Source organism: Bubalus kerabau, chromosome 11 (assembly GCF_029407905.1).
Source record: "Bubalus kerabau isolate K-KA32 ecotype Philippines breed swamp buffalo chromosome 11, PCC_UOA_SB_1v2, whole genome shotgun sequence".
Taxonomy (NCBI): Eukaryota; Metazoa; Chordata; class Mammalia; order Artiodactyla; family Bovidae; genus Bubalus; species Bubalus kerabau.
The window spans coordinates 83,727,772-83,850,149 of record NC_073634.1 but is presented as its reverse complement, the minus strand read 5'-3'; the positions used below and the strand labels follow the sequence as shown (position 1 = coordinate 83,850,149).

At 38.5% G+C, this 122,378-nt stretch overlaps 2 protein-coding genes and 1 non-coding gene across 6 annotated transcripts; 1 reads left to right on the top strand and 2 right to left on the bottom strand.

Annotated features, from left to right (window-relative positions):
* Positions 1–771: 771 nt before the first annotated feature.
* SMC6 (structural maintenance of chromosomes 6) lies at positions 772–75,466 on the bottom strand. Of its 2 annotated transcripts, XM_055540886.1 has the most exons (27): positions 75,270–75,466; positions 63,766–63,911; positions 59,869–59,986; positions 57,848–57,953; positions 50,696–50,832; positions 49,997–50,058; positions 46,595–46,675; positions 45,782–45,883; positions 41,662–41,781; positions 41,462–41,560; positions 38,053–38,199; positions 37,541–37,629; positions 36,686–36,850; positions 36,114–36,292; positions 34,567–34,771; positions 31,343–31,457; positions 29,661–29,821; positions 26,516–26,651; positions 25,398–25,478; positions 24,139–24,309; positions 16,339–16,476; positions 15,187–15,332; positions 14,806–14,931; positions 7,429–7,534; positions 5,745–5,897; positions 2,293–2,390; positions 772–1,463 (listed from the first exon to the last, which is right to left on the bottom strand). In XM_055540886.1, the coding sequence occupies exons 2-27, from the start codon at positions 63,904–63,906 to the stop codon at positions 1,349–1,351; spliced, it is 3,297 nt and encodes a 1,098-aa protein (XP_055396861.1). In that variant the 5' UTR covers positions 63,907–63,911; positions 75,270–75,466; the 3' UTR covers positions 772–1,348. The 2 variants fall into 2 exon arrangements, with proteins under 2 accessions (XP_055396861.1, XP_055396862.1); XM_055540887.1 differs by lacking the exons at positions 57,848–57,953; positions 59,869–59,986; positions 75,270–75,466 and having other exon boundaries at positions 63,766–63,898.
* Positions 31,653–31,724, bottom strand: TRNAW-CCA (transfer RNA tryptophan (anticodon CCA)). The gene has a single exon. It is a non-coding gene; the product is annotated as a tRNA-Trp (tRNA).
* A 195-nt stretch (positions 75,467–75,661) lies between the features above and the next one.
* Positions 75,662–106,407, top strand: GEN1 (GEN1 Holliday junction 5' flap endonuclease). Of its 3 annotated transcripts, XM_055540884.1 has the most exons (16): positions 75,667–76,053; positions 80,531–80,928; positions 81,892–81,998; positions 82,328–82,500; positions 83,394–83,580; positions 86,970–87,146; positions 88,684–88,794; positions 91,067–91,140; positions 92,685–92,776; positions 94,238–94,388; positions 95,128–95,164; positions 95,255–95,335; positions 96,259–96,389; positions 98,144–98,205; positions 101,708–101,848; positions 102,401–106,407. In XM_055540884.1, exons 4-16 carry the CDS (start codon positions 82,340–82,342, stop codon positions 103,726–103,728), a joined length of 2,733 nt encoding a protein of 910 aa, XP_055396859.1. In that variant the 5' UTR covers positions 75,667–76,053; positions 80,531–80,928; positions 81,892–81,998; positions 82,328–82,339; the 3' UTR covers positions 103,729–106,407. The 3 variants fall into 3 exon arrangements, with proteins under 3 accessions (XP_055396860.1, XP_055396859.1, XP_055396858.1); XM_055540885.1 differs by lacking the exon at positions 80,531–80,928 and having other exon boundaries at positions 75,662–76,053; positions 81,892–82,016; XM_055540883.1 differs by lacking the exon at positions 80,531–80,928 and having other exon boundaries at positions 75,668–76,053.
* The last annotated feature ends 15,971 nt before the right edge of the window (positions 106,408–122,378 follow it).

Genomic DNA, 122,378 nt, shown 5'->3' with positions numbered 1-122,378 from the left:
TCGCTGCTTTTAAAATACTGCCTTGTTCTTAAAATACTTCCTTTTAACTTCATAAATATTTACTGCTAGCAATAGAGGGAATTCTTGTTGGATATGCACGTCTTTTTAAAAAGGTTAGCACTAATCCTAGTATCAAACATAAGAATACAAACAGGCGTTCTACTCATGTTTTCTTTTAAAAAAAAAAAAGCGTTCATAAACACAATTGCTTACAACAGGCTGTTATTTTATCATTCTAAGCAGCACACTTCTTAACAACTCTAAACCAGGATGTGTCTCACAACTGACACCCGCTCCACCCTACCCTGCCCCCAGCAGCCGGTCCTTTGACTTTTGGTCGCTTCTCTGCTCCAGGGGGAGCTGCCTGCAGCTGTTTCCCCAGCCCTTCTTCTCAGTCTGGTCTGCAGAGTCCCTCTGACCTGCATCCTCTCAGCTGAGCCAGAGCTCAAGAGGCTTTGGACTGCAAACCAAGGGACTCTAAAGAAAGCAAGCACACTGCAGGTCGGGGGCACAAGTGGGTTGTAACCCGGTTCCAACACAGATCGGACACTTAGCTGGGTGGCTGATGGTCCAGGACTGAGGGAAAGGCACTGTGTCAGAGTTGGCAGTGCTTCAGTGCTCTGAGAAAGTGCCTTAATAGCATATTAAATGTGATGAAACACAGTAATTAAAACTCTAGTCTAGATCTGCAATCGTAGCTCCAGGATTAACAATGACCTATGCGGAGGCCTGGCGTGCTGCGATTCATGGGGTCACAAAGAGTCGGACATGACTGAGTGACTGAACTGAACTGAACTGATGCGGAGGTTGTGACCAGGGTTTCTATGGTCCTGTGTAGGTCTTTCCTCGTTAATAAGCACAAAACAGACAATAAATCTACTGGAAGCTGGTCCCTGCCCACAGCCCTACCCTCTGCCATGAGAATAATGTAATATCCTGGAAAAGCAAAACTAAATATAACCAGATGCTCAAATGTTTATTTTAATTCTTACAAAATACTATAGAAATGAACCCAAACTTAACAGATATGTACATGTACATATGTACAAAATTTGAAACTTCTGAAAAAGAATCTATAAAAGTAGATGGTTAAAATAAAAAACAAAAAGATTTAAAACCAGTACTATGAAATTGGGTTTTCTCAAAGTAAAATAACTGTTAATTTTAAGTCGCTGGTTGTGGCTGGTTTTCTAGGCTTATTTACACGTTTTGTAATACATAATGTCAGATACATAAAGGAGCTTCTTTTATTTTAGAATACCTTGTTTCATTTTACTTTAAATAGTCCTGGATGCTTTTCCCCTTTACATGTCTTTCAACATGAGGACATGGCATATTAAGTCACAAATCAACTCCGGTCATCATCGTCTTCTTGAGATACAGGTCGGAAAGGCAATGTAGTTTGTCCTCTTTCAGGATCAGACATTCGAAGAATTCTAATCAGTTTACTTGATGGAAGTGAACTAAAAGAAGCAAAATTAATTACTCCAATTTCCAAGTAAACTTTTTCATATTAAAAAAAATTCTAATACTACCTCATGAAAATATAAGTCAAATGGCTGCTAATGGGGGAGGGGATGTAAGTCTGATATCTGAAATTCTAGGAGAAATATAATTTACAAGAAGGAAATAAATTTTCATTTTCAAAAATTAACTTCCTGATTAATGGCATGAGTTTTCACTTTGGAGGAAAAAGAAAATGAAGGAGATTTATATAACATCTAACTCTCTTACTCTTCTTATCTAGCCAGGAAGGAGTCACCTGAATATTTCCTGTCATAAACTTAAACCCCCAAATGATCAAGTGACCGCTTTAGAGAAAGAATATCAACTTTAAGTGACACAGAGCCTGACACCATGCAGGTACCTAATAAATGCTGATTGACAGCAAAGTAGTATTCTTTATTTAGAAAGACTTGTAAGTCACCAGAATAAGATTCAAGATTAGGGAGACTATGAATTATTTCTTTCGTCTAACTAAGTTAGTAAAATTACTTTATATTAGTTGGTTCCTGATAACCACAGAAGAGCAGATTCAAGACAGAAATACTAAAAATATTCACATTCAAATAAAACCTCCTCTATTATGGAAGGAACATAACACAAACAGTATTTTAAGTATCTAATACGGAAAAACTACCTTCAATCTCTGGAATAAGTTTAGGGGTTTGTTTTTATTGGTCACTTATGCATTTGCATTAAAAAATTAAGAATATAAAGGATTTCTTACTTCCTTTTATATACTTGACATATATATACATATATGGATTCACAGAAGAAATTTTAAGTTACCTCATGCTTTGAGGGGTAAGCAGGATAAACTGTCTGAAGCGCTGGGAATCTGCCATCTTGAGTATCATGTCCATCGCAATCCTCCGGTTAACCATATCCTGGAGAACAGACACAGAAGTTAGAGCTGCTGCCGTGTCAATTATGTTCTTGCGGAAGCAGCCTTGGACTTTACACACCCTTGGATTTTTATCCAAGGATCATCCATTATCTACAATGTCAAGCAACTCTTACATACTGTGAAACCCAGTATCTAAATTATTAGGGAAAATACCTTTCAGGAATTTCTATAGTCTAAGTATTTTTAAGTATAGCTCCTTGACTCCAATACAGTTAACAATTAAAATAATCAGAAAATAGTCAAAATTAGCTGTTGCAAAGTGAATCTAATTTCTACAGTAATAGTTAGGAGAATGGTATCAAAAGTGACCAGATTCAAACTTATTAAATCTCTTAAATTTTCCCTCAATGATTAAGGTGTTTTAAAAACTCTGTCCTCATCACCTTCTACAATTTGTACAATAATAAGTTCGAATTTATAGACTAACTTCTCTACTGAATCTTTAAAATAAGTTAAATAGCACATCAGTGTATAGGGAAAAAATGCCTGTTTATATACAATAGGTTGTGAAACTAAATGAATTAAACTTTGTGTTTACAACTTCTGAGTTAAATAATAAAAAACGATAAAAATGAAAGAATCTCTCCCCTTCCATGAAAACTCCGGAAATATGAAAACACAAGCAAATGAAACCACACGTGGCCATACAGTATGGTGGTTTAGAACCTGGACTATGGAGGGCAGACAAGGGCCCAGCATCCTGGCTATACTGCTCAGTGACTCTTTTTCTAGAAATTCTTCCATTGGCAGATCTGTAGTCTAACTTAAGGTGCAAAAGTAACCAGGGCTTGCCCAAACTGAATACTGTCCTTTCAAAACAATGCCTGGAGGGAAGTCTATCGTTTAATAACAAAGCTGCCAATGCACCAAGAAATATTTATTCATTTCCTTTAGACTGGTTCTCCAAACTTGGGTACATTTTTCTGAATAATTTCAACAAGGCAAAATGTCATTCCGATTAAAAACCTCGAAGTCTGTGAACGAGAAAGAAATTATTCAGAATTAAATATGAAAAATAATATGTGTGGTAAGACTGCATAATGGCATTTTGGCAAAAATATTGTATGGAAAGAGCAATCATCATCTATGATTTGTGAATCAGCTTTGAATCCAAATCTCAAAGGAATTTCTTAATCTTCAGGAATGAAAGCATAGGAAAAAACCCACTGAAGTGGCTTGCAAATATGAATTCTGATTTGCAAATAAGCATCTTCTAAAATCCTAATTATGTACTAGGCATTAAGAGGTAGAAATATGATTAAGACATGGTTGATAACTTAAAAAATAATTTGGTGAGTGATTCAGACATGAAAATAGGAGAATGCAACAAAATGAAAGCTAAATAAATATAATACGTAATAATAAAATGTGTGCAATATATTGAATATTATATAGTAGTAGTGTTCAGTTCTGTCTCTTTTCTTTTTTTGGTGACCCCATGGACTATAGTCCACTAGGCTCTTTTGCCCATGGGATTTTCCAGGCAAGAATACTGTAGTGGGGTGCCATTTCTTACTCCAGGGGATGCTCCCAACCCACAGATCAAACCTCTGTCGCTAGCGTCTCCTGCATTGCCAGGCAGATTCTCTACCACTAGCACCACGTGGGTGAACATTATATACTATAAAATATAAAAATATACAATTGCATGAGTTGATATAAAGTGGTGCTGAGGAAACTGAGAAGTCCCTAATCCTGTCCGCAGGGTGGCGGTATGGAGCTACATAAAGGTGACATCTAAACCAAGTCTTGAAAGATGAGTCAGAGGACAAGGAAGAAGGGCACAGTGTTTGGAAAATCACAAACAGCTTAGTCCAGCTGAAAAAGTAGATGGATACAGTACCATAAAGGGTCTCAAAGTCACCCTACAGAATTAAACCAAAGACTTTTAAACAAGGGAGTGATCACAATTAGATTTATTTTAGAAACAGAAACCTGGCAAGATGGTGAGGAGAAAGTGAGAAGGAACAGGATTAAAGTCTGGAAGTCTGGACAGGGAACGAAGACAATGAGCAAGAGCTGAGGACAGAAGAGGTGACAGAGGCAGCAGAGGCTAGGGAGAAATCATAGAAGAGGAGGAGACAGAGGTCAGACTTAATGCGTAACAAGGAAAGAAGAATCACAGATAAATCACTGGTGTTGCAGTCAGGTGTTGGGTTGGTAATGGCAATTTGTGAATAATCAAAGAAAGGAACTCAAGAAAAGAAAAGCTTTGAGTGGAAAACCAATTCAGTCTCAGACATGCTGAGTTTGGGATGTAGGCTGTTCACTAGATGAGGTCTCACAGGGGGCAAGAGAGATGTCAGATGAGATGCTTAGATTTGGTAGGAATCCAATGTAGGAGAATCCTGTGGACAGAGGAGCCTGGAGGGCTGCTGTCCATAGGGTTGCACAGAGTCAGACACGACTGAAGCGACTTAGCAGCAACAGCAGCAAATGTAGGTACTAGACTGTGGACTGTGTGTGTGTGTGACAGGTGGGGGAGTAGGCAGAACATGATATCCAGGGAAACTCACACCACTATAAAAAACAAAGAAGACCTTAAACATTTAAGGGCACATGAACTGGGGTGGTGGGGACAGACTGGCACGTTGAGAACAAAGAGGAGTGTGGAAACCGGTAAGAAGACACAGCTCAAGAGATGGAGGCTCAGTCTGTGGTACAAATACTTCAAAGAATTAACGTTCATTTATGATCCTTGCTAAACAAGTTTCGCTGCAGTACTGCAGTCCAAACCCAGATTGCAGTGGGTTTAGTGAATGAAGGATGAACAGCTGAAGTGAGAGGCTTACGATGTGCCTGAACCACAGTGAGGCAGACCTCACTGGAGCCTCACTCTAACCCTGTGAGGGAGGAAAGGCTAAGGATCTTATTTTATAGATGAAGAAACTGAGGCCTGAAGAGGACGGATACTGAGTCCACAGTCACCTGGGTAACTGGTGACAGAGGCAGGCCTCAATGTTAAGTTTTTTAACTTCAAAGTCCAATGTTCTTGCTCCTCACGTTACAGAGGTTGTTCTTTTGAAAAGTGCGGCTGAACAGGCAAGGAGACAACAGTGGTGTGAAGGTCACAGCAAGGGTGGTGAACTGCTTATCATAATAAACGAGGGAAAAGAGCACAAGTCCAGGATGGAGCCAGTCCGTGTGGTGTGTTAGCAAGGGAAGGAACTGGGATTCTTTAGCTCTTCCCTACCAGTTATCACAGACAGAACTGACAGAGCAGGATCTTTTCTGTTGAGAAGAACTAACAAACGAATAGTTTCCTTTCAAAATAGACATTTCAAACCACCACCAAAAAAAGAGAAAAACTCGAGAATTTAAAAGTTAACACTACCATGTAGACATCAAACTCATCCAGGCATCTGAAAGGAGATTCAGCGATGGACCACAGAGAAAGAATGAAGCAAACCGTGGAAAATGAACGTTCACCGCCAGATAAGGCCCGCATGTCATTGAAAGCGGCTTTGTTTCCTTCTCCAGGCTGAACCTTGAAGGAGGTAACAAAAAACAAAATGAAGAAAAAAGTCAGATTAACTTCTTTACAGAAGTGGTTGGCTACCATTTTAAAAAGGATGAATTTATAGTAAAAATGAAGATGAGCAATGAAATCAGTCAGTGACTTGGAAATGACATCTATTCCATATAAAATATTTTAAGTAAAAATATAAGCTGTATAACAGCGGCTTCTGTTTTACTGTGAGAAATCTAATTGAAAACATTTTCTCCCCTTAACCAGGTCTAACATACCAAAATTCTAAAAGCTTAATAAGAGTATTAATATTAGGGAAATGAAAACCGTTATTGCCTCCACCCAGTTTCATTGAGATAAAACTAACATTTAACAACTTTGAGGTATAGGACACGACACAAACATATACATTGCAAAATGATTATCACCACAATAAGGTGAACATGTCCATTAACTCACACGGTTGCCTTTTTTTTTTCTTTCAGCGGTGAGAATTTTTGAGATCTACTGTTTGAGCAACTTTCAAATATACATACAGTATAGTACTGGCATAAAAATAGACAAATAGACCAATGGAATAGAATTTGAGAGCCCTGAAATAAACCCATGCAAATACAGAAAACTAATATTTGATAAAGGAGCCAAGAACATACAATTCAGTTCCACTGGTCTGTATGTCTATTTTGGTTACTGTTTTGGTTACTATATATTTGCAACACAGCCTGAAATCAGGAAATGTGATGCTTTCAGACTGTTCTTTCTTCTCCAGATTGCTTTAGCTACTATCTTATCTGGTTCCATTCAAGTTTTATGACTGTTTTTTTCTCTTTGTGAACAATGCCTTTGGAATTTAGACAGGGATCGCACTGAATCTATAGACAGCTTTGGATGGTAGAGACATTTTAACAATATCAACTCTTCTGATTCATGTATAAAGGTTTATCTTTCCATTTATTTGCGTCTCTGCCAATTTCTTTCGTCAGTGTCTTATACTTTTCACTGTATAGAGCTTTCACTTCTTTGGTTAATTTATTCCTAGGTATTTTATTGTTTTTGATGCTACTATTAACCAGATTGTCTTATTTCTTTTTGTCAAATATTTCTAAGTGCCAAGAAATAGTTGTTTTTATTTTATTACTTGATTTCTAGTGACATCTAGTGGTTAAACTGCTTTTGAAAATAATTACAGATTTTCTATAATCTCCCACAAAATTTAACATGCTGTATGAATTTTAAAAAGGAGCCAGTGGAGTGAGAAGAGATGGTAAACATTTACCACTGAAAACAAAATTCCTTAATTATCACCATAAGAAAATAATATGGTTGTCCGCAGGGGGGAAGGGAAAGAGCTACAACAGCAGCTTTAGTCAGTAGAATTAATTTAATTTTCAACACTGGCAAAAACTATCTTTAACTTAAAAATAAGTTCTTTTGTGTCCTATGACAACAGATCAACTTATCATCAAAAGAAATGAAGCCCCCCACCCAGAAAAAGAAATGAAGCAGGTTATCCTCCTATGATTAACATGGAAAGAGTTAAGATACTTACTGATATAGTAAGAGTTTCATTCTTGTGGTCAAAATTCATTTTTCCACAATACGCCCGCTGAGATAATAAGTTGTCAAAGTACAATTTACATCGTAAAGTCAAACACCTTAAAAAAAGACATTGAGCACGTTAAAAAGTTTACAAAGTTTTAGAGAACTGTAGATTCAGCATGAGCTTTAAACCAGCATGTAAGACCAGATGAAAATACGCCAGGGTGTTAACACTGGTGTCCGTTTAAATAGGTAAAATTTTAGGTGATTTTGTCCTTGTCTTTATATTTATGTTTCCATATTTTTATCAATTCATTTTATAATAAACAAAACATCTATAAGATGAATAAAAATGTTGCACATAGAATAAAATCCATTGTATTACAGGCAGTCCATATGAATGCATCAATCACCTAATTTATACAAAATATCACCCTAACACAGAAGACATAAATCATGCCCTTGAGAGGATTAAACTTTAGCAGTGTTAAGATAGTGGTAAATGGCCTATTCATTAGCTTGTCTCCTCCTAACTTTATAGTAGCAAAAATGGCAAGGGCAATCTCTTAGTCATGTATCTGCAGTAACTTACACACTGCCTCACACAATACAAACTCCATTATTTATCAGATGGCATCCTGCTGTCAGGGAGACCTTTCCCTTCTTCCTGAATTATTTATTTACACTCTTTTTATAAGGATGCAGTCAGATTGCTATTTTATTCACTGGGTTATCATTCATTTGTTGTTGCTAAGTTGTGTCCAACTTTTTGTGACCACGTGGACTGTAGCCTGCCAGGCTCCTCTGTTCATGGGACTTCCCAGGCAAGAATACTGGAGTGGGTTGCCATTTCTTTCTCTGGGGGATCTTCCTAACCCAGGGATCGAACTCGAGTCTCCTGCACTGGCAGGTGGATTCTTTACCATAGAGTCACCAAGGAACCCCCACCATCTATTACTGTTCTTGTCTATTGTGGTCCTCAAATTGTTCCACAGTTTACCAGTGGGAGCCTCTTTCAAGATGCCTATGTCCTTTCATCATGACTCTACATTTTGGGGAGCACTTCCTTACGTTTCTGGCATCTATACCTTCCCTGCTCAGCTCCGTATTATTAACCACTCACCCATGGAGCCTTCATTCCTTTTGCTGGGGAGTGTTAATTAGAAAATAAAATATGGGTGATAGGTAACTGGCTATTTTTCCTAAAGTCTTTGTTCCTAAAGAACTTAAGACTCCTTTCTTTAGAATAACTGTACTTTATTCTTTTCCCTCCCAATTCCCTTCCTCAGTTCTGTTCAGTTCAGTCGCTCAGTCGTGTCCGACTCTTTGCGACCCCATGAATCGCAGCATGCCAGGCCTCCCTGTCCATCACCAACTCCCGGAGTTCACTCAGACTCATGTCCATCGAGACAGTGATGCCATCCGGTCATCTCATCCTCTGTCATCCCCTTCTCCTCCTGCCTTCAATATTTCCCAGCATCAGGGTCTTTTCCAATGAGTCAACTCTTCGCATGAGGTGGCCAAAGTACTGGAGTTTCAGCTTCAGCATTATTCCCTCCAAAGAAATCCCAGGGCTGATCTCCTTCAGAATGGACTGGTTGGATCTCCTTGCAGTCCAAGGGACTCTCAAGAGTCTTCTCCAACACCACAGTTCAAAAGCATCAATTCTTCGGCGCTCAGCCTTCTTCACAGTCCAACTCTCACATCCATACATGACCACAGGAAAAACCACAGCCTTGACTAGCCAGACCTTTGTTGGCAAAGTAATGTCTCTGCTTTTCAATATGCTATCTAGGTTGGTCATAACTTTCCTTCCAAGGAATAAGCGTCTTTTAATTTCATGGCTGCAGTCACCATCTGCAGTGATTTTGGAGCCCCCAAAAATAAAGTCTGACACTGTTTCCACTGTTTCCCCATCTATTTCCCATGAAGTGATGGGACCGGATGCCATGATCTCTGTTTTCTGAATGTTGAGCTTTAAGCCAACTTTTTCACTCTCCACTTTCACTTTCATTAAGAGGCTTTGGAGTTCCTCTTCACTTTCTGCCATAAGGGTGGTGTCATCTGCATATCTGAGGTTATTGATATTTCTCCCGGCAATCTTGATTCCAGCTTGTGTTTCTTCCAGTCCAGCGTTTCTCATGATGTACTCTGCACAGAAGTTAAATAAGCAGGGTGGTAATATACAGCCTTGACGTACTCCTTTTCCTATTTGGAACCAGTCTGTTGTTCCATGTCCAGTTCTAACTGTTGCTTCTTGACCTGCATACAGATTTCTCAAGAGGCAGGTCAGGTGGTCTGGTATTCCCATCTCTTTCAGAATTTTCCACAGTTTACTGTGATCCACACAGTCAAAGGCTTTGGCATAGTCAATAAAGCAGAAACAGATGTTTTTCTGGAACTCTCTTGCTTTTTCCATGATCCAGCAGATGTTGGCAATTTGATCTCTGGTTCCTCTGCCTTTTCTAAAACCAGCTTGAACATCTGGAAGTTCATGGTTCACGTTTGCTGAAGCCTGGCTTGGAGAATTTTGAGCATTACTTTACTCGCGTGTGAGATGAGTGCAATTGTGCGGTAGTTTGAGCATTCTTTGGCATAGCCTTTCTTTGGGATTGGCATGAAAACTGACCTTTTCCAGTCCTGTAGCCACTGCTGAGTTTTCCAAATTTGCTGGCATATTGAGTGCAGCACTTTCACAGCATCGTCTTTCAGGATTTGAAATAGCTCAACTGGAATTCCATCACCTCCACTAGCTTTGTTCATACTGATGCTTTCTAAGGCCCACTTGACGTCACATTCCAGGATGTCTGGCTCTAGGTCAGTGATCACACCCTCGTGATTATCTGGGTCATGAAAATCTTTTTTGTACAGTTCTTCTGTGTATTCTTGCCACCTCTTCTTAATATCTTCTGCTTCTGTTAGATCCATACCATTTCTGTCCTTTATCGAGCCCATCTTTGCATGAAATGTTCCCTTGGTATCTCTAATTTTCTTGAGGAGATTTCTAGTCTTTCCCATTCTGTTGTTTTCCTCTATTTCTTTGCATTGATCATTGAGGAAGGCTTTCTTGTCTCTTCTTGCTATTCTTTGGAACTCTGCATTCAGATGCTTATATCTTTCCTTTTCTCCTTTGCTTTTCACAGCTATTTGTAAGGCCTCCCCAGACAGCCATTTTGCTTTTTTGCATTTCTTTTCCATGGGGATGGTCTTGATCCCTGTCTCCTGTACAATGTCACAAACCTCATTCCATAGTTCATCAGGCACTCTATTTATCAGATCTAGGCCCTTAAATCTATTTCTCACTTCCACTGTATAATCATAAGGGATTTGATTTAGGTCATACCTGAATGGTCTAGTGGTTTTCCCTACTTTCTTCAATTTAAGTCTGAATTTGGTAATAAGGAGTTCATGATCTGAGCCACAGTCAGCTCCCAGTCTTGTTTTTGTTGACTGTATAGAGCTTCTCCATCTTTGGCTGCAAAGAATATAATCAATCTGATTTCGGTGTTGACCATTTGGTGATGTCCATGTGTAGAGTCTTCTCTTGTGTTATTGGAAGAGGGTGTTTGCTATGACCCGTGCATTTTCTTGGCAAAACTTTATTAGTCTTTGCCCTGCTTCATTCTGTATTCCAAGGCCGAATTTGCCTGTTACTCCAGATGTTTCTTGACTTCCTACTTTTGCATTCCAGTCCCCTATAATGAAAAGGACATCTTTTTTGGGTGTTAGTTCTAAAAGGTCTTGTAGGTCTTCATAGAACTGTTCAACTTCAGCTTCTTCAGCGTTACTGGTTGGGGCATAGACTTGGATTACTGTGATATTGAATGGTCTGCCTTGGAAACGAACAGAGATCATTCTGTTGTTTTTGAGATTGCATCCAAGTACTGCAGTTCGGATTCTTTTGTTGACTATGATGGCTACTCCATTTCTTCTGAGGGATTCCTGCCCTCAGTAGTAGATATAATGGTCATCTGAGTTAAATTCACCCATTCCAGTCCATTTTAGTTCACTGATTCCTAAAATGTCTACATTCACTCTTGCCATCTCTTGTTTGAGCACTTTGAATTTGCCTTGATTCATGGACCTGACATTCCAGGTTCCTATGCAATGTTGCTCTTTACAGCATTGGACCTTGCTTCTATCACCAGTCACATCCACAGCCCTTCCTAAACTGCATTACATTTCCACATTTGAAAATACTGATAGCTTCAGTTTTTCCTTTGTTGCCACAATAACTATTGCTAGCTGGTATTCAGAATTTTCTGTTAACTTTCCTTCTGAAATACTGATATGCATTTTTCAACTGTGTCCACATATGGGATATCTAAAAGACTGTCCTCATTAAAGTGACAAGGTTCTCCAGTGTAAAGAGATAAACAATTTTAAAAATTTAACCATCTCTATTGTGCTCTCAAGATTAGGTAAACAATGTAAAACTCGTCAGGGGTGAAGAAACATATCAAGATACTAAATTATAAGACCAATACTTTAACAGAAAATACTTTAAATACAAATTTTTTAGATAACAATAAGAAAACAAATCCTAATGTTTCTGGAAAAGATGTAATAATAGGCATTAGATTTACTCTTCTGCATGAAACAACTAGAAAACTGGACAAAATATATGAAACAAGAGTTTTCAGACTCTGGACATCAGACACTGCACGCAATGCCAGTCAAAACGACCTCTGAAAGATGGCAAACAAACACACTGAGCCCTAGGGACGCCACAAATTACTTTCACATTAAGAGTAAAAGGCCATGAGATTAAAAGATGCTTGCTTCTTGGAAAAAAGGCTATGACAAACTCAGACAGCATATCAAAAAGCAGAGACATTACTTTGCCGACAAAAGTCCATATAGTCAAAGCTATAGTTTTCCAGCAGTCATGGATGGATGTGAGAGTTGGACTATGAAGGCTGAGCACCAAAGAATTAATGCTTTTGAACTGTGGTGTTGGAGAAGACTCTTGAGAGTCTTGTTGACAGCAAGGAGATCAAACCAATCAATCCTAAAGGAAATCAGCCCTGAATATTCATTGGAAGCACTGAGGCTGAAGTTGAAGCTCCAATACTTTGGGCACCTGATGCGAAGAACTCATTCATTAGAAAAGACAGACCCTGATGCTGAGAACGATTGAAGGTGGGAGGAGAAGGGGACGACAGAGGATGAGACGGCTGGATGGCATCACCGACTTGATGGACATGAGTTTGAGCAAGCTCTGGGAGATGGTGGTGATGGACAGCGAAGCCTGGTATGCTGCAGTCCATGGGGTTGCAAAGAGTTCAACATGATAGCGACTGAACAACAACAACAAGAGTAAAAGGGCAGTGAAAACCCAGGCGGCACCCAGAAGCCCCGTTTAGGAATCTGGGGAGGCCCAGGCCCTCTGGTTCAACAGGCAGAGTGTGGGGAAGAGAGAGCTGCACTGAGAGAGCTCTAGAGAACCACAGAGGGGCTGGGAGATCCCCAGGTTAAGTAACCTTATCAGTGGCAGTGTGGGAATACTGCCCGAGGCTGGCAAGAGAAACACCCAAAAGCAGCAGAAACAACCCCCGAGGTCACTCAGAGCCAGGAATAGTTCACATTCCCACAGGCACGAGTGGAGTAAACTCATAGTGCATCAACAGAGGACTCATAAGAGCACAGCTTCACTGGTAAGAAAAAAAATTTGTCCTTGACCAAGACTGCTCTGGTCCTACCTAACAATACTTAAAAGCTGCCTCAAAAGGATAAAAATAAGAAACTCTTTAAGTTCTAATAACATGCATATAAAACTGAAACACACATTTCAAAAACTAACCTATTGTTTAGTTAAGGAATATGGCCAAACAAGCAAAGCCTATTTCTCATTATGGCTTTATTTGAATTTCCCCTCACTGCAGATGGTGACTGCAGCCATGAAATAAAAGACGCTTACTCCTTGGAAGGAACATCATGACCAACCTAGACAGCATATTCAAAAGCAGAGACGTTACTTTGCCAAAAAAGGTCCGTCTGGTCAAGGCTACGGTTTTTCCAGTGGTCATGTATGGATGTGAGAGTTGGATGATAAAGAAAGCTGAGTGCTGAAGAACTGATGCTTTTGAACTGTGGTGTTGGAGAAGACTCTTGAGAGTCCCTTGGACTGCAAGGAGATCCAACCAGTCCATTCTGAAGGAGATCAGTCCTGGGTGATCTGATCTTCATTGGAAGGACTGATGTTGGAAGCTGAAACTTCAATACTTTGGCCAGCTGATGCGAAGAGCTGACTCATTTGAAAAGACCCTGATGCTGGGAAAGATTGAGGGCAGGAGGAGAAGGGGATGACAGAGGATGAGATGGTTGGATGGCATCACCGATTTAATGGACAAGAGTTTGGGTAAACTCTGGGAGTTGGTGATGGACAGGGAGGCCTGGCATGCTGTGGTTCATGGTGTTGCAAAGAGTCAGACACAACTGAGCGACTGAACTGAACTGATACTAGGGAAACTTAAAATTTACAAAAATTAAAAAAATTCTAGTCTTAAGACTACAGCTCTTGGTATGGGGATGCATGCTCAGTTGCTTCCTACTCTTTACAACCCCGTGGACTGCAGCCCACCAGGATCCCAAGTCCATGGAATTTTCCAGGCAAGAGTACAGGACTAGGTTGCTATTTCCTTCTCCCAATAGTTCTTGGTATAAACAGAGTTAAAAAACATGCTACTGAGGGGATGCCATAGGAAAAACAGGTTAGGTGGAAACACTAGGGCTGCCTAGGATTCAAGTATAGCAAGAGCCAAGCCTACCTATCAACTGTCCTCTGGTTTATTTCTGTTGCTTGTGATTTTAGTTGGAGTTAATTGATCCCTGACAATCTGCACATTTCTGGGTATACTAATGAGATCCAGTGTCTCTGACCCTGTACTCATTTATTCAAACAATATACATCATGTTTCTACTACATTTCAGGCACCACAGTAGGCACTGGGGATATATCTATGAACAAAACAGAGATTCTGTATCCAAGGAGCTACATGGTTCTAGATCAGGGTAATCAACTGAGAACCTGTCTCAATAGGGCCCATAAAAAGCCCATAAAAAATTATCTCTCATTAGAACATGCACTGTCTAAGACTGAAATAGTCTGTTTCAGAGCCAAGAAGCTTCCAAATGACCCATTTAAGCAGAGACTGAACAGCCATCTATAAGTTATCCAGTAAGGTACATCTAATGGAGTTTAAGTTTAAAAAGCTCATTTATAAAAGTCCCTTGAAATCTAGAATTCTCATTAAACTACAGGGTCCTAAGCACTACTATATCTTCTCTAATTGAATCATGAAAGTTCTTCTCATTTTATTGTTTACAGGGGAGAACTGAAAACAAAGAATGCATAGTATGTGGTAATATTTTTTATTGCACTTACCTTCTAAATTGTTGATATGTTTTATATCTATGGATCATTATTTCTTCCAGTAATTTAATAAACCTTTTTAAAGTCTTTACTTTGCTATCCAAATCAAGATAGCTTTCTCTTGCCTCTTGATATTGCCTATTTTATGAAAAAAAATATTAAGCAAATAAATGTCATTCAATGAAACATAAAATCTCAAATACACTTAATAAGTTCTATAATAATTCCAAAGAAAAAAGTTATTTATTGTTAATACTACATGTATGAAAGACTAGTTAAGCTGTAACCATAGGCCATAGAAACACTTTACCCAAACTTAAGGTTTTATATAAATATCTTTTGTCTTACTAATATATATGGATAATATGGTAAAGTAGAAAAGCAAGCACTTACTTCATTATTTCCTCTCGATCTCCATAACTAGCATGTTCTGCCTGTATCTTCTGTCTTAATCTATTAATTTCTTTGTCTAGAATTGAGGCAGATTTTTTCACTTCTATCCGCTCTGGACAGATTTGTCTTGCTTGTGACATTTTCTCCTAAGATAACAGACGTTTAACTTTAAAACGTCTTTGATACAACAATTCACTGTACTATTTGTACCAAAATATGCAAAGTAAAATTCTGAACTTCTATTTAAGAAATGTATTTTAATTACACTTAATATCAATGTTATTTTTCTAAGCTTTATACTGAGAATACAGTTCAGAGTCATCATAAATTTTCAAAAGAAAATTGCATTAGCGTACACAACTTTAACAATTTAGAGGAGCTCCATAACCTCCTAGTAAAACAAATTACAAGTAGATGTTATGAAGGTTTGGCACCCCAGATGCTGAGGTCAGACATAGCTTTCTGTGACTTTTAAGAGGGATTCTAAATACCAAATGGTACTGAAAACATAAAGACCCTTGTGTTTGTAAAATATTAAAAACCCAAAGCACTTGCACACATAGTACTTTCATTCATGACATTCATATATTAAGTCTTAAACAAATCAGGCAATGGGTTTCAGAGTTGAAACCATTTTCCTAAGACATGTAAAAACAAAGCTGGAATCCACTTCTTTTAGGTTAAACCATGGTTGCCTTCAACTTACTTTCCTCTAAAAATAGGGCTTCCGCTTTCCACTATCAACCAGGGTTATTAGTAAGGAGGAGCTGGACTGTAGCCCAACTCATTCCTGAGTTAACTCAGAGGCAGGGAGTATTTTTCTGACATAAAGCTGCTATGCACTTGCCAAGTTAGGCATGTAAGGAACTGTTTCAGAGCAGGGAGTGCCATTTTCCAAATCACCTGGAGGCACAATAAGGGGCTGTGGCAGTCCTGCCTAAAGTACTCTTCGTGTTGGTCTATGAAGTCCCCACATTTTGAGAGTCCCTAAGTCTTTCCCTCTGTTGATTCACTGAAACAGCTACTACTCCAAAGAAAACAGATATCCATCAGACAACTTGTCTCTGTTTGGAAATATGACATTAAGGAAAACGCACTTTAATAATCATGACTAAGGTTGTAAATAAAATGTTTTAAAAAATCATGGATAACCTCTAGCTCTTTTTCTTTCATATCTAGTTCTCGTTTCTTTTTATTTAAAGTATCCAAGTGTTCTTTCTGCTTGTCTTCATAATGCCGTTTCCCTCGCTTTTGGTTATCCACTTCAGAATCAGCAAGGTTTAATTCATCCTGTTTAAATAAAACCAAAATAATCTATAAGGAAAAGATTGCTTTAAAAAATTATCAGCTTAGGTATAAACTGACAAGTAATAAAGTGGACAGGATTATGCTGCTTGAAGAGGCCAGTGTTAAGAGTTCATATCCTTCTGTAACCATTGGAAAAATGCATCACTCGACTATTCTTATTACTCAAAACATAGCTCTAACCACAATAAAGATGCCAATGCTGAAGACACATGAGAAAGGTTAAAAAAATTAATTCATGAAATGTAAATCGAAACAAAGCAGTATTTCTAAATGTTAAACGTATTACTTCGTATATGTGATTCTGTGGTGTCCATGTATAATTAAATTAATAGACTGAATGTCAAGTACACATTTTGATTATTTTGCCTGATAATTTTATACATGAATGATGCCCAAAACACATTTTCTTCTATTATTGGAATTCTCCCTTGTTATGGGAATCTGTCTTCTATTAAGAGTATATACAATATATAAATTTCTTTAAAGGAGGTAGAGACTGGTGTAAAGATTTTACTGGTATTTAGAGATGATATATGTACAAAGCCATAAATTATGGCAGCTTTCTTAAATACTGATATATAGATTGCCTTCTTTATCATCAATTTGGATGTTTTAAAAAAACATAGATTTCCAAACCCCACCTCTGGAGACTTTATTTTAGTAGGCCGAGAATCCCTACATCTCAATTTTTAAAATGGCTCTTGATTTCAGTTCAGTTCAGTTCAGGTGCTCAGTCGTGTCCGACTCTTTATGACCCCATGAATCGCAACACGCCACGCCTCCCTGTCCATCACCAACTCCCGGAGTTCACTCAGACTCACATCTATCGAGTCAGTGATGCCATCCAGCCATCTCATCCTCTGTCGTCCCCTTCTCCTCCTGCCCCCAGTCCCTCCCAGCATCAGAGTCTTTTCCAATGAGTCAACTCTTCGCATGAGGTGGCCAAAGTATTGGAGTTTCAGCTTCAGCATCATTCCTTCCAAAGAACACCCAGGACTGATCTCCTTTAGAATGGACTGACTGGATCTCCTTGCAGTCCAAGGGACTCTCAAGAGTCTTCTCCAACACCACAGTTCATAAGCATCAATTCTTTGGTGCTCAGCCTTCTTCACAGTCCAACTCTCACATCCATACATGACAACAGGAGAAACCATAGCCTTGACTAGACGAACCTTTGTTGGCAAAGTAATGTCTCTGCTTTTGAATATGCTATCTAGGTTGGTCATAACTTTCCTTCCAAGGACTAAGCGTCTTTTAATTTCATGGCTGCAGTCACCATCTGCAGTGCTTTTGGAGCCCAAAAAAATAAAGTCTGACACTGTTTCTACTGTTTCCCCATCTATTTCCCATGAAGTGATGGGACCGGATGCCATGATCTTCGTTTTCTGAATGTTGAGCTTTAAGCCAACTTTTTCACTCTCCACTTTCACTTTCATCAAGAGGCTTTTTGCTCTTGATTTAAGAACCACCAAATTAAATTTTGCTGAGTTTGTCTATTTTTTGAGGCTAGTCTAGTATTCTTGCCTAGAGAATTCCATGGACAGAGGAACCTGGTGGGCTATATATACTCCATGGGGTCACAAAGAGTCGGACACAACTGAGCCACTAACACTGGACATATATACTATGATGATGATGTTTACCTTCAGGAATCATAGTTATAAAGAAAAAGAAACAAACACAAACCAAAACAACAGCATCAAGGAAGACAGAAGATTTACGGATATCCCGAAAAGAAAAAGAACACGTGATGTATCTAAAAATTCCCAGTTATTTACACCTCATATAAAAGAGCAGAAATAGGCTACTTCCTGACCTAAGAACACAATTTTCTGCAAGTTATTCACACTGCTAAAAATAACTACCACCCAAGGTAGACACTTAATGATATAAAGTTTTTATAACACAGGTCTATTAAAAATAAAAACATTATTATATGGAGGATAGCGATAAGCTGCTCCTTTACTTTGAAGAAAATAAAAGAAAATGGGTACAATTTTCATAGCAGGAGATATTACAGCTGGAAATTGGAATGGCTTATGAAACAGAACGGTTGCCAACACTAAATTTTCTAATCATTTTCTGTAGAAACTTTCAAAATATGTCCATGTTTGCTTTAGGGGATCAAATCAGCTTTATGGAGCCAAAGGGGTCAGTTATATTAGGATGGATCGTGTTGGTTAATTTTCTCTGAGCAACTTTAGAAAGGGAAAAACTTGACTTATAAAACAGAATGCAAAGAACTTAAGGTTCTTTCTCTTACTGTGGCTTTTTTTTATTTTAAGTTTACAATATTGTATTGGTTTTGCCATGTATCAACATGAATCCGCCACAGGTTTATACGTGTTCCCCATCCTGAACCCTCCTCCCTCCCCGTACCATCCCTCTGGGTCGTCCCAGTGCACCAGCTCCAAGCATCCAGTATCGTGCATCAAGCCTGGACTGGCAACTCGTTTCATATATATTATAGTCCTCAAATATTTAATAAAATTACATCCTGGGTACCAACAAATGTAAAACTTTAAAAAAGGAACCAAGAGAGTATTTCCTTTCATTTCATTTTGGTGATGGTAAAACAGAGACCTAAAGATATTAAATTCACTTAAGTGACACTTACCCTGTTTTGGGGTGAGGGCTAGGATGGGTTAGATCTAGAACTAAATTCTGATATAGCCCTATGTCTGTAGAGCTTCTAACCTTTAAGAAAGATCAGCCTTAAAAAAAAAATAGGCTGAGATGCTAGAAGGGGCAGAATCATTGAAAAATTTTATTCTCTTTGATGTCTAAATAACAAATTTTAGTTAGCTGACAACATTGGATAAATTACTATAGTATGTATTATAGCCACTTGCTTCCTATAATTACATCAATTATGAAGTTTTAGAAAGCTATAAATCATTAGATCTTGAAATTTTCAAAAGCAGTCAGTCTCAATAGAAATAAACACTCATTATCTCTATAAGAAACAGAGAAGCCCTCCTACTCTAATAATGCAGACCATGATTCTTAATGTAGATCCTGCTCCCTGTACAAAAAATTCAATATGTAACTAAAGCATTAAGCTTGCAGTATAAATAAAAAAACAAAACAAAAAAACCACTGCACACAGCCACAGCCCACACGACGACCGCCAGGTAGCCCCTTCCCGACAGCCGCAGCAGCAGTGATCATGGCGCGCCACGTCGTGCGCCACCCCGGCCCCTCAGGGGACAGCGGAGTTTGGAGAGTGAAAAGGTTGGCTTAAAGTTCAACATTGAGAGAACTAAGGTCATGGCATCTGGTCCCATCACTTCATGGGAAGTAGATGGGGAAACAGTGGAAGCAGTGTCAGACTTTATTTTTTGGGCTCCAAAATCACTGTAGATGGTGATTGCAGCCATGAAATTAAAAGACACTTACTCCTGGGAAGGAAAGTTATGACCAACATAGATAGCATATTGAAAAGCAGAGACATTACTTTGCCAACAAAGGTCCATCTAGTCAAGGCTATGGTTTTTCCAGTGGTCATGTATGGATGTGAGAGTTGAACTATGAAGAAAGCTGAGTGCCGAAGAATTGATGCCTTTGAACTGTGGTGTTGCAGAAGACCCTTGGACTGCAAGGAGATCCAGTCAGTCCATTCTAAAGGAGATCAGTCCTGGGTGTTCTTTGGAAGGATTGATGCTGAAGCTGAAACTCCAGTACTTTGGCCACCTCATGCGAAGAGTTGACTCATTGGAAAAGACTCTGATGCTGGGAGGGATTGGGGGCAGGAGGAGAAGGGGACAACAGAGGATGAGATGGCTGGATGGCATCACCGACTCGATGGACATGAGTTTGAGTGAACTCCGGGAGTTGGTGATGGACAGAGAGGCCTGGCGTGCTGCGATTCATGGGGTCGCAGAGTCAGACATGACTGAGCGACTGAACTGAACTGATAGATCAAAATAAACTGTTCAAAGTGAGAAAAATACTCCCTATGCCAAGATTTAAATGACTACATATTTGAACAGCATGTTCTACCTCTTGCCACTCCTCTGACACAAAATGAACAAATGTCCTAAGAGAAAACAGATTCTATCTAGAAGCTGCTACTACATCATGACAGCTTCTGAGGAATTAACTCCTTTGTTAGCCAACTCTTCTTGGTCCTGTTATTGATCGCTAGTAGGATGCGACACTATAAAGAAAAACCCTCTTGACTACTAGACGACTGTGTGCAGGTTTACTGAAGGGTTCACTTATTGGCAACCAAGGCAAAGAGCTAAGATCAAGAATTCTTACTGCATTCTGCATGTATATTCTGCTACTGAACTTCTCTGTGGACTTCCAATTCTAGGAGTTGCTTTAGCCTACAGGTCCCTAATGGAGAAGGCAATGGCACTCCACTCCAGTACTCTTGCTTGGAAAGTCCCATGGACGGAGGAGCCTGTTAGGCTGCAATCCATGGGGTCGCTAAAAGTCAGACACGACTGAGCGACTTCACTTTCAGTTTTCACTTTCCTGCATTGGAGAAGGAAATGGCAGCCCACTCCAGTGTTCTTGCCTGGAGAATCCCAGGGACAGGGGAGCCTGGTGGGCTGCCATCTATGGGGTCGCACAGAGTCGGACACGACTGAAGTGACTTAGCAGAGCACAGGTCCCTAAAAGAACAGAACACAGCTTAACTTATCTGGGATAATACAGGGCTTCCCAGGTGGCGCAGTGGTGAAGAATCTGCCTGCCAGAATAGGAGACATGGGTTGATCCCTGGGTGGGGATGATCCCCTAGAGAAGGAAATGGCAACCCACTCCAGTAATCTTGCCTGGAAAATTCTTTGGACAGAGGAGCCTGGCAGGCTACACAGTTCATGGGATAATTCAGGTGCTAATTATTTCTTTTTCTATATTACTTTAGCATAAATTATCATTTCGATTTTAATCAATCCTTCATCATTTAAAATTTTCTTTGATCTCACCTTTGTTTTAACTTCACTTCTCTAATCCCTGAATTTTGAATTTGGTCTCTCCCATTCTTGACAATTTTCATACTTATTTTTATTTCCTCTTATTCTATTTTCTTTTAAAAATTAATTTTGTCTTCTTTATTTATCTTGGACTTTTTGTCTTTTTGATTCTAATTTCCTGTAGTAACTACTTTTTATTTGTCTTTTTCAATAGTATCCTTAGTATGTTTTCCTTTCTCACAACATTAAAATTTTTTTAAATTCTTAGCTCAAATAGAAAAAAACAAAACCAATATGCATTACCAAGGCAGCCAGAAATCACAACTCTATGGAAAGCAACAATATAGAGGTCACCACAAATAGGGAAAAATTGTTTCTATTCAGCTTCTCCTCTAACTCTCTTTAATAAATTACATTTTCTGTCAGTGGAGACAATTATAGTAAAGTACATATGTGTGCAAGTTCTTTTAAACTTTTAAAATATTTAAATACATTTTGAGTCAAAGAAGTACTTTTCCTGCAAAAAAGGGGTTATATCATCAACATACCTCTTCCCTCTTAAGACATACTACTGATTCTTCTGTGTCTTATAAATAAAATCTGAAGTTTTGAGAATAATTGAGCTGTTCAATTAGAATGATAATAAGCTGCTGATAATAAACTTTATTTCCCTAATTTGGCTTCAAAAAGCATGTGTTTTCAAACAAAAAAAGCCAATTGAATTCTGGCTGGAATATAATGCAGATATGTTAGTAAGTAGGAAGTGAGTAGCACTTTATTTCAAGCTGGCTTTTATATCAACTAATCTTAGAGTTCAAAGATTAAACTCTTTGGCAGAGATAAAATTGCCAACATCCGTTGGATCATAGAAAAAGCAAGACAGTTCCAGAAAAACATCTAGTTCTACATCTACTTCTGCTTTATTGACTATGCCAAAGCCTTTGACTGTGTGGATCACCACAAACTGTGGGAAATTCTTTAAGAGATGGGAATACCAGACCATCTGACCTGCCTCCTGAGAAATCTGTATGCAGGTCAAGAAGCAACAGTTAGAACTGGACATGGAACAACAGACTGGTTCCAATAGGAAAAGGAGTATGTCAAGGCTGCATATTGTTGCCCTGCTTATTTAACTTATATGCAGAGTACATCATGAGAAATGCTAGGCTGGATGAAGCACAAGCTGGAATCAAGATTGCCAGGAGAAATATCAATAAGGAGAAATATCAATAACCTCAGATATGCAGATGATACCACCCTTATGGCAGAAAGTGAAGAAACTAAAGAGCCTCTTGATGAAAGTGAAAGACGAGAGTGAAAAGTTGGCTTAAAATCCAACATTCAGAAAACTAAGATCATGGCATCCAGTCCCATCACTTCATAGACAATAGATGGCGAAACAATGGAAACAGTGACGGACTTTATTTTGGGGGGCTCCAAAATCAATGCAGATGGCGACTGTAGCCATGAAATTAAAAGACACTTGCTCCTTGGAAGCAAAGTTATGACCAACCTAGACAGCATATTAAAAAGCAGAGACATTACTTTACCAACAAAGGTCCATCTAGTCAAAGCTATGGCTTTTCCAGTAGTCATGTATGGATGTGAGAGTTGGACTACAAAGATGAGTGCCAAAGAATCGATGCTTTTGAACTGTGGTGTTGGAGAAGACTCTTGAGAGTCCCTTGGACAGCAAGGAGATCCAACCAGTCCACCCTAAAGGAAATCAGTCCTGAATATTCATTGGAAGGACTGATGCTGAAGCTGATACTCCAGTACTTTGGCCACCTGACACGAAGAACTCATTCATTGGAAAAGACCCAGATTCTGAGAAAGACTGAAGGCAGGAGGAGAAGGGGACGACAGAGGATAATGGTTGGATGGCATCACTGACTCGATGGACATGAGTTTGAATATGCTCTGGGAGTTGGTGATGGACAGGGAAGCCTGGCATGTGGCAGTCCATGGCGTCACAGAGTCGGATACAACTGAGCAACTGAACTGAACTGAACCCTAGAGTTACTGAGAAGAGGTAGGACAAGAGAACAGAGAGAGACAGAACAGACAGATAAATATCCCTGTCTCTGACCTAAAAGAAGAAAATATCCCACAAAATAAAAAGGTAACAAAAGCTGTAACCTTCTCAGGGGGTGGGGGGGAGAAATTTGGCAATTTATTTTCTGTAAAGGTGTGAGGAGAGTATTTAATTCTGATTGATCTAATGATGAAAAGTTGGTGTACATCCCAGTTTTATACAGCTTTATTTATATTTAGTCATAAATTCTGTTAGAATACTATCTAGCAGGTGCGAAAGTGAAAGTCGCTCAGTTGTGTCCGACTCTTTGCCACCCCTTGCAACCCCATGGACTATACAATCAATGGAATTCTCCAGGCCAGATTACTGGAGTAGGTAGCCTTTCCCTTCTCCAGGGGATCTTCCCAATTTAGGGACTGAACCCAGGTCTCCCACACTGCCGGCAGATTCTTTACCAGCTGAGCCACCAGGGAAGCCCAAAAATACTGGAGTGGGTAGCCTATCCCTTCTCCAGTGGATCTTCCCAACCCAGGAATCAAACTGGGGTTTCCTGCACTGCTGGCAGATTCTTTACCAGCTGAGTTACCAGGAAAGCCCTTCTAGCAGGTATACTACAGATATAAAACTGAAAAATAAATCAATAAATAAGTACATACATATATATATCAGAATAACAATATATACCTTAAGTGGATCTGCTAGCTCTGAGAGCTGATTAATTTTCTGTTTAATTTCATCATACTTGTTTTCTGCTTCTACTTTCAGGCTTTTAAGATGTTCCATATTTTCTTTTTGTTGTTCCATATTTTTCTCAACCATTTTCATCTTGATTTTATTTTCTTGAGCTTCATCTTCCTGGCAACATTTACAGAGCATATAGAATTAATTCAAATACTTAAGTTATCCAACAGGAAAATAATATAATTCTGGAAAAGGAGAAACTATAGGCTACAAGCAAATCAGATTAAAGACAAATACAAAGAACATTACGATATTTTCATACCCTTACTGGTAAATTAGAAGGTAGAAGACTATAGGTTAAAAAATAGAAAAGGATTACATTTAGAAGACAAACTATTTTATTGTGCTTGAGGTCATAATCAAAGGGGATAAATTTATTACTCACTTTTTCTTTCAAAATATAGTATATATAAATATATACCTTGTGCCAGACAATGTATCAGATGCAGACTGAACAAAAATAAATAAGACATACACCTTTAAGAAATTGAGTCTATCAACAATAGGAATTAAAGCAGAAAAACACTAAGGGGAAAACCAAATTACTAATACAAATTGGAGACAAGTTCTTATTGAAGTAAAGCTCCATCAATGCAGTGACTTGATCTGTTTTGTTTACTGTTGTGTCCCTCAGCATTTAACATGATGCCTGGTACAGAGTAAATACTGATTTACTCTCAATGAATCAGGTGAATACTGATTCATTTTAACAAGACTCTGCAATCTATTTAATTCACTACTTATTGCAACTTGGGGCATTAAGCTGAATGTCATAAAAAGATGCCTAAGAGAACAAATATGCGGTGAATAAAAACCATTAAACTTGGAAAAAGGAAAACAGTTCAAAGAGACCAACTACAACTGACTAAATGATATCACTAATACTAGCACTGATTAATTATGAAAAATACTATGCTAGGTAGTTTGAACAGTTACCGTTTAGATAAACAAGCTCTGACAAAGATTTATTACATGTAGAAGAAGACAAAACCAATTACAACACATGGAAGTTATATGTACAAAATATTAAGGAACTTGAAGGTCATACACCAGGAAGTTTCTAACTTATTTGTAAATGGAGATAGCAATCATAAAAAGTAGCCTCAAAAAGGTTATTTTCAAAAATCTGAGACTAGATTCTCTTAACCTAAGTAATAGTTTTATCTTTTACATTACATTTAAGTTGAGGAAAAGAATCTTACCAAGGTTGCAATATCTACAGACTGGTGTTCTTCTATATTCTCAAGTTCCCGAATTTCAGAAATACTTTTCCTTATTTTCATCTTTTGAAAAAAAAGGTATTTAGATTTTAGTAACATAGAAATAAATGAAAAATAGAAACAAAAACCCTGGAAAGGATGTATTAATCAACAAAATTCTACTCTGGTTTATATTACAGAAGGATTCCACAGTTAAAGACACATTAGTATTAAAAGAACCAAAGAAAATTATATATAAAGTCTGTATCGATCACCATTATTGCTAATCAACTCTTATACAAAGCAGATAGAAGTATTTCGTTTAGCATTTAAAATGAAGACAGTATGACAGTGTTGCATCCACAGAGACAGTGTTTTCTTGAAATATCCAGTCTAAAGTACTAGAATGATTATCCCAATGGTTCTTAAAGTCCAATTCCAGTATCTCCTGGGAGTCTCAGAGACTCATTCAGAGGGTCCATTAGGTAAAAACTATTTTCATAAAAACATTAAGGCATTATTTTTTTTTAGATCACTTTTACTATCGAGTTCTTCTAAGTGTACAGGAGGTTTATAACTATAATGTGCAATACACTAACAGACTGATTATAGAAGCTGATATGATAGGTTAGGTGAATTTTATTACGCCAGATATCAGAGATATAGAAAAATATAAAAAATGTCAATCTTTTTACTAAATCTTTCTGGCTTTGGAAACTAGCTATTTGCCATAAAAACGTTATTTATGTTAATATATAATGTACTTATTATTTTTAAATTAGTTAATAAATATTCTTAAATTTTGCATTAATTTTTAATAATAGGAATACTGATAAAACCCACACAGATGAGGGCTCTTTAAAGACTGTAAAGGGGCTTGAGGCCAAAAAATCTGAGAACTACTCATCTAACTCAATGCCTGCTGCTAAGTCACTTCAGTCGTGTCTGACTCTGTGAGACCCCATAGACGGCAGCCCACCAGGCTCCGCCATCCCTGGGATTCTCTAGGCAAGAACACTGGAGTGCGTTGCCATTTCCTTCTCCAATACTCAATGCATGGTAAGACCTTATAAATAACTTGCAAATGATTAAACTGAGAAAACAAAATGATGTTTTCTTACCTTTAACTCTTTGTAATGCAGTTGGCACCTTCTGAGAAGTTCTTCATTGCATTTAATATCCTTTTGAAGGGTAGACAGATGTTGCTGAAGATTTAATATCTGGGCTTTCTTATTTTCAACTTCATCCTCCAAGTCACTTAATAGAAAAGAGAGGGTAAAAAAATACTTTAAATCTACTTCTGAATATTACAAATATTTAGATCTTTACAAAGAAAGCCTTACTTGTAACAGAGTTTTGCCAAACCTTATGCAGTTAAACCAGTTCTCTATTCCTAACAAGTAATTCATAACATGGAAACATGGAGATTTCAAAAAACATCTTTTAAACTGGAATTAAATTTTACTTATTTCATTCATAAGTACTTATGATCTACCTATGAAAGGTACTATGCACAGTGATAAGCAGAGGTAGAAAAAGAATTAAGGCATGAAGAAATTAAACAAAAAGCCCAAGCGTCAGGAAATAAACAATAATATTGAAATGTGAACGGGATACTGCACTGCATGTCCACACCACTATGGGAACATAAGAGCAAGTCTGGGAGAAGAGACAACTGATGTGTGTTCTCTGAAGTTTTCACCAGCTGCAGCAACTGGAGGAGAAGATGAAAAGAAATACATGAAGCGAGAAACAGACTCCCGCATTTGTGGTGGTGAATAAACACTACGAATGTGTGGGGAGAGAAAGGGGAAGTGAGGAGGACAACGAAAAGAGGTGGAGGATAAGGTCAGCAGATACCGAAGCCAGAAGGGGCTCCACACCAGCAGAGGCATCTGCCTTCAGAAGTGATCTTTTTTCCTGCCTCACTGACCCAAGTACCTGTTCCAAAATCGTGTGCCTGGTGGAAGAGAACCACCTGTGCAGTTAAGAAGAGCTTTTCTCTGATAAAAAGTGTATGCCAGATTTCACTAAGAGCATATTTTCCCACAGTTTAACATCTCTGAATTCTAAAATCATCTTCCAGTCCATGGTTCAACTAGCAATATTTTTATTTTTTACTCATATACGGAATAACAGGGCATTTTAAATCTGATGTACTATTATTATAGCCATGCTACCTGGCCCTGTAATAGATGCTTGACCAGTTCCTTTTGATGAACAGAGACATTGTCTGCAGTTTTCTCTTACTATAGCAGCGCTGCAGTGAGAACATGTGTGTCTTGGCATACTTTTGAAAGGATGTGCATAGCTTAAATTCTAAATAGTAAAAATGCTGAGTCAAAGGATATGTGGATTTTAAAATAATTTAATAGTCATTGTTAGTGTTTTATTAACATAAAATTTATGGGCCAATTTAGAATATTTAATAACATTAAATAATTACTATTATTTTTAGTACTTAATGTTAAATGAGCCTTAATATTTGTTAAAAGAAATAATTTAATATTTAAAATTTTTTGATTTACATAAATTGATCACTTAATAGCAGTTACCAAATGACTACAGAACGACTGATTTCCCTAATGCCCTCTCATACTATGAAGATATGAAGAATGCTTCTCTGTGCCCCCATCAACTCAGCACTAGCAGATTCCCGTTGATGAAAGATTGCCCTGAAAAAGATTTTGTGTCTGGCCCTGTTTTTACCAGAAATATAAAAGTACTCTCCTCTTTCTCTCATTTGCTCTTTTGTTTATCATTCATTCAACATTTAAGCTATGCACATCCTTTCAAAAGTATGCCAAGACACACATGTTCTCACTGCAGCGCTGCTATAGTAAGAGAAAACTGCAGACAATGTCTCTGTCTATCAAAAGGAACTGGTCAAGCATCTATTACAGGGCAGCTTTACCTGTGCTGATATGGAACAATCTCCAAGATTTAATTGTTGCTGTTTAGTCGCTAAGTCACGTTTGACTCTTTTGCGACCCCATGGACTGTAGTTCACCAGGCTCCTCTGTCAGTGGGATTTCCCAGGAAAGAATACTGGAGTGGGTTGCGATTTCCGACTCCAGGGGATCTTCCTAACCTAGGGATCAAACACATGTCTCCTGCATTGCAGGCAGATTCTTTACCACTGAGCCACCAGGGAAGCCCTGCCCAAGGTATAATATTGAGAGACAAAAAGCAAGACATAGAAACCATATGCATACTTATACATAGCACAAATGGATGAACTTTGAAACATTATGCTAAGTGGAAGAAGCTGGACACAAATGGATGCATTTTATATAACTGCATTTATATGAAGTATCCAGAGTAAACTAATCCATAAAGACAAATCCAAAAATAGAGTAGTGGTTGCCAGAGGCTGAGGGTGGGGAGGAATGAGGGAACAACTGCTCATGGGCAGGAGTTCTCCTGCTGGTGTGACCAAAATGCTTGGAACTGAGGTAATAGTTATGGCTGCACAAAAATCTCTCAATTGTACACTTGAATTATATCTCAGTTTCAAACTGTTCTGGAAATAAATATAAGAAAGTACAAGTATATAAACCATTCCGGAAATATATGTAAGAAACTGTTAAAGTATTACCTTACTTTTGAAAGAGAGATGGGGGCAAAGGGCTTCACTTTTCAATGCATACATTTCTGGACTGTTTGAATTTTCTCACCATGTGCATATATTACTTTTAATTATTTTTAAAATGTCAATAGGGACTGTCGGGAAATGAGATTATGAGTTACTTTTGTTTTCCAATTTATATTTTTCTGTATTTAAAAAACACCAGTGAATTTTTTTTAAACTTCCAAATATCAGACAACTACTATACTTATTCAGGTCAAAACAGATGACACAAAGTATCATAATAACATTGTATTTTCAATCAATAAAGTTCATTAATGTGAGAAACAGTTTAAAAAAATAAAAAAAAAAACAAAGTTCAGGGGCTTCCCTGATGGCTCAGTGGTAGAGTCCACCTGCCAATGCAGGAGACACGGATTTGATCCCCCGATCTGGGAAGATCCAACCTGCTGTGGAGCAACTAAGCCCATAGACCACAACTACTGAAGCCTATACGCCCTAGAGCCATGCTCTGCAAAAAGAGAAGCCCCTGCAATGAGAAGCCCACACACCCTCAGCTAGAAAGTAGCTCTCTCTTGCCATAACTAGAGAAAGCCTACGTGTAGCAAAGAAGACCCAGCACAGCCAAAAATAAATAAGGGTGGGAATAATACAATAAAGCTACATTGCATACCAACCTTATTTCAGAATCCACATCTCTGCTTAGAAACTTAGGTCTTGTATATTCAGATGAATAATAACGCCCTGCAAAAACCTGATCACCATCAGCAGTAAAAGCTTCTCTACAATTCTTGGGTGGCCTTTGGGATTGCATCACTGCACGAGCTACAGAATTATTCTAAAAAATAGAGAGGGAAAAATCTATTTTTAAAATATGCCAAAGCATTTCCACTGTATATAATTTCAAAATGTTACCTATCACTAGTTTAAGATTCAATTATTTTTCTTTAAACATTCAAATGAAATAATTCCATGAAGATAAATAGATGAATTTAAAAAACTGTTTTCAAGATTCAAAGAATTAAACTAAGTCTTAAAAACATAGGAAACAATGTTCTATGACAAACTGACATATTTTATTTTTAAATTCTAATACTGCTATCCATTAAAATAAAAAATCTTAAGTACCTTTTCATATAAAAATATTTACCTTAGAAATCTTATTTTTCATAGAAAAATGAAATCTTACTTTTTTCTAAATGTCTTTTACACCCTAGAAAAGATGAGTGAAGAGCAAATTCCAAGAAAAGATTAGTACACTGAATTATGTAGGGAAAACCTGGAAATCTTTAATATTTTACTTCCTAGAGGAAGTAAGGTGATTAGGCTTATTGCAGCCATGAAATTAAAAGACGCTTACTCCTTGGAAGGAAAGTTATGACCAACCTAGATAGCATATTCAAAAGCAGAGACATTACTTTATCAACAAAGGTCCGTCTAGTCAAGGCTATGGTTTTTCCAGTGGTTATGTATGGATGTGAGAGTTGGACTATAAAGAAAGCTGAGCACAGAAGAATTGCTGCTTTTGAACTATGGTGTTGGAGAAGACTCTTAAGAGTCCCCTGGACTGCAAGGAGATCCAACCAGTCCATCCTAAAGCAGATCAGTCCTGGGTGTTCATTGGAAGGACTGATGTTAAAACTGAAACTCCAATACTTTGGCCACCTGATGCGAAGAGCTGACTCATCTGAAAAGACCCTGATGCTGGGAAAGATTGAGGGCAGGAGGAAAAGGGGACGACAGAGGATGAGATGGTTGGATGGCATCACCGAGTCAATGGACTGGATTTGGGTGGACTCTGGGAGTTGGTGATGGACAGGGAGGCCTGGTGTGCTGCAGTTCATGGGGTCACAGAGAGTTGGATATGACTAAGCAACTGAACTGAACTGAACTGAGGCCCTATCAACCTTTCCTGGAATAGATCTTTACAAGCAGACTTCATTATTTTCTTTCACGTATCTGTCTAAAATATCAGAGGGCCAAGCCCATAGATAATTACAATATGAACTTGCAATATACATGTACACATTTGGATGACTGCTATCACTGCCTCTCAGATTCTATTAATGAGAAAAATAGACTGTATTAATTACAGATTTGTTTTGAATTTCCTTGTCCCTTCTCAGCAAATTTATACCAATAGATGAAACACAATACTGGTGATACAATCTAACAAGTACACGGAAATACATATGCTGATAAAAAGTAAACATTGATTTATTTCACAGAGCTAAAAGGTTTTTGTTAAGAAAAATAATTCATAAAAGATCAAGTAAAGTACTTAAGTAGAATTTATATAACCAATTTAAGTTTAGAAAATTTAAAAATAATATAAAACACAGGAAGCATCTGGACTTACTTTGATTAGCAGCACTGTCTCTATGCTTCGCATGTCAATCAGGCTATTTGCAACAACTGCATTATCTATTTCTAACGCTGTCAGAACCGTTGGGTACTCTGGATGATATGCAGCTCTAGGAGACAAAAATACAGAAGGATTAACTTACCCAACTTTAATATTATATATATTTTGAAAGTGAAAGTGAAGTCGCTCGGTCGTATCCTACTCTTTGCGACCCCATGGACTATAGCCTACCAGGCTTCTCTGTCCATGGGATTCTCCAGGCAAGAATACTGGAGTGGGTTACCATTTCCTTCTCCAGGGGATCTTCCCGACCCAGGGATCGAACCTGGGTCTCCTGCATTGGAGGCAGACGCTTTAACCTCTGAGCCACCAGGGAAGCTCTATTATATATATTAGATGTATATTTTAAATAGGTTGAGGAAATGATGGATAATAACAAGACATGGAAGACATTTGAAAACACCTGTAATAGGCTTAATTTTATCTTATTAGCAAACATTCATATCATACTAGGCACTGTTCAAGTATATTCTAAGTACAGCTGATCCTTGAACACGGGTTTGAACTACATGTGTCCACTTATACATGGATTCTTTTTCAATGAATACAGTAGGTCCTGCAGTATCCATGCTTGTCTGAATCAGGAACTGTGGCTACAGAGTGCTGACTATGGGACAGGAGCATCTGCAGATTCTGACCAACAGAGGGCCCTGGAATCAATCCCCTGTGGATACCAAAAGACGAATGACCGTGCTGGCTTATTTAATTCTCAGAACAACTATATGAGATAGGTAATATTATTCTACTTTTTTTTCAAGTGAGGAAGCTTCAGATAGTTTAGCAAGTTCCCTGATGTCATAAAGCTAACTTAGAGGTCAGTCTAGGATTTAAACCAGGCAGCTCAGTTCTAGAACCCAGATTCTTAATCATTATATTCTATCACCCACTGTAACTAATTATTACAATTTCCTTAAGTCCTATACTGCTACCACATAAACATAAAAGTCAATTAATTAAAAGACATGGGGAAATGGCAATGGCATTCATAATGCTTAGTTCTAGAATTCCAAAACAAAATACGTGTGTGTGTGTGTGTGTGTGTGTGTGTGCGTGCATGCGCGCGTGTGTATGTTTTCCACTTAGTTATTAATTCACCATGTACTTTCTGAGCATCTACTATGTGCCGAATGCTGTTCAGAGGATGAGGAGATAGGAACAGAACAGACTATATCCTTCTCCCCATGAAGCTTACAGTCTATTGAAGGGAGTGAGAAAAGCAAGAAAAAGTACTTTTTCACACAGAAAAGGTCAGGAAAAGCCTTACTAGGATAACAATGAGCAGACACCTAAGGGAATGGGAGTCACATTAGCACCTGAAGAAGAGCATTTCATGCCAAGGGAGCAGCATTTGCAAAGACCCTGAAAATGGCTGTTGGAGAAGCCAGGAGGTTGGTATGCAGTGGACAAGCAGTGTGGCGAGTGTGTCTGGACACGAGGACAGGACAGAAGGCAAGAGGGCAGATCATGTAAGCCCGAGAGGTTGCAGCGAGGCCTCAAGAGGATGAGAACACACTTCGGCAAATACTGCTCATAGGTCCGGCAAATACTGCTCATAGGTCAAGTCAGTGAGTAGCAAGGAAGGACTCCAGGACCAAGCCAAGCAAGGCTCGCTGGTGCCTAGACAAGAGCTGTTCTGGGATGTGATGAAGTTCTACAAGCTTGACTGGTAAGGTTCAAGAAAGAAGAAGATTGAAATGAGTGACAGAGACGACTCTTCTGAGCAGTCTTTCCTATAAAATGAGGCAGAGAAACAGGATAGTAACCTTAGGACAGAGCTCAAGCGGAAGTAAAAGCCAAGATAGGATAGAACGGGGTGGGCACTGTAGAAATGTCAAACAATGTCAGGGAAACAACGCAGGGAAGGAGGGGAGAGAGGGTGGGGAGCAGGAGTCTAAGAGGGAGGGGATGTGGAAGGGAACTGTGGTAAAACATAGACTCTGGCCAGTCCACTGAGAGCACAGGTTCTATGCTGGGGAGGAGCAAGTACTTTCAAGTAGGCATGTGCCACCACTGGATGGGCCTGCTCCTACCAGCTCTAAAGCTCTCAGTCTCAACCACCTCTTCCTTTTGCTCTACTGCCCTGAGATGTACTTCATATTTAATTTATATCACAATCAGTTGCCTGCTGACATGTGGTAAAATCAGTATAGGAGAACTAAAAGTAAGAAGGAATAGTAGCGATAAGGGGTCAATCATGAGACAAGGAAAGGACAAGTATGAAACAGGCTCACGCAACAACAAAATGGAGAAGCCTAAAGAGGATGAGGACAAAGGAAAAACCGCACATCAAATTCCAGGCAAGCATGACAAGCCTCAGTGGTAGGAGCAATTACAGGACAAAATGCTTTGATGATCCTAATTAAGCTTAGAAGAAATCTTAATAAAACACGATTTCTAAAGCCAAGTAAAAGGAAAAATTATCAAATTAAATATGGAAAAAACATGTTTAAAAACAAGGGCATCTTTCATGTCTCCAAATATAAGACTTAATTGAAAGAAGCAAAAATTGTATTCATAAGAAAAAAATGGAGTGGGAGAGAAAAAAATTTTTTAAACTGTAATCTAGTAATAGGAAAATATATATACAGAGGAATATATATATGTAGGGAAGATACACCTTACATATATATCACATATACATATATATGTGTGTGTGTGTAAAAGAGTAAACTGTTAGCTAGCTAGCAGCTAACAAAGAGGCCAGTTTGGGTATGGTGCCCTTGAGGTTTGTTAGGGTCAAAGTAAACAGTCAAACAAAGATCAAAGAAAACAACCACAGCTTTTTATGGACTCTGTAAACCATCTCTAGTTGAACTGTGACCAATAAGTGCCACAGCTCTGCTGTACACCCTCCTTTTTAACGTGGACAGGTATGCACCATTTTATTCCTCAGTACAATTTCTAAGCCACACAAGGTCTATTTCCTGGTATGTCTCCCACAACAGATCTCGTGTAAGGACCTCAAAGGCAGGGAGTATCTCTCATTTATTGATCTATGTATCTTCAATGCCTAGATTCAAATTAAAGATGTGGCTGATGGAATTTTTACAGATCAATAGTGTAGACATGGTTAACATTAAAAATGTTCTAATTCTTTCTGAGCTTGTACATGACTAAGCAAAACCAGAACAGTTTTTAAATAATTACTGATGCCTTACCTGTGTCTTACATCATACATCTCATTCCGAAACTCAGAAACTATTATCTGTGGCCGTGAGGTCCCTGGTGAATAAAACTTTTTCATCAATGCCTGAAGCACTCTTTCATCAGCATGGTTATGGCAACAATAGGCTTGAAGAAGTCCTTTTAAGCAAGATTCAATAGCCAAAGCAAGCTCAGGGTCCCGAAGATGAATGCAAGCTCCTAAAGATGAAAGAAAGCTGTTAAAATGCCCGTTAAATACTTGAAACATTAATGTAACTATCTTTGTATGAAGTGATAGTCACTCAGTCATGTCCGACTCTTTGTGACCCCATGGACTGTAGCCCGCCAGGCTTCAGTGGGTTGCCATTTCCTTCTCCAGGGGATCTTTCCAACCCAGGGATTGAACCTGGGTCTCTCACGTTGCAGGTGGACTCTTTACCAACTGAGCCACCAGGGAAACTATTATCTTTGTATAACAGTTCATAAATGACTTTAAAATATTTTCATACTAAGCAATTTAAATAATATTACAGATCTTATTTTAATCAAATGGGAAATACCCTCATCCCACTGGATACACTGGGGGAAAAACACCAAATCCTATGAAAAGCTGTCTTGCTCTAATGTAAATCAACAGTGTTTTTCCTTTGTGTGTACTAATTCAGCCTCTGAATGGTTTTGAAAATCAAGCCAAAAGGGTTATAGATTCTACTGTTTAATGTGAAACTGATTAATATTGAAATTTTAGATTTAGAGAGGGAAAAAAATACCTCACCTATTGAAATGGATCCTGGTATAGAGGTATACGCATATCATTTAAATGAAGAGACATTACTACAATTCTTAATGCAGTATATAATACTGTACTAAAAATGTATCTGTAGCATCATTTTCACCTGATGATGTACAGAATTAAAAATAACTCCTCAAAACTCAATGTATTTTTTAATAAATATTTTTTTGATGTGGACTATTTTTAAAGTCTTTATTGAGTTTATTGCAACATTACTTCTATTTTATGTTTTGGCTTTTTGGCCATGATTTATGTGTGATCTTAGTTCCCCACCCAGGAATTGAACCCACAGCCCTGCACTGGAAGGTAAAGTCTTAACCACTGGACCAACAGGCAAGCCGCTCAATTGATTTTTTTCTCATGTACATATGAGGATAGTTAAATAATCCCAGATTTATATTTGAAAGAGAACTCAAAAACAGCGTTGTCCAACCTAAATAGAAACTTCCTACTAATCAATTGCATGCAAATTAATTTACTGATTTATTCATTCAGGAAAAAAAATCAGAACCAGATTATTTAACTCTATAGCTACTTTTCCTTTTTCTAAGTTCTCTTGATTTTTTTGTGCTTAGAAGATACAAGAGGAAAGTTACAAAGCTTAAAGTGATTTTATCATTATTTCTTAGAATGTGTACAAAGTCTACACATAACTACATGGTTCTTTGATGACAGAGTTTAAAAAAAATTATATTCAACAGACTCCTTCCTGAAAATAAAAATACACTTTTAATTTTTATGATATCCTGACTAACTGGTGACAAATACCTAATGGGCCTACAGGTTTATAGGTAAAGTGTCCCCGTCTGTAGGCATCATCTATGGCTTCAAGAAGAGCTGGAACGTGAGGGCCAAATCTTTTGAGTCGATCAGTTTTACTATCTTTCAATTCTTTCAGTTGCCTCTGGTTAAAGTTCAGTGTAGTCTTCACATCTAACTCTTCTCTCCTAAAAAATACAAGTGGAAAAACAGAATAGGTACATGAAAAGGTTATACAGAAATATCCAGACTTTTCCCCTAACACCTGCATACCAATAAATGACACAGCTATCCTAAGAACTAAAGGCAGATCCTTTATTTGAAAACAATTGTGTTACCAGGAAAAAACAGTCAGAAGGCCACTAAAAATAATGCAACAGTGACAAAAACAAGAAACCCCAGAAATTGTCCAATTCTACAAGTTTAGAAGTTTTATTAGGAAAGTGATTTTGAAAGATACTTTAATAATACTTTATTATTATGAGAAAGAACAAAATAAAAACCAAGTATTTTATTTTCATAAAGAGGAAAACTACATGATTTTCAAATAACTGAAAAAATATAAGGATGTAGACACTTACTTAATCCTGGTATGTTCTTCTTTGTCTTTTTCTATGGCTTGCTGAAATTGTTCCATCTCTTGATTGACTGAACTTTCTTGATCTTGTAAGGCCTTTACTCTCTCTTTTAACCAAGATATTTTTTTTTGCCTTTCCAACCGTTCAGGTTCCAAAGACTGATCGGCACTAAGAGTAAATAACCCAAAGCAGAAATGTTAAATTAAAAACCTAACATTGTAAAAAACATAAAGCAACGTAATAAAATTTCTCTGCAGTAGTAGAGAAAACTTAATGGTTGCGGGGGGGAAGAAACAGGGAGTTTGGGAAGGACGTGTATACACTGTTATATTTAAAATGGATAACCAACAAGGACCTACTGTACAGTACGTGGGAACTCTGCTCAATGTTATGTGGTAGTCTGGATGAGTGGGGAGTTTAGGGGAGAAAGCCACACATGTATATGTACGGCTGAGTCCCTTTACTGTTCCCCTGAAGCTATCACAACACTTAATCCACCATGTGTGTATGTGTGTGTGCGTGTTAAGTTGCTCAGTTGTGTCCAACTCTTTGTGACCCCATGGACTATAGCCTGCCAGGCTCCCCTGTCCATAGAGTTCTCCAGGCAAGAATACTGGAGTAGGTAGCCGAACCCCTCTCCAGGGGATCTTCCTGAACAGGGGATCAAACCCAGGTCTCCTGCACTGCAGGCAGATTCTTTACTGTCTGAGCCACCAGGAAAGCCCGAACTGACTATACCTCAATATGAAATAAAAAATTAAAATAAAATAAAATAAAATAAAATACTTCCTCCATTTTACTTGGATTACTTTATTACAAAATGAGGTAAAAATGAAAATTGCAAAGTAACTACCTTACCTTTTTCTCAGTTCTTCAATTCTTCTGCAGAGCTGCTCATCATCTTTCTTCAATGCTTTATACTCATTTAGGGAACGATTATACAAAACCTAACAAAAAATCAGACACACTTTAGTAAAATAGAAAAACAAATAGTCCATTCAAGTCCACTTTTGCCAAATGGTCAAATCAAAGGTTGAATATATACAGAAATATATACTTAAACGAAGTACATATATGGCCACATGAAATCATAACATTTTTTAAAGCCTGAAATCAATATAACTACAAAACCTCTACTTTTAAAAATAAACAAACAGTATTGATATTTGATATGATGAAGTTTTTAATGGGCTTCCCTGGTGGCTCAGACAGTAAAGAGTCCACCTGGAATGCAGGAGACTTAGGTTCAATCTCTGAGTCGGGAAGATCCCCTGGAAAAGGGAATGGCTACTTACTCCAGTATTCTTGCCTGGAGAGTTCCATGGACAGAGAAGCAGTATTTATATTTGATATGAAAGTTTTTCTCTCACCTCAGCTTCATTATAGGCCCTTTTCTTAGAAGTAAGATCTGCTTTCAGTGCCATACATTCTGGCGCTCGTGCATTTGTCTCTTGACTAATCTTTTCTAGTTTATCTTGAATGTCTTTGTATTTTTTTTCTGCTTCATTAAGTCTGACCTTTAAGAAAATTAACATTGTTGGAATACATCTTATTTTTCTTCAATAAACAGAAAAGTTAAAAAAATAATTATACATGGTTCACATTTCAAATAAACTTAATTTTGCTTTAACTAAACTCTAGACAGTAATTAGATAAATGTACCTATATAAAATGCTAAAAAAATATATATTTTTATTGAAGTATAGTTGATTTACAATAGTGCATTAGTTTTAGGTGTACAGTAAAGTGATTAAATTATACATATACATATTCATTCTCAAGTTTTTTTTCCATTATAGGTTATTACAAGATATTGAATATAGGTTCCTTATGCTATACACAGTGGGCTTCCCAGGTGGCCCAGCAATAAAGAATCTTCCTGCCAAGGCAGGAGGGATAATAGACACAGGTTTGATCCCTGTGTCGGGAAGATCCTCTGAAGTAGGAAATGGCAATGAAAATGCTCCAGTATTCTTGCGTCGGACATAACTGAGTAAGCACACACATACATGCTATATAGTAAGTCCTTCTTGCTTGTCTATTGTATATAGTATGTTAATGCTAATCTCACACTCATAATTTACTCTTCCCCCTCCCTTGCCCCTCTGATAATCATAAATTTGTTTTCTTTGTCTTCTATGTCTATGAGGTGTTTCTGTTTTGTAAATAAGTTCATTTGTACTGTTTCTTTTTTTCTTAGATTCCACATATAAGTGATATCATATAACATTTGTCTGTCTTAGTTCACTTACAGTATGATAATCTCTAGGTCCATCCACGTTGCTGCAAATGGCAGTATCTCATTCTTTTTTATGCCCGAGTAATATTCCACTGTATATACATACCACTTCTTTATCCATTCACCTGTTGATGAACACTTAGGTTGCTTGCATATTTTGGCTATAATAAATAGTGCTATGAACACTGGGGTGCATCTGTCTTTTCGGGATATATGCCTAGGAGTGGGATTCCTAGATCATATGCCAACTCTATCTTTAGTTTTTTAAGGAACTTCACTGTCTTCCATAGTGGCTGAAAGAATCTAGATTCCTGTCAACAGTGTTAACAGGAGGGTTCCCTTTTCTCCACACCTTCTTCCACCACTTATTATTTGTAGATTTTTTGATGATGGCCAATCTGACCAGCATGAGGTGATACGTCATTACAGTTTTGATTTGCATTTCTCTAATATTCTAAAATATATTTTAATTTTAAATTCACATTTAGTAAATGTAAAGGGAGACAGATACAATTTAGCAGAGAAACAACCATGCAAGTGGATTATACAGTTTGGATGCAATAATGCTTAAGTAGGGTATGTATATTTATAATAGTGAAAGCACACAGGAAGAACTCACAGGTCTGTCAGAAAAAGTCAGGAATGCTTTCAAAGCAGCATTTAAGCTGAAACTTAAAAAATGTTTCAGATCATGGAGTAGCAAATTTTTTCTAGAAAGAGCCAGATAGTGTATCCTTCAAGCTTTGTGGGCTGTAAAGTATCTTTCATAGCTATTTAACTAAACATGCTAAGTTTGAAGTGTTTGGAACATCCAGGTAAAGACAGGAAGACAGATATTTGAATCAAGTGCTCAGGATAAAAGTCTGAATAGGAGATATAGATTAGGGATTGTAACTATGTAAGACATTTAGGAAACATTATATAGAATAATAGTGTATTTTTATTATGAAGACATCAGCAGTATAATCTGTATGTTTTTAATAATAATTAAAGTTGGTTCAGGTGTTACACAAACTAAACAAAATTTATCTATTTTCAGTTTTAAATTAGGTGAGTACAAATTTAAAGTCTGCTTTAGATACTATTTTTTCAGAAGCCTTCTCTTTAATAGTTATGCTATAATCTATAAACAAGTATATACTATACAAAAGGTTTTTATGTAAGACATGGTGGGAAGAATATAAATACAAATTAAGACAATCCATACTATCCTGAAATTTACCACTTACTACACAGTATAATACTTAAATACTCAAGCAGAGGAAATACCTACAGAACTAAGTATCATCCAGCCTCAAGATTCTCCTTTCTTCATTTGAAAAAACACTGAACATTTATTACTAAAACTGATTTCACTTTTAGATTGAGAAAATATCTAAAGAGGAAACCAACAAGGTCTTCCCCAAGGACAAGCTATGAAACGAAGCTGAGAAAAATCGAGTACAAACAAGGTCTTCCCCAAGGACAAGCTATGAAACGAAGCTGAGAAAAATTGAGTAAAAATTTCAGAATACTCTCTCAGAAATGGAAAAAAGTAAAGTGAGAGAAGTGGGTGGGGTTGAATTTCCATTTACTAACTGAAGATTGAATAAGAAATTCAGCCCAGAGATCACTAAGTAAATGTAAAGTAAAGTGAGAGAGGTGGGTGGGGTTGAATCTCCATTTACTAACTGAAGATTGAATAAGAAATTCAGCCCAGAGATCACTAAGTAAATGTACTGCTTTCACCATTTTTCTTACTTTTACACACTCCTCTATTACCTTTCATGGATTACTGCTATAACTCTTAAAAGGAAAAACACTTATCTGCTTATCTTAGGGGTAGACAGGAAAAAGCAAGCTGGGAAAGATTACACGCTGTAGTACAACCAAGCCTGGCAGCCAGAAGCTCATAAGCTAAGTAGAACAAAATAGTAATATGTAAGGCAGTCACCCTGAGTACATGGGGGCTCCTATAAAGAAAGGTTAGATCTATTTCTGGCAAGATAGCAGAGAATTCCACAGTGGTGGCTATAAAACCTTGTGAACATACAAAAAAAAAAAAAAAAAAAAAACAACAACCCACTGAACTGTAAATTTTAAATGGGTGGACTGTACAGTATATGAACTGTATCTCAGTAAAGCTGTTAAAAGAGAATTGGGAAGGGACTTCCCTGGTGGCCAGTAGAAAAGAATACGCCTTGTAATTCACGGGACACAAGTGCGATCCCTGGTCAGGGAACTAAGATCCCACGTGTCATGAACAGCTAAGCCTGGGTGCCACAACTAGAGAGTCCATGTGCTACATGGAAAAGATCCCGCACGATGCAATGAAGATCCTGGGTGCCACAGTTAAGACCCAATGCAGCCAAATATATAAATAAATAGAAAATAACTCCAGAATTGTGTAAACATAACTTTTAAAGAGAGAGAATGGAAAGGTAAATATATAAGTGGGTCTGCTCATGGTACAAAGGTCCATGTGGACCCTCAACAGAAAATCACTCCCATATTTACCACTCAACCAACTTCTAACTCGGTATAAAAAAAAGTGTAATCACCTGCTGCTCCTCCGTTTTCCTCTCAAGTCTAGCAGCACGATCTTCTCCAATTTTGATGTTATCTCTGATAGCATTCAATTGCTTTTCAATTTCATTGACCTAAAAATAAATTATATAGCAAATCACATATAAGACCAACTATAACCAAGTATATTCTGCATATTACAAATATGTGTGAATAATTAATTAAGTGAAATTACCACTGCCCAAGCCATTTCATGTTTCAGGTATTCCAGGTTGGTCTTCATTGTACTTAAGCCAGCGATATTTTGAAAACGTTCTTCTTTCTCCAAACACTGGCGCTTTAGTTCACTAAGTCGCTTTAAAAAAAAAAAATATTTCTTACTAACACTAAAAAGACGGACTTTCTGCCAATATATTTCTTTTGAACGCATTGCCTAAACAAGTACTGAAAAAGATCTGCTAGGCAATTATTTCTTTAATTAGAGCAGAAATAAAAATATTTTTGTTTCTTTGGTATACTTTTACTATGTGCAACAATTTTGTTAATTTCTGCACTCTAAAAACGGCTAGTCTTCACATGAGGAAGAATGAAGGAATAAAAGTTTCAAGGCCACACAAAAACTCAGTTTTCTCATTTTCTCTCAATTCCCTATCTGAGAGACAGACTGGGTGAAGTATACCACTAGATCCATTTCAATGATACTGGGAAGGTCAAAAGAAATTTATTTCTAAAAATCAAATGTTATATTTTTTCTCATCAAAGTTTTCTCAATAATTAATCAATAAAATTATCATGCAAAAACTAACTACAGTGATATACGAACAGCTTCTAAAGCTGCACACCTGACTGGAGAGCCTCTCCTCTCCATTCAGAGTTTGTGTGTTCAAATAGGGACTTCGCTGTGGATCTTAGTGTGTTTCTCGGTCCAAGTCACTTTCCCATTCTTCAGGATTATTTCAATCCATTAACACTCTCCTCAAACCTCATACACCTACCACCCTAATCCCTCACTCCTCCCTGATGCCTATTTTCATAGAATCCAGAAGCTGTAGAAAGCAAGCTCTTACAGCTTTCAACAACCTGATATATAAACTGAAAAGCAGTCTTTTCCTCCAGCTAAAAAGGAAGAGGTAGCTTCATTATACTTAAGACCAGTCCCCACCTCTTATTTGGATCCTGCCCAGCCCCTCTTCTGCCTTCTCAGTTCAGTTCAGTCGCTCGGTTGTGTCTGACTCTTTGTGACCCTATGGACAGCAGCACGCCAGGCCTCCCTGTCCATCACCAACTCCCGGAGTCTACTCAAACTCATGTCCATCGTGTCGGTGATGCCATCCAACCAGCTCATCCTCTGCTGTTCCCTTCTCCTCCTGCCTTCAATCTTTCCCAGCATCAGGGTCTTTTTAAATGAGTCAGTTCTTCGCATCAGGGGGCCAAAGGATTGGAGTTTCAGCTTCAGCATCAGTCCTTCCAATGAATATTCAGGACTGATTTCCTTTAGAATTGACTGGTTGGATCTCCTTGCAGTTTAAGGGACTCTCAAGTCTTCTCCAACACCATAGTTCAAAAGCATCAATTCTTCAGCACTCAGCTTTCTTTATAGTCCAACTTTCACATTCATACATGACTACTGGAAAAACCATAGCTTTGACTAGAGGGAACTTTGTTGGTAAAGTAATATCTTTGCTTTTTAATATGCTGTCTAGGTTGGTCACAGCTTTTCTTCCAAGGAGTAAGCGTCTTTTAATTTCATGGCTGCAATCACCATCTGCAATGATTTTGGAGTTCAAAAAATAAAGTCTCTCACTGTTTTCATTGTTTTCCTCATCTGCCTTCTGAGGGGGTCTAAATTAGTTGATTCTTCATCCCATCTTTTCATCTTTTTTCCACTTATTCCTTTTCATTGACTCCTTTCCAGGATCACATTTAAATCTTTACTTATCTTTTCCATTTACAAACAAACTCAACAATTTCCACCCCAAGGCACCACCTTTTTCTCTAAAAGTGGTTTCCCCTTTACATTTAAGTTTCATGAAAATTATCTCCAGCTCCTCCATTCTTCCTGGTTTTCAGCCCCACAAATCTGGCTTTTGTTTTCACCACTACCCTCCATGCTCCATGTAACACTGGCCCAAACCATTTCAAAGCTCTTTTCCATCTTACCATGGCCACTATTCTAACTTACCTCATCGTCATCATTTGTTTGAACAACAATACCTTCTTTATTGATCTCTCTATGTATATTCTCTCCTTAGAGTAGTTCACTCTCTTCTGTAGCAGAGTGATCTACTGAAAATATACATTCAGTCAAGCCATCCATTTTTATGTGTTGTACTACCCTTAAGTTTCAAAGCTCCTCCACAACCTGGCCTTCTAACTCTCATTCTTGTGTTCCTCACTCTAGACAATGTAGAATTCCTTCAGCTTTTTAAAAACACCAAATGCTCTCTTGCCCAAAACTCCATCTGTGCTTATTTCTTGGAACACACTTCCTCACTCTCACCATTCTTTGTCTGTTATTATTCACCCTTCACGTCTTACCTGAGGCATTACTTACTTAATAACTACACCCCTCCCACTGCCCCTGACTTGCCCCTTGTTGCTAGTAACCTATTAAAACTAATCTTTAACTCCTCTAGGAGCACTCACCATACTCAATTATTTACCATGTGCTTTCTGCTGCATAGTTAGGTACATGACCCCAAGAATCTTGTTAGGTATTTACCGCTATATGGCCATGGCCAAAGCACAATGCTAGAAGGCATGCGATAGGAACTCAGTATCTGATGGCTGAATGACTTCCAGTTTCTAATCTTCATGTTCTATTTCCTTTCTCCGACTTATTTTTATTTGTATCTCCCATTGAATCCTTTCCTGATTGCTTTTTTAATTTTTATTGAAGTATAGTTGACTTACAATGTTGCATTAGGTCACATTCCACTTCTTAAAGGCTAATCCAGGGTTTATTTTGAGAATCTAGTACATTTATCAATCAGAAAAAAACTTCTTACAAAGTGCATATTATACATAAGAAACTCAGCTACATGATACAGGGACATACTTCTTAAACTTCATAAACAAATTATTTTCAATTGCTGATGACAAAGTATACCGTGAAGAAAGTGGGTATTTAAACATTAAGCTATTTAAAGCAAACAAATTTCTTCAAAGTCCTGATCCATTGTTTTTAAGATAACATATATTATGCATATTTCTCTGAATATGTATTTCCTTTCCCCAGTAATAACACTGATATTCAAAGAACATGTGCTATATCACTTCTATGGCTTATAGCACCTCCTTGCACACAGTATCACATACCTCATGTTCAAAGCAATAATGTAGGAATAAAAATAAATACACTCATTCTGACTTTTTCAGTTTTCACTTGGTGAACCATATAACTATAAACCCAAATTTAAATATGTATTCCTCAAAAATTTGAAGTAAAAAGGTCAGTGCAACATCTAATAAATTTAACTTGGGTCAATCATTAATAAAATTCTGTCTCAAAAGAACATACTATGAAGTTGCTGAAAGCAATTAATTGCATAAAACTGATTAAATGACAAAAGAACAAGATACAGAATCAGAGAAAAACTGCTGGGACTTAAAGTACTAGATAAACAGCTGAAACATAAGGCATTAAAAGAATGTTAACATTTAATGAACATAATGAAGAGTCATCTATAATTATAAATGCTGCTGCTGCTAAGTCACTTCAGTCGTGTCCGACTCTATGCGACCCCATAGACGGCAGCCCACCAGGCTCCCCCGCGTCCCTGGGATTCTCCAGGCAAGAATACTAGAGTGGGTTGCCATTTCCTTCTCCGATGCATGAATGTGAAAAGTGAAAGTGAAGTCGCTCAGTCGTGTCCGACTCTTAGCGACCCCATGGACTGCAGCCTACCAGGCTCCTCCACCCATGGGATTTTCCAGGCAAGAGTACTGGAGTGGGGTGCCATTGCCTTTTCCAATTATAAATGCATATTATGCTAAATACCAGCTGAGGCTCCTGCTTATTTTCCCATCAAAAGAAATATAGTTTTTAAACTACTGCCCAGTGGGAATTAGTGACACATTATTATGGAAGCAACTAGAAATACAGCAAGGGATAAGTAGGTTAGATACTGCCCTGCCCTCCAGTCTATGATTAAGACATGGACATACCCATTATTATAAAACAAAAAAAGCAAAGGCTAATACATACCCTGAAGGTAAAAAACACACAAAAATGTTACTATTTTTATATAGGTACACATATATAGATAACATCGGTATATAATTTTACAATACCATTTACCTGGTGTAAGAATTTGACTGATTTCAAAAAACAATTGCATTAAGTGCTTACAAACCTCTTCTCCTTGATTTATCTGCTCTTTTGTTCTTTCTTTTGTTTCCATAATGTATGAATAGTCTTCCTTCATTTGTTCAAGTTGGGTTGCTTTCATAAAGAACTAAATAAACAACAAGAAAAATATAATTAGGAGTTTGTAAACTTCCATGTGACTATGAAAAAAAAAAGAATCTGGTCTCTGAAAACTAAACACAAACACAAAAGAATACATTTTATTTATGTATACAAATTTACTTAAAGTGCTACATTCAAACATACATGTTTTACTTGCAAAAGTTCTTAAAGCCTTGTGAAAGAAAACTCATTTGTTGTGAAGATAATACCATTCTGAATTCTCATTTTCACTGTTCTTCCATTCTTTAAGCGAATGTGAAAACAGAGAAAACATTCGTATCCTTGATCTCAATGCACATAACTTTTTAGCACAGCAAACACCAAAATCATTCAAAATTCACACTGTAAGCTGCAGTAGTAGTCATATATTTTGTTGGCTTTTTAAAGAGTACCAAATAATCTAATGTTTAAAAGTTATTATGTATGTACGGTCACTCATTCCCTTCTATTTCTACAAATACAAGTTTTAGAATTCACTCTCAGAATTAAAAGCCAAAAAAGTCCCAGCAAGGATTTATCAGTAAAATTATACTTCCACCTTAATTTTCTAAATTAGTCATACAATATTACTTTATATAGTGGCTTAAAAAAATACTTGGTATTTACTATATGACCAAGATTAATGCTCAGTATATATGCTTAATTTATAAATGTCTTCTTTTTTAGGTAGGTTTATGTTTATTTCAGTGCTTCTTACTTTGTACTTGTCTCCCTCATTTTTAGACTGCAAGAACTGCTTGCTCATCTCTTGTGTTAAAACAGAAACCGGATTATCTACCTGAAACAAACAAACAAACAAAAGATTATCTTTAAATATTTCATTTTAATGCCTTAAAGAGAACTGAACTAAGATATCCATTACAAGTGATCTATGCTTCCATCAGGAAGGCTAGGTACTAGCCAGAGGTTAGAGCATTAAATACACAAAAAGAAAATCTTAGAAACTTTTAATGAAAAGAAAATATTTCAAAATTTCATGGTAGTGAAACAAATACTACACCTAAGGCTGATTCATGTTGATGTATGGCAGAAACCAATACAACACTGTAAAACAATTATCCTCCAATTAAAAATAAATACTACAGCCAAAATTAAATATTCTCCCATTATATAAGGATATAAGAACTTTCTAAAGAAGTGTTTTTATTAGAACGTTTTCATTCCTTCCACCTGTTTTATAGATACCACTCCTATGCTACTGGTTAACCATCAGATTACAAAGCTGGAAGTTCTCTAGCATGTAAGCAGCTGACTTGGGCTCTTATTTGGCTCTGTCTGAACATTCTATGTAGTCTCAGGCAAGTTAATTACTTCCTTCAATTAAAAACAAAAAGTCCGACTCCATTACTTCTCATCAGAATTAAAATGACAAGTATTGTTTATTTTTTGTACAGCATTTCTTCAGATTTCTTATTTCCTGTTATTTCTTCATGAGGAATTAAGAATTTTTTTTCCTATTTGTTTCAAAAAGATTCACAGTCATTTCCCACTTATATCTTTGGTATTTATTTGTGTAACTAAGTCGTGTCTGACTTTTGTGTGAACCCCATGGACTGTAGCCACCAGGCTCCTCTGTCCATGGGACTTCCCTGGCAAGAATACTGGAGTGCGTTGCCAACAAAGTCAGAAATAATGTCAGAAAATAATCTTGTTTGTAAAGCACAGAATATGAAGGATCAGCAGAAATGAAAAAATGTGTAACTCCTTTATTTTACCATCTGTAAAATACTGATTGTACTTTATTTAGTATACTCCTGGTGAAAATCTTTCTTTCAAGCAAGATTTTGGGTCTTCCCTTTCAAGATGATAGAAAAGATTTATGCAGTTATAAAGAAATCCCTACCTATTACATTTTTCTCATTATATAGGTAGCTCAGGCTCTGACTGTCATCTTTTTTTTCTTCCAAACAAGGCCTGTGTGGTATCTTAATTTCACACAGCATCTAATTTCTTAAAACTAAGACAATGGCCTATGTGGTATCTTAATTTCACACAGCAACTAATTTCTTAAAACTAAGCTTTAATGACAGCCATTTTATCACCAACTGTGGATTAACAGCTTTGCCAAAGTTCATGTTCTTTTTTCCACATCCTCTGAAATGGAGTTCCTAGTTTTTATACTAGAGATTATTTAAAAATCTGGCACCCTTATATGTCAAGACCCTGGAGTAAGCAAAAGGCAAGCACAAACAGGTAAACTTCAGAGAAAAAGTAAGAGGTATGAGGGACAAATGCAATTGGGTACTTAAAGACATTAAACACCCTCCTTTCTCCTGACAATTCTAGGCCACACCATCCAATGGAAATACAATGCAAACGACACACACAATCAAGCTTTCTAGTATCTACATTAAAAATATAGAAACAGGTGAAACTGATGTTTGTAATATATTTTAAATCTAGTGTATCTAAAATACTATCATTTTAACATGCAATCTTGCCTAGAAAATGCCATGGACAGAGAAGAGCCTGCAGGCTACAGTCTATGGGGCCACAGAGAGTCGGACACGACTGAGCGAGACTGAGCACAACATGTAGTCAGTATGAAAACTGAGTTACTCCTTTGCATTAAGTCTTCAGCATCCAGTGTGTATCATTTCACACTACAGCACCCCTCCATCTGGACTACCCACATTCTGAGTGCACAATACACATCCACACGTGATTAGTGATTACTGGATATTCAGTGTGGCTCTAGACCTTTCGCACTTTTGATCAATGAACTTGAATCTTTAGTTAACTGAATTGTGTAAGAAGAGGACTAAAGCAGTTATGATATCTTCAAATATTTCAGAAGAAAAGAAACATGTTTTTATATTCCCCAAGGAAGTGGGCACTTAGGAGAAAAGAGATTTGATTGAGCTTTTCCCATAAACAACTTTTTAATAAATACAGTCAACTACACGGGTCAGCAGCCTCAGGCAGAGATTATTTTCCCACCACCGCCCGCTCAGGCACCTGCTGAAGGAACACGTGGTGGAGACTGCACACAACGTGAGCATGCGGTATGTTACGACACTGGATGCCCTTCAAGTTTCTCCCAACACCTGTGATTCCATAAACTCTAACTTTCGGTTTTGCTAACTTCAGTTAACAAACTGGCCTGTGTTCTATGCTGTATCTGCTTTTCCTCAGATTTCACTAATTATTTTTCTGAACCTGTGTTGCCCAATATGCAAGCTGCTAGCTACATTCAGCTTAAGTAAAACACAATAAAATATTTGATTTCTCAGTCGTCACAATTTCAGACGCTCAGGCAGCTAGTGGCCACCCCACTGGACGTCAATAATACCTAATATCTATCATTCTATCGTTACAGGAAGTTTTTCTGGACAACTTGTTCTAAACCAAACTGGGAAAGAGACCCAGACACATAATTGCTTTTTCCCCTTAGTGTCTAATCTTGGTGTTCTTAATCCTGGAGTAAGGCGAGTTGATACAGTGGATAGAGCATTAGAACTGAACAGAGATATCTGGGGCCCATTACAGGCTCTGTCAGTAACCACGCCTAGACAACTGTAAGTGCACATTTACTCTTGCTGGTTCCGAGTTTCTCATCAACAGAATAAAGGGTCCGGATTAGATACTCCCCCCAAGACAATTCCAGGGCTAATGTTACTGGACTATCTGAGCCCCGTTTCCAAGTGCTCAAAGTATCTTAGCAGAATGGACTCAAATCTTATCCACCTGTAGGTACGATGAAATAAATCCAAAATATAAAAAGAAATGTTTTCTTTATCTTTCTAGAATAAATTTCCTTTCTACAAAAGAAACTTAGCAACCAAGTTTAGGAAACTATGATGCTATTCTGACTTGGACAGGAGAAAGCCAAGAAACTTTATTACATACATTGTTTTAACATAAATTTTAGCATGTATTACTATAGACAAGATATTCTTATATGTTCTATCAAATTAAAGATGTTATGTCTTGAAGGTACCTGATGCATTAGAAGCTTACTAACAATAGTTTAATATATTCTTCCTGTGGTCAATTTACTCATATGAGGCCATTCAAATTCTTTCTATACCACAAATGAAATCACACAAAAAAGTAGCCAGCTGTATTTATTAATCTGAAACACAGATTTAGAAATTACCTGAATGTTAAAATGATCAAGAATTCCAATCAGTTCTTCTTTCTTAGTAGAAACCACAGCACCTAGTTATGAGAAACACAAAATGATCAGACTGTTTCTAGGGCAGTAATACATTTTTAAAAACGAGCAATTATTTATAAATATAAATATTAACTATTTTCCTGATGTCATTAAGAAAGGTACGTTGAATGTACACACATCTGAACGAACTGGGGCAACACAAGTCACGACACAAGTACAGAGGAGGCAGAAGCACAAAGATGTAGTGACGGCGTTTCTCTACTTTCCAGAGCTAAACATTTGGTTTTTTCTTCTCATCTATCTCTTTATACCCACCTCCTCTTCCTTTATGCCCTTTTCCACCTGTCACTAACCTTCTCTTTCCACATATGATAGTAACTATAGGGGTGAAAGAAGATCAAAATGGCATATCACAGACTGTTTCAAACTGACCCAAATTCTGCTACTCACACTTTTGCTGTAGAATCCCTTGTGGTAATACAACAATGTGTAATATATGTATGTATGTGTACATACATGTGTATATGCACATATATGCAACCAACCAATCCTCTTACAAGAAGGAAGTTTCAAGAGATGAGACGTATCCTTCCAGTGATACCAGCACAATCAATGACCTCTTTTTAATTGGATGTTTACTACTAGTTCTCCAAAATAAAAGAGAAATTCATAACAAACCTGTTGCACTCTTCAGTTTGTAAGATCGACTTCCATCCATGCTGATGTGTTGTTGCACAATAATAGTGTCGCCATACACATTTCCTCTGTAGGCATCATCCCCTCTGTTCCTTATTGTTATTGAGATATCTGCTGAGCTAAAGCAATAAGGTTAAACTAAGTCACAGGAATGTACAGGGCAACTGTAACACCAACTTATAGTAATTTTCAAAACCTCTCAGTGATTTGGCTAATTCATTGGAAAAGTAGCTTTACATCAGCAGTTGATGGCTGAGAGGCTACTACAGAATAATATTAAAGATACCATACAACAAAGATGAGAAGAGAAACTTTATAACAAAATAACTGACTATGCTATCCATAACAGAAATACATTTTCACAAAATTCATTTAAGTTTTGGTTGTTTCATGTCATGTAGGTAAGTTACACAGTTTCCTACGTTTCCTATCTGCAATGTATAATCAATATTATACTGCCTGGATAATAATATTGCATATCAATATCATGCTAAATCACATAATAAAGCATCATCCTGACAGCAGGTGTCTGAGAATGATGAAGTGAGAATTAAGGTGAAATAATATATTTTCTAAGAAGATGAGAACTAAGGGAAACAATTTTGATTCTTCTATTACTTATGCAACAACAACAAAAAAGGCTAAAGTATTTGACATCAAGAAATGTAAACTAAATCTCAAAATTTCCTAAGGTTTTATTAGTATTACAAAAGAATTATTTTCAAAGTTTAAAAGAAGTTTGAAGCATTTATAGCCATGTATATTTTAACATATTATGGGGGAGGAGAGAATCAATCTCTGATTTTCTACTCTAAATTCTGTTAAAATAAGCCCTGGGAGAAAAAAATTTTTTAAAGTTAATGAAGGGCATTAATAAATAAATATAATTTCCTCAAACATAAAAGCAGATAATATTTTCTCTGGTTAAAAATGAGTATCTGCCAAAAATGCTCAAGTCCTTTAATGTAAATCTGATTTTGGTAATTAAAGGCTATATTAAACAGAACAAACTTATTTTCATGAATTTGTAGTCATAATCCAAAACTGCTTCCATTTGCAGGAAATGCAGGGAAAAATACTCAAGATGAATTTCACTGTGAACTTAGTAGACATCCTGAAGGGGCTCAGTTCTTGTTCCCCCCGTACATGTGTGCAGGGAAGTGCTCTCATAGACAGAGGGCTCAGCAGCCCCCAACCCTCCCCACAGGGACTGAGATAAATATAGAAGACATGGTTAATGTCTGTGTGTGTTCAGTCGCTCAGTTGTATCGAACTCTTTGTGACCCCATGGCCTGTAGCCTGCCAGGCTCCTCTGTTCATGGGATTTCCCAGGCAAGGATACTGGAGTGGGTTGCCATCTCCTCTTTCAGGGGATATTCCCAACCTAGGAATCGAACTAGCATCTCTTGCATTGACAGGCAGATTCTTTACCACTGCACCACTTGGGAAGCATATGGAAAGTGGATAGTAACTGAGCCAGATACTCGTCTTTAAAATTCAAATTAAGAAAAATTAGTAAAGCTCAAGTACAGTCTGTAGTCTAGTTAATAATAATATACCAATGTTAACCACACAGTACTTTGATAAAAGTACCTCAGGTATTTAAGATGTCAACATTAAAGGAAACTGGGTAAAGGCTATAGGAAAACTGTACTAGCTTTGCAACACTTGTGTAAATCTAAAATTATTTTAAAATCACAAGTTTTAAAAGCAAACTCAAATTCAGACTCAATCAAGTGTTAAGGAGGTAATTCCTTGGAGCTACAAAGTTCTGAGGGCTCTGGGACTAGAGAGATCAATTTGGGGCATTATGTTCTGACAAGTACAAAGTCTGCAGAGACTACAGAGAGAAGCAGAACATAGAACAGTTAAGTTCTTGGGAAACCACCTGGACAGAGAACGACACTGAATCACGGATACTGGCCATGAATCAGAAACACAGAGAACTCAAGAGCACTTCCTTTCAAGGGCAGCCCCACACACATGAACAAGGAGATACAGAATAGCAAAGACTCGAAGACTAAGAAAGAGCACACAGGCTCCAGGGTAGGTAAAAACAGTCACACACCTGCATGCCTGTGAGAAGAGGGAAGGCGGGAGAGTACAGCACAGAAGAGAAGGCCACTCAGCCTGGAGGGGAGGGGAGTTTGGGGAAGAATGGATACATATGTAAGTATGGTGACAGCTGAATGTCTGGCTTGTAGAGGCTTGGATTTAAAATGCAACACCTGTTTGAAGTCTGGACCCCTTCCTCCCCCCACAAAGGATTACAGTCTCAATGAAAGGGTAAGTCAGAACTTTTGCCACATAGCAGTAAGAAAAGATAACAAGGTTTAGAGAACGAATTGATGGTTACCAGGAGGGAAGGGTGGGGGAAAGGGATAGTCAGGGACATGTACACACTGCTATATTTTAAATGGATAACCAAGAAGGGCATGCTGTACAGCATGGGGAACTCTGTTCAATGTGATGCGGCAGCCTGAATGGCCGAGGAGTTTGGGGGAGAATGGACACATGTATATGTATGGCTGAGTCACTCTGCTGTGCACCGGAAACTACCACAACGTTGTTAGTCAGCTGTACTTCAATATAAAATAAAATGTTTTTAAAAAAGTGCAGCCATTGAGGAGAGGGAAGGCGGTAGTGGAAAGGAAGAGCTGTAAGCATAAGCCTGACAAAGGAAGGAAGACACAGATCCAGAAACAAAGACACAAAGAGCCAGAGACACAGAACAGAAAGACCCAGAGAGCGACGATCTTTGGTTCTAAGTCTCTCAGTTCTAGTCACTCCTGATCCAATTATGCTTCTTCCCTGCAGCTTCCAAGATATATATCCTACATCTTTATGATCTATCTCTTCTCAAGATACCCTGAGTGGCTTGGGGTGTGTACGTTTTTAACTGGAAATAGCAATCAGTATCTAACTAAGACAAACATGCTCCTGAAAAGTTCTAATTAATGAGCTTTTAAAGCTCTCTGCAGTGATTCTAATGAAAAGTCAAGGTTGAAAACTATCAGCTAAAGTCTATGATAGGAGAAGGGTATCTGGCCTACAACATAAAGCCAAAAATATTTGTAACTCATGAAAACATTTTTAAAAATAAAGTGATAGCTCCCTTGATTTGCAAATACCAACTTTATTTTCCTTCTGGGCCACTCCTTGCATTTGAAAGCTATTTTTACTATTCTGAGAGCTTTGCAGACACTGATATCCCACTACCATATGAATTCATAAGAAAGGCAAGTTATTTAAAAACATTTAAGGCTTACAAAAAATATTCTTCATAATTACTGCTCAGAAAACCTCTATAAGGAAACAGGATACCTGCTCTGGGACTGACTGCTGTCTCCCCACCTACTAACGTGGCTGGTGTGGAATTTGGGTCAAGAGCCACAGAGCCCAGTGTCTGTCACTAGAGAGACCCTTCAGTGAGAAAAGGAACAATCAGGGAGAGCTCCTCCAGAATGACGGCACACGCGCGCACACACCACAAGCATACGTAGTGCAGCCCTAAGGCTGTGGCTTCATTTTTTGGGGGGAGATCCAAAAAATATTTTTTATTTATCATCATGAAGATTTTTACATATTTAAAACTCAAACTATACACTTTTGACGAGTGAAATTTATGAAAATGCTACAATAAAGCTCTTTTTAACAAAAACTATTTTCTCATATAAGATGTCACTCCCACAAAAAAGTCACTGAAGTTCCTGTCAAAATTAGAATTTCTAGGGGTTTCAGTTCAAGATGGCTACAGGATCCAGAACTGACCTTCTACAACACACTGAATCTATAGCTATGCATCGAACAACTTTCTCGGGATAAAAATAATTAAAAACTAGCTAAGCAAGTCCTATACATGGGATGAAGGAGAGAAGGCCCACGTCAAAGTGGGTAGAAGAGAATGGGACACAATGTGGCCATAAAATATGAGAACAAGGGAAATGCAGCTTTATTAGACATTTACCTCTTGAGGCTGTAGCAATGAGGGACTGTGAAAGTAATTAATAAATAAGTCACAGAAAATCCCCAATGATAAGAAAAGATGCAAGTGGCTTAAAAAAGAAAAAGAAATGAACAATAGTGAAAGAGGAAAAATGTAAGAGGTTACCATTTTCAAACCCAGAACAACAGATGGCACATATCTCTGGTCCTGGTAAGAAGGGAAACCTGAAGTTTTTTTTTTACTTTTGTGTGCTTCTCCACATATATGCCTAATTTTATACACCTGCACATATAAAGGTTACAAACTTGGGAAGTGTGGCTTACAATCACCAGGGAGGTGGGCCATGAAGGAAGATGATGTAGAAAGAGCACAGGACCACTAATGCTACTTACAGTGGAAAAGGGAAGTGCATGTTGGAGGTCCCCAAAGGAAAACGCAACTGAAGTGCAGAGAATGTAGGGTGGCGGTTGTTTAGTCACTAAGTCGGGTCCAGGTCTTTTGCAACCCCATGGATTGTAGCCCGCCAGGTTCCTCTGTCCGTGGGATTTCCCAGGGAAGAATACAGGAGTGGGTTGCCATTTCCTTCTCCAGGGGGCTGTGGCTTCTTTCTTGGCTTCAGGAGACCCTTATCTGTACAGAGGTGACTGCAGCACTGTGTATTGATGGAAACGAGGCACAAGGAACATGGAAAATGCCATGTAGAATAAGGACACACCTGTTCCTTCTCTGGGTGGCTAGCTAATCTGCAGTACGTTCTGTAAACTTGACTAAATCAATCAGGCATGTGTAGTATCCCTCCATAACCCACTCCCCCAGTGCTACAGCTGATGTCAAAACTGGCCTGGTGCCTAGACCCCAGGACTAGGATTAGGGAGTCTGAGGGAGGGAACAGTCAACTGAACCTGCTGAAGAATGTGAAGGGCTATAGGCCTGAGACTTTGGTCTCTCTGAGAAGAGGAGACATATCCTTACTACTGCAGAGCCTCGCTGGATGATCAGAGGGCGGAGCCCCAGGTAAAGAGCCTCTAGGCACAGCCAGTCCTCTGGCTTCTCCTAACCATCTTAGGTAAGCATCTCTAAGGAAGGTTGGAACCCTCTACAAAGGCAGCCTGCAGCTCAAGTGTCACAAGTGGAGTGCTTCAGATGGGGGGAGGGGATTCCTGAGGACCACCTTAAAACTGTGCCTGACTGACAGGCGCCCTCAGGAAAGATGGAATAGCCACACAGATTTTAGACACAAAACAAAAAGATAATACTCAGTGAGCTAATTCTGTAAAAAAAAAAAAAAAAAAAAAAAGTGATAACAGAATCAGAGATTACAAAATTAGAGAAATTTTATAGCCACCGAGTGTTTTAAATGAGGAAGACAAGGACAAGAGGAGTAGGAATGGGTTTGGCAAAGCTGTTTTTAGCTACTTTTTCAGACAAGGTCAGTATAAAGCAGACTGAGCTCAGGTCAAAGCTTTTAGCTGTTATTACCTCTGTTTAAAATATTTTAATGTTCCTATCTGCAGGCAGCTGTGTCCTTCAATGGTGGTGATTTGTGCAAACTAGCCTTTATCCATCTTTCTTTTTTTAATGGCATTCCAAGGACAAATCTCAGAAAGAAGCTTCTGCTTGGGTCTAGGTACTTCTCATATGGAAAAAAATTTTTAAATCTTTAATGGAGACATAAAACATTTAATGGTACAGAATAAAAAATTTCTTCCTGAGGTTTCTATTTGAAAGATCTATGGGTTATCCAGCTAGGTAGACTAGGTAAATACTTGGATAACTTGAACTGAAACAGAGTTGAGACCATTAACTTTGAAGCGTTCAAATAGCTAACTTTTGACTTCAGACATAATTTTCTTTGAAGACTGTGGGAGAGAAGACCTTGCCAGACTGGAGCCCAAATATAGTCGGGAGAGGCAGAAAACATGCTGGAGAATTGTTTTCAAGTAGTTCCTTTCCAAGGCCATACAGCACGGGAAACAATTTTCTGTGTATCTTTTCCTCCCTCTTCCTAAGTCCCCTTGGAACCTTGGCTTAGGGGTAAGATTCCTAAGGTTTCTGAGAAATACATAAGAAAACTGCAATCCTGATTCACATCACGTCCCCATTCTGTTTTTTAGAAATCAAATGGAAAATGGGGGAAGTTAAATGGATATAACACTGAGTAGAAGGAAAGTCAGTTACAAGGGGGACAAAAAGACAATCACTGTTAATTATCAAAGTTCCAGAAGTCCTTGGGCACCGAGTATGTGAGGGAGAAACAAGCAGTGGGAGCCGCCTCACTGTGGGAGCTGGGATGACAGAGTCTAGGACATCCAGTTCATAGGAGAAATGAGGATCCCTTCAGGGTTTTCTGAGGTTGAACTAAAAAGAATAAGGAGATCAGCCTGACAAAAGCTCCTAATGGACAAAAGGCCACGAGTCTACAATGATGCAAACCAGGCAATTAATATACAGTTAGGTGACAGTGAATGTAACACAAACATTCAGTGAAAGAAATACAAACATAAAGCCACACATGGTTATTATATAACTATTCACAAAGGTCAGAATGAACCACAAAGAGGCTTGTGATTGTAGTCCTCACACCAAATTCACTGGTGAACCACCTGAGTAAAGCATACAAAATGAGAGACAGAATGGAATACTTTTTTCTTGAATTCTTAAGAGAGTTGGAGGCAGAATTCTGTTTAGGGACACCTTGACTTGTTACTAATTCTGCTCTAGCTCACGTGGTATCAACATGTACTTGCTAAAGCTGGATTTGGGACAAGAGCCAGAGAAGTCTTGGTGGTCCAGTGGATACGGCTCTGCACTTCCTGCAGAGGGCAGCAGCTCGATCCCTGGTTGGGGTAAGATCCCGCATGCTATGTGGCCGAAAAAATTTAAAGTCCCATGTTTATAAATATTCCTTTAAATGGAAGTACACAAATTTATCACTGCTCATTCTTCCATAAAGGCAAAAGAAACAAGTGTCGGGGGAGGTGCATGGCATTAAGTGACATAAGCATTCTGTCAGGAGAGATAAAGAGGCAACAGTGGGGAAGAGAAAGGAATGAAAAGATACGACACCTGACACCTCTGTTCCACTTCCAGGAAGCCAATTCATTTCCGACAATGTCTACATGAATTGGGAATCTAAAGCTGCTTCTTATTAAAGAACTGAAAGGTACACGTAGAAAGCCAACACTTACTTCTGTCCATCCTTCACAAAACCTTTTAAAGAAGATCCTCGATTAGTAGTGATAGCTTTTCCACCAAGACCAACTATGAGAGCTGTGAGCACCGCACTCTTGCCACCTAAAGAACAGGTGTTGAAGAAATCACATGCATTAGAAAGGGAGAAGTATGATTTCTACAATTTGATGTAAAAATATTTCTCAGAGAAGATGTGAAATAGTCTAACCCTGAAAGGAAGTGTTACACTTCAATTATAGTTTTCTTCCAGTGCCAAAAACAAAAAGTTGTATATATCATGAAATATTTAGCTGTTGCTATTAGAAAAAAAAAAAATCAATACATTTCAGGAATCAAATTTTTGCCAGAAATGGAAAAAACTGGTTGATAACTTTCCAACCTAAAATTTACAGTATCATCTTGACCTGTCAGATATTAAATGAACTTATCTTTCTAATTAACCCAAATACATTTAACTCATCTAATGTTTCTTACATCCTAATTTAATTAAAATTAGGATTTTTCTTTTCCCATAAATTCTCAGAAGCCCAAAACTATTTTTGACCCTGACTGCAAGCTCCACAGGGACAGGACCTTACCTTAACTCAGTGGCTATCTCCAATATAAGCCCATAATAGGCACTCACATATTTGCTGAATAAATGAATTTAAATATGAAAAACTACCAGTCGTATAGACAGATTTTTTATATTTTGTGATATTTTGACAATTATTATTCCTAATTTGAGTATTATTCATTTGCTCACTCTTTAAAGAGTATACTTTTTTACTCCTAACAGACAAAAAATATCACAAGCTAAAATAGCAAAATCTGTAACAGTTACCCAGAATATGATAACCATTTTCTCAACTCCACAATCAACCAAAGAGATCAACTCTTATCAGCTCATCATCTTTCATAACATACTCTAAATTAAACCAAGTATACAAGAGTTAACCCAATTTAGTTCCTGGGATGCCTTTCGAGTTCCTATCCTAACTCTCTCCTTTTTCTTCATTTCCAAATTCACAGCTTCCACCACCTGCATTAGATTAATACCTTCACTATTTCGAATGGTAAGCTCTAACTGCAGAACCTACCGCTCTGTCTTTACTACTTGTCCTGTTTGACCTCCCCATAGCTCTGGTCCTTTTGTCTATTCTCTCCTTCTGAAAACACTTTCCTCTTGAACTAACAGAGGAGGGAAAACAAAGAACAACTAAACAGACCACGGAGCTATCTGTACTAGTTCCATGTTCTAGCACAACCACCATCCCTGGGCCCTGGCAAGTTCCTCTCCCTCTCTACTGGCTCAGTCAGGCAGCCAACATGGTTCACCACAAAGGCTGCCTAACTCGTCTTTCCAACTCCTATGTCTTTCTCTATGTCTCAGCTACTTCTTCCCCAGAAGATCTAAAAGATCTTTCATTTTTATTCAAGTACCACCACAAATACCACCTCTTTTTAAAGCTTTCATTGGCCACATGAGTGAGAATTCATTTCTTTCTTGTTTGGATTCCCATGGCACTTCATTCATGCTGTTACAACATTTAATAGATACAAGACACAGGACTGCCTCAACGGCAATGAGGATAGCTTGCCCACTCTTCTATGGTATGAATTCCAAGGTACATAGATTCAAATCACTATGCATTCTAGAAGAGTGGGATTGGGAGGGAGTTGGAAGGGAGATTTGGGAGAGAGGGGTGGGGACATGGGTGTACCTATGGCTGATTCTTGTTGATGTTTGATTGAAAACCACAAAATTCTTTAAAGCAATTATCCTTCAATTAAAAAAATAAAGTGGCAAAACAACCTGAAAGAAAGGTTTACTCCTCTTGCATAATGAACCCAGAGTTAACTCATTATTTTCTTGAAGTGTAGACTGGCAGCAAATACTGAAAAATTCATGACCAGAAACCAGAGATCTAAAACTTAGCTGTATCAGCACTAATAGGCAGCTATCTAAAAAAGTTAAAGCATTCTGACTTCAATGTACTGCTCAAAGTCAAATAAGAAGGAAGGCAAAAGCACTTACTTCCATTATTGCCAACAACAAAGTTGACATTAGAACCAAACTTAAAGGGTCCAAGCATCGAATGACACATGAAGTTTTTGAGCTGAATACTCTCAATTATTCCAACTTCTGCTGCTGTCTATGAATTTTAAAAAATGAGAGAAAACAATCAATCTAATTCAATCACTACAATCATCCAACTGTTTGTTAGCAGGAGAAAGATTAGCAGTGCTACCAATGAAAAAAGTTATAGAAAGTATAATTTTAAATGTTAATTTCAATCAATGAGTAAGAGCATGCTCAGTCACTAAGCTGTATCCAACTCTTTGAGACCCCATGAACTGTAGCCTGCCAGGCTCCTCTGTCCATGCAATAATACAGGAGTAGGTTGCCATTTCCTTCTCCACCGAATCTTCCTGACCAACGGATTGAACCTGCATCTCCTGCATTGGCAGGTGGGTTCTTAACCACTGAGCCACTAGAGAGGCCTCAATCAATGAGTGAATGACATTAATTCATATGATTAACTGCTATTTTTAAAGTCCTTATAGGTTCTAACAAGTATTTCACAGGATTCTTTTTTAATATGGACAATACCAACATCTTGAGTCAGATCACTTTTTGTTGGAGAGAGGCTATCTTTGGCATTGTGGGATATTTAACAGCATCTCTAGCCACTACCCACCAGATGCCAGCAGCACTCTCTCCTCCAACCCCAGATGTGACAACCAAACATCATATTCAGACACTGCTAAATGTATCCACTGCAGAGAGAGCACAGAATTATAATTTCCATATTGAGAATGTGTCATAATTAAATTACAGATGGTTCATATATGTTTTAACCAAGAGTTCAACATACAGTGGTCACACTTCGTAGTTAAAATATGAAAATAAATCAACTATATTTTACCAAACCTTCCAAATGTTTTTGAAGAACATTTAATGTCTTCAACTTTTAAGTTATTTATTATAAAAATCTCTGGCTCTCTATCACTAAACAGCAGCTTATTAAAAAGCAGGGAACATTTACATCCTTACCTGAGTGGCTTCCCAGGTGGCTCAATGGTAAAGAACCTGTCTCCCAATGCAGGAGACACGAATTCGATCCCTGGGTCGGGGAGATCTCCCGAAGAAGGAAATGGGAACCCGCTCCAGTGTTCTTGACTGAGAAATCCCATGGACAGAGGAGCCTGGCAGGCTACAGGCCATGAGGTCACAAAAGAGTCGGACATGACATAGCAACAAAACCAAGCAGAATTCTGTAGAAATCATGGTTGAAGACTTTTTAAAAGTCTTCAGTTTATTTTGATCTAGTTGAAGACTTAGAAGTAGTTATAAAAAATAATACAGAGAAATCCTGTGACTCCTTTACCCAGGTTCTGCCAAAGGTAAAATCTTGAAAACTATGGTACAATACCACACCAGGGTGCTCATTTTGATAGTGACACACAAAATATTCCCGTCACAAGTAACTGTCACATTGTCCTTCTAGAGCCGCATCCTCATTCCTCCCCACCCACTCATCCTTTACCCTGGCCCACTGGTCTGCTCTCCATTTCTGAGACACTGTTATTTCAAGAATGTTATATACATGGAATCAGACAGAATGTAACCTTTCAAGAAGCACTTTTTCCTTCACTCAACTTAACTGACTTTTGTTGTCTATGTGCACAGTTCCCTGCTTTCTACTGCTAAATAGTATCTCAGGGTAGAGACATCCTATAGCAGGTTTAACTACTCACTCACTGTATGACATCTGGATTGTCAGTTTTTGAGTATTACAAATAAAGCTGCTATGAACACTCATGTACAGATTTTTGTGGGAAAATAGATCTTCTTTTCTCTGTGATGCTCTGCTATGCTCAGTCACTCTGTTGCATCTGACTCTTTGCGACGCCACGCACTGTAGCCCGCCAGGCTCCTCTGTCTCTGGGAATTCTCCAGGCAAGAATATTGGAGTGGGTTGCCATGCCCTCCTCCAGGGGATCTTCACAATTCAGGGATCGAACCCAGGTCTCTCACATTGCAGACAGATTCTTTACGGTCTGAGTCACCGGGGTAGCCCAAGAATACTGGAGTGGGTAACCCATCCCTTCTCCAGGGGATCTTCCCAACCCAGGAATCGAACCAGGGTCTCCTGCACTGCAGGCAGATTCTTAACCAGTTGAGCTACCAGGGAAGACCCTTTCTCTGTGACAGATACTGGGTTATATGACAGATGGTTACATGCTAAATTTCTTACAGAAACTGCCAAGCTATTTTCCAGAGTGACTGTACCATTTTACATTCCCACCAATATATGAATGATCCACTTTCTTTGCATCCTTGCCTGCATATGGTATTGTCATTTAAGAGAAAAAAAAAAAAAGTAGCCATTCTGATGGGTGTGCAATGGTATTTCATCGTGGTCTTAATTTGCATTTCCCTCATGACAGGGCTTCCCTGGTGGCTCAGAGGTTAAAGCGTCTGCCTGCAATGCGGGAGACCTGGGTTTGATCCCTGGGTCGGGAAGATCCCCTGGAGAAGGAAATGGCAACCCACTCCAGTACTCTTGCCTGGAGAATCCCATGGACAGAGGAGCCTGGTGGGCTACAGTCCACGGGGTCGCAAAGAGTCGGACATGACTGAGCGACTTCACTTTCATGACAGGTTATTCTGAACATCATGTCATATGTGTATCTGCCATCTGTACATCCTGTCAGTGAAATGTCTCTTTATGTCTTCTGTGCATTTTCAAATTGGATTCTTTGCTTTTAATTGTTGAATTTTGAGAATTTTTTATACAAATTCTTTATAAAATTATTTATACAGTATTCTTGCCTGGAGAATCCCATGGACGGAGGAGCTTGGTGGGCTACAGTCCACGGGTCGCAAAGAGTTGGACACGACTGAGTGACTTCATTTTCTTTCTTTCACTTTATACAAACAAGATATTTGTACTTTGTTGGATACGTGATTGGTAAATATTCTGCTAGCTTGACTTTTCATCCTCATAACAAGGTCTTTGCAGAAGAAAAGTTTTTAATTTTGATGAGGTCTAACTTATCAGTTTTTCATTTTATGGTTTGCATGTTTGGTGTCAAGTCTAAGAATTCTCTGCTGAATGCTAATCTGAACCTGAAACCCAAACATTTGGTACAATTCTTCAGTCAAACCAACTGAAACTGAAGAGACCTTTTTTAGGAGTTTTTAAAGGATGAATTAAATTTCCTTGTTATAGGAATTGGTCCACTCTAAACTGCTAATCTATGTATGCAGAGTTGTTAACAATATTCCCTTATCGTCCTTTCTTTTAAAATTTACTTTTGGGTACACTGGGTCTTCATCACTGTGCCAGGCTTTTATTTAGTTGCAGTGAGCGGGGGGCTACTCTAGTTCTGGTGTGAGGGCTTCTCACTGAGATGGCTTCTCGTGTTGTGGAGCACGGGCTCTACAGAGAGCACAGGTTTCAGTAACTGTGGCACACAAGCTTAGCTGCCCTGTCATATGTGGATCCAACTCATGTCCTTAGTGATGGCAGGCAGATTCTTAACCACTGGACCAGCAGGGAAGTCTCCTTATTATCCTTTTGCTGTTTGCAGAGTCTATGGTCAAATCCACTGTTTCATTCCTGACACTGGTAGTTTGTGTTTTCTCTCATTTTTCCCTTTCATCAATCTTAGTAGAGGTTTGTAAGTTTTACTGACCTTTCCAAAGAACTACCTCTTTGTTTTATTGTTTTCTCTACTAATTTTTTCTAAAAATTAACATGAACTTCAAAATTAGGTGATTTTTACATCACTTTTAAAAATTCATGTTATTTTTCCTCTGCAGCTAGCGACCCAGCTTCGGATACTGAATTAAGAATACGGTATATAAAACAGACAGGAGAAACAGGACAATCAAAAGTTATTAATTTTATAATTTTGCACTCACCAAAGTAGAGGTACCATTAGTGAAAGAAACTGCACATTCATCTTCGTCACATTCATCTTTATCAAAATCGTCCAATTCTTCTTGTCTTGGTCTTTTGGCATTTCCAGGAGAGAAAAAATTTTCTTCCTTTCTTTTGGCCATCAGGTCTAAACAAATATTACAGTGACAATGAAGAAAGTCATGTAAAGCACCCATACAACTGTTTCATATATATATTAAAAAAAACTTAAAATCAGACATAGCTTAAATTTTAGTACTATATTGATTCATTTTCACTTTAAGAAAAAGTAAAATTATCATCTGTGTGGAGGGAGGGGGCCATGAGCCAAACAATGCGAGTGGTCACGAGAAGGTGGAAAGGTAAGGACACAGGTACTCAAGAACCTCTGCAAAGGAACATATCCCTCCTGCTCTCTTGATTTAAGCCCAGGCAGACATGTCAGACTTCTCACTACAGAAGTAGATAATAAATTCTTGTTTTAAAAAATCTGTATATGCAACACTAGAAGATTTTACGTCAGAGGGATTCATGATGGAGGTTTTTATTGATACGGACCTATCTAAGTATTTTAACTCCTAAGCTCACAAAAAGTAAACGGTTTTATTTGTGAAACTGTGGATCCACTGATGAGATGGTAAATGCCTTCTGAACTTACTCCACAGCAATCATCCAATTTTTATAAGTTATAAAGTAATACTGAATCATATAAAATTAATATTAATTATTTCCCCAAAGAAGCATATTTGTAGTGGCCTGTATAGTCCACAGAGTCGCAAAGAGTCTGACAAGAAACAGTGACTTTCACTTTCACTTTTGCCTAGCACTAGAAGAGAAGGGAAAGGCAAAGGAGAAAAGGAAAGATATACCCATTTGAATGCACAGTTCCAAAGAATAGTAAGGAGAGATAAGAAAGCCTTCCTCAGCGATCAATGCAAAGAAATAGAGGAAAACAACAGAATGGGAAAGACTAGAGATCTCTTCAAGAAAATCAGAGATACCAAGGGAACTTTTCATGCAAAGATGGGCTCGATAAAGGACAGAAATGGTATGGACCTAACAGAAGCAGAAGATACTAAGAAGAGGTGGCAAGAATACACAGAAGAACTATACGAAAAAGATCTTCGTGACCTAGATAATCACAATGGTGTGATCACTCACCTAGAGCCAGACATCCTGGAATGTGAAGTCAAGTGGGCCTTAGGAAACATCACTACGAACAAAGCTAGTGGAGGTGATGGAATTCCAGTTGAGCTATTTCAAATCCTAAAAGATGATGCTGTGAAAGTGCTTCACTCAATATGCTAGCAAATTTGGAAATCTCAGCAGCGGCCCCAGGACTGGAAAAGGTCAGTTTTCATTCCAATCCCAAAGAAAGGCTATGCCAAAGAATGCTCAAACTACCACACAATTGTACTCATCTCACATGCTAGTAAAGTAATGCTCAAAACTCTCCAAGCCGGGATTTGGCAATATGTGAACCGTAAACTTCCATATGGTCAAGCTGGTTTTAGAAAAGGCGGAGGAACCTGAGATCAAATTGCCAACATCCGCTGGATCATAGAAAAAGTAAGAGTTCCAGAAAAACATCTACTTCTGCTTTATTGACTATGCCAAAGCCTTTGACTGTGTGGATCTCAACAAACTGTGGAAAATTTTTAAAGTGGTGGGAATACCAAACCATCTGATCTGCCTCCTGAGAAATCTGTATTCAAGTTAGGAAACAACAGTTAGAACTGGACATGGAACAATAGACTGGTTCCAAATCGGGACAGGAGTATGTCAAGGCTACATATTGTCACCGTGCTTATTTAACTTCTGTGCAGAGTACATCATGAAAAATGCTGGGCTGGATGAAGCACAAGTGGGAATCAAGACTGCCAGGAGAAACAGTAATAACCTCTGATATGCAGGTGACACCACCCTTATGGAAGAAAGCAAAGAAGAACTAAAGAGCCTGTTGATGAAAGTGAAAGAGGAGAGTGAAAAAGTAGGCTTAAAGCTCAACGTTCAGAAAACTAAGATCATGGCATCTGGTCCCATCACTTCATGGCAAATAGATGAGCAAGCAATGGAAACATTGAGACTTTATTTTGCAGGGGGCTCCAAAATCACTGCAGATGGTGACTGCAGCCGTGAAATTAAAAGACGCTTACTCTTTGGAAGGAAAGTTATGTCCAACCTACACAGTAAATTTAAGAGCAGAGACATTTCTTTGCCAACAAAGGTCTGTCTAGTCAAGGCTCTGGTTTTTCCAGTGGTCATTGATGGATGTGAGAGTTGGACTATAAAGAAAGCTGAGCACCGAAGAATTGATGCTTTTGAAGAAGACTCTTTTGAGAGTCCCGTGGACTGCAAGAAGATCCAGTCCATCCTAAAGGAAATCAGTCCTGAATATTCACTGGAAGGACTGATGCTGAAGCTGAAACTCCAGTACTTTGGGTGCCTGATGTGAAGAACTGACTCATTGGAAAAGACCCTGATGCTGGGAATAACTGAAAGCAGGAGAAGGGGACAGCAGAGGATGAGATGGTTGGATGGCATCACCAACTCAATGGTCACGTGTCTGAGTAAACTCCAGGAGTTGGTGATGGACAGGGAGGCCTGGCGTGCTGCATTCCATGGGGTAGCAAAGAGTTGGATACGACTGAACTGAGTAGTGTCACTTCACTGTTCTCTAATAAGTAACCCAGGCTAATTATCTAGGTTTTTTTTGTTTTTACCAATATTCCTTAAAATTTGCCTGTAGAAAATTAACATCATCAAGCTTTTCTAAACATAAAAGCCACACCTTAAGTCCAAGTTGATGGTCTTTTGTTGAAATGAAATGGTATCATTACTTGAACTGCTGCTTTCATTTTTCTCTTAAAAATTCTCTTAGAGCCCTAAAGTGATAGGTACCTAATAACTGTTTGCTGAGTAATGAGAAACATCCACAGCACAGGTAACAAAAATTTCTAAGATACAAGAATATGAAAAATAGTTCTACTTTCAATCTGTTTGCTGCTGCTGCTGCTAAGTCACTTCAGTTGTGTCCGACTCTGTGCGACCCCATAGACGGCCTCCTACCAGGCTCCTCTGTCCCTGGGATTCTCCAGGCAAGAACACTGGAGTGGGTTGCCATTTCCTTTTCCAATGAATGAAAGTGAAAAGTGAAAGTGAAGTCGCTCAGTCGTGTCCGACTCTTAGTGACCTCATGGACTGCAGCCTACCAGGCTCCTCCACCCATAGGATTTTCCAGGCAAAAGTACTGGAGTGGGGTTCAATCCGTTTAGGTACCCCCAGAACTATATCACAGCAGGTTTGTGCCACGTATCTGGGCAGCAGGGGATTAAATGACATTTTCTCTCTCATTAATTCGGACTGAAAGATTCAACTCAGTCCTCAGTAGAAAAAAGGATAGTTCACCTTGATGATGTATGGATGGCAAGGAAGCCGGTCAGACATGTAGGTGTGTGCTGGGAGGCCAGTGGAGTATGTTACAAAGACAACAAGAAATAGATCAAAGTGGGAGAATAAGGACTTTAAAGCACAAATGAGAGAGAGGAGGAGGGCAGGGGAGAGATACATACAGTGCTTAATTTTTATCCACTGCCCTCCAAACTTATACTGACAGAAGCAATTTTGCAGAAATATCAAATATCTATACATATCTTGTTGGAACTGTTTTGGGGAACTATCTTTGACAAGTTTTATTATGACAATGCATGCTTCATTAAGTGAACTGGGTAGTTTCTCTATCTTTTAATGCTCTGCAATCACCACTATGGCATGACACTGAAAGGTTTTTTGAAAGTGAAAAAGAACTAACCTTAAAGCTATTAGATAGTGGAGACTATTTTAATTTTATGAAATCATTTCAATTTCTTTTTTTGTATACTGGTTATTACAGGTTGACTATAGATTCCTAGAACAAGTCTGCTGTAATTTTATTTTCCAGAACACTGATAATTTAAATCTTCAGATTTATTACACAAAATTACCTTGTTTTGTACAATCCTCAACTGTGGTCGTGATTCCTTTCACGTCAATTCTATTTAATTAATCTTTTTTCTCCCCAAAGTAGCTATTTACGTTTACCAAATCTAGTTTTTCTTTAACAAAAATATTTTAATACTTACTCATGTATTTTTAGACAATCAAATATAAGAGATACACAGTGGGGCTGGAGTTCAGAATTCTTTAACCCAAAGTGCAAGTTGAAAAAAGCAATCAGAAACTTCCACTTCTAGGAAGGTGGAACAGATGTATTTTCCCTATTCCTCTTGCTTAGTAAAACATTCTTGAAAATTATATACTATAAAACAAGCATAACACAGCTCTGAAAAAGGAGGTAGATTGGTAGGAAACTCACAATCCAAGGAAAGATGTCACGGTGGTTCACTGAGTTTTTGTTTTCCCTCAACTACTGCGGACTTGGAGAAGCCAGCAACAGGGGAAACACCAAGAGGCGCAGGGGGAAACAAAAGGCTTAATGAAAGCCTGTTCTCTCCAGACAAAAGGCCAGGAAAAGGAAGTCTAACAAGAAGACTTTCAGACAATAATCACTCTAGTCAAATACCATTAAAAGAACTGTTGTCCCTTCCTCACCGCCCCCTGCATCAGCAAAGGTCAAGTGGGTAGTGTGGACCTCCCTCTGGTGATGCTAAAAGGAGGCATCTCAACATCCCATCTGGCCCAGTGTCAGACAAGGCTGTGCAGGCCAAGTAGGGAGGCATGATAGGGGCATCTGATGAAGAACCTAGAGGTCTACCCCTAAGAGGGTGTAACAGGACGCTATAATACTTACTCCCACTCCCCACTGGATGTGTCAGAGGCCTTTTACCACTGCCTAGAGAAGCGAGGAGCACACCCCAGCCCAACAGCCACCTCAAGCCATGGAAAGAGCTCTGGTCAAGTTCCAGATGTGAGTCTCTGTGTCCATGGCCTAAGAAAACCAGAGGGCAGCAGTTCTCAAAGGTTGCAGTGTCTTAAAAAGTACCAAGGACCTCAGAGGGCTTTTGTTTCTATCAATATTGACCGTATTATAAATTAAAACTGAAAAAAAAATTAAAACAACCCACAAGTACACACTGTATCAGCCATCAGAGCAATGACATCATCACATGTCTATAACCTCTAGAAAACTCCACTGTGTAGTTACAAGTGAATGAAAGTAAAAAAGGGAAATAACATCTTATGATTATTATGAGAACAATTTTGATCTTGTAGCCCCTCTGAAACAGTCTCATGGATCCCTGGACTACATTCGGCAAACTGCTACTGCAGGGAATACTATAAGCATGCCCATTACATACTGCCATAAATGACAAGGCACAGCTACCAGTAATAAAGTTAGGGCAGCAGAGAAGCCAGCCATAGAATGACTGGTAGATTTGATATTCAAAGTGTGGTCCAAGGACCAGCAAGCAGCATCTACATCTCCTAGGAACACGATAGATATCCAGAATCTCAGACTTCAATTTAAAACAAGTGAATCTGAATCTTCATTTTAACAAGGTCTTGGATGACTCACAAGTACATTAAGTCTGAGAAGAACTGTTGTAAACAACATTAAAAATTTAGGACTTTATCCTGTCCTGAAGGCAACAAGGAACCTAATGTATCATGATAAATCAAATACCATTTAAAGGGAATATTAGTTAACATCCAAAGGACATTTAACCTAAACAAATGCCTTTTGAGAGAGTACTAGCATTATACTCACAATTACCTAATATTCACCATCTTTCTGACAAGTAACTTAGTGTTTATTTTGATCTCTTACACAAGTCAGAACTTGAAAATCAAACATAATTTTCAAATTATTTAATAGCAAGAATTAATATACATTAATTTCAGCTAACTTAAATTCCCTAGAATACTACCAGGCTAGTATTTTCCCAACACTGCCTTTCCTCCCACCCATACCTGTTTCTTACTCAATTACAGTCATTTATTTATCACAGAAGAGCAAAGAAGCAGCATTACTTCTTCATTTTCCCAATATTAAATGTCCTTTTAGACAGTTTTTATTAATGCTTAATACATGAATTTGCAGTTAGCTGACACTCAGACATCAGCTGATTGATCTTAGTATTTTACCACTAGAAAACGGTCGTTTTTCAAGTAAAATCAGGGGGAGGAAGGGGAACGAAGGTACGTGTGATTAGCTTCTCATAATCAATGTGAGATCCTATACAAGACAGAATACAGCGCGCTACATGACGACAATGTTTTTTTATTTGCTGTACTTAGCCTGGGATTTGCAGTTTGCTGTTAGGTTGCCATGACAACATGCATCTAACAGACACTGAAAGATCCAACCTTTAAAAACAGGAATCATTCTATAATTTAATGATAATGGACTTTTAAAAACACACATGAATGTCCTGAGACTTAAATACAGGTTACAACAGTAGAACTGTTTCTAATATGCTAAAAAGATAATATAAACAGATGTAAAGAAAAATACTTTTAATATCCTGTAAAACATAAAAATAGGGGGGGAAAAAAAGCTCCTCTGGGATTTTCAATACATTCATAAAGCTCTTCATGGTATTCAATATTTATTTACAATAAAAAAATTCAAAATTAAGGAACATACTACTTATCTCTTGCAGAATGCAAGCTCCTTCAAAGCAGGAATAGTAACAAATATGATTATCAAGAAAAAATAAGTTCAAGAAGAAAGAAAAATCAATCACCAAGGGTTAATATAGAAAGCATATACACAGGAAATTTGAAAGACCAAAAGCATTTTCACACAGGATTATAAATTTCTAAATTTTCCATTTTAATGTACCTAGTAATTCATACTTCCCATTAATATCAAAGTAGGGGCTAACAGCAGTGAGAACAGTCATAACAGAATTGGAAATGTCAATAGAAAACAGAGGTTTTAAAAAAAGGTAAATTGCTACTGCTTCTGAATCTGCCATGGACTATTTACCTCATTCCCAATTCCACTCCTACCACACCAAAGACAAACTCATTCTGCATTAAACCACCTCATTTTTAATGTACTGAAATATAAGCACACTGCTTGGAATATATACATGAGATGCAACAGATAATAAATAAGTAAGTGAAAAAATTCATTAGTCCACCCATCAAACAATTATAGGTGAGCAAAACTCAGGTAATAAAATCTGAACACTCAGATTTGTGTTTTTAAAAAATCCCTGTGGCCTCAATATAGAGCACAAATATAAGAGTGAGAATAAAGGCAAAACAGACCAGTCTCTAAAGGACAAGCAGTGTTGAACCAGCAGTGGCATGCACACCAATGTTCACTGCACCATTATTACAACAGCCAACATACGGAAGCAAAATAATGTCCCTCAACAAATAAATGGATAAAGACACGCTACACATAGACATCCGACATCCACAGATCATAGAAAAAGCCGGAGAATTCCAGAAAAACATCCACTTTTGCTTCACTGACTATGCTAAAGCCTTTGACTGTGTGGATCACAACAAACTGTGGAAAATTCTTAAAAAAGATGGAATACCGGACCACCTTCCCGGCCTCCTGAGAAACCTGTATGCAGGTCAAGAAGCAACAGTTAGAACCAGACATGGAACAATGGACAGGAATATCAAGGATGTATGTTGTTACCCTTCTTATTTAACTTATATGCAGAGTACACCACATGAAATGCCAGACTTGATGAATTACAAGCTGGAATCAAGACTGCTGGGAGAAATATCAACAATCTCAGATATGCAAATGATACCACTTTAACGGCAGAAAGCAAAGAGGAAATGAACAGCCTCTCAATGAGGAAGAAAGAGGACAGTGAAAAAGGTGGCTTAAAACTCAAAGTTCAAAAATGGCATCTGCTCCCATCACTTCATGGCAAATACATGGGGAAAAAGTGGAACAGCGGTAGATTTTATTATCCTGGGCTACAAAATCAATGCCGATAATGACTGTAGCCATGAAATTAAAAGACGATTGCTTGTTGGAAGGAAAGCTATGACAAACCTAGACAGCGTATCAAAATGCACAGACATCACTTTGCTAACAAAGGTCTGTATAGTCAAAGCTATGGTTTTTCCAGTAGTCATGTACAGATGTGAGAGCTGTAATGTAAAGAAGGCTGAGCACTGAAGAACTGATGCTTTCGAACTGTGGTACTAGAGAAGACTCTTCAGAGTCCCTTGGAATGCAAGGAGATCAAATCAGTCAATCCTAAAGGAAATCAATTCTGAATATTCACTGGGAGGTCTGATGCTAAAGCTGAAATTCCAGTATTTTGGCCACCAGATGCAAAGAGCTGACTCACTGGAAAAGATCATGATGCTCGGAAAGACTGAGGACAGCAGAAGGGGACAAAAGAGGATGAGATGGTTGGATGGCATCACTGACTCAACAGACATAAGTTTGAGCAAACTCCAGGAGATGGTGAAGGACAGGGAAGCCTGCACCCCTGGAGTGCTGCAGACATTAGGACTGCAAAGAGTCAGACAGGACTTAGTGACTGAACAACAAAACACATACACACAATGGAATATTATACAACTGTTAAAAAGAAACCTTGCCATTTGTAACAACATAGGTATTGCTGTTGTTGTTTAGTCACTAAGTCATGTTTGAATATTTTTTGACCACATGGACTGTAGTCCATCAGGCTCCTCTGACCATACGATTTCCGAGCCAAGAATACAGGAGTGGGTAGCCATTTCCATCTCCACAGGATCTCCCCACCCCAGGGATCAGACTCCAATCTTCTGCATTGGCAGGTGGATTCTTTACCAGTGAGCCACCTGGGAAGCCCCAAAGGGTATTATATTATATGAAATAACTCAGACAGAGGAAGACAAATACTCATATGACCTCACTTATATGTTAAATCTAAAAATCAAAAGAAACAAACAAAATGAAAACAGATTCTGATACAGAGAACAAATGGATAATTGCCAGAAAGGGGGAGGGGGGGAAGCAGGGGAGTGAAATAAGTGAAAGGGATTAAGAGGTACAAACCTTTTAATTCTCAACATCCTTATAAGTGATCCCTTACTTTACAAAAGGGGATACTGAAGCTCATTTAAAAGATACCCAAATTTATGTAGGTATATCTTAGCAGAGCCTAGATCCAAACCCAGGTTGTCAAAACCCAAAATCAAACTTCTTTAATGTCCAGGTTCCACCTGGCATGAACTGAGTTGAACCAAGTTTGACTATTTATAGGAAGTGAAATTGTCTGTTCATCTTGTTCTTCCTTTGGTAATGTATAAAACTATGTGATATGTCCCTCTAATGTTGGGCTTGCTGTATAAAATTTTATCTTGTGTTTAATTTTCAGAAACAATCTTTACTCTTAATAGTAATTGCTATCATCAGTAGACTGAGGTTTGGAAATGATTCATTCATTTTTCTTGAAAACATTGAGTTTGAAGTGCTTCTAGGAAATTGAGATGGATAGGCCAGTAGGCAGCAAAATAATAGAGTTAGATTCTAGTAGAGGCTTCCCAGGTGGCTCAGCGGTAAAGAATCTGCCTGCCAATGCAGTCGACTCAGGTTTGATCCCTGGGTTGGGAAGATCCCCTGGAGACGGAAGTGGCAACCCACTCCAGTATTCTTGCCTGGAAAATCCCATGGACAGAGATGCCTGGCGGGCTAGTCCATGAAGTCACGAAAGAGTAGGACAAGACTCAGCATCAAGACAATAAAAAAGACGTAGATTTGGCAGTGGCACTAAGAAAGTCACAGGGACTATTCTGAATTTGTTCCCCAGGGAAACTGGTGAGTAAGATGTATCTCATTAACTAGTGAATAAAAAATTCTAAGTGTCTACACTTGACCCTCAGTCATCTGGACTTACATATGTATACATACATATATAACTGTGACGTTTAATTATGCCTTACACATAATACCTGCATGTGTGGGCACTCAGTTGTGTGACTCTTTGCGACCCCATGGACTGTGGCCCACCAGGCCCCTTTGTCCATGGAATTTTTCAGGCAAGAATACTGGAGTGGCTTGCCACTTCCTTCTCCAGGGGATCTTCAGGACAAAGGAAATGAACCCAGGTCTCAAATCTCCTGCATTGGCAGGTAGGTTCTTTACCAGCTGAGCCACCAGTTCCTGAAAGTAAACCAAGTATGGCTTTGACTATTTCTCCTAACTTAGATCTAAAAATGATCATCAAGATTTAGGCAGGTTTTATACAAAATTCCACATCTACTCAGTAAAATAAAGTCAGTAAAATAAAAAACCAGGCTCCTCTGTCCATAGGATTCTCCAGGCAAGAATACTGGAGTGGGTTGCCATTTCCTTCTCTAGGGGATCTTTCTGACCCAGGGGGACCGAACCCAGGTTGCCTGCATTGCAGGCAGATTCTTTACCATCTGACGCGCTGGGGAAGCCCAACTACAGAATAGAAACTGAAATTTACAGAGGTGGTACCAACCTGTTCAGGGTCACACAACACTGGTTCTTATACAAAAACATGTAAAAAGTAATATTCTGGTAATCTCCAAACTTCTTTGTACTTAGTGGCATTCAAGGGAAAAAAAAGCGGAAAACTGTAAACACACATTCCTACAGGAAATAATTACTCTGCATATTTCTCACAGTAAAAGGAGATAAAGTCAATCTAAGTATTTCTAACATGCTCCCTTACCACCCATATACACCAGTGCATAAGCTAGTGAGTATTTTAAAAGACTACACAGCAACCATCTAAAAGTCTGGAAATTTGGACTTTTTCTTCTTTTGAATATATTCCAGAATAGCTTGTATTTAGAACACTCCCTTTCAATCTCACGACATATACAGAGTAGCAAGCACTCAGATAAGTTCCGTGTTCAGGGTTTAAACACCAAATAGTTGCTCCCGTAGGAATTAGCACAGCACCCTCTTATGCCCCAAAGTGTCCTGCAGCCCTTCCTCCACCCTTGAGCTCAGTGTTCTGGAATTCCGAGTACTGATTCTTCTCCAATTCATCTCCACAAGAAAATAAGGGGGAAAGAAATGCCATCATAAACTTCCAAACGTCACAATTTAAATTTTCGTAGGTAACAGTTTTGCGTTCTCCTGAAACTGGGATTTAGCAACAAAGCCACCTTCAGGGATATTTACACATATCTCTTAAACGTAGTTAAGTTGTTACTTGTAAGGGGTCATCAGAGGGGGTGATAAGAACCCAATTCCCGAGCCTACACTCATCCCCCTGACCCTTCTCCCCCTCAAACCACTCATCAAAGCCTAACGGGGGCCGTTCGGGGCCCGGCGCCGGGTTCCCTCAGGCTAGCCGGAGACGAGATTTTTCAAGCACCGCCGCCAGAGCCGTCCGAGGGAGGGGCCCGGCGGACACCGGCAAGTTTCCTGCGGCTGAAGGGACCCGCGCCGCCGGCGGAGAGGGTGCGGAGATCACCGCCGGCCGTTGACCCGCGCGCCCTAGGCACCGCCGCGGCTCCAAAGACCCGGCCGCCAGCGGGTGGGCTGAGGGAGGGCGCCGGCCAAGGGAGGATCCGAAGCAAGAGAGAGCGACGGAGCGCGCCCTTAGCCTACCTCCAACAAGTCGAAGTCTCCCCCAAGGAAACCCCGATCGGCGGGACTGCCGCCGCAGCACAGGACGCTAAAGCCACGTTAGTGGACTCTCGCAGTCGGCCCAGCAGCCGTTGGTCCCCGAGACACCGCGCGCCCACCAAGGGAGAAGGCAGGAGCCCCGCCGCCCCCGGCCCCCACCTCGGGACTCTCCGCGCCTGCGCCCCGCCCCCCCCTCCGCCCGCCGGGACTCCGCCCGCGCGTGCGCGCTGCGGGGTTTTCGCGCCACTGGAGTCTAGGAGGCGGGGCCGGAAGTACCCCCTGGGCGGGCAGTGGGGATGCTGGGAGGAGCGCCGGGGCTCTGCGACTGTGGGATGGGCGGAGGGGTCGGGGCGGGTGAGTTGCTTAACTGCAAGCGGGAAGAAAAAAAAACCACCCTGGAACCCCAACGGCGGCTACAGTTCCGCGCATGCGTACAGCGACTGGCTGGGCGCCGCCGCGGAGTGTACGGCCGCGGTCGCGGAAAGGCGGTAGTCACTTCCCGGAAGAGGCGGAGCCGCGTGGCTGAGGCGCCGCATTCAAGTGGTTTCCGGGGAGCCTTCCGGGCCTGAGTGCTAAGCCTCTGAACTCTAGGCTTTGCTTGGGGAGGGATAAAGGAAGTTTTCGTTTTCTTTCTTTCTTTCTTTTTTTTTTTTTTGAGTAGAGGAACATTTAGAAACTTGGAGGCAGCAGTAGTTAGAATTCAGACCAAACTGGTAAATGACAGAAGGGGCGTCTTTCCAAAATCCAAGGAAGCAGGGTTGTCCGGGTAAGTCCCTCGCGGATCTGTGGAGAGACAGCCCCGCCCAGGCCCCTCTACCCGCTCCTTTGCAATCTAAGGGCGATTGCAAGCTGGTTGGAGGCGAGCTCTATGCTCGCGTTCCTATCTCGGCCGCCCCTCCTTCCAGGACACCGCCCGCGGTTCTCTCTGGGTCCAGTAGGACCGCGGCCCGGAACTCCCGGCCGGGCCCCGGCTCTCCGAGCCCGGGGTCTCCCCGCCCCACGGCTCGCCCCTGCGGGGGAGATGTCCGTCGCCGCTAAGCACAGAGCCGAGGCCCTGGGTCCCAAATGGTCTTGCCCGGGCCCCGTGGGGCAAAGTCCCACGCCAGGTGCGAGGCCATCCTGGGCGAGCCTTTCTCGATCACCCTGTGGGCACACTTGGGTGTTCCTCCTTTTCGGTGTTAACTCTGAAAATAACTTCCCTCATAGCAACTACCTTAAGGCTTTGTGGTTGTTTGTATATACAATCTTTCTTTCCCGCCCCCACTCCCACCAGCTCGTGCCTGGTTTACATTGTAAACCCTCTCAATAAACATCGGAACTAAAGAAAGTGTAAATTCCTTGGCTTAGCTTTCAGTACTTTACTTTCCACTTCTGCCTTTACACAACTCTTCGCGTGACATGCTAATCTAGCTATGTAATCCACTTTCTATACTCCAACACTTCCTTTCTAGATGGAAAAAAGATATTTACCGCTAACCCAGAACACCCCCAAAGAAACTGATGTCAAACTTAGGGTCTCCAATAAAAAAAATTCCTACCCCTTTACTTCTAAAGATAATCAAATATATGCTCCTATCCTAGCCCTTGTCATGACACACATATGACATAGTCAAAATAGATGAAAACTCTACAGCCTCTGACCGAAGTGGTCCTTGGTAAGAGATGGGAAACAGGGTTGGGAGGTCTCTGCTTAGCTGTCGCTTCCTTTAGGAAGCCTTCCTTGATGCCCTACACTAGGTAAGCTGCCTTCTTCAGATCTGTATGCTCGTCTTCCTCTATCTAGCCTTACTTCAGTGCCTATACTTGTCTCATTGTTGAAATTCCCTTTTTAGCTCATCTAACCACAGTCCTTAAATGCAGGGCTTGATCTTTTTCCCTATTGTATTTCCAGCAGCAAGATAAGTTCTGGTAAATTATAAGCATTTAATAAGTGTTTACTAGTTAAGCCTGGGTTATATTATACTTTAAGCCTGGGTTATATTATGCTTCAAAGTTTAGGCTAAATTCAGATGAAAATAAAACAATAAACATAGCATTAATTAGTGAAATTATGTGGTATATCCTGTACAGTATAATCCTGTACGGAAATAAATTTTATACAGTTTACCAAACTTTATATGAAAATACAGTTATCTACGTGAGAATTGGGAAATTAAAAGTATTTCCTTCTTTATCATTAAAAAAGATTTCTAATGTTTATGCCTGAAATATGGAGAAGGAAATGGCAGCCCACTCCAGTATTCTTGCCTGGAAAATCCCAGGGACAGAGGAACCTGATGGGCTGCTGTCTATGGGGTTGCACAGAGTCGGACACGACTGAAACGACTTAGCAGCATGCCTGAAATAAAACTGGAAAACTGTTAGTTTATTAAAATGTCTATTTTTGCATAAATAAAACCATTGACCTCTTTTTGTGTTCTTTAAATTTGATTCATTAGTGGAATTAGCAAGGTTCTGTGCTTTTCTCACCTCATTCAGTTTTATAATTAACCAATAAAAGCTTATTAGCTTTTAAAGAAGTTTTAGGAGCATAAACTGATTTATGGGCACCATATGGTTACATCAAAGGATTTGGTTTTGTTTTAATCTGAAGGGGATTCTTAAGCTCTTTCTTTAAACTAGAAATCCATGTTTTTTCCACCAAGTGATAATAATCTGAAATAGAGTTTAAATACCAGGCTATCAAAATTGATGATGAGATTCAAAGAATGTCAGAATCTTGTAATTCATCTGTTTTAACACCTCTTATTTTGTAGATGGGTTAAATGTCTTCCCAAGGTTACATATATAGTTAATGTATATCCAAGATCAAAATTCTATGTTTTCTATCCCAAGTCCAATGCTTTTTCACTAAAGCAAATAAATTGAAGCCACTAGTAAGGCTATAAAATTATTTGCTATGGGTTTCTCTGACATTCACATAAGTGTTCTTGCATCATATTAATTCTTAAGAATTAAGAGTATTTTAGGAGATTCTTTTTATATGAATACATTGATTGCATGAGCAGATTGATGTCAATGAAGTCATTATGTTATAAAATATGAGTAGAGATTCATCAAATCCTACACTACAAAACATTTCAAATTTCACCCTATTTAAATAAAAGTGGAACATAAAATTATACACAGTTTAGGTTGAGTTTGCTATGTATTATGTGCAGTGTTTTTAAATTTTACTTAATGCTGAGCTTATTTTCAAGTAACCTTTTAAGGTTGATCATGACCTCATGCAAGATCCATCAGTTCTATCTTTAAATGTAGTTGTACTTGGATATCTTAACAATTGTTACATTCTGTCCCTTTTTGGAACTTTAAATGCTTTATAGTCTTACCATAGCTACTTAGTATCACTTCAAAGGCAGAGCTGGTTCCAAGAAAGGGACAAAGAATGAAATGGCTTCTGTGTGTAGCTTCTAATGATTATGTAGGAGTAGGACGTAATAAAAAGTGGAAGCAGGGAGGCCAGATAGGAGACTGCAGAAAGAACTAAGGGAGTTTTCTTTAGAAATGCGGGTTTAGGGTGTTTTGGAGACAAGGGACTTGCTGATCAAGTTGCTGTTAGTAGAGAGAACAATCAAGAATGACTGCTAGGTTTTTGGCCTAAGCAACTGAGTATTTGGGAATGACTAAGGGTAGCTGCTGGTGATGTTTCTTAGTGCAATATTGCAATTCTATTTTGAAGCTCTGAATTCCTGCTACATTTAATCCGTACTAGGGCTATAAGGGGAGAAGGCAATGGCACCCTACTCCAGTACTCTTGCCTGGAAAATCCCATGGGCGGAGGAGCCTGGTAGGCTGCAGTCCATGGGGTCGCTAAGAGTCGGACTCGACTGAGCGACTTCACTTTCACTTTTCACTTTAATGCATTAGAGAAGGAAATGGCAACCCACTCCAGTGTTCTTGCCTGGAGAATCCCAGGGATGGGGGAGCCTGGTGGGCTGCCGTCTATGGGGTCGCACAGAGTCGGACACGACCAAAGTGACGCAGCAGACAGTTTTGAGGAGAGGTGGTGGAATCAAGAATTAGATACCTGTTGTCAGTTCAGTTCAGTAGCTCAGTCGTGTCCGACTCTGTGACCCCATGGACTACAGCACTCTAGGCTTCCCTGTCCATCACCACCTCCCGGAGCCTGCTCAAACTCATGTCCATATTGTGCATCCATGTAAAGATAAAGTAGGAGATTAGATTTTCTTTATCAATAACTTGGAGAAGGGAATTCCTTGACAGTCCAGTGGTTAGGACTGTGGGCTTCCATTGCAAGGGGCTTGTGTTGGGGAACTAAGATCCCTGTGCAGCTTAACCAAAGAAGGAGTACAGTTTACATTTCAGTCCTATACATAAATGTGTGTTTGTACATGACAAACAACACTGCACTATGTGACACCCAACACCCTTCATTCGTTACTATTTATTTATATATGTGCTGCTGCTGCTGCTGTTAAGTTGCTTCAATCGTGTCCGACTCTGTGTGACCCCGTAGACAGCAGCCCACCAGGCTCCACCATACCTGGGATTCTCCAGGCAAGAATACTGGAGTGCAGTCAACCTATGTGGTGAAAAGTTAGAGCCATGGTTGAAGGAGTGAGCTTTACATCTGGAAGGGCTGGAGAAAAGATGCACCTTGCCTGAGACCAGGTGACTTGTTCTTAGGTGTTCTGCAATAAACCAGAAAGTGTGACTCTCATCCCTAAAAAAGCCATACTGAAGTCATGTTTGATACTCAAGAACTCATAAAGTTATAGAACATTGCTTTTTATTGACCACATATTTAATTGAAATATGACTACATCCATATTTCGTTACTTAATATTTAGGCAAGACAATCTTGATTCTGGATCTGCTGCAATGTCACCCACATTCAATCTGTGGGCCTTGTGAAATAGTACAAGCACTGGAACCACCATTAGCTAATGCTTTCTTCTCTATTTAAATCTATAATATTCCTTCTAAAGTGACATATGAGTAAATGTTTGTGCAGCTCTTCATAAAATGAGTGTACAAAATACTACTTGTGGTAACACTGGCCACATTTAAAATTAAGATTCAGAAAAGCTCAGAGAAGGACAACCATGTTTCCAGCATTTATTTTCTTTGCAGTCATGTACAACTTGAGAGCATTTACTTTTACTATGGACTCTGTTAAAGGAGCAGACAATACGGTTACATTTTATTTAGAATGGTTTTACATTATGATGATAGTTTTTTGTCTTAATATGTTTTTGTATCTTTTCTTGTGTTTTTAGAATGAAATAAGGTCATTGACTCAGAGGATATGTTATATATCTGTCTAGTCCAAGCTATGGTTTTTCCAGTAGTATGGGTTTGAGAGTTGGACCATAAAGAAAGCTAATTGCCAAAGAATTGATGCTTTTGAACTGTGATGTTGGAGAAGACTCCTGAGAGTCCCTTGGATTGCAAAGAGATCCAACCAGTCAATCCTAAAGGAAATTGGTCCTGAATATTCATTGGAAGGACTGAGGCTGAAGCTGAAACTCCTATACTTTGGCCACCTGATGCGAAGAACTGACTCATTGGAAAAGACCCTGATGATGCTGGGAAAGATTGAAAGCAGGAGGAGAAGGGGATGACAGAGGATGAGATGGTTGGATGGCATCACTGACTCAATGGACATGAGTTTTGAGTGAGCTCTGGGAGTTGGTGATGAACAGGGAAGCTGGGTGTGCTTCAGTCCATGGGGTCGCAAAGAGTTGAACACGACTGAGAGATTGAACTGAACTGATCTGTTATATAGTCAGACTGAATCTTCAAATGCTACATAACAGTTTTTATCAAATAATAAAGGAAAAGAAAAACAGCTATAGATGTTTAATAAAGGAAAACTTGCATATAGAAAATACCAAAGCAGGTTATGGTAGCAGAGCTTAAGCCAATTTTTTTTTTAATACCATGTACATAGAAAACAGTTTAACATTAGTTTTTTTTTGAATAGTGAAACTGTGCTGCTGTACTCAGTTGCTTTAGTCATGTCCAACTCTTTGCAACCCCATGGACTGCAGCCCTCCCTACAGGCTCCTCTGTCCATGGGATTTCCCAGGCAAAAATACTGGAATGGTTGCTATGCCCTCCTCCAGGGGATTGTCTTGACTCAGGAATCAAACCTGCATCTCTTGCACTGCAGACAGATTCTTTACTGCTAAGGCACCAGGAAAGCCCGAATGGGACTATAGGTCATTTTAAAATATTTTTCTGTAAAAAGATGTATTTTCCCACAATGAACATGTGTGACATAATTTTAAAAGTCGATGCTCTTTTTTAGAAAAATAATTACCTATTCTTCAATTCTTCATTTTCTATCTCCCCTCCACTTCTCCGTCAGTTTTCCTTCATTAATCCTGTGTTTTTGTCTTTTGTTCATGTGTTTGCATTCTTCTTCTTTTTGTCTTTTTGTTTTTTCCTGATTATGATAGAGGACTAGTCCTATTCTCTCTTTAGGTATGTAGATTGAGGAGTGAATTCTCAACAAGACAAATACACATTACTAGATCCTTTGATTTTCTCTGCATTTGTTAGCTCTTATTATTCACTGGAGCAAAGCTAATTACCACCCTTTGGGATGAGGGTAATTTTTCCTTTTATTTTCCAGATTTCATGCAGTATTAATGTGACCATGTGAAAAATTTTATTGTCAGCCACTGCTACAGGCAGCGTGGAAAAGAAGGAAGAATGAAGAGGGACAACCATTGACATTTGGTGACTTTAAATTTTAAAGTAACTTTATTTTTCAGTAATACAGAGAAACATATTGGGTGACATGAGTGGATTTTAAGGACAAATTCAGCATGCTATATTCTGCTAATAACTTTTCAGTTGCTGCATCAGTATTTTTGTAGCCACTAAGTGTATTACCACCATTTTTAATGTTTCAGGTATTCTTGATTCATCTTGAAGAGCTGACCAGTAAAAGAAATGAGAATACTATTTATGAATCACCCCCAACTAGCTCAAAATACAGTCTAAATTTTTGTTCTGAGCTTCTATGTCTTTTGACAATCTTTTGAAAAGTTTGTTTCAAATAACAGATAACCACCAGGATGGGAGTAAATGACTTGTGGCAAATTTTGGAGCCTGTGAAACAACACGTACACTTGCACAGTCTCAGTGGGAAAACCATTGCAGTTGATCTGAGTCTCTGGGTATGTGAAGCACAGACAGTCAAAAAAATGATTGGGACAGTCATGAAGCCCCACCTCAGGTAAAGTAAACATTCTTAAAATATAGATAGGTGATGGCATAAGCAGTGGACATCTTGGTTTTGTTTCCAATTCATTTGTTTTGTTGTTGCCATTTTGCATTTTGAGATTTTAAAATGTATTAACATGGCCGCATTTGCCATCTCCATACTGTGTGTGTGCATGCTCAGTCAGTCAGTTGTGTCCAACTCTTTGCAACCCTGTAGACTGTAGCCCATCAGGCTCCTCTGGCCATGGGATTTTCCTGGCAAGAATACTGCAGTAGATTGCCATTTCCTCCTTCAGGAGATCTTCCTGACCCAGGGATTGAACACATGTCTCCTGCATTAACAGGCAGATTCTTTACCACTGAGCCACCTCGTACTGGTGACTCACAAATTTGTACCTCATACCCTTGAAGCTTCAGACTCATACCTGACTGCCTATTTAACATATCCCCTAGGATGTTTCAGTGACTAAAAGGCAGGAATTTGGGAGCCATTCTTCCCCTGCTTTACCTCTCCCCATATCCAATCCATCTGAAGTCTTGCCAGTTCCCCTTCCAGAATATATGTCGCATTCACAAACTTCTCTCCAGAAGCACTACCTCAGTGTATGGCAACGTCTCTTATATGCCCTGTTGAGATGAGGTTTTCACTAGCTTCCCTCCCTCGTATCTTGGCCTCCTCCTCCTCCAAACTATTTCCCACATAGCAATTAGAATAATCATAAATCTCCTTTGCTAAAAAAACAAGCAGTGGTTTCTCAGTTCAGTCCACTGAAAATCATAATAAATAAGACATTATTGCATGTAGCATTTTTGATACTAATGTCTTTGCCATTATGTCATTCTGCAATGTTGACTTCTGCTATTCATATATGATGATTAAAGTATCGTTAACTTTTTCTATTTCAGAAATCTATTTTTTCGTATCTCATATTTAACACTAATGGATGTAAAGCTGGTGTTTGTTATGGAAGGGGAACCCCCGCACCTGAAAGCTGATGTCATCAGTAAGAGGAATCAGGTCCGATATGGACCTTCTGGAAAAACATGGTCTCAGAAAACAGGGAGATCATATTTTAAGTCAGTCTTAAAGGAGGTAAGCATTCGGGCCTGATTCAATAATTCTGATTTGAATTAAAGAGTGTATTTTACTGTAATAAACTTTGTTGGTCAATATCTTTAATACTTACTGTCTTCACTAAAAGGCCAATGTGAATAGAGAAGAGAGTTTATGCTTTGGAGTGAAACTCGCCCATGTTCAAGTTCCGATTCTGGCATCTAGAAACGCTAGGGGCAAGATTTTTAAACTATCTTTGCCTCATTTCCTACTGTGTAAAATGAGGGTAGTAGTACTTTACAGGATTATAGTGAAAATTAGAGAAAATATAAATATATCTAAAGCAACTGGTACATAATTGGGACTTAATATGTTAAGTTTTATGAAACCTTCAGCACTTAACAAATTCCCAGAATAGCAGTCTCATTAATTCATACTTTACTCATCCAGGATTAATGATAGTTGATAGATAGAATTTGATTTGGCTTCCCTCAGGGCTTTGTAATTATAAAAAGGTATTATTTTAATATATTTATCTGTTAAAAAATATTATATATCTTAAAAAATATATATATAATAAGATAAAGTGTGTAAGTAAAACAATAGGAAGCTATAACCATTTTGTATCTTTTTAAATGTGTTTAATTTTTAAAGTTGCCATAATCATGCACAAGTGATTTTTATCTTGAACTTTTCACTTAACGTAGCATGCCCGTATTTCCCTATTACCATATTCTATTCAGAATTATTACTTGTAATGGTTGTACTTGAAATCATTCCCCATGATTGTATATTGTATATTGTTTGCTTTTCAGTTCTTCTCTATTATACATGAAATCGTGAGAAACATTTTTTTGTGAACATAGCTTTTTCTCGTGATTTGAAAATAAAATTACACAAAGTGGGCTTGATTGACTTAAGTTTAGAAAGGATTTTATAACTCTTGCCAACTACTTCCTGCCAATACAGATATGAGATAAGCAATTTCAGTGCGTACACAAAATCTTTGGATATTAGGAGTTTTATCTTTGTACTATTTAGTATGCAAAGTCAAAGACATTTTTTGGTTTATATAGTACATATAAATACATATAATACATAGTTATATGTCATATTCTTTTAATGGTGAGGTTAAACATTAAGTTAGTTTGAGTCCTTCTGTAAGTAATGAACAGCATGTCCTTTTCCCGCTTAACCTTTTTGAGGTTTTACTTTTTGTTTTGTTCAGTTTCTTTATAGGCTAAGGATATAAACCTTTTATGATATTTGTTTTGAGTTCACATCCCTGTTTTTCTTCTTAAATGTTGGTTAAAAGTTTAATTTCTTTTAAAAGACATTGCACAAATTAATAAGCTTTTTTCTCCAGAAGTTTTGTCCATTTTTTTTTCTATTTTTTATTTTCATGTGATTAAAAAAAGTAATTTTCAATTAGTGATTATTCCATCTTAATGACTATCAATAATTTAAGAAAATACCTGTACTGTATTCTAATTATTATATAATCAGTTCCTAGAAATATCTATGGTTCACATACTGAAGGCATTAAACACCCAGTATAAAGGAAAAAGATGTTTGTCTTTTTGAGAAAATGCTTCTATTCTTATTCCTTTATTTCACCAATTGTGATGTTCTTAGACATTTTATGTTGGTTCAGTGTTGCCTGCCCATTAATCATTATCATATTTTTCTAGTAACAGTCTGTTACTAGGCCTTACGTTCTCTTAATCTACTGCCATTTTTAGTTGCAAGCATGAAAAGCACAAATTAGTCCTCCAAAACAACCTCTGCCCCACATCATAGAGACTTAGGGCAGGGAAAATTCCAGCCAACCTCATCACAAATTCTGTGCTAGCTTTTGAAAAGAGTTAGGAGGACATGCACAAGAATCTGGAATAACTTAAACTCTTGTTGTTTTTTATGAAAGGATACTTCTTATCTAGGGGTGAGGAAGAAACAGCTATGTTTCAGTTGAGCAGCACCTGTAACAAGTCTGTCTCCCTAAGGTGCCCAGCCTGAGTCCTGAAAAGTACCTTTTATTTGACTTGGTACTTTGTCTTTCTGAACCTTGTCCACCTTGGGCAACATCTGGCAGAGGTTTTTTATTACATAATATAACATGTAAACAATCAGTTAAAACAAGAGATACTTATTCTGTCCCTCTGCTGCTGCTGTTGCTAAGTCGCTACAGTCGTGTCGGACTCTGTGCGACCCTATAGACGGCAGCCCACCAGGCTCCCCCGTCCCTGGGATTCTCCAGGCAAGAACACTGGAGTGGGTTGCCATTTCCTTCTCCAATGCATGAAAGTGAAAAGTGAAAGTGAAGTCGCTCAGTCGTGTCCGACTCTTAGCAGCCCCATGGACTGAAGCCCACCAAGCTCCTCCGTCCATGGGATTTTCCAGGCAAGAGTACTGAAGTGGGGTGCCATTGCCTGTCCCTCTAGAAACAAGTAAATAGCCACTTTCCCTCACCATACCCAGTATTCCCCAATGATAGAATGAGAGTGTGACATATAACAAAAAAGAATGCACTAAGCTGTAAAGCTGAACTATAAGCTACCCAACAGAGTTAAATTCATAACCCAAAGAAAGCTATAGGAGATTATTTATACATCAGCAGATTGATAACAGACATCCTGCACAGACTTGTGACTTCCCTGGAGCACTCCAACAACAGGCCCCTTTGTGGTTTCCCACAATAAGAGAGTTTCATTGTACAGGGGAGGTGATAAAAAGTAAACTTTTACGTTCTCAAGCCAAAATTGTGTACTTGCAACTTCTTTGAAAGAGCTCATATTGGGATGGTCATCATGTGAAAAGGATTGCTATAGTTTTACAAATGTAAATGTTAATGTGATTAATTATTATAATTTAAAGATATTTCCAAATCTTGAGATAACACTAAACAGTGAAAATTGAATATTCATTACTTAAAAAAATAATTTTTAAATTAATATTTAATTGGATATAGATTACTTTTTAATTGACATCAAAATTTTTAGCTTTTCATTACAGAAAATTTTAAATAAATACAAAAGTAACCCATCACCAATCTTTAAAAATTATCAACTCGAGCAATTTTGTTTCACCTATACTCCCACCCGCTTCCCTACTTCCACAATATTTTGAAGCAAATCCCACACATAATATTGTTTCTCTTAATGGGTCAGTACCTTTCTCTAAAAGATACGGCTCTTAAAAAATAAAAACATGACTCAATACAGTATTTATTAATGTACATAGAAGTTCAGCAATCATTCCTTAATGCTCTAAAGTATTCAGTGTTCACATTTCCAATTATTTCTTAAATATCATAATTTAAAACACACCTAGAAAGCTATTAGTATTTGTAATATAACAGTAAGTTAAACACCGTAAAAAGCAGCAATGCAAATGTTGTTAAATTTGTTGCACCTACTTTTTCTTTTCAGTGTCTTGATATGCTGGAATGCTTAGGAATTCCCTGGGTCCAAGCTGCTGGTGAAGCTGAAGCCATGTGTGCATACCTCAACGCCAGTGGTTATGTGGATGGCTGCCTCACCAATGATGGAGACGCTTTCCTTTATGGGGCCCAGACTGTTTACAGGAATTTCACTATGAACACCAAGGTATTTTTTCTTTCTCTTTTTTCAGCATTTGTTTTAAAAACTAATTTTTTAAAGGGGATTATTAGAAGATAAACTAAAATGTATAAAATGCTTACCGAAATGCTTGTGTTTTTTTGTGTGTGTGCACGTGATCGCGAAGTCTTGTCTGACTCTTTGCAACCCTACGGGCTATAGCCCGCCAGGCTCCTCTGTCCATGGGATTCTCCTTGCAGGAACGCTGGAGTGGGTTGCCATTTTCTTCTCCAGGAGATCTTCCCAACCCAGGGATAGGTCCGGCATCTCCTGCATTGCAAGGGGTATTCTTTACCATAATGCTTGGTACACAGCAATTGCTAAATAAAATGCTTACTCATATTAAAAATATCACTACTGCATGGTTCATTCTCTTTTAAATGTGGATTTCTCTAAGAACTTGATTTGTTTCACATGGTTTACTTCTAAATCAGTTTCAATTATGTATTATAAAATGTCATGTGGTATGTATTGCCTTGAACCAGAATGTCCACTGTTAGTAAGCCTCAGAACACCTCCAAGTATGCAAAGAGAGATATATAAGGATGTTATTAGTAGTTGCAGCATTGTCAATACTTTCAAAAACTTGGCAAACAACCCAAATGTCCATTAATAGGGAATGGCTAAATACAGCCATGGTTTTCATGGAGGCAGGTACTATACATGGGACATATTCATTGTAACTGTTCAAGGTTGAGCAAGGGAGACTGGACATTTGATGGATTGAAGCTAGGAAAACTAAGCCATTTGCCAGAGAATTCTGTTATCTTTCTGAAAATGCTCCCAGTGTCCCCATTGAGAAAAACTGTCTTGGAGTCCATCTAGTATAATAGTAAGCAGTCATTGAGGCCTAGGTGGCTCTAGTAGTAAAGAACTCACCTGCCAATGCAGGAGACATGAGAGATGCAGGTTCAATCCCTGGGTCAGTAAGACACCCAGGGAGGAAGGCATGGCAACCCACTCCAATATTCTTGCCTGGAGAATCTCATGGAGGGAGGAGCCTGGAGGGCTGCAGTCCATAGGGTTGCAAAAAGTCGAACATGACTGAAGCAACTAAGATATCCAAATGTATTAGTGGGCAAGAAATATTGCAAAATAGTATTTTTATATAAGCCTATTTTTACTTTAAATAAGCATTCGTATATATGTGTTAAAGAAAAGAGTTTCTTAGAGGAATATGCGTGGCTGTCAATAATAGTTACTTCAGATGATGCGTTTACAGGGAATGTTTACTTTCTATAGTATACATTTTATGTTTAATTATGTAAGATGAAAATCTACTTTTGTAGACACCAAAAAACAAGAAGAAAAAAATGACTACTATAGTTGTTTTTTTAAAGCTATTTTTGAAACTTAATTTTATTTTCAGATGTTAAAATGTTAGGTTATATGAAGATTCTGGTGATCAAGATAATTTTAAACTTCTAGGAATAAATATTTAGAAGCAGCTTTGACAGATTATGTTTTACAATGTTGATTTTGTTTAGTTTTCTGAAGATGAAACTTAATCTGTACTTTCTTCTAGGACCCACATGTTGACTGTTACACAATGTCATCCATCAATAGTAAACTAGGTTTGAATAGAGATGCTCTGGTTGGGCTGGCAATACTACTTGGCTGTGATTATCTTCCAAAGGTATGCTGAAATTGTAATTATTTAGTATTCATAGTGGCTTTTTTTCATACCTTACATGGTACATAAATATGAATATAATATGGTATTATATAGTTGAGGACCTAATTTAGATGTGGGTGTAATAAACTATTCAGTAACTAAAATAATCAACATTTCAAGTGACATTAAAATGCTCTCTCACTGTGACACTGAATGTTGTAAATGAGAATAGAATCATAACTGGTACTACAGCTTGAATCTCAGTATACTATTACTATAAGAGATTCATGTGCACATTTGACTGTCCTTTTAGAGAAATAGGAGCTACTCTTTTCTTGTCTCATGCCAATATTAGTTTCTATCACTGTTTGTCTGTGTCTGGTTTTGAATCTCCATAGTAACTTTTTAACTGTACACATGTTCCATGTTATTGTTACTGTTGCTAGGCAACATGATTATTGGGCTAAGTCATTCATCCATCTATGCCTCTTAGCACTGCATTGAGCTTTGCTCATGAAAGCCTTTTTATATCTTAAGATAACAATACATACTCAGTGACAGGTATAATAGGTGAGGGATGAATTAATTAAAATGATAACCCCATTCATAAGTATGATATTTAAAAATACAAAATGATTTATATTGTAGCTCCTACTATTTTTATAAAGTCCCATTATTATGTCCCTGCTGATCATCTTTGTATCCTTTTTAAATCCTTCATTATACTATAGACTGTATACCTAAGAGAAGTCTAAAGAGGGATGACATGTATTTTTTTTCACTAGGTCATAGAAGAGGGAAAAAATAATAGGATAGTAAAATTATTAATTCTGATTTCTAATCTGTGTCACCAGTGACCAAATAGAGAAATCAATAATTTTTTTTAACAAGAAAACAGGAAAAAAAGCTGTTAAATAACACAAAAAAATAATTATTATAGTTCTCATTCTGAAATAGAAGATTCCTATTTCATATGTAATTGTATCATAACTAAAGTCTGGAAACAACCCCGTGTTGAATATAAGAAAAAATTTGCAAACTTGAACTCACAAAAACCGGTTTCTGGAAACAACCCAGTGTTGAATATAAGAAAAAATTTGCAAACTTGAACTCACAAAAACCGGTTTCTGGAAACAACCCAGTGTTGAATATAAGAAAAAATTTGCAAACTTGAACTCACAAAAACCACTAATAAATAGTGGTATTTATTACATTATAGACTAGCCTTGCCTATTTTGATTTTTTATATCTTTGCAACCAAAACTGCTATCTATTTATATCATTGTACTTAATGATCTTTAAGACACTGTTATAATAACATAATTTGCTGTGAAAAAATTTTTGGAAAAAAATTTAATATGTAACTAAATGCTAGTACAGGAAGGGTCATATGCAAAATATCTAGTAATTGGTTTACTAAAGACATAGGCTGTAGAAATGGAACGGGCTTCTGGCACCCTCTGTTGTGCCATGTGTAACCCTAATCCTCAGTGTAGGTGGGTTGAGAAGGGAACTCACATTAGGGAGAAGACTCCTTTGCCAGCAGGCACTCAGGATATGTGGGCAGTGACTGTTTACTAACCAGTTTGGAAGTATTTTAACACTGATATGTGTATCCTGATACATATTGGCTAAAGAGCAGCATTGCTTACAAAGACATATTAATAAACTTTTATAGGAACTAGAAGACTCAATCTAAACCAGAAATTACCATGTGAATATACATTTATATATATATATATATATAGATAGATAGATAGATAGATGTATGTGTGTGTGTGTATATATATATATATATATATATATAGTATTGGAAATTAAATGTTTGTTTTAATTTTCTTAAGTTACTAATTTCAGGATTAACTTGGAATTCTCCTTTGTTCTATTGGATGTCTCGATCTTTCAATATTAAATGTTTCATATAGTCAAAGAACATGCCTTTTCCTGATTATAAATATTGCATCATTAGGTTAAGTTAAAATATTATCAAAATAATGAACATAGAAAATGAAATGCTGTTCATCTAAAATGCTGTTCCTCCCTCTCCTAAAATAAACTGTAAGTGCTTTTGTATGTAACTTTCTGACATTTTTGGTTACATAAGTTAACACTGTAATCGCTATTTAACCTCCAAATCTAAGCCACAGCATATTCTCTTCTGCAGTTTTCATTTACACCTAACAATGCGTCTTGCACACGTAGAGCTACCTTCTTCTCTGAGCTGCACAGTCATCATCTTTCAATCTGTTCTCTAGTGATTAACATTTGAATTTCTTTTCCCACTTTCTGAAAGGGAGTCCCTGGAGTTGGAAAAGAGCAAGCATTAAAACTGATAAAGATTTTGAAAGGGCAAAGTTTACTTCAGAGGTAACTAAAAATTATTTTTGCTTATGACATTAGTCTTCTAGTCTTGTTGAATTTAATAGTGTGTAAAATAAGTATTGGGCTTTCCAAAAAAGGGTTTTGTATTTTTAAGCTGATCTATATTTTCATTGACAATCACTTATTTATTCTGGCATTTTCCAAAGAAAGCTGAAAAGAACATGTCCTAAGCCATGCTTTGTATAGTCAATGTTATTAGCTCACTACAAACACAAGTAGGAAGATGTCAAATTTGTTTGTTTATAACCATGGACATTTGCCATAAGCTATCTTAGACTATTTTATCAACAAGTAAAGATAAACCAATATAATTTTATATTTAAATTTTTTTATATAAATACTTTGATACTGTATTTTTCTATAAATGAAATGTCTGACATGTTGCAAATATTTAATTAGTAACACTTGGTCAAAAGTTTTACTTCACTACCCTTTGTTCTGTATTCACAAATTATAATGAATTCAGACTATATCATTTGAGGATTCAGGCTTCTCTGGTAGTTCAGAAGGTAAAGAATCTACCTGTGATGCAGTAGAGCTAGATCTGATCCCTGGGTCTGGAAAATTCTCCTGGAGAAGGAAATGGCAACCCACTGCAGTATTCTTGCCTGGAGAATCCTATGGACAGAGGAGCCTGGCAGGCTATAGTCAATGGGGTTGCAAAGAGTGGGACATGACTGAGCAACTAACACTTTGACTTCATTTGAGGATTCAGGAAAATTAAGATAAGAGTATATTGAAGTTTTCAAACTGTGCTGTTTTGTTTTGAGCTTTCAAAACGAATCTATCAATTATATTTCCTTGATGAGGGCAATGTTTTATAAAAAATGAATATTGATGATAATAAAGCATAGAATGAATAGAAGGAAAGGAACCAGGACACTGAGACAGTTAAAATAATCTTGGCCTCTAGGAGGTATGAGATAGTGAGTAAATGAAAAGAAGCATCAAGTGGTAGAAATGAAGATTGGAATGACCATGAGTAAGATTTCAGATATTCATGCTCTTTCCTAAGATGCCTCTCTTTCCACTGTAAGGCTAATGATAGATCTAAGACTTTAATAAACTCATTATTAATATCAGCGATTACTATTTTCCAAAGCAGGAAAGCAAAGGTGTACTTTGGCATGGGGATGAGTTAAGGAATGATTTGGGAATTGTGAAGAATAAAAAAGGAAAAGCAAACAAATATGACTCTTGGCTAACTATAAATCATTTTATTGAGACAGTTTCAGCAAAGGCGAACTTTTGGCAATATTTTATGTTTGTCTTCACAGTTGAAAATAATGAGATTATATTTTCTTATAATAATCTGTCATTCTAATTTTTATTAGTTTAGACTAACCTTCCCCTGAGTTTTAAATTTTTTTATCTTTTTATGTTCCCAGGCTAGGACAGCAACTTTACCGCCAAAGGGAAAATAAGTAGGCAAATGGAAAGGAGCAGAATAGCCTGACCTTTGAGAACATGGCAGTTTGATGACCTTAGTATTTGTTTGTTGTTTTTTTTTTAACCATTTTCTTTTAAAGGTTTAATCAGTGGAGTGAAAAATCTTGCTACTCTAATTCACAACCAGTACTTGTTAACAAACTGGCTCATTGCTCTGTGTGTTCCCATCCAGGTAAGCGGACATGAGGAATGATATCTCTAGAACACTGCTGTCAAGCTACCTATGTTTAGTATATACCTATGTTTCATCTCTATTCCTTTGGTATTTTTTACTTACCTACCTTCCTTACCAGATTGGGAACCCGCAGAGTCAGGAGTTGTGTCACATAGACACAGTAGACACTCAGTAAATACTTACTGAATGAAGTAATGTCATATCAATGATAGATATAGGATAACTGTAGCTTCAAACTGCATTATCAAATTATTTCAGTGTTAAAATTATGTTTTCAATGTAGAAATCCATTTTAAGAAAAAATTGTACTCATAAATCTTAGGGGAAAATGGAAGTGAAACCCCTTGTTTTTATATCAGTAATTTATTTATATGGTGTATTTTTATTGTGTGTGAAGATAGTGACTTAACATTAATTTCTAATACATGTTCACTGTTACTGAAAATAGCTTGGATTCTCTTCATTAGTCTTGATTTAAAAAAATGATCTCCCTGGAAATTCCCTGGCAGTCCAGTTGCTAGTACTCCATAGTTTCACTGCCAAAGGCCCGGGTTCAATCCCTGATCAGGGAACTAATAAATAGATAAAAAAAAACCCATCTCTCTCTTTACAGTATAAGAATTATCTTTAAAAAAAGGTGTTTCTGACATGTACTGGGTCAAAAAAGCCTTTTGCTCTCAGGAGAGATTAGGAGATCATGTTAGCTCATCTTTTAAAAGAAATTCTGCTCTATTTTTCTTAATATATTTTCATTGGCATTTAAGAATTGTAGATGATAACATGGAAGAAATAAATGTGTTTATAGATAAGATGCCATTCTACAGGGTTGTTTTTTTTTTTTTGATGCCTTATGAATGATGGTTTTAGGTCATATCACTTATGTAAGCTCTCATATATTCTCAAGACAGTGCTGAAGGTAGTCATGCTTTCCTTTTAATGGTCACTAGGGCCCAACATCCAGGCCACAACCAGAATTTGTTTATGTTCCAAGCTTAGTTTAAAAACAGCTATATAGGTAACTGAGAGCTAGCCACTAGCAGAGGTAATAATTGCTGTATTCCTTTCATATTCCTATTTTTTTTAAATTCCAAGAATTATTCTATTGACTAAATAATTTTTTACCAACAGTATCCTTCTTGTGTGTAGCTACCACGTACTGCACAGTCTTCTATTGATTACTCTAAATGTACAGTTTCATATTACAAATTAACACTTTCAGAGAGAAGAATAATTTACGAAAAAATAGTGTCAGTGATGGTAACAGCTAAGGACTTAGTTTATCCTAAGAATTACTGTTGTGTTTATTACTCTATTAAAATGTATTGAAACCCTTCTATATGCTAGGTGTTATGCTAGGCAGTGTTTGTTTTTGAAAATTTAGGTAAGGCAAAGAAAAAATGTATATAGAAGATAATTCTAAAAGGCAGTGAAAATTATACTTTTTATGTCTCCATAAAGGTTCATCTAAGGATCATGAACGTAATGGATGCAAATTATGTCAAACTGATCGATACTGTGAACCACATGATTATGAATACTCTTGTCCTTGTGAATGGCACCGTACAGAACATGAGAGGCAACTGAATGCCGTAGAAAACAATATTAAGAAGTAAGGTTATATTTTTGTACTCATTGTTTTCTGCTGTGTGACCTATTTATATACCTTTGGTTGAATTATTTCCACATAACTTCCCCTCATGTGTAGATTAATGTTTCACAAAATCCCTTTCTTGATTCTGTTCAAAAGTTTGGCCATCTTATAAGATAGTAATTTAATAATATTTCAGTGAGAAGGTTGATAACTGGTATACTATGCAAGGACACTTTTCAGTAAAGGAGATGAGATTAGAGGTGATGATTTTCAGTTCAGTTCAGCCGCTCAGTCGTGTCCGACTCTTTGCAACCCCATGAACCGCAGCATGCCAGACCTCCCTGTCCATCACCAAATCCCGGAGTCCACCCAAGCCCATGTCCATTGAGTTGGTGATGCCATCCAGCCATCTCATCCTCTGTCGTCCCCTTCTCCTCCTGCTCTCAATCTTTCCCAGCATCAGGGTCTTTTCAAATGAGTCAGCTCTTCGCATCAGGTGGCCAAAGTATTGGAGTTTCAGCTTCAACATCAGTCCTTCCAATGAACACCCAGGACTGATTTCCTTTAGGATGGACTGGTTGGATCTCCTTGCAGTCCAAGGGATTCTCAAGAGTCTTCTACAACACCACAGTTCAAAAGCATCAATTTTTCAGCACTCAGCTTTCTTTATAGTCAAACCATCACATCCATACATGATTTTAAAGTCTATCTAAAATTGCCTGATTATATTAATAACCTGTATATAACTTATTTTCAGAAAAGCTTGCAGTTGTGAGGGATTCCCATTCCATGAGGTAATGAGTAATAATTCAACTATGTATTTATCTCAGAAGGTTTTTATAAAAGTTTGAATGTTCCATTCTTACTTTCTCTTCTCTTGCTAGGTTACTCAAGAATTCCTTCTGAACAAGGATAAATTGGTGAAGACAGTCAGGTACCAAAGACCTGATTTATTATTGTTTCAGGTATTTGAAAATAAACTCTTACTTTACAGTGTAAAGTTGGATACTAGAAAGATAAGAAGAGGTAATCACTTTGATTGCTCTGAGAGGAGGTTTGAAGTAGATAGCTATTGAATGCATGTGTATTTTGCAGGCATTTGTATCTACTTTTCATTCCTTTGTCACACAGTAGCTATATATTGCAGACTATAAGACAAATCACAGTTATGCTGTTCTTTACAAGACACCTTAAAGGCCATGTGTAGATGTGTTGTATTCAGGACTGTGTTGAGGGAGAGATGCTAATAACTGGAGAATGTAAAGGTCAAGCATATTGTTACAGAAGACAGTACAGTTTACAAGCACATTGACCTAAATTTAAATTTGGACAGTCTGTCACTTACCATGTAACTCTGGATATGTGTTTTCCTCAAAAATAGAAACAAGATTACCTATCTTGTGAAGTCACTTTGAGGATTTAATGAGACTATTTGTATTAACCCCTAGTACAGTGAGTAGAAAAACAGTCACTCGATAAACTGTAACTGCTTGTTGCTTAGCTCTACCAACCACAGTAATAATAATGGCAACCAACATTTATTGAACATTTAAAATTTCATATTATATTTAACACATTGCGTGTAATCTTCCCTAACTTTATAATCCGTGTGCTGGATTGTATTTTACAGAGAGAAAACATGAGGCTGAAAGAGGTTAAGTAATTTACCCAACATCTAGGAAATATGCTGGCATTCAGACCCAGAACCCTCACAGTGAAATCATTGTGCAATATTGCCTCCTTAGGAGGCTCACTGCTTATGGGAATCTTCTTGTTGACACAACTTTAATATTAGTTATCTCTTATGGAAAAGATAAGATCACCTGAGAGTGCTATTTGTTCACCAAGAGATAATGAAGTCTTATTCTATTTTTTATTACATCTACAGAGATTTACTTTTGAAAAAATGGAGTGGCCCAATCACTATGCATGTGAGAAATTGTTGACACTGTTGACCCACTATGACATGACAGAAAGGAAGCTCGGTCGAAGGCACTCTAATCAACTGCAGCCGATTCGGTAATATAAAGAATTGTATGGACAACTCCCTCTGTTTTCATTGGAACATCTTATGATCTAAAGTATTCTTCTTAATGTCTTTAATAGCAGGATATATCAATATATCTCTGTTTTAGAAGAATGGAGGAAAGGTCTGCTGGAATATTAAAAGCTTGTTCAGGGGTTAGTGTCAAGATAACATAGTAAGTTCATGCTTTGATACTTTTCAGCCTCAAGCATGTAGTAATAATAGACTGTTAAAGAAATATAAAAAGTTGTGCTGTGCTAAGTTGCTTCAGTTGTCTCTGACTCTGTGCGATCCTACGGACTTTAGCCCGCCAGGCTCCTCTGTCCATGGGATTCTTTGGGCAAGAATACTGGAATAGGTTACTGTGCCCTCCTCCATGGGATCTTCCCAACCCAGGGACCTGTGTCTCTTATGTCTAACCTGCAATGGCAGGTGGGTTCTTTACCACTATTGCCACCTGGGAGGCCCCTATAAAAAGTTGTAGCTAGGCTTAACTAGGTAATTATCTCAGTGTCAGTGGACCAGAAACGGAACAGAAATGTAAGTGGAAGGGCTGAAACTGAGACTTGGTGACTCTCAGTGAAGGGTATATGATTATTCATTTTATTATTCTTGAAACTTTTCTTAATGTTTGAAAATTTTCAAAATAAAAAGTTTTGGGAAAGTATTAAAAAAGATAAGTTCCAAAGGAGTCACAATCCATTAGCATACATCTTTGATGACAATAGTAGACGTCAGAATGATGGAGTAATATTTCAAAGCTTTGACTAAAAATAATTGGCAACCAAGACATCATTAAAATTATTCACTGGCTGGCAAGACACTTGCAAACATATGAAGATTAAAAGTTTGCCACTCACAGACCCTTGTTAAAAGCACTGTTAAAAGTTGACTTCAGCAAGAAGGAAATGAACTTGGGGGAAAATGAGGATAATAACAAACAGTGGTCAGCTATAGAAATTGAAAAAATATATTTAGCTAATTTAATAAATCGAATGGAAAAAATATGTATATACATATCTTTATAATGCTTGATAGTTAATATATGATGATGACAATAAACTGACATTCCCAAAGTATGCATGTAAATAGTTAAGGATAATCACTAAAACATGAGAAATACCACTTCTATCTTTAAAACCAGTACATAAAATAGGAATGTAAAACTCCAACCAAAAGAATTATAGGAAGGTGGAAAGGTAAAATAACAAAGATGAGCTTAGTAACCAGAACCGCAAATAAGATGTATGAATAAATCCAACTATGTCAGTAATCGTAATGAATGTAAGTGGATTAAACTCATATATTAAGACATTATATTAGATGAGTAAACAAAATTTAGCAATATTCTGCTTTATAGGGCATGTGTAGAATAAAACTATATTAAGTTTGAAAATAAAACTGAAAATAAAACAGTTTTAAAAGATTTACCAAGGCAAAAATTTACCAAAGTGATGTAGCAAAGTTAAGAGAAGCAAAATAGACTTTAAAACAAAAATTGTTATTATGTAAAAGAGGAACACTGAATAATAATGAGAGGAAAATCTGATAAGATCTAACAATTATAAACACTATCTTTTAAATAAGCAAATCAGAAATAACTACTCAGTAGTTCCCCACAGAATCTTTAGAATATTATTAAAACAATAAAAATTAGTGGGCATTGAGTTATTCAGTCAACAGATTGAAGATTTCCAAATAACTCGTGCAATTAGATCCCATTAGATGTGTTTTTTTTTTTTTTCAGAATCGTTAAAAACCGAATCAGAAATGGAGTTCATTGTTTTGAAATAGAATGGGAAAAGCCTGGTATGTACATACTTTAAGCAAAATTTATAACATTTAGTCATGTATGTTTAGCAGATATCATATGTAAAACGTGTATATAAAAAAGAAATGAATCACATACACCAGTGTACCTGTGCTATATGTAACTCATAATAAATTTTAAATGTCTTAAATTGATATTCCTTTTGTAGTTAATGTTTACAAAAACAATATGGAAATGGTTTTGATGTCTATTTCTAAAGAAAATACTACTACAAAGACTCTGGTCATTGGATTTCACTGTGTAGTCAGTTCTCAAGAAATGAAGGTTGTTGATAGCACCTGCGGTGCTTCCTTTCCTTCCTTCCTTTCCTTCCTTTTCTTTCTTTACTGTGTTTAGTTTTCATGGGAATTTATAGTGTCAAATGACTCTTATTTTCTGTAGACAGAAATACAGTGAGCTCTGAATTAGCTCCAAAACTGAAGGCAGGGGAAGAACTGAGCACTTAAAATGGAAAATAATCCCAAATTCATTTCTGTTTGGTTTTGAAATTAGATTGTAGGACTACATGTGACTGAGTGAGAGAATAGATTTGTCAATAAGTTCTAGTTGATGAACAATAAAGAATTACGTAAGCTGTTCAAGGGAATAATAGAAAAGTAGCTAAAGAATTTTGAAAACCGTGTAGAAACAGTTTCACCTACTACAGTGTATTTTCAGGAAAGACAATGCCATTAAGCCAGTTTGCCATGCATCTCTTCTGTCTAGAACTCAGGGTTAGGTGCCCACTTTCACTTATCCTTGTTGGAGTTATCCCTTAAGGAGAAAATGTACCCCAGGTTGCTTTAAGAAATACTCTTAAGTTCACTTGTTTCCATTGTTTCTACTTCGGACACATTAATTTACATTTCTTGATAGTTTGGCTTCTTATGTAGTTTTGTCCTCATATAGGATAAACATAAGAATCTAGTGTACTATTTATGTATCTCATTGTAAATGTACACATTAGCATTCTCATTTTTGTTTATTGACTTGAGTTATTATTATTCTTGTGAGTCCAAGTAAGCCTGGGTATTTCCTTGAGAGACTGATAATCTTTGAAACTCAATCTGGAAAATGGTAATAGTTTTGATGACCTTTCAATTCTGTTCTTTTCAGAAGCTACTGCTAAAGACAGCCAATGTTAAAGTTTTAGGAAATTGTCTGTTTTCATTCTTTATCTGGAATTTTACACTTAGGATACTGAATTAAAACTGACTAACCTTTACGTTTAAGGCACTAGATCTGATAGAGTGCCTGATGAACTATGGACTGAGGTTCGTGACATTGTACAGGAGACAGGGATCAAGACCATCCCCATGGAAAAGAAATGCAAAAAAGCAAAATGGCTGTCTGGGGAGGCCTTACAAATAGCTGTGAAAAGAAGAGAAGCGAAAAGCAAAGGAGAAAAGGAAAGATATAAGCATCTGAATGCAGAGTTCCAAAGAATAGCAAGAAGAGATAAGAAAGCCTTCCTCAGTGATCAATGCAAAAAAATAGAGGAAAACAACAGAATGGGAAAGACTAGAGATCTCTTCAAGAAAATTAGAGATACCAAGGGAACATTCCATGCAAAGATGGGCTCGATAAAGGACAGAAATGGTATGGGCCTAAAGAAGCAGAAGATATTTAGAAGAGGTGGCAAGAATACACAGAACTGTACAAAAAAGATCTTCATGACCCAGATAATCATGATGGTGTGATCGCTCACCTAGAGCCAGATATCCTGGAATGTGAAGTCAAGTAGGCCTTAGAAAGCATCAGTACAAACAAAGCTAGTGGAGGTGATGGAATTCCAGTTGAGCTATTTCAAATCCTGAAAGATGATGCTGTGAAGTGCTGCACTCAATATGCCAGCAAATTTGGAAAACTCAGTAGTGGCCACAGGACTGGAAAAGGTCAGTTTTCATTCCAATCCCAAAGAAAGGCAATGCCAAAGAATGCTCAAACTACCACACAATTGTACTCATCTCACACTCTAGTTAAGTAATGCTCAAAATTCTCCAAGCCAGGCTTCAGCAATACGTGAACCATGAACTTCCAGATGTTCAAGCTGGTTTTAGAAAAGGCAGAGGAACCAGAGACCAAATTGCCAACATCTGCTGGATCATGGAAAAAGCAAGAGAGTTCCAGAAAAACATCTATTTCTGCTTTATTGACTATGCCAAAGCCTTTGACTGTGTGGATCACAATAAACTGTGGAAAGTTCTTCAAGAGATGGAAATACCAGACCACCTGACCTGCCTCTTGAGAAATTTGTATGCAGGTCAGGAAGCAACAGTTAGAACTGGACCTGGAACAACAGACTGGTTCCAAATAGGAAAAGGAGTACATCAAGGCTGTATATTGTCACCCTGCTTATTTAACTTCTATGCAGAGTACATCATGAGAAGCGCTGGGCTGGAAGAAGCACAAGCTGGAATCAAGATTGCCGGGAGAAATATCAATCACCTCAGATATGCAGATGACACCACCCTTATGGCAGAAAGTGAAGAGGAACTACAAAGCCTCTTGATGAAGGTGAAAGTGGAGAGTGAAAAAGTTGGCTTAAAACTCAACATTCAGAAAACGAAGATTATGGCATCTGGTCCCATCACTTAATGGGAAATAGATGGGGCAACAGTGGAAACAGTGTCAGACTTTATTTTTCTGGGCTCCAAAATCATTTCAGATGGTGACTGCAGCCATGAGATTAAAAGACGCTTACTCCTTGGAAGGAAAGTTATGACCAACCTAGATAGCATATTCAAAAGCAGAGACATTACTTTGCCAGCAAAGGTCCGTCTAGTCAAGGCTATGGTTTTTCCTGTGGTCATGTATGGATGTGAGAATTGGACTGTGAAGAAAGCTGAGCGCCGAAGAAATGATGCTTTTGAACTGTGGTGTTGGAGAAGATTCTTGCGAGTCCCTTGGACTGCAAGGAGATCCAACCAGTCCATTCTAAAGGAGATCAGCCCTGGGTGTTCTTTGGAAGGGCTGATGCTAAAGCTGAAACTCCAGTACTTTGACCATCTCACACGAAGAGTTGACTCACTGGAAAAGACTCTGAAGCTGGGAGGGATTGGGGGCAGGAGGAGAAGGGGATGACAGAGGATGAGATGGCTAGATGGCATTACCGACTCGATGGACGTGAGTCTGAGTGAACTCCGGGAGTTGGTGATGGACAGGGAGGCCTGGTGTGCTGCGATTCATGGGGTCGCAAAGAGTCGGACACGACTGAGTGACTGAACTGAACTGAACCTTTCTCTAAGCTGTTCCTACCGTCTCTAAAACAAGAGAAATTTAAAGTTCTAATTTAAATGGAACTTCATTCCAGCTCTTGCCAGGTGGAAAAAGATCACTTCTGTATCAACAGATTATTAGAATAGAGATGTTGTAAAGTAAGATTTGCATGAGTTATCCATTTGTGATAACCTAGTTGACCTCGTAAAATGAGTTACCTGGGAAAATGGAGTATTTCAGATCTGTTAGTAAGGTTGTTTTATTGTATTTTTAATCCGTTAGAACATTATGCTATAGAAGATAAACATGGAGAATTGGCTGTACAAACAATAGAAGAAGAGTCATTGTTTGAAGCAGCTTATCCTGAGATTGTTGCTATTTACCAAAAACAAAAGTCAGAAAATAAAGGGAAGAAACAAAAAAGTAAGTATCCCATTTGATAACTATTTATGCTGCGCACATAAATGAATTGTCCTATTTGAATCTACCGTGTCCAAATTTTGCTGATTCTGTAAAATCAAGAGTAAGGATTATATTCTTGCTCCTTTGTCTTGACATACTTTGTTTTAAAATATGAAAACCTGGAAAAAAACATTCTGCTCTGAGTCTGGTAACTTAACTGAGTGTTAATAATAGTAATTACACTAACCATTTATTGAGCAATTAGTATGTATAACATATTTAGGATTATAAATACATTTTATTTCCCAGAACTCAGTGAAGAAATTTTAACGTTATTTTATAACATGACAGTAATAACAGTATTTCTGAAAGAAAATATTTTATAATATTTTATTAATAATTATTTTGTTATAATTAGGTATAAAACAGTTTTCAGGAATGCAGTGAGACAAAAGAGGAAAAAATTGATCATATAGATTTCTGATCTGAACTCTTTTTTATTTACCCACATTAAAGAAAATAAAATAGATTTAAAATAGATTTTAATTGTATTATGTATTTGTTTCTTTTCAGGCATGAAAATTAAGTCTAAAGGAAACAGTTTGCTAGAATCAGATGAGATGATGAAAGTTCAGTCACATATGACTTTAAAACCCACATGGGAAATCTTTCCTGATCAGAATTCTAAGTTAAGCTTGGAAATTTCCCCTGATTCTACATCACCCGAGGAATCTATTTCCACATCATTGAATGTCTTGCTTTTAGCTGAAGATGCTGCCTGTTTGACTACACAAGAACAGTTAATATCTTCTCCAAGATCTTTGGCTATGCAGCAAATTAAAGATATCAGTAAGTCTCTAATTGCAGAATCTAGTCAACCTAGTACCTCATCCCATAATATATCCGCAGTTGCTGATCTGCACTTGAGCACCATCGACTGGGAAGGTACTTCTTTTAGTACTTCTTTTAGTGATTCTCCAGCCATCCCCAGGAACACATTTACTCATGATTTAAAATTGGAACTTGAAACAGCTATTCCTGACAGTTTTAAAAATAATCCAGAGCAGTTGTATTGTGAAGCAGAACGGCACACCACCAGTGTTAATAAACTGTCCCGTTGGGATCTTCAGAAGACTAATCCTGAGGAGCACCTACTTTCTGGCATTAGTGATTTACATCTTCAGGATTTACCCTTAAAGGAACGAATACTTATAAAATCATATTCTCAGAATACTGTAGAACCAGACGTTGGCCTAAAAACTTTGTCCCTACTTACTGTAAAAGAACAGTGTATTGCTAATAGTACTTCTCGTTGTCCACCACATCTTTCCAAGGATCTAGGAATTCATTTGCAAAATGAATCTAGAAACTGTAAAGTTCTAAAAGGAGACCAGCTATTTCAAGAAAATGATAAATCAAGTACATCTGTACCCTTGTCTGTCAATAACCCAGGAACGAAAACCTCCAGTGTTAGAACTGGGCCACCAAATGCTACTTTAGATCATAGTAGAAAAGCTGGTGTTCAAATCGCTCGGAAAACTGTAATGAAGAAGAGCGTGTGCCTTGACAGACTTTCCTCTGATGAAGAGAGTGTCCCAAAGTTTGGGAAAGCTAAATCCACAACTCAAAAAATGAAGCAGAGTTCTCAGAAGCATAGCCCAACCCAGTTCAAGAAAAATGATCCCAACAAATTGAGTAACCCTAAGGCATATATTAAAGAAATTGAGCAGTGTGTCCAGGCTTATAAAACAGCTAGAAATGAAGAAGCCTGTCTCCCAGATGCAGCAAAAGAGCCTCCGAGTTTTCTACATAACCATAAGGATAAAGATGACTCTGGTACCTGTTTGGATAGTCCTCTTCCTTTAAGTCAGAGATTAAAACTAAGGTTCCAAAACACTTGAAATTTAAAGTATTCAGGTATGACTTAGTATTCTAATACTGATGGCATTAGCAGAAGCAGAAGGAAGGTATCTGATTAATGTGTAGTAGAAAAATTTAATGTAGTTCTATATATTATGAGACCCTTGCCATTTTAATCAAAACTGTAATTAAAATGTTCCCTAAAACTTTGGTTTTAAAGCATTATCCTCTGTGGTGAAAACTCCAGATAATGTATATTTTTATAACATACTTTTTCCATTTTAAAAAATATCTTTATTGATTATGCTTTAGTCATATCCTTGAAATGTTAGCATAGCACTAGACAGAGTAAACGCTGTACCCATTTGTTCATTTTTACTCATTTCTTCCACAAGCCTCTAAAGCATTTTTGGATATTACAACTTGTTCCCCGGAGGATAACTCTTTATAATTGCCTGCATTCTCATGTCTTCTATTGTACCTTTCTGGGAGTTACATTTACTTTCAATGTGAAGATACTTTCAACTGCTCTTCCAGTTTCAGTAATCTCATTCTCTTTTGTGAAATAAAATTCACAAAATTGTATATATAGTGAAAGTCATGGTTGTAGTAGTTGATTAAATTTGGAAAGCTACTTCTTACATATCCCCAGAGGTTCACAGGTATGCCAAATGGACAAAGATTTGAAACATAGAATGTATAACCAGAAGAGGATTAGAAACTTGCTTGGAATCATGCAACTAATTAATAGTGGTATGAGAACCAGATTTCTTTTTTATAGCACTTTTTTCTTTCCCTTTTTGTAAAAAAAAAAAAAAAAAAAAAAGAATCTGTGGCTTCCTGGGTGGCTCAAGGGTGAAGAATCCTCCTGCAATGCAGGAAACACGAATTTGATTTCTGGGTCAGGCAGATCCTCCTGGAGAAGGAAATGGGATCGAACCCAGGTCCCCTGCATTGCAGGCGGATTCTTTACCAGCTGAGCCACAAGGGAAGCCAAAGAATACCAGAGTAGGTAGCCTATCCTTTCAATGGATCTTCCCAACCCAGGAATCAAACCAGGGTTTCCTGCATTGCAGGCAGATTCTTTACCAACTGAGCTATCAGGGAAGCCCAAAGAAATGGCAACCCACTCCAGTATTCTTGCCTAGGAAATTCCATGGACAGAGGAGCCTGGTGGGCTACTCTGGGAGCATGGGGTCGCAAGAGTCAGACATGGCTTAGCAACTAAACAACAACATATAATACTCACATCAATACCTCCAAATATTAAGTTATTCATTACTTTACCTACCACTCAAAAATTCTAAAGGGAACCAGATTGGAAAGGAAAAAGTAAAACTATTGCTACTTGCAATGGTAAGACCTCATGTTTATGAAATTCTGAGGAATTCACTAAAAACTATTAGAACTGATCAATAGTTCAACAGGTTGCAGGATACAAGGTCAAGATACAAACATCAGTTGTATATCTATACTCCTGCAATAAATAATACTAAAATTCTTTTTACAACAACAAAAAAATACTTTGGAATAAATTTAACAAAAGAAACAAAAAATGTACTCTGAAAACTATAAAATATCACTGAAAGAAATTCAAGATAATCTAAATAAATGAAAAGACATCCATGTTCATGGATCAGGAGACCTGATATTGAGATGAGAATACTTCCCAAACAAATTTGCAGATTCAGTGCAATCCCCACCAGTTCCAGCTGATTTCTGTATAGAAACTGATAAACTAATTCTGAAATATATATGGAAATTTAAAAGACACAGAATAGGCAAAATAATCTACAGAAATGATAAGGCAGTACTTGCCCTTCTGATTCTGATTTCAAAATTTACCATAAAACTACAGTAATGATTGTGTTGAATGCCATAAAGGTAGACATATAGGTCAGTGAGATAGAATGGAAGGTCCAAAAATATGTCCTTGGGCTTCTTAGGTGGCTCAATGGTAAAAAATCTGCCAGCAAGGAAACATAGGAGAAAGTGGGTTTCATCCCTGGGTCGGGAAGATCCCTGTAGAAAAAAATGACAACCCACTCCAGTATTCTTGCCTGGAGAATCCCATGGTCAGGGGAACCTGGCAAGCTACAGTCCTTCAGGTCACAAAGAGTCGGACATGACTTAGCGACTAAACAACAGCAGCGATAACAAAAACTCATTTGACTTTGCTATAAGTTTCCTCTTTTAAAAATTTCCCATATGCCTTTAAATAGTTTAGTTAGAAATAACATGAATTTATATATGAAAACAATAAATTTACTTTGAAGGCCTGACATTAGAAAAATTGACAGTATGGTGGCTACCAAGAGTGTTATTTCCTTGGTAAACTTAACCACATTTTAGAATTTAGCCAGTTTTCAACTAGTATCACATATTTATAGTAATCTCAGTTTTAAATGCATGTGTAATATAACTTTTAAATTTTCAAGGACTTAGGCTTTTGGCATAAATTGGATATTAATTACTGCATAGATACGTGTACAGCTCTAAGTTCTGAAGTTAGAGTTGAATAAAACGCCAGTACTATGCATTGAAGGGGATGAGGATGAAGTTCTACTTTGGAGTAATTAATTTGGATTTGAACTGCTTACCTGACCCCACGCGCAGTAGATTTATGTTCTCAGACATATACCTAAAGACTCCTTTTTCACCGACTTCTTTTTATTGTGGTATAATTTACGTACAATAAAATCCACTCATTTTAAGTGTAAGTTTGATGAATTTTGGTAATTGTGTCCATTTGTGTAACTTAAACCACAATCAAAATATGGAAAATTTCCATCACCCCGAAGTTTCTTTATGCTTCTTTGTAGTTAATCCTCTCTCCCAAGCCTTGATCCCAGGCAACAACTGATATGCTTTTCTCACTATGGTTTGCTTTTTCTAGAATTTCTATAAGCAGGACCATACAATATATAGTCTTTGACTTTCTGCTTAGTACATTTTTAAGACTTATATGTGTTGTATATATTAATATCTTGTGGTGTAGAGTAGTATGACATAATTTAATTGTAGAGTAGTATGACAGAATATTCAGTTCAGTCATTTAGTTGTGTCCAACTCTTTGTGACCCCATGGACTACAGCACGTCAGGCTTCCCTGTCCATCAACAACTCACAGAGTTTGCCCAAACTCGTGTCTATCAAGTCGGGCATGCCATCCAACCAACTTGTCCTCTGTTGTCCCCTTTTCCTCCTGCCTTCAGTCTTTCCCAGCATCAGGGTCTTTTCAAATGAGTCGGCTCTTCACATTAGATGGCCAAAGTATTGGAGTTTCAGCTTCAGCATCAGTCCTTTCAATGAATATTCAGGGTTGATTTCCTTTAGGATTGACTGGTTGGATCTCCTTGCTGTTCAAGTGACCCTGAAGAGTCTTCTCCAGCACCACAGTTCAAAAGCGTCAATTCTTCAGCGCCCAGTCTTCTTTATAGTCCAACTCTCACATCATACATGACTACTAGAAAAACCATAGCTTTAACTGTATGGCCCTTTGTTGGCAAAGTGATGTCTCTGCTTTTTAATACACTGTTAAGTTTATCATAGCTTTTCTTTTTTTTTTATTTATTTTTTAAATTTTATTTTATTTAACTTTACAATATTGTATTGGTTTTGCTTCAAGGAGCAAGTGTCTTAATTTTGTGGCTGCAGTCACCAAGAAAATAGTCTCTCACTGTTTCCATTGTTTCCCCATCTATTTGCCATGAAATGATGGAACCAGATGCCATGTCATTTTTTGAATGGCGTAATATTTATACACCATAATTTATTATGTCATCAGTTGATGGAAAATAGAGTTTTCACATTTTGGCTATTATGGATAGTGTGGCCATGAATATTCAGAAAGAGGTCTTTAGGTGGACATATATTTTCACTTCGGATAAATAAGAAGGAGATTGCTGGTTCATTTGATCAGCATCGGAGAAGGCACTGGCACCCCACTCCAGAACTCTTGCCTGGAAAATCCCATGGACGGAGGAGCCTGGTAGGCTGCAGTCCATGGGGTCACTAAGAGTCGGGCACAACTGAGCGACTTCACTTTCACTTTTCACCTTCATGCATTGGAGAAGGAAATGGCAACCCACTCCAGTGTTCTTGCCTGGAGAATCCCAGGGACGGGGGAGCCAGGTAGGCTGCTGTCTATGGGGTCGCACTGAGTCGGACACAACTGAAGTGACTTAGCAGCAGCAGTTGATTAGCATATGTTTAATTTTTTAAGGTACTAGCACAGTCTTCCAAAAAACCATTGTGTTCCCAACAACTATACATTGGGGTTTTAATTATGCTGCTGCTGCTGCTAAGTCGCTTCAGTTGTGTCCGACTCTGTGCGACCATTGTCACAAAAACTTAATGTTGTCAGTCATTTTCATTTTAGTCATTCTAATTGGTGCATGGTGGATCTCATTGTGACTTTGTATTTTCCTGATAATTGAAGAAGTATCATGCATATTGGGCATTTGTGTGTCTTGTGAAATTTCAGTTCTTTTTGCCAAATTTTAAATCGGGTAGTTTGTTGTCTTGTTATTCAATTATAAGTGTTATTTTTTTCTAGATACAAGCTCTTTGTCAGATATGTGTTTTGCAAATATTATATCCCTGAGTCATTTTAACTGTCTTTAAAAAAGAAAAATAATTAAAATTTTTATATCTATTAATTTTTGTTTCCACTGGCCTATCTAAGATATATTTGTCTAACCTAATGTCCCAGCTATTTTTTCTGTTTTCTCCTACAAGTTAAATGGTGTTTACCTCTTACATTTGGGTCTGATTTGTTTCAAGTTAATTTTTGTGTATCATGTGAGATAAGAACTGAGGGACATTTTTTTCCTATACAGATGTCTACTTGCATGATCACAATTTGTTGAAAAGAAATTTTCCCTCATTGAACTACCTTGACTCCTTTGTTGAAAAATCAGTGGCCCATGAAAAGTGTCAGTCTGTTGCTAAACTATTTTTTCCATTAATCTGTTTGCCTATCATCACTCCAACACCACCATCTTGATTACTATAGATTTATAGTAAGTCTTGAAATCAAGCAGTTTATCCTTGTTCATTATATTTTCTTGTCAAGGTCACCAATTGACCTCCATATTACTAAAGCTAATAAACAACTTGCAGTCTTAAATTTACCTTTCTGCAGAATCAAAGACAATTGAACTTTCCTTGAAATCTTCTATTATCTTGTTTTCCATGTCAACACTGCTTCTTGGTTTACCTCCCTCCTCCTTGGCTATCATTTTAAACTCCTCATAGGCACAAATATTCATGCTCATTCAATATTAATACTTGTGTTCCTTCAGTTTTCTCTCTTATTCACTCTAGATATTTTCTACCCTCATGACTTTAGCTGCTTATGTGTTTATGATTCAGACATGGATCATTAGCCAAAGTTTCTCTCCTAACCTATAGATCTGCTTACTTAACCAATTTCTGACATCACTGGGAATGAGTACAGTGATAGAGATGGGTTGAAGCTTCAAGATGCCTGACATATCTAACCCTGGATGTAGTTCCAAGTTTTGCTGTAACTGATTCCTGGTTCCAAATGAAGTCATTTGTGTAGTGAATATTCATTCAATCTAGTGACGACATTAACTCATGGTCGATTAAATAAGTATTATGTACATCAAATGTCAAGGACTGCCAGGAGAGACAAAGTGGAGTAAAACCCATTGTTTACTTTCAAGGAATTGACAATCTAGAGCAAGGTAGGGCAATTTGGCATATTTACACCCAAGAATAAATTGTACTGGCAAGCACAGAATTGTTCAATGAATGAGATAAAAATCAATACTATAGGAGTCTTTCAGAGGAAGGAAGATTCCTTCAGCAAACATAAAGATGTGACTGGGCTTTGAAGGGTAGTTTCCCTGGTGGCTCAGAAGGTAGAGTCCGCCTGCAGTGCAGGAGACCTGGATTCAGTCCCTGAGTTGGGAAGATACCCTGGAGGAGGAAATGGCAACCCACCCTAGTATTCTTGCCTGGAAAAACCCTTGTGGGCTACAGGCCATGGGGTTGCAAAGAGTCAGATACAACTAAGCGACTAATCCTTGTGTCTTGTGTAAAGGGTAGGCAACAATTTGATTGACAAAACTGGAGCAGTATTACCAGCAGAGGACCTTTCAGTGGATGAGTGAATAACTTCAAGAAACCTCGACATGGACTTCCCAGGTGGCATGGGTGTGGGGGGGTGGGCAGGGGGAATCCACCTGCTAAGCAGGAGATACGGGTTTGATCCCTGGAGAAGGAAATGACAACCCATTCCAGTATTCTTCCCATGAACAGAGAAGCCTGGCAGGCTACAGTCTCTGGAGTCTTTTTTGGAACTCCAGGCTCCATAGAATAAATCACTATGCAGGCAAAGGAATCACCAGGAGTTGTAGAGAAGTAGTGAGGAATTTGGAGCAGAAAGCAAACTAGGATGTCTTAGGGCAAAGGGAAAAAAAAACGTAGCAAAGAAACTGACCTAGATACTAAAGGATTCTGAAAATATAAACCACATATGAAAGTTTATGTGTGAGTACATCAATTCACACATTTAAGTACCAAAGTTGCACCCAACCTGGTCAGAGAAAAGAAGGAAAACAAGGAATTTTAAACCACTGGGCAAGGGAGAAAACTAACATTTCTTGAGTATCTACTATGCATGTGCAAATGAAGGTTCTTGACAAGAGTTTTTATCCTGTCAACATCTCTGTAAGGACTGTATTGCAATACTGTGTGCACCCAGAATGTTGCACAGAGTTTGATTCTTTGATTCACTAATTCTTATTCACGAATCAAGACAGTGTAAACATAGTTTCTCTAAAAGGAACTATATGGCTTCTTATGGATCTCTGCTAGTCCCTACAGACATCTACGATATTAGCTATAAGTAGTTTTGTGTCGATTGACTTGCATTTTTGTCTCAGGCACAAGCTGTGAGCATCTTGTATTTCTGAATCTGTAGCACCTAGCAGAGGGGCTGGCACAGAAAGCATTCCGTGAATGGGTGCTGATTGCTGGTAATGAATTCAGGATCTTAGTTCTTCCACTCTCTGGAGAAAGATCAAATCCGTTTGGATGGTTCCTTGATCACTAGCCTGCTTTAGTCATTTTCAGGTGCCATGGCGAGATGTCTTGCTTTCTGAAGGTGAAGGGGCTCAATCACCTGCTGACTGTTCCTGTTGTGCTGGTAGCACTTAGGGTAAAACAGCTTAAATAATATTACTGAAGTCAACTGCCTTTCATCTGCGGATCAACGTGGCAACATTTATCACCTTCTCAGCCAGGAAAAGCTTTTATCGGGCTCAGCTAACAGCTCGTATTAGTCTCTTGCAAGGACTTGCCACATTGCCTTTAAACTGAGATGCTGCAGAGTCAGCCCCAGAAGTAATCCAAAAATGTGGAACCTTTCCTGATGATTGTCAGAATAAATAGCTTATTCAGCCCCATTCCAGATAAATTCAACAAATTGTTTGGCAGTGGTGAAGAGGGTCATCAGCAAAGTAGGCTGACCCTTCTGTGGGCAGAATGACTGAATATTTTGCTAATATTGGAAGAATTATTTTCGTAGGCATCAAAGCAGAATTTCTTTACTAGGGATTAAACGTCTGGACTTCCTCAGCATTATTCTCTGCCAAGACCTGAAAAAGGAGACATTGACCTCCCAAATGGCAAAAGATGCCGGTACATTTAGAATTGTCTGATCAAAGACCTAATGAATGAATTCTCTGGTGTTTGCATCATCATAACTTAAAAACTTCATTTCCCACTCAGCAGATACCTGCCTTTCAGCTGTGAGTAGAGTCTGAAAAGGGCTGTCCTTTGAGAATGAGTGATTTATTCTATGTGAATGTAGACTACAAATCCTTCGTCTTTTTGTCTGGTTTCAGTAACTGCTCCAAAGGAATTCTTATGATTAAAATAATTTATATTTTTGTTAAACTGAGAATGCTGCCTCTGGATGCCAGATGTCAGGCTTATTTTATAGGTTTGTGTCCAAACACAGACCTCTCTTGTCTGGGCCCCATGAAGGTGCCACGACTTCACAGCTGGGATAGTTCTATGGGAAGTGTCAAAGGACTTGGCACAACCAGGTGGACATCCTGTGACACAGACCGAAGGACACTTTCTTTAACCTGAGTCGTGGTTGGAGTAGTCGTCCTGGCTCTGAAGGAAACTGACTGCCTTGGGCAAACCTTCTCAGCCTTCAGCTTGCTTCTCCTTCTTCTTAGTGGGAATGATGTTGCTGCCTTGCTCGGCCCTCGCTGACACACCCAGGACAAACAGCTTTTAAGAGACACATATTAATGTATAGATTTAGCATTACTAATGGTAAAATGCTAAATCTATATTGATGAATCACAAAGGATGTCATTAAAATGTGTTCCACCATAACCTGTATACATTTTAAAAATCTATTTTCACATGGCATCCTTTTTCTTTTTTTTTTTTTTTAGAGTATAACAATTAAAACTTTTAATGCACACAAAATGATCCTACATATTGTTTATGGGTATATTATATATAAACATATGAAAACTAACTGAAAAAACAAAGTTCCTGGTACCTAATGGATGGTTGTGAATGGTAGTCACATGGGAGTCTATAGCTTTGTATTGTTTTATTATAAAAGTTTTAATTATTAGCTTACTGCTATTTATTATTAACTATAATTAATTCTGAGTGGTGAGGTTATTTTTCAATATATTAAACTTTTATATATAAAGTCACTTCTTCAAACATAGGAAGCTCATTAGATGTACTTTTCATTTGTAATTCCTCAAGAGTTTCATACTCCTCATTTAGATTTTAATTTGTTTTCCTATTTTCTTTTTTTTTAATTTTATTTTATTTTTTAAACTTTACATAATTGTATTAGTTTTGCCAAATATCAAAATGAATCCGCCACAGGTATACATGTGTTCCCCATCCTGCACCCTCCTCCCTCCTCCCTCCCCATACTATCCCTCTGGGTCGTCCCAGTGCTGGGGTTTAGCTGCTTTACAATGTTGTGTTAGTTTCTGCTGTACAACAAAGTGAATCAGCCATATGTATACATATATCTCTTCCCTCTTGGACCTCCCTCCCACCCCACTCCCCATCCCACCCTTCTTGGTCACCACAGAGCACCAAGCTGAGCTCCCTGCACTACTCATCAGCTTCCCACTGGCTATCCGTCTTATACATGGCAGTACACATACATCAATCCCAGTCTACCAGTTCATCCCACCTGTCCACCTGTCCTCATGTCCACCTGTTTGTTCTCTATGTCTGCGTCTTTATTCCTGCCCTGCAAATAGGTTCATTTGTTCCATAATTTTTTGAGAAGGCAGTTGGCTCTAGTTTTCATATGAAGAAAGAGAGACGAAGCATATTGGGCATTAAAGAGTATGGTAGGTTCACACTGTGATGCAAAGTATTAGTGAATCTTGGGAGAAGAGAAATGACATATACTGTTCATTTACTGTTACGTCTGCTCACTTTACTGATTCTTCAAATTCCTCCTATATGCTCCATGGAAACTTAAAGGCAGGCACTTTTACCTTCATTTATATATGAGGCTAAGAGGAGCTAAGAAATTTATCCAAGGTCAACACCAGGATTTGAATTCAAAGCTAGTATAACTTCAGAGCTTCTTTGGCAAGATATAAGGTTTCTGTATGCTCCAGATTTACTTGGGTTTGTGGCACTTTTAAAGAAACTACCCATCAGGGAGATACAATAACCTCAACTAATCTTATTTACAGGAAACTGGCCACTAAGTCAGAGTAGCTTAGAGTCCCAGAAATGCAGTATTGTGAATATTCAAGAAATGATCACCAAAGCTACTTTAATTTTCAGAATTAAAAAATTATTCAGTTAACACTTGGGGAGGTTGGGGATTTTGGTTTGTGAGTAAGGAAAAGGGTGTGATGGACAGACAGGACACAAAATACCCCAGAAATTTCGTCTCCTTTTTTCAAAGCTCTAACCACAAGGGCCAGATGTCCTTAAAACAAGTTTGTCCTCAACTTAGTAGAACATTAATTGTGTCTCATTTTTAGCTTTCATATCTGACTTGAATCACCTTTGCAGAGTGCCCACAATGAGCCAGAGGCCCCATAATAATTGAATTCGTCAAGCACATTGTTCATTAATCTTGAAAGAAACCCAAAGAAGCAAGGCAGCACTCCCATGGTCACACCATCGGTACGAACGTCTCCTTCCAGTTGTATTGCTGCCTCCAAAGGGCAGGAAAAAGCATCTGTTGCAGGAACTCCTAAGAGTGCCTTATAACTGATCTCGTTGTTTCAAAGCTCTCGCGCCCTTCGTTGTGCACACATCAGCCAGATAAATCAAATGTAAATCACTTTCTAACAGCACCCCCGCAAAAACTTCCCATCCTTCTCAGTCTAAATTGCAAAGTCCTGGACAGAGCCTGTGAGGTCCTCTGTGGCTGAGCCCTGCTTGTCTCCCTAACTGTATCTCCTGCCTCTTCCTCCTTGCTCACCTTGCTCCGGAGGCACTGACTTTCTTTCACCTCCTTAAACACACAGAACTCATTCCACATTCCAGCTCTTAAACTTGCTGTTCCCTCTGCCTGGACTTCTGGCAGATCTCCAGATAGTAAGCTCCTTCACACCATTCATCTAGAACTTCTGTGACCACGCCAGCTGAGTGGCCTCCTTGGCTCCTGACTCTAACCCCCACTATTTTCTTCACAAATAATTGGATTTTGTCTCGTGTCATTACAGTAACAACACAAGAGAAGACACTTTGTCTGCTTCTTTGTTACATTCCCAGAGCTTGCAGCAGCATCTAACATGCATTTAATACATCATGGCTGAATGAATGTGTGGACGAAGGTAACCTTTAAACCCAAATTTTCCTGAAGCCAAAGCTCAAGCTTTGACCATCAACATGCTGCAATTTTACATTGAAAAATTGAATTAATCTTGAGATGGATTCAGTCTAGGTGAGGCATGGTGCAGAGCACACAGGATACCTGTTTCTTCTCTTCATGTTTATAACTTAGCTGTAATACCAGACTAATCTGCTCTTGAAATAATGGATACTATGAATAAATGGCGGGTGAAAGGAGTGGCACCAGAGGGCATCAAAAGGCTAAAGAGAGTGGTCAGCGAGGACCCAGGTGACCCTCAGAGGCTCCCTAGTGCTTAGGAACTTGATAGAAGGCTCGAATGGCAGATGCAGTTTAGGGATGGGGAAGAAAGGCTCTCAGGTTCTTGGATATGATGAAGTCAGGTGAGCTTGTCCACGAAGAGTTCATAAATGACATGTGTTTTAGGGCTTTCCACACTGGACACATGTATCAGATTCTTTTGTCTTTGGAAAAAAATAAATAAAACCCAGTCACCCATTATGTATAAGTACAATCTCATGAGAAAAACAAGGCCAGCAAGGGAAGAAGAGAGGAGGAAAGGGAGTGAGGTACCCTGTTTCTGACTCAGGGTGGTGGGGGGGGGGGCAAGGGGAACCTGGACCTGGCATATGGTGTCATGTATGATTGCTTCTCTTACCCCTGAAGGTCTCCTCTGTAAGATTCCCCTGGAATTCCATGCTTTCTCCACAGATAAATCACCAACAGGGACTCATGTGAGGAGGCCACCTCTTTGGGGCACACAGAGGGCAGAGCAGCTCTGTAGCATCATATCTGTCCAGGAAGGGGCAGCACAGAGCTCAGGCCACTGGCAGACACACCAGCCATCCAAGGGTTTCTCAGGAGGACACAGATGCCCCTCAGAGGGGACTCTCACCACCTCTAACCATGGCTCCCAACCCAGTGTTGATAAGGAGATCCCAGAGGACCAGATCATCAACTGGTGAAGATGACTTACGATGCTCAGAATTAACATCTGTTCATCCATCCATCCATTCCGTTCATTCATTCAACAAGTAGGTACTCTATACCATGCCAATTGCAGGGGCTATTGTAAGGGTTAGACAGTTTCCTTGAGAAACTCATGGTTGATCCACAGAGAAAACCATATGGAGTTAGTGTCTGAACTCTACTCGTGCTTTAAGCTCAGAGTTGAATAAAATCCTGGCTTGGCCACAAAAATCACACCAAGCCAAAGCAAAACACTTCATGAAGGGAAAAACTATGCTTTACCATTTTTTTTTTCCCCTCTCAGGCTCTTCCCAGAAAGGTGATAATGGAAGATTTGGTCCCAACAGAGCCACAGACAAGGAATTAGCATTTTAAAGTTTGACAGATATTTATAGGCCTTTTGATCTTCTTTCCCTACTCTACACACCCACCCCCAGTCTTGCCTGCCTCCTCCTTCCCCAGCTCCCATATTTCTACATTGTACCAGGTGCAGACTTCAGAAATGATGGCTCCAGGTCCAGAAGTTTCTAGGATATGTGCCCTGGGTGCTATGCTCACAGTCATACAGCTCCTATTTATTAATACCAACTCTATAGCAAATACTTTTCTTTATTTCTGACTCCCACAGGCTCACTGCAAGTTTCATTATTTACCTTTTTAGTCATTGTTAAGGGAGGAGGAAAATGAGGCTCAAGGAGGGTAAGTAACCTTGCCCCAAATCACAGATAAGACATAATGGGGGCACAGTGAAAACTCAGGTCTGTGTATCTTCAAACCTATGACCTTTTCACAAAGCCAGTCTGACTCCAGTCACCAAGCCTGGTTGTTGCAGGCTACTTAGCTGAGGTCCCTCTTAGAAAAAGATGATCCCGCATTCCAGTTTTCTTGCTGGTGTTATTCTGGAAATAGCCCAATAAATGTCACAATTTGATTTACTCGGGACCAACTTGCAGCTGTCTTCCTTTGCAACTCTTCTCGAGCTCTGAGCTTTTCCTTTTCTTCTACTCCTTTTTCACACAGGCCTCTGGAGGCCCAACAGCTGCACGACTTAGTTTGGAATTGCCCTCTGTGGCCCCCACTGGATTTGCTGAACAGAGTCACTCTCTGCCCCCAAAGAAACCCTGTTGGAAACGAGCTCAGAATCTCAGGGAGCCTTATGCTTTCACAGCTGGAAGGAATCCTAGAAGCTATGGAGGAAACAGAGGTTCCGAGAATGACTCATGCAAATTGGCATCAGATTTATGAGAATGCCTGCTGAGTGTTTGTTATGTTAAAAGTGAGAGATGAAAGAGACAAATCACACGGACACCTCCACGTGCTGGGTGCTTTTTCATATTTAATCTCCACTACAGTCCAGTGAGGTACAATTAATGATTATCCTCCTGTTTTAGATGAGCCCTGGTTCAGAGAAACAACTGACTGAAGGTTCCCCTGCAAGTAATTGGAGGACTCGAGATCTGAACCCATGCGATTTTAGAATGACACAGAGCTTTCCTTTCCATGGCAGGAGGTGCGGTTTGCTGAGGAGTAGTGTCCTGGCTGCTGTGACCAGCCTGTGAAACGTGCTGCTGTGCTTAATTCAGAGCAAAGAGCCAACAGGACAAACAGATGAATGCAATAATTTCATAGATTTTGTAAGAGGTCAAGTCTAATCAAAGATCATCTGCCATTCACCAACCAAACATCTGGGTGGTCTTTTGACCAGTAAAGCCTCCCCCAGACACAAGGACCACTCACCCACCTGCAGCCTTGCCCCAGACTTTCCGAGACTGTTACAAATCAGAAGGTTCTGCAAGTTCCCTTCCTCCTTGGAAAAATCCATCCCCCCAACTCTCAGAGAGGAAGCCTTAGAAGTGCCAAATTGGGAGCCATAAGCAAGTCGTCACTGGTGCTGAGTCTTCCTGTTGAGGTTGAGAGATCAGGTTCAAAGCTCAAGCCGCAGCTTCTCCACCTCCCTCCCCAAACCACCTCCAATCCAAAGAGGCAACTCCTTCCCTTCCCCCAACTGCGGTCCTGTAAGCACCGCTGGGCTGTCCTGAGCTAGGGGCCAGAGTGCAGCATCCTCAGATACCAGCTGCACAGCAGAGGCTCTTGGGAAGATTCCTCTCCAGGAAGAATTGGCTACAGAAACAGAGATCCCCACTCCTGAGCACTAGGGTAGACCTGCTGTGGATTGGGTTGTTCCTAAGCAGGCTGTTTCCTGAATAACTCCTGCCAACTGTACAGTTATGGGTCCCCAGTGTTCAGAACAGCATGGGTAGGAGATGACACTGATCCAACAGGTTCAAATCTTACCCAGCAAGCCCTGGCCCAACCCCAACTGCTCTTCAGGCATAGCTCACAACCCGGTTCTCCCAAAACATTTTTCTTGGCCACCTATCCATACTAACCTTCATTCTCTTCGGAAATGAAATATATCTACACATAACTATCAGGAGTATAGCCTGTCATTGGTGGCATTTAGTGGTGCTTCCAGGGACACCTTTGATCTCAACACAAAAGGAAACTCTCCTGCATCTTGATGTCACCCATTCTGGAGCAAAGACTTGACCCCGTCATGGCATTGTTACTGATGATCCTGACTTGGCATCATTTTTGTTAGCTTGCAATGATGACATTTGCTAGCTTGCCAGTGATGACACTTTCTCGTTTTAGAAAGAACAGTGAACATTGTTATCAGTCCATCCAGTAGCTCTTAGCTCTTTTCAGTTATGCGAAACCTTGAAAACTTTTTGAAAACTTTTACCTACCAGTGAAATTTTGGCTCAGTGATAAAGAATCTGCCTGCCAATGCAGGAGATTCGAGTTCAGTCCTCGGGTTGGGAAGATCCCCTAGAGGAGAAAATGGCAACCCACTCCAGTATTCTTGCCTGGGAATCCCATGGACAGAGGAGTATGGCAGGCTACAGTCCATGGGGTCCCAAAGAGTTGGACACGACTGAGCGACTAAGCACAGCACAGCACAACAACTAAAGCAACAAAAAAAGTTTACATGGGAACATAGCAATTATCACGGTGTATTGTATTTGACACCTTTTGAAGCTCATTTCTGACCTCTGTCACACTGCTAACCTCTGTTCTAGAGAGTAAGCACCCTGGTCCGGGGACCTCGTCCAGTTCCTTGTGTGTCTCCAGAGAATAGTGTAGTTTCTGGTGCATAAAAGATACAAATGTGTGTTGCAAGTTGAATGAATTAACTGATCTAGAAGTGAGTATGTGAGAGCAATGCTGGCTTGGTGATACCCCTTGAAGGAGGCCATTGCTCTTTTGGCCTAGGAGGAGTGACCTTGTGTGACGCTGTGCACAGCTCGAAGGGTTGCACTCAGGTGGAAATGAGAGAGGGCAGGACAAACGAGGCTGACAGCATTGACCAGGAAAACACCTTGGGATGGTATGGACTGTCAGAGGTACCAGTAAGTACTCTGGAGAGTGTAGAATTCTAGACCAATTGTTCTCAAATTCAGTTTTCTTAGGACTTAGCTGAAGAGTCTGTTATGCAAACATATTGCTGGACCCCACTGCCATAGATTCCAAGTCAGGTGGCTTTTGAATCACAGAGAAACAGCTACAGATCGGTGAGGGATGTAAGAACTGAAGAAGGAGAAAGAAGGACAATAACATTGTTTGGGGGTGCAGATCCAGCCACCATATCACTGTCAGAATAATGAATCTCTGTCTCTCTCTCTCTGTCTCTCTTACTCTCATTCTGCTGCTGCTAAGTCGCTTCAGTCATGTCCAACTCTTTGCAACCCTACGGGATTTTCCAGGCAAGAATACCAGAGTGGATTGCCATGCCCTCCTCCAGGAGATCTTCCCGACCCAGGGATCGAACCTGCATCTCATGTCTCCTGCATTGGCAGGCAGGTTCTTTACCACTAGCGCCAGCTGGGAAGCCCTTATCTCATTCAACCTCCTTCTTTTAATCTACTGCAGCTATAAGAGCTTCTGAAAGTACATGACACTGTCCAGAGTGATCAAATGGGCAAATGGATTTGGAAACCCTAGGAAGACTCTAGCACCACAAAATCTGTTTCAGTCCTCTGACCAGCTGAGGTCAAAAATTCCCATCCTAGATCCAAGTATGGATGCCTTCAGGCCTTTTCCTATAATCTTATTTCAAGACCCAGTTCTGATGTCACTTTTTTCAGGAAGCCCCTCTTGGTCGTCCAGCTAATATTTATTTCCCTCTTCTCTCTCCTCCATGGCACATCTCTGGTGTCTTTATAATACTTCATAGCATCGCCTCTTTCCTCACATGACTTTTGTCCTCCAGGATGTGCGAGTTGGACTGTGAAAAAAGCTGAGCACCAAAGAATTGATGCTTTTGAACTGTGGTGTTGGAGAAGACTCTTGGGAGTCCCTTGGACTGCAAGGAGATCCAACCAGTCTATCCTAAAGGAGATCAGTCCTGGGTATTCATTGGAAGGGCTGATGTTGAAGCTGAAACTCCAATACTTTGGCCACCTCATGCGAAGAGTTGACTCATTGGAAAAGACTCTGATGCTGGGAGGGACTTGGGGCAAGAGGAGAAGGGGACGACAGAGGATGAGATGGCTGGATGGCATCATCGACTCGATGGACATAGATCTGGGAGTTGGTGATGGACAGGGAGGCCTGGCGTGCTGCAGTCCATGGGGTTGCAAAGAGTCAGACACGACTGAGTGACTGAACTGAACTGAACTGTGCAGTAATAATACCAGTCACTTATATAATCTTTTTCTAGTAGTCATATTTTGTTTAATTGAAATAAATAGATAAAATGATTTTAATAACAAGTTTGATTTAACTCAATATGTCCACAATGTTATTTCAACATTGATAATATAAAAATCATCAACAAAATTTTTTAATTACACTGGGTCTTTGAAATTTGGTATGCGGTTTACACTTAGAGTTCATCTCAGCTTTGGTTACATTTCAAGTTCTATGTGTGGCCACACGTGGCAGGTGGAGGCCCTGTGGGGGAACACAGTCCTGGGTCTCTGAGGGCAAGGTTCTGACTCTTGCCTCTGGGTCTTCAGAAGCAGAGCCATTTCCTGAACCCAGTAAAGGATCATGGAAAGTGTTTTGAGTTATAATATAAACGCAAGTTATAATATAAGTGCAAATTCCTCCTGGAGAATATCCTTTGGCCTTGTATTTGTTTTAAGATACAGCATCTCAAAAAAAAAAAAAAAAAGATACAGCATCTCTGTGGCTGACAGTGGATAATGGGTACATCCGTTTCAGGAAAGGGGAAAGCAAGTCACAGTAGGTTTCATTTAAGTAGTGAGGGGAACTTGCCCGGTGACCCAGTGGTTAAGAATCCACCTTGCAACGCGGGGGGTGCTAGTTGAGGAATTAAGATCCCACATGTTGAGCAACTTAGCTTGCATACCTCTAACTACTGATCTCTCATGCTCTGGAGCCCACGCACCACAAGAGAGCCAACAACAAGAGAGCAACATAACAAAACGAAGATCTTGTGTGCAGCAATTAAGATCCAATGCAACCAAATAGATAAAGGCAATAAAAGAGGAGTGAGTATTGGAAGAAATAGGGGGGCATGGAGCATTCATTAAAGGGAGCTGAAAAGGGCAGTGGAGTCCAGGTGGTAGATACCAGGGAAACTTCCCTGTCTTGCACCGTGGGATCCAACCTAGCAGACAGCAGATGATGGTGCCTCTGAACTGTGTAGTTGATCTCCTTCTGCAAGCTACCTCAAACGGCCTGAAGAGTACTGCATGCCAGAGGATTTGATCGAGGTGTAATGTTATCAGTTGTCTTTAACAAAGAGGTGCAGCGAGAATGTGTTCTCTGTAAAGATCACTTCTGAAAACATGTTGAACTTGTTTATACCTTGGCCACAGGCTTCCCAAGAAAGTTCACTGGCTTACCTCCTAATTTACCCAAAGTTGGTTCAGTGAGGAGAACAGGCTACCACTTTTGTCAAAAAAGAACTGCCTCCAAGGCAGTGCCCATGGATATATGATCACAGCTTTCCAGGAAACAGAGATCTCCTGAGGAAATCAGAGTTCAAGCTCCTTTCTCTAGGTCCTCTGAGGTCAAAAAATCGATGTACAGAGAGGTTCAGGGACTGGAGTCTGGAAATCGATGTACAGAGAGGTTCAGGGACTGGAGTCTGGACACCTCCCTGCAAGTTGGTTGTCATTAGCAGTGTAGTAAAGTTACAAGAGGGCATCTGAGGAGGGCCAGACACTTGGCTGAATTATATTGTTCCTTGATGAGGCTCAGGTTATAGTAGCAAGAGCCCAGACTTTGTAGAGGAACACCCCATTTTCCAAATGCCAGCCTGCCCATTTATTTAGAACATCTATTATATTAGAACTCTTCATTTGTACACTTCCTTTTTGCTTTCCTGGTGGCTCAGACTGTAAAGCGTCTGCCTACAATGCGGGAGACTGGGATTCAACCCCTGGGTCGGGAAGATCTCCTGGAGAAGGAAAAGGCAACCCACTCCAGTGTTCTGGCCTGGAGAATCCCATGGATGGAGGAACCTGGTAGGCTACAGTCCATGGGGTCGCAAAGAGTCGGACACGACTGAGTGACTTCACTGTCTTTTCTTTCTTTGAAAGGACTTTTTGGCGTTTTACGCAAAGCACTGTAACATATGGTTAAGACCTTGGATCACTAGCATGTGACATCCTGCAGGTTATTTTACCTCTTTCAGCCACAGGTTTTCCACTGTGAAGTATGAGTACTAACACTCCTTACCCCCTTAGTGTCTTGATTAAACCGGGAGATGAAGTACTAGTCAAAATGCATGGAAAGTGCTCCATAAAAGTTTCAAACCAACATAAGACAGGATAGTTTAAAGTAGAAAAATGAGCTTAAAAGAGAAGAGAAATAAATATTTCAAGCAGGTGGGCAC

Excerpts from the sequence above, each read along its gene's own strand:
- GEN1 (XM_055540885.1), top strand. The coding sequence starts at position 82,340 with ATGGGAGTAAATGACTTGTGGCAAATTTTGGAGCCTGTGAAACAACAC. Across the intron at positions 83,581-86,969 it reads TTAAGTCAGTCTTAAAGGAG|TGTCTTGATATGCTGGAATG; the intron begins GTAAGCATTCGG and ends TTTTCTTTTCAG. Across the intron at positions 98,206-101,707 it reads AATAGAATGGGAAAAGCCTG|AACATTATGCTATAGAAGAT; the intron begins GTATGTACATAC and ends TTAATCCGTTAG.
- SMC6 (XM_055540886.1), bottom strand. The coding sequence starts at position 63,906 with ATGGCCAAAAGAAAGGAAGAAAATTTTTTCTCTCCTGGAAATGCCAAA. Across the intron at positions 50,833-57,847 it reads TTTGTGAAGGATGGACAGAA|CTCAGCAGATATCTCAATAA; the intron begins GTAAGTGTTGGC and ends TTATTGCTTTAG. Across the intron at positions 2,391-5,744 it reads ATGAGTTTGATGTCTACATG|GATATGGTTAACCGGAGGAT; the intron begins GTAGTGTTAACT and ends TCTGTTCTCCAG.